Source organism: Molossus molossus, unplaced genomic scaffold, assembly GCF_014108415.1.
Source record: "Molossus molossus isolate mMolMol1 unplaced genomic scaffold, mMolMol1.p scaffold_m16_p_22, whole genome shotgun sequence".
Taxonomy (NCBI): Eukaryota; Metazoa; Chordata; class Mammalia; order Chiroptera; family Molossidae; genus Molossus; species Molossus molossus.
The window spans coordinates 26,931,741-27,070,265 of NW_023425358.1; the positions used below are offsets into that span (position 1 = coordinate 26,931,741).

A 138,525-nucleotide genomic window follows, 5' to 3' on the forward strand; every position below is an offset into this window, starting at 1 on the left:
AACTACCAAACCTCAATGAAGAGGTAACAGATAACCTGAATAGTCCTATATCTATTAAATTGAATTTATAGTTTAAAACCTGCCCACAAAGAAAACACCAGGCCTAGATGTCTTCAACGGTGAATTCTCCCAAATATTTAAGAAGGAAATAGTGCTAATTCTACAAATTTCTTCCCAAAAAGTGAAGAGAAGGAAATACTTCCTCTATGGGGCAGCATTTCTCTGATACCCAAACTAGAAAGACATTACAAGAAAACTACAGACCAGTATCCCTCATGAACTCAGACATTAAAATTCTTAAAATTTTAGCCCTGGCCAGGTGGCTCCGTTGGTTGGAGTGTCGCCCCTGATCAGGGTGTGAATGAGAGGCAACCCATCAATGTTTCTCTCGCACACTGGTGTTTCTCTTGCTCCCTAAAAATCAATGAAAACATATTCTTGGGGAAGGATTAAAATAAAATTCTTAAAATTTTAGCAAGTTGAACCCAACAACGTATAAGAAGGATAATACATTGTGACCAAATGGCATTTATTTAATAAATGGAAGTTTGGCTTAACATTTAAACATCAATCAATGCCATTCTTAGACTAAAATAGAAAAAAAAAACACAGATGCAGAAAAAGCATTTAACAAAATCCAACATTCATTCATAATAAAATACTTTCAGCAAATGAGCAATAGAAAGAAACTTATTCAATGGGATAAAGAGCACCTACACACACAAAGTTAAAACAAGTATCATACTTTATTTATACACAAACACACACACACACACACACACACACACACACACACATATTTTGTTGTTGTTATTGTTAATCCTCACCTGAGGATATTTTTACATTTATCTTCAGACGGATTGAGGGGGGAGGGGGTAGAGACACACATCGGCTGGTTGCCACCCGCACGTCACCGCAACAGAGGTACATGCCCTTGGCTGGAATCGAACCCGGGACTCTTTGGACCATGGGCTGACGCTCTAACAGCTGAGCCAAACCGGCCAGGGCTCATACTTAATATTGAAAGAAATCAGCAGAAAAAAATTAGTCATTCAGAAATCCATGTTTTGGTCATGAGTCCCCTAAATATTGCTTTAATCAACTGTATAAACTGACATTGTCAGATTTTTTTTTTTAATCTTGTGTATGTTTGTGCTTATAATTATCCTTAAAATATTTTAGATATAAAAGATTTAGAATTCAGCCCTGGCCGGTTTGGCTCAGCAGTTAGAGCGTCGGCCTGCGGTCCCGAGAGTCCCGGGTTCGGTTCCCACTAAGGGCATGTACCTCAGTTGCAGTTTGTCCCCGGCCTTGGTTGGGTTGTGCAGGTGGCAGCCACTCGGTGTGTCCCTTTCACATCGATGTTTCTCTCTCTCTCTTTTCCTCTCTCTTCCTCCCACTCTATCTGAACAAAAAAATGTCCTCGGGTGAGGATTTAAAACAAAAAAGATTTAGAATTTACAAATTGTAAAAAAAAACGACAGAAGAATTTAACTGATGGACTGAGTAAAAGCTGAATTGCTGAACCTGCAGAGAACCGAGGGAATTACCCAAAATGCAGAGGCATTTCCACTGATATGGAATTTTTTTTTTTTAAAAAAAGACATTAAATTAGAGAGAAGAAAAGGAAGAGAGGTTAGTGGGTCCTCAATGTACCATTGCTGGCTTTGAAGACAGAGGGAGGGGACAAAGGGCCCTCCCCTCGAGCCCCGAGAAAGGAAAGCAGTTTGTGGACACCCAGATGGCCCTGGGAGACCACCCATGTCGGACTTCCTACCCACGGAACCTTGAGATACTATGTGTGTGCTGCTTAAGCCTCTAAAAGAGAACGCGCAAGCCCAGCCATGGCGGCTCAGTGGCCGAGCATCCCCCCAGGAACCAAGAGGTCATCGGTCCCATCCCCGGGGGGGGGGGGGGGCCATGCAGGAGGCGGCCAATCGAGGTGTCTCTCCCATCAATGTTTTTCTCTCTCCCTCTCCCTTCCTCTGTCTATAAAATATATATATATATTTAAAACAGAGAGAGAAAGAGAGGTTCCTAAACAGAATGAGAAGGTCTGAGTTGCATCCACTAAGGTTTTCAAGCGGAAAGCACATCGCCAGCCACAGAGGCTTGTTCTGAGAATTAGAAAAGAAAGATAATAAAAGCTAACACACAGTTTACTCTGTGCCAAGATGCTCCGTGCAGTACTGACGAAAATGTCCTCCAATCAGCAGATTTAAGTCCTGGCACAGCCATACAATGGAGTACCAGAAGCTGTTCGGAAGCACAAAGCGGATCCGTAGGTACTGGTATAGGTGGTGCGCAGCTAACAGGCCCGGCAGGGCGCAGAGCAGGCCTGCGGCTAGGACCGCGCTTCCCACGGAAGCCACGCTCCAGGGCGGGTGACGGTCACTGCTCTGCGGGGAGCAGGGCAGGAAGCCAGACTGCCTTCACTTCCGTCTCTGTTTGAGTTTTTAAATTTGGGTCTGCATTAAGTAATTAAAAACAAACTTTGCCCGGCCTCTGTGGCTCAGCGGACTGAGCGTGTTCCATGGACTGAGAGGTCCCATGGACTGAGCGTGTCCCATGGACTGAGCGTGTCCCGTGGACTGAGCGTGTCCCGTGGACTGAGAGGCCCATGGACTGAGAGGTCCCGTGGACTCAGCGTGTCCTGTGGACTGAGAGGTCCCATGGACTGAGCGTGTCCCGTGGACTGAGAGGTCCATGGACTGAGAGGTCCCGTGGACTCAGCGTGTCCCGTGGACTGAGCGTGTCCCGTGGACTGAGCGTGTCCCACGGACTGAGAGGTCTGGGTTCGATTCCTAGTCGGGCATGTGCCCGGGTTGCGGGCTTGATCCCAAATGGGAGGATGTGCAGGAGGCAGCCGATGATGTTTCTCTCACATCCATGTTTCTATGTCTCTCTCCCTTCCCCTCTCTCTAAAAAAATATAAATGAAATAAAATAAAAACTTAAAAAAAAAGTTTTCTTAAAAAAAAAACTTTGCCAAGCAGTGAGGAAGAGCCACAGGTCACTGAGTGAACACCCAGGGGGGCTGGTGTCCCCAGGAAAGCCCTGTGGACCAGACTCCAGGCCGACAGCCAGGCGCGTCCGAGCTCCGGGCTGGACCAGGACGCCGGCTCCTGTGGTGGAGAGGGGGGCGCACGTGGGCCCCACCTCCTCCTCTTTCCCGCGGAAGGGAGTTAAGGTCTCATGTCCTCACCTGCCATCATTCCCAAATGGGACAGGATGCCGCGACCATCCGAGCACCCTCGGGGCCAGAGGCCCAGGGCCCCGAGAGGGAGCTGGACGGCGGCGCAGGAAGCGGACGGCGGTTCCCTCCCTCGGAGAGGGCTCGTTTCTGAGGAGGAGAAACTGGAAAGTCAGGCCTAAGTGTATTATTTAAAGCTAAAGATAGCGATGGGAAGAACTAAAAACGTCTTTTAGCTTCCCAAGTCCCCCAGGGGAAGATGTCCCGCCGCAGACAAGCGGTGAACAAGAAGGGAGCATGAAAGGGAAGAGCGGCCGAAGGGGCCGATCCCGCTCCGGGCCCAGCGGATGCGGGTTAAATGCACTTATTAGAAGAAGTTCACACTGGCTGACGGATCAATCCAGCCACTTCACAGGTAACTCAGAACGCCCCACAGTGAGCTGGAGCAGAGAGAAACCAAGAAAACACCTCCTGAGAAAACAGCATTAAGCACAACAAAAGTTCCATAAAGGTAAGGATCCTAATCCCCACTGAATTTTTCATTATCCAACCTAAACTGTGAAGCCAGGTTACTTAAAAACACATTTTTTTTTCTTTATTGATTTTAGAGAGAGGAAAGGAGAGGGAGAGAAAGAAAGAAACATTGATTGGCCGCCTCCTGCATGCCCCCCACTAGGGATCGGGCCCACAACCTGGGCATGTGCCCTGACCGGGAATCGAACCAGCAACCTCCTGGTGCAGGGGTCCACGCTCAACCACTGAGCCACACCAGCGAGGCAAAGCTGGGTTACTTTTAGAGAGGGAATGTGACTTGGGCTCCAACACAAGGACTGTCCATAATTCTGAATGCTCTGTGAAGTGTTTTCAGTTATTACTTCAATAATTAAAAATTAGCAGCTGACGTTGTTATGGACCTTTACTGTCAAAAGTATCAAACTATATGAGCAAAAATGCAAGACAGGCCCAGCCGGTGTGACTCAGTGGTTGAGGGTTGACCTATGCACCAAGAGGTCGCCGGTTCAATTCCGGATCAGGACACATGCCCAGGTTGTGGGCCTGATCCCCAGTGAGGGGCATGCAGGAGGCGGCCAGTCAATGTTCTCTCTCATCCATGTTTCTCTCTCTGTCTCCCTCTCTCTCTCTAAAATTAATAAAGAAAAAAAGTTTTAATGTAAGACAGGAAATTGGTAGAAATAAAAATGTAGTTGAAGAACTACACAATCTCTTTCAGTCCTTGACAAGTAGGGAAAACATGTGAACAGAAAGAAAAAGCTCATCCTGCCCAAGGCAGATCTTGTTTCCCAGCACCACCTCCGACAATGGTGTCCCTCTCTGTGTGAAGGACACCACCACCCAGCCAGCCGGACGAGTTCCTCTACCCCCATGCCCAGTCCATCCATCACTAGCTCCTGTGCTATTAACCTCCTAAATCCCCCTGAGATCCATCCATTTCTCCCCTGATCCAAGATGCTACCAGATTGCCCCTGGATTGTGACAGGAGCCTCCTAAGGCATTCTGACCCACCTCCCTTTCTGCTTCCCATCACTTGTTTTATACACACAGCTAGAGTGATCTTTTCAAGATGAAAATATTTGCATATTTCTGAGTCAAGTGGGCTAAGGGCATCCTGTTGCTCTCAAGATAAAGCAGAAATCACAATGTGACCCTCAGGGCCATGTGCAACCTCTCCAGCCCCTCGCACACCTCCCCCCTCTCTCTGTCCCCTAGATGTCCTCCCATTCTGTAGAGACCATACTCCTCTCCCACCACAGGGCATTTGCACAAACCACTTCCCAGGCCTGGGCTGCTCACCTCCAGTCTGTCTCATTAACATCAACTCAGCCTTCAGATCTCAGCTTAGCTGGCTTCTTGTCAGAAAAACTTTGTGGCCCAGCATTCTAGCTCAAACTTCTCTCTGTTATGCCCTCAGAGAGGACTCTGCCCCCTTCCTGGACAGTACTTACCCCATTCGGGCTATTATCTCATTAATGTCTGCCACTGCCGCCTATCAGGGATGTGAGGAAAGTAATTGTTTTTTCTCACCCTCTATTTCTCCCAATGGCTTGCTCTCAGGATAAGGCATATATAGAGGGGGCTGTAATAAACCCTAATAATATGAATGAGTCTGAATCCAATTATAAATATTTATTAGATCAATCTTTTTTCAATTAATATTTTAGAGAGAAAGGGAAGCAGAGAGAGAGAAACATCGATGTCAGAGATGTCAATCGACTGCTTCCTGCACGCCCCCTACTGGGGACCGAGCCCACAACCCAGGCATGTAGCCAGTGGAACTGGTACCTCTCAGTCCATGGGACGACGCTCAATCCACAGAGCCACACCGGCAGGCTGTTAGATCAATCTTATTCTCCACTTACTGTCGTAGAAAACATAACCTTTTTAGTTCTCATGGAATACTGATGCACTCTGACCATGAATTCGATCCCGGCAGAGCCTCAGATGCTGAAACGTGACTCCCGCACGATAGGACTAGAAATAAGTGTGGAAACTAGAAACCAAGAACAGCCAGAGCTTTGTCTTCTGCACGGTGGGATCACCTGGAATAGGTATGTGTCAAATAAACAAATAAATAACAGAAAGATGACATTGAAGACGCCTGCCCCCTCCCCCCAAGCATAGAAGAGGTGGTCACAGAGCTGGACTTGTTACCTGGCATGTGGTCCAGGGGTGGCTCCTAACAGCAGGGGGCCAGCCAGGTGACAGAGGGGGTCCAGGGTCCTCCCTCTGGCCCCGAATATTCATATGGATCCACATGCAAAACACATCACCCCATCCAAAGGACCCCAAAAGTCTCAACCCCTTACAAGCCTCAACTCAAAGTCCAAAATCTCATCAAACTCTTATCAACTTAAAAGTCCCCGAAAGCCAATTGTGAGGTGCTTAAGAGAATATGATGCCCTGATTATTTTTCTATTTCTGTTGCAACCAGTTACCACGACCTCCGTGGCTTAAGACGACATAAATGTATCAACTCCCAGCTCTGGAGCCCAGGAGTGCGACACGGGCCACCCGGGGCTAGAATCACAGTGTCATGGGCTGCTTTCCATTCCGGACACTTTAGCGGAAGATCCCTTCCCCTGCCTTTTCTGACCCCTGCAGGCTGCCTGCGGTCCTCGGCGCCCGCCCTTCCTCCAGCTCCAGCGCCATGATGTTGCGACGCTGACCATTCTTCCATCACTCCCTCTCTCTGACTGCGCCTGGAAAGGCCTCTGCTTTCAAGGATTCACGTGGCTAGATTGGGCCCCCCTGGATAATCCAGGCCATGCTCCCCTCCTCCAGGTCCGTACCCTTCATCACACCTACAAAGTCCTTTTTCCCACGTCAGGTAACTTATTCACGGGCTCCAGGAATTAGGATGTGGACATCTGGGGGGGGGGGGGTCCATCAGGCTGTGTGCCATAGTCCCCCTCTGGCCCCAAAAGATGCTCATCTATCCATATGCAAAATACATCATCCCATCTGAAGGTCCCCCAAAGTCTCAACCCATTAGAACATCAACTCAGAGTCTGAAAGTTCACCTAAATCTTGTCGTCTGAAAAAACCCCAAATCTCCCCTCTGCAGCACTCGCAGAAGCCCCGAGTCAGGCTGTGTCCGGGCCAGTTTCTCTCCGCAGGTGGACCTCTGAAACTACAAAGCCAGTTGTTTTCTCCCAAAATGCAGCGGTGGCTCAGGTACAGAATGACAGGCGTAGACATTCAGAAGGAAAGAAAATGGAAGGGAAAAGGAGTCAGAGTCCCGAGTAATTCGGAAATCCAGCGGGACCAACTCCACTAGGTTTCACATCCTGGGAATAACCCTGTGGCGCGAAGCTCCGCCCTCTGGGCCCATGGCCCCGCCCCCTGGGTCCTCCTTCCTTGTCCCTGAACTGGAGCACCTGTTCGCAGTGGAGCAGGCTTACCGGTCTGTCTCCTGCCTGCAGACTGTTGAAAGGGCTCTAACCCTCTCTGTCCTTTTCGGGCCCAGCTGGCAGTGGTATAAAACCCTCAAGAACCCTGTGGGTAACCTAGGATGCCGCAGGGATGCCTGCCAGCAGACCGGAGGTATATCCACAGACGTTCCCTCCATAACCACATCTCCATGTTTGGCTTCTGCGGAGACGGTGAAGGGGTCTGAGCCACACATCAGATCTCTGCAAAGAGACTTCATGTGATGAATACCCTGACCTGAGCCAATTTTCAGGTCTGGAAACCCACTGATTGAAAAAGTGGCTGGGTCCCTCGTGAAGGACCCGGTGACCTCGTGGCAAGTATATAACCAGGCCTCCCCCAGAGGAAGCATGGTCATTTACTGGGGTGACTGTACACGTGGGGGGAAGGTAACGGCCAGACGCTTCGAGGACCACTGGACACAGGGTCTGAGTTGACACTGACGTCCAGAGGCCCGATGTGACGCCCCAGCCCCACCCCCTTGTTACAGTGGGGACTCACAGGGCCAGGTACCCGAGTCCTCACTGAAGCCCAGCTGACACCCAGTCCCGGCACGTACAACGGGCATCAATATGCTCGGCAGTGGGAGCGATCCCCACGTTGGGTCCCGGGACGTGGAACAGGAGCTAGTCCAGTGGGAAGGCCAAACGGAAACCCCTGAAATTCACACACACTCCCCATCCACCAAGGAAGAGGCGCCGAACCACCACGCAGCCAGACTTACTTGGCAGGTCGACATTAGCCAGTGTTCACCCTCGGCCACCCCAGAACTGGCACAGGGGGTACATGCATGGGATGGCCTAGTGGCAGAGGCCATGTATGGCCCCCACAGCATGGACTCCCACATATTAAGACTGACCCAGCTGCTGCTGTCCCAGAATGTCCAGCTGGTCGGCAACCAAGACCAACACTGAGCTCCCAGGATGGCACTAGTCCCTGAGAACAGCTGGCCACCTGGCAGCCCATGGACCTTGATCCCTCTCCACCTTGGAAGGGCCTGGTTCATCCTCATGGGGACAGACGCCTAGAACCCCAGCAGCACCACCCCCCGGGGACTTGCAGGGTGTACGCCGCCCAGGCCTGGAGTCTCCCACACAGCACGTGGCCGTGAAGGGGGTGCAGGTGCCTCCACCACCACGGCAGCCGCGGGCCGTGGCAGGTACCACGCCCCCCAGAAGCAGCCCCCCCAGAAGGCTGGCGTGGCCTTCCAAGGGCACAATGGGAATGCCAGCTGCGAGGACACCCTCCGAGGACAGGAGCTGGCGCCAGGGTGCTCCTTGTATTAAACTGGTGGCTTCTAATCCTGAGTCCTCACAGGACGGATACACGGCTCTTGATGGAAACAAACACTGGCGACAGGATCAGCCCAACTTGCCATGTTGGCTCTGCGGGCTGGGCGGCTGCTGGGGTGGCTGCTGGGCCCCTGTGGACTCCTGCCCCAGGACCAGCAGAGGAAAGGGGGTCGCGTGCTGGTAGAGCTGACAGGCCCGCGGGAGGAGGGACGGAAGCGCAGGTATGGACCCCAGGTGGCCCAGCGGACGCCCCGTCCCCTCGCCCACTGCTGCTGTGGACAGACGAGTAGGCCTTTGCCTATAGAAAGAAAGGTGTGGGCCACTCCCCATTTTGCTGTGAGTCTAAAACAACTCTCAAATAAATAATTTAGAACTGAATTTAGCCCTGGCTGGTTTGGCTCAGTGGTTAGTGTGTCAGCCCTCAGACCAAAGGGTCTCGGGTTCGATTCCGGTCAAGGGCACGTACCTCAGTTGCGATTTGATCCCTCGCCCTGGTCTGGGTCCTGCGGGAGGCAACCAGTCCATGTGTCTCTCTCTCCCCCTCCCTCTCTCCCATTCTATCTGAAAATCAACGGAAAAGTGCCCTCCAGCGAGGATTAAAAACAAAACAAAACTGAATTTTAAAAAATAGAACCAGCAACCTTTTGGTGCACAGGCCGATGGCCAACCCACTGAGCCAGGGCCGTAGCGGCTTGATTTGTACTAGACAAAGACTGGAAACAACCCCCAAATCCATCAGCATTAGAATAGGTAAGCAGATCATGGCCTATTATTAAAATGACTCTTCAGCTATAAAGAAAGAATGAAATACTGACCATTATTCAATATCACGAATACATCTCAGAGACATAATGCTGAGTGAAGAAAGTCAGACTCAGAAGAGCTCATGCTGAATCGCTGTACTCCGTGAAGTTTGAACGCAGGCAAAACTAATCAGCGATGAGAGAAATGAGCGGTTGCCCTGGAGACTGCGGGCTGGCCCGGAGGCACAGGGACTCCGCGGAGCGCTGGAAATGTTCTGTTCTTGGATATTCAAGCATATCGTGGGGAAATTCACAAAGCCATACACTTCAAAGTGTGAACCCTCCTGGTTACATCTCTCTCTCTCTCTCTTTTTGTAATGGAAAAATAAGGTATCAAGCCCAGGTGGTTTTATTGAGAGTTGTTTAAAAGAAATTCTATTGCTAAGTAAATTATTCTAGAGCACAAAAATAGTTGGAAATAGCCCTGGTCGGTTTGGTTCAGCGGTTAGAGCGTCGGCCTGCGGTCCAGAGAGACCCGGGTTCGGTTCCTGCTAAGGGCATGTACCTCGGTTGCAGTTTGTCCCTGGTTGGTCGTGCGGGTGGCAGCCACTCGATGTGTCCCTTTCACGTCGATGTTTCTCTCTCTCTCTTCCTCTCACTCTCCCTCCCACTCTAGCTGAATAAAAATGGAAAAATGTCCTCGGGTGAGGATTAAAAAAAGTTGGAAATAGCCTAACTCTTCTTCAAGGATAGCATAACCCTGACACCAGAACAGGATAAAAAGATAAAAAACATTATAGATCAATTTTACTTATGAATACATGTGCAAAAGTCCTAATTAAATATTAACAAACTAATTATCAACAGAGCAAAGTGGTAACCCACAGAATGGAAGAAAATATTTACAAATCACATATTTGATAAGGGATTAATACCCAGATTATGTAAATAACTCCTACAAACAATTGAAAAAACAACCACACAAAACACAAGCAACCAAATTCAAAAATAAGCAAATGACTTGACTAGACATTTCTCCAAGGAAGATATACAAATCACTAACAAACACATGAAAAGATGGTCAACACCCTCAGTCATTAGGGAAATGCAAATCCTAGCCATATTGATAAACCACTTCACACCCATTAGGATCCTTACAACAGAGAACAGCAAACAGCAAGTGTTGGAAGAGTGTAGAGACACCGGAACCCTTGTGCATTGCTGGTAGGAATGTAAAATGGTGCAGTCACTGTGGAAAACATATGGCAATTTCTCAAATTATTAACAATAGAATTACTGTAAGATCCAGAACTTCTACTTCCGGGCACACATCCAAAAGAATCGAAAGCCAGGATTCGAACAGATACTTGTACCTCCGTGTTCGTAGCAGGGTTACTCACCAGAGCAAAAGGCAGAAACCAATCAAAAATCCAACAGATGGATGGATAGACAAAATGTATGCTACACACATAAAGAAATATTATTTGGCTCTGAAAATGAAGGAAGTTCTGACACATGTGACAACGTGGATGAACCTGGAGGACGTTAGGCTAAGTGAAGCGGACCGGTCACAAAAGGAAAACGAGCGTATGATCCACTCACATGAGGTTCCCAGAGAGTCCGGTTCGGTTCGTGGAGCTGGAAGGAAGCCGGCGGCGCTCCAGGGCCTAGGGAGAGGGAGGGATGGAGCGTTCGTGTTAGATGGGCACAGAGCCTCCGTTTGGAAAGAAGAGAAAGTTCTGGAGATGGGGAAGTGGTGTGGTTGCCAACAATGTCAATGTACTTAGTTGTCACTGAACTGTACACTGAAAAATGGCTCACGCGATAAATTTTACGTCATGCATATTTTACCCCCGTTTTCGAAAAAGGAATATGTGTAGACAGGTTGGCTGGTCCACGAGCACGCTCTCTGCCACCCGGTGCTGGGTGGGGGAGGGGCATCTTTCTGCAGAAAAGCCTGATTCTGGCAACACTGCCTCTGGGCTCATTCTACCCCTCGCAGCAAACCTCTCTCCCCCGCTGTGCACTTTCTTTTAATCCTCACCGGAGGGCATTTTTGCATTTATCTTCAGGTAGAGTGGGAGGGAGAAAAGGGTAAGAGAGAGAGAGAGAAACATCCATGTGAGAGAGACACATAGAGTGGTTGCCACCCAACCGGGGCCGGGGACAAAATGCAACCGAGGTACGTGCCCTGAGCGGGAACCAAACCTGGGACTCTGGTCTGCGAGCCGACGCCCCAACCACTGAGCCAAACTGGCCAGGGCTGTTTATGTATTTTTTTTAATCCTCACCCGAAGATATTTTTCTTTTGATTTTTTAGATAGAGTGGAAAGGAGGGAGGGAGGGAGGAAGAAACATCATGTAAGAGACACATCCGTTGGTTACCTCCCGCAGGACCCCGATCAGGGGCCAGGGGTTGTACCTGCAACCAAGGTATGATGTGCCCTTGACCTGGGATCAAACCCGAGACTCTTTGGTCTGGGGGCTGACGCTCTGATCACTGAGCCAAACCGGCCAGGGCCTCCCTCCCTGTTTCAACACAGCAGGAGCAATAGACACTCTGTCACAATCACTGAACCCTCTGGGAAAGATGGGTTCAAAGGCAAAAATAACCAGACCTGTGAGCATGCCCACAGAGAGCGAGATGACCAGAACCACCTATGCAAGATGGCCCAGAGTTGATGAGCCAGATCAGGAACTCAGAGTGCTCATCACAATATCCGTGAAGAGATAAGAAAGGACATGGTCACATGAAGCAGGGACAGGCACGTAATTACAGTCTATCTATTGTGGAGTAACACAGTAGATGGAATGAACAGTGTAACTGGACAGCGGAAGGGGGTAGTAAAGTAGAAGATCCGGCTGAGAACGTCTCCAGAACCACTTGGAGACAGAGATGGGAAATACAGGCGAGAAAAGCAGGACATGTGGAAGCCAGAAGCTGAAGGTCAACATCCATACACTAGTGTGTAGGAAAAAATACACAGACCGCCCTGGCTCAGTGGTTAGAGCATTGGCCCATGGACCAAAGGGTCACAGGTTCAATCACCAGACCTGATCAGGGTCATGTGGGAGGTAACCAATTGATGTGTCTCTCTCAAATCAATGTCTGTCTGTCTGTCTGTCTCTCTCTCTCCTTCCCTCCCTTCCATTCCACCTAAAAAAAAAAAAAAAAATCAATGGAAAAAAACAGTCAATGCAAAAATTATCCTCGGGTAAGGATTAACAGAAAAACAAAATAAAATACACAAACTAAAAGGCAAATGTTTCCATAAATAACATCCAAGAAGGTTGCCAAATTAAAGCAAGATAAAGGCAAAATTTCATTGAGTGATAAGCAGGCTCAGCGATGAGACTCCCACTTGTGGACATGGTATGGTTGAACCTAAGAACATCAAAGGTAAAGAGAAAAACAATTTAATAATTTTTTTTGTTTATTGATTTTTAGAGAGAAGACGGGGGGCGGGCATTGATGCGAGAAACACCGATCAGCCTCCTCCTGCATGTGCCCCAACTGGGGGCCAAACCCACAACCCAAGCAGGCACCCTGCCCCGGAATCAAACCCGAAACCCTTCGGTGCATGGGGGGCAACACTCCCACCAGCTGAGCCACATTGACCAGGGCAAGGGGAACAATTTAAAGCTGTTTAGAATAAAGAGCTATTTACCTAGAGTGGAAAAGGGAAATATAGGGTCAGACTCCTTCCTCCACAGGCGCACGGGGAGCAGGAAGACAAAGATTCTGGGCTCCAGAATATTCACTGTGCAAAGGACCTCAGCGAAACCATCTTGGATAAAGTGAGGATGTAAACAGATCAAGGAATAGGGAGAGCGATCTGGGCAGTAGGATGAGGGAACACCTCGGCAGGTCACTGTGCTGGAGGAAAAGGAAGGGAGGGGGCGGAAATATCCGTAACCTGAAGCGAACACTGGATGTGAACGTGTGTGAGTTTCCTCTGTGGGCGATGAAAATGTTCTGGACACGGACTGTGGTGAGATTGCACAACACTATAAATGTACAAAGCGTCACTGAACTGTTTTTTCCCCAAGAAAAATGGTTACAATGGCAAATTTTATGTTATGTGTATTTTATTACAATGTTTAAAACTCGATAACAAAAAATACCGGGGAAACCCCATGTTCATAAAATAATACTCTTCTAAATAACGGATAAGTCAAAGGAAAAGAACACAATGGGATTCAGAAAACTAAGTGATAATAAAAACGACAATATATCAGAGTTTATGAAATGAAGCTAAAGCCACGCTTGGAGGGAAATGTATCACTGTAAATTCATTTATTAGGAAAAAAGACTGAAAAAAGTCAGCGAACACTCATCTCAGGAAGTTGGAAAAAGAACAGCAAATCAAAGTAAAAAAAAAAAAAAAAAAGTAGACGGAAACAAAACTTTTTAATCAAGTTAATTTTAAAAACACAGTACTGGGGTTGCCCAGTCAGTGTAGTTCAGTGGTTGAGCGTCGACCCTGCACCAAGAGGTCACCAGTTCGATTCCCGGTCAGGGCACATGCCCAGGTTGTGGGCCCGATCCCCAGTGGGGGGCATGCAGGAGGCGGCCAATCGATGTTCTCTCTCATCGATGATTCTCTCTCTCTCTCTCTCTCTCTCCCTCTCCTTTCCTCTCCCTCCAAAATCAATAAAGAAAAATAAATAAATAAAAACACAGCACTTGGACACACTGTGTGGTAACTATGATAATACTGCATTGCACATTTAAAAGTTGCTAAGAGAATAGATCTTAAGAGTTAGCACAAGACCAAAATATCTGTAACTATGTATGGTGATGGATGTTAACTAGACTTATCATGGTGATTATTTCACAATATTGTGCCAATAAAGCAAGTCATAATCTTCCGCTGGTGGAGGGTCTTGCCTTCCATTGTAAAAACGCAGCCGTGTGAGGCCGTCAAGCAGCGTGCGATAAAACGAGGCGTGCCTGTACTGTCAAGCAGCGGATCGCTATGTTGTACACCTGAAACCAGTATGATGCATGTCAATTATACCTCAATTTAAAAAATGCTAAAGCAAAGCAAAACCACAATGCTGAATGTCAATGAGGTCAAAAGTTGATTCTTAGAAAGACAAAAGTAGCCCTGGCCGGTTTGGCTCAGCGGTTGGAGCGTTGGCCTGCGGTCCAGAGAGACTCGGGTTTGGTTCCCGCTAAGGGCATGTACCTCGGTTGCAGTTTGTCCCCGACCCTGGTTGGTCGTGCGGGTGGCAACCACTCGATGTGTCCCTTCACATCGATGTTTCTCTCTCTCTTCCTCTCTCTCCCTCCCACTCTATCTGAACAAAAAATGGAAAAATGTCCTCGGGTGAGGATAAAAAAAAAAAGTATTCAACAATAAAGATAAGTTTAAAAAGAAAAAACTAACCAATAAACCTCAGATTGATTGAGAAAAAGATCAAATACTAATGCTTGAAGTCGGGAATAAAACAGGGACTTCACGACGCTGACAAAAATACACTGCACAGACCTAACCATGAAGAAACCATCAGAATTGCCCTGGCTGCTGTGCTCAGTGGTTAGAGCACCAGCCCACAGGCCAAAGGGTCGTGGGTTCACTTCCGACCAAGGGCACGTACCTGGGTTGCAGGTTTGATCCCTGGTCCTGGTTGGGGCGCATGGGGGAGGCAACCAATAGAAGTGAGCTGTCTGTCTGTCTGACTGTCTCTCTCTCCCCTCCCTCCCTTCCACTCTCTAAAAATCAATAGGGAGAAAAAAAATCATCAGACTAATCTGACTGAGAGAGTCTACAAAAAATAATGGGCCTGACGCTTCAAAATTCCAATGTCATAACAAATAAATTCAGTCCCAGAAACCGTCCTCGCGTGAAGGAGATGAGAGCTCTCTCAACTGAGTCCAGGCTATGGCCCTGCACCTGGAAAAGTCTCTACAAAAGCCCGAGGCAGTTGGCAGGTTGTCAGCGAGGTCTTACCCCAGAAAGTCCCCATCTTGGGTAACTGTCCTGTTGTGTAAGTGACTGTCCTTGTTCTTCTTTTTTACTTTCTTTTTATCAGCATGCTGTTTTAATTTTACACAACGGAAAACAATCACTAGATGAATTTCATTAATTAAATACAAACATGGAGGAGAAAGGGAGAAACACACACACACACACACACAGTTTGAGAACAGTCAACTCTGGGATTGTTTCTTGGGTCCAGCAAAAGAGCCAATCGAGATATTCACGAAGAAGACACTGCACCCGCCTCTGGGTTCTCTGGAAACGCAACCGGCTGGCCCTGTGCCACGTGTGCCTTGTCGGGCCTTCCGTGTCAGGCTCCCCAGACAGCATTTCTCCTGAGAATTTCCCAACCCTTCCAGTTTGATCCAGCTCCGCTCCCAAGCCAAGCTGGCAATCAGGAATCAGTTCCCTCGGACACAGTGTCGCGAATTGAAAATGGATTAGAAACGAGGGTGTTGCGTTAGCATTGAAGTGTGTGAACACACAGCGAGCTGGACAGAAAGCTGAAACACCTCCTCTCTTGTATCATTTTGATGTGACTCCCTTTGTCTTTTTTTTTCTTTTTAATTTGTTTTCCTTTATTAATTTCAGAGAAAGAGGAAGTTAGAGGGAGAGAGAGAGAAACATCCATGAGAGAGAACATCAACTGGCCGCCTCCTGCATGCCCCCCACTGGGGATTTGGCCCACAACCTGGGCATGTGCCCTGACCGGGAATCGAACTAGTGACCTCTTGGTACATAGGTCAATGCTCAACCACTGAGCCACACCAGCCAGACGACCCTCTTTGTCTTTGAACACCTCTTGCAACTTGGCCCAAGATATAATAGGATCTCCTTGTAGGTTTCCTGGCCAGAGCAGGATCCAGCTATTCCTTTAGGGACCCCAGTTCCTTTCTGTTGGGGAATGTATTTAGAAAACACATTCTGCCCTGGCTGGTATGGCTCAGTGGTTAAAGTGTCGGCCTGCGGTCCGGAGAGACCCGGGTTCGGTTCCTGCTAAGGGCACGTACCTCGGTTGCAGTTTGTCCCCAGCCCTGGTTGGTCGTGCGGGTGGCAGCCACTCGATGTGTCCCTTCACATCGATGTTTCTCTCTCTCTCTCTCCCTCCTGCTCTATCTGAACAAAGAATGAAAAAGTGTCCTCGGGTGAGGATAAAAAAATAAAATAGAAAACACATTCTGAGCACTAGGTGGGCTCATTGCTAAGCAAATTATTTCTAGGCCTTTCCAATGTATAGGGCAAGAAAATATACCAATGCTGTCAAGTCAAATTCACCACCACCAGGTAGGGAGAGGTTTACCGTGAGGCTAATGAGCTCCTTCTAAGATTCTACACCGAATTTTGTAGCATTTCTAATTTTCTTTTTTTATCCTCACCCAAGGACATTTTTCAGTATTTTGTTCAGATAGAGTGGGAGGGGGAGAGAGAGAGAAACATCAACATGAAAGGGACACATTGAGTGGTCGCCACCCACACGACCCAACCAGGGCCAGGGACAAACTGCAACTGAGGTATGTGCCCTTAGCAGAAACCGAACCCGGGTCTCTCCGGACCACAGGCCGACGCTCTAACCGCTGAGCCAAACCAGCCAGGGCTCACCCGAGGACATTTTTGCATTTATCTTCAGACAGAGCAGGAGGGAGGGAGGGAGGGAGGGAGAGAAACATCGATGTGAGAGAGACACATTGACTGGTTGCCACCCACACGACCCCAACTGGGGCCGGGGACAAACTGCAACCAAGGTACGTGCCCTTAGCAGGAACCGAACCCGGGACTCTCTGGTCCACGGGCCGATGCTCTAACTGCTGAGCCAAACTGGCCAGGGCAAATTTCTAATTTTCTTTAAAGAGATCCTCCAAAATTGTGTAAGCTTCACATCTCACAAAAACTGTACCTATGGCTGTGCCCCTGTGCCCTCCCCAGGGCCTGCCTTCCTCAGTCTGCAGTACGTTCTTCCCCAGTGAAAACCCGAGTCCTGAGGAGAAACGCCACCCCCACCTCCTCTGTCTCAAGGAGAAGAGGGAATCAAGGCAAAAGTTCACTAATTCCTTTCTATTTTCTTCCTGGGATCCTTTTATACAACTGACCTGGGTCATGGTCCCTAAGAGGATTCCAAGAGTCTAAAATAAATTTGCCCACTTACTTTGAATTTTTTCATGTCAATATAGCACCTTTTAAAAAATTGAACTTATTGAGGTGACACTGGTTAATAACATGACATAGGTCTCAGGTGTACAGCTCTGTAACACATCGTCTGTATATTGTATTGTGTGTTCACCAGCCCAAGTCAAGTCTCCTTCAGGGGCTGCCCTTGTTCTTAGGAAGCACACCCTGGGCACAAGGGGACATCAGTCCTCAACCTACCAAACGGTTCAGGTTTTAATGGGCCCAGGGGCACAGTCCAGCATTTAGTTCTACTGGAGGCCCTTCAGCTGACCGAGGCCTGCCCCCCGTCAGAGTCGAAGGTCTGTGCCCTCTCCCCTCCCACGAAGACCTCTGACCCACGAGAGCTCCTTGGAGCCCAGGACCTTGGCTCAGAGCCTGGAGCCCTTCGGCTATGAAATGGGGGACAATCTGACCCTGAGGCTGTGGGGTTCCTTCCGGTGGTCTGAGAAGGCCCATCTGAGAAGCAGAATCCCAGCTGGGCTGCCACTTGGAAACAGGCCCGGTCCTTGGCCTGGGCCGACAACTCTGCACCCAGCCACCTGCCCTGGAGGAGCGGACTGGCTCAGCTGGCTGCCGGTGGCCCAAGGCCCAGGGGCCTTGCAGCAGGTAGGATGCCAGGTAGGCCCGAAGGCCTCTGGGCCTGGACACCAAGCCAAGAAGGGCCAGGGTGCTGAGCAGGGAGCGCTGGGTTCCCAGCCTGGATGTCCCCTGCCTGGGACTAAGGCTCAGTTTGGGCTCCCTCTGTTTCCCTCTGAGCCCCTAAATCCCCTCCCTGAAAGAATGGCCCAAAGACAACTTCAACCACAAGCCTGTCCCGGCACCCTCCTCTGGGCCAGGAGGTGTCATGGAGCCACCTGAACACCCCTCCCTCCCCGCCATTTGTGGGGGTCAGTGGTTCAGGAAGTGACAGACCTTCCTCTGCTCCCAGATGAGGTGGGTCAAACCTGGCTGTTCCTGGGAGAAGGCCTGACCCCCACCTGGCTCCCCGCACCTGAGCCCAGGGCGAGACAGGGGTGCCCAGGAGCCCCAGAGAGGGTGTCAGGGAGGCGCTTACCTGGAGCAGAAGGAGGCACGGTTCACCCAGCGGGCAGCCTGCGTCCCCCGGAGCCGGAGCCCAAGCGGAGCCCAGCCCGGTGCAAAGCTGATGCTGACCACGGGGCGGCTCATTATCAGGAGGACCTCACCTGTGCACTGGCCCCGCCCCCTCGTGGGCGCCTGCCCGCCCGCCCGCAGGTGGTGGGAATTTGGACCTCAAGCTCCTCTCTGCCCTGTGCGGCCTCCGCCCTCCAGGACGCCCAAGGCCAGGTGCCAGCACAGCAAGTGGGCCAAGGGAGCCTCTTGCCAGGCGGCTTCTGTTTAGGCGCCAGGGTACTGATCCAGCCAAGGTCAAGGCCAGCCTTGCAGTTCGGATCCTGGGAGAGGGTAGTGGGCAGCTGGAGGCTGCTTTCTCAGGGGGGTAAGGGGGGCAGAACTGGGCCTGGCACAGAAATCCACACGCAGCGATGGCTGGTGGTGTTTGGTGGTGGCTCCAAATGGGTCCTCTCTCCATGGGCCCTTCCAGAGCCCTCACGGCAATGACAGGCCGGGGTCTCTGCCCTTCCTGCTCCACAGAGTTCTGTCCCATCTCCTCAGAAACCTGTTTGCTTTCGTTTTCCTCATTCTTGATTTCTCTTCACTCCTCACGGGGGCCCCCAGGACTGAGCACTTGGGCTCCAGCTCCAGGGGCACCAGGGCCCCCACCCCGCAGGCGCGGCCCACTGGGAGCGCTCACCCAGGGCGGAGGGAAGTCTCCACTTCCTCAGCCAGGCCCTCTCGAAGCTCTGCTCCTCCCGTCCCTCTCCCACCCGGCCCCTCCTCCCTCCAGCCCAGAGGCTCAGGGCCACTCTCCTGGACACTGTCCCAGGCCCACTGGACCTGGCTCATTTGCCTGACCTGTGTCAACCCTGCCTCTTACTGGACCTCTCCCTGGGCACAGACAGACCCTCCTGCAACAGCCAGACACGCACACACACACACACACACACAGAGTGGTGTTTGTCAGAAAGCCCACCAAAGACCATCTTTCCTCCCCAGCAGAGCGCAGGCAAGGACACGAGGAGCTCGGGGACACGTATGCTTTATTACTTATCCTACACGTGACTGTCCCAAAGCCGAATCAGACCACCCACCTGCACTCATTGTACCTTACAGAGCACAGGTTCATGGCTCCTAATGACGCAGCCCCACCGCCTTCCCCAGACAGCCCAGGGCCTGAGCGCGAAAATTCTGCTACTTTGGGGCCTGGTCATTCCTGCCCCCACCCACTCCTCCTCCTGACCCCTAACCTCAGGGAAAAGAGCAGACATGGCCAAGATCCAGGCCCACCGGCCTGCTGAGCACCAGGGCCCATGGGAACAAGGGAGTCCCACAGTGGTCACTCAGCCTTCCCACGGCCCTGCCTTCAGGAGGCCACATCCCTCGGACGAAGAAATAAGGCACGGTGGTGAGGCGGGAGGGACGCCGAGGGAAAGCTTGCAGGTGGATGTCCTGAGACACGGGTCGGCGCCCCCTCGCCTCGCCTTTCTCCGAGACCTGCTCCCAGGCACCCTGGTCTGGGCAGGCAGAGGGCCGCACCCGAAGGGCTGGCGGGGTGGCCCTGGCCGGAGGAGGCTTGGCCCCTGCCCGTCCACCCCGTGTCCGGAAGTCAGAGTTAAGGCCACGTGGCTCCCACTCCCTTGCCCACAGTCCTCAGCGGCTCAGCTCCGGTAGCTCTTCAGCAGGTGCCCTGCGATGACCAGCCTCTGGATCTCACTGGTGCCTTCATAAATCTCGGTGATGCGGGCATCACGGTAGTGCCGCTCGGCTGGCATCTCTGTCACGTAGCCCATGCCACCCAGGATCTGAATGGCCTAAGGTGAAAAGCAGGGGCTGAGGAGGGAGAAGACCCCACACACTGTGGGGAAAGGCAGGGGCAGGATCAGTCACACAAAAGGACAGGCTGGGGGAGGGGCAGCACTGGGGATACTCACCTGGTGGCTAATGGCAGTTGCAGCCTCTGACGCAGCCAGCTTGGCCATTGCTGCCTCCTAACCACAGGGGATGGAGGGGTCAGAAACTTTACCTTGTGGGGAGCCCCCAGCACATGGCCCCTCAGCAGGGGCAGGCCTGGGAGCCTCCGCTTGGAGCAAGAGGAATTGGGACACCACCAGACTTCTCCCTCAGCCCCTCAGCCCACCAAGGGGCCAATGCCCGGGGAGACCCTTCCTAAGGGCACCTTGGTGAAAGGCTTCTTGTTATCCTTCAGCATGGCAGCACGCCAGGTCAACAGCCGGGCACTCTCCAGGGCCAGGGCCATATCCGCCAACTTGAACTGCAAGAACCAGGCCCAGCACACCAGTCAGTCGCTGCCCCTCCCTCCCTCCGTGGGCGTGAGGGAGGAGAGAGGGGGCATGGGAGCGGAAAAAGCTCATCTGCTGAGTTCTCCCCCAGAGTCCAGGCTCCTGAAGTCGAAGCCTTATTACCTGGATGCTCTGGAGCTTGGTGAGGGGCGCCCCAAAGGCCTTGCGATTCTCCGCGTAGTTCACAGCACAGTCAAGGGCAGCCTGGGCGATGCCCAGAGCCTGGGAGGCAATGCCAATGCGGCCCATGTCCAGGGTTTGCTGTGGGGACCACCGCAGTCAGTAGCTGGCCAGCTGGGCGCCAGGGCCTCAACCCAGGGCCCCATCCCCACAGCAGGGCTCACCATGGCTATCTTGAAGCCCATCCCCAGCTCCCCCAGAAGGTTGTCCTTGGGGATGCGACAGTCCTCAAAGATGAGGTTGGCTGTGGATGAGGCCCTGATGCCCAGCTTGTCTTCCTTCTTCCCCAAGGAGAGCCCGGGTGTTGGCATGGGAACCAGGAAGGCACTGATGCCCTGAAAGAGCAGAAAACCCACCCAGTCAGTGACTCTCCCAGAGGCGGCCCTAGGCCACGCCCCCCACGCAAACCACACCAGCTACAACCCCGCCCCTTCCCCCTGCCGGTCCCTTCCCTCCACTCCCCTGGGGACCTGGAGCCATGGCGCCCTCTGCTGGCTCCTCTGGGGAAGGTGCAGACACCAGCCCGGACCAATGGCAGGCAGAGGAGGAAAAGGGAAAGAGCTCCAAGGTCCCCGGAGCAGAACAGCTCCATCGGGCCAAGGAGACTGGGATTCAGAAACTATGAAGTGGCTGCAGCCCAGAGGTCTCACCGCCTTCTCTGGGTTCCCCACCTTGTGATGCAAGGACCTGTCGGTGCTGGCAAAGACCACGGTGGCCGAGGCGTCCCAGCAATTGGTGATCCAGGCTTTGGTACCATTCAGGACCCACGAGTCACCCTCTTCCCGGGCGGTGGTGGAGGCGGCTCCCGCGTCGCTGCCATTCCCTGCCCCGCACACAGACTCAGAATCCAGCCCCCGCCCCGCCACCACCTAAGGGCACTGCTGCCGGCTCAGGTGCTGAGCAGACCTGGCTCTGGAGAGTCAGGGTCTGGCCTGGCAGCTCAGAGCAGGAAAGGGGGGTGGGGGCAGCTTCAGGCCGAAGGGACCCCAGGGCCAAGCGTCCCTCCCAGCTCAGATGAGGTGACCACCCAAGTCAGCACAGGCCAGGCCCTAGCTCCCGCCTCCCCCCTGGGGGCAGCCCCGCTCCAGTCTCACTCTGTCACCCTGATGCTGAGGTGAGGGGACAGGGAGACAGCTGTCCCACTGTGGTACCTGGTTCACTGAGGGCAAAGCAGCCAATTTTGTCGCCGCTGGTGAAAGGCGTGATCCACTTCTGCTTCTGCTCCTTGGAGCCAAACTTTAGGATGGGCCCCAAGTAGAGAGACTGTGGGGACAGAGGGGAGCTGTCGGGGGCCTTCCAGCACCTGCCCACCCGCAGACCCTACCCTAAGGCCCATTATCTCCAGAGCCGGAAAGGATCAAGTCCAGAGGAGGTCAGGAGCTAGGAACCCCAGTCCGGATGTTGGGACACATGGCCGAGGGCCTGCCCGCCCGTGGGAGCCTCCCGTCCACCTGGGCCTCTGATGTCCAGGAGGGGGACTCACGTTGTTGACGCTCATGATGACGCCGGTGGAGGCACAGCCCCGGCTGATCTCCTCCATGGCGATAGCATAGGCCAGGTAATCGAGGCCGGCACCACTCAGCTCCTCCGGCACGTCCATGGCCAGAAGCCCAAGCTCGCCCATCTTCTTCACCTGGTCTCGGGCAAGGATGTCGCAATGGCAGCCGGGAGCCAGTGCCCGCCCTCAAAGCCCCGGACCCTCCTGCCTTGGAGCCAGTGCCTGTGGCCCCACCCGCCCAATGATCCCTGAGTCCAGACGCTGAAGACCCAGCCCCGGCTGAGGTGTGTGACAGCACACCTCGTTCAAGCCATCCTGTCCCCACACTCCGCACTGGCTCACCCCTGTCTGCGGCGACAACAGAAAGCCTTCAGGAGCCGCCAAGGTGAGAAGCAGGACAGCATGGTACCACAGTGACCTTTCTGTCCCCTAAGCACATCACACACATCCTTCCAACCCACCACAAGGCCTTTGCACACGCTGTTCCCTGTCAGGAATGACCTCTATCAACCAGGTATTATCTCCTCCTCCCCTTTGGTTCTTAGCTCGAGCATCACTTCCTGGGACTGCCGCCTCTGCCCTCACTAAGCCACTATATCCTGTCATTACACACCCTGTGCCCCTCCTCGGCCGTGCTTATGCAGGGGAATGTCACCTATTTCTGTCTCATTTTGATTAAGGTCTGACCACGTGGCAGACTGTATTTTTGCTCACTGAATGGGCGAACGGTAAGAGCTGGGGATGTCTGATTTGGAGTGACGAGAAGAGTAATGGTGAGTTATCAAGTGCCTGCCTACCATGCGCCAAACTCCCCGTGAGTGCTTTGTGTGTACTCTTCCGATTCAGTCTCTCTATGGAAACGATGCCGAGTCAACCTCCTGTCCCAGGTGAAAGCGGAGCTCAGAGCTTATGGGTGATGCGGCTGGGACTGATACAGCCGGGCAATACTCCAGGATTTTAACCAGCTCAGCACACGGCCCAGCTCTGCCACCTCTGACGTAGAACGAATTCCCTAAAGTCTGGAAGCCTGCTTTTCACCAGAGAAATGTGGCCCACAACGGAACCAACCTAGCTTGAGAAGAAACCGCTCAAACCAACGGCCTCTGGGGAGCAGGACTGCGGGGAGGTGTCATTGAATTTCATCTGCCTTTTTATATCATTTGATTCCAGCAAACATGTTCTTATACTATTTTGACTTAAAAGAAGCAAAGACCCATGCACCAAGAGGTCACTGGTTCGATTCCCAGACAGGGCACATGCCCAGGTTGTGGGCCCGATCCCCAGTGGAGGGCATGCAGGAGGCGGCCAATCGATGTTCTCTCTCATCGATGTTTCTATCTCTCTCTTCTTCTCACTTCCTCTCTCTCTAAAATCAATAAAGGAAAAAAAATTTTTTTTAATTTAAAAGCTTCTGTATAACAAAAGAAACCATCAACAAAACAAAACAGCAACCAACCGAATGGGAGAAGATATGTGCAAATGATACCTCCAATGAGGGTCAATATCCAAAATATATAAAGAACTCATATAACTTATCAACAAAAAACAATCTGATTAAAAAATGGGCAGAGGACTCAAACAGACACTTTTCCAAGGAAGACACACAGCCAACAGGTACATAAAAAGATGTTCAACATCACTAGGAACTCAAAACTACAATCAGATACCATCTCACACCTGTTAGAATGGCAATTACCAATAAGAATAAATAACGAGTGTTGGAGAGGATGTGGAGAAGAGGAAACTGTCATTTATTGATGGTGGCAATGTAAACTGGTATAGCCGCTATAAAAAACCGTATGGAGATGCCTTAAAAAATTAAGAATAGAGCTATCATAGGACTCAGTGAAAAATTTGAAAACACTTATTTGTAAAGATATATGTAACCACCCTGGCCGGTTTGGCTCAGCGGTTAGAGCGTCGGCCTGCGGTCCAGAGAGACCCGGGTTCGGTTCCCGCTAAGGGCATGTACTTTGGTTGCAGTTTGTCCCCGGCCCTGGTTGGGTCATGCAGGTGGCAGCCACTCGATGTGTCCCTTTCACGTCGATGTTTCTCTCTCTCTCCCTCCCACTCTGTCTGAATAAAAAATGAAAAAATGTCCGTGAGTGAGGATTAAAAAAAAAAAAAAGATATATGTAACCCTATGATCACTGCAGCGGCATTATTTTTTTCTAATCCTCACCTGAGGATACTTTTCCATTTATCTTTACATAGAATGGAAGGGAGAGGGAGGGAGGGAGAGAGAAACATTGATGTGAGAGAGACACACTGATTGGTTGCCTCCCACACAACCCCACCCAGGGCGGGGGACAAACCAAGGTACATGCCCTTGACCAGAATTAAACCTACAACTCTTTGGTCTGTGGGCGGACTCTCTAACTGCTGAGCCAAACCAGCCAGGGCCATTGCAGCATTATTCATGGTGGCCAAGACATGGAAACACCCTAAGTGTCCTTCGATGGATGACTGGATAATGAAGATGTGGTACATATGTACAATGGAATACTACTCAGCCATATAAAGATTAAATACTGCCATTTGTGACAATAGGGATGGCTCTTGAGAGTGGCATGCTAAGTGAAATAAATCAGAGGGAAAAATGTAATAACCTGCTCCTATCACTTTGTCCCGATTAAATAAACAGAAGGCCAACTAGGAAGCTATCAGAGGCAACCTGAGGAAGCACCAGCTGGCCCGATACTCCTAAATGAATGTGTCCTCTAAGCGAATTTGTTAGTTTTTAGAACTTGGATAATAGAATGAATAGCAGGAGAGATGTGTGCTGACCCAGTTCACCCAGTTCCCTTTCGCCTCAGCTCCCTCCCCCCTCCGTTCCCTCCTGCTTATGGCTAACTGCCTCTGCTGCTGTACACGTAGCTTGCTTGCTCTGCTAACCTCTTGAGTAACCCCTGTCCTATATAAGCAACCCTCCCCCTGAGCTCGGGGCTGCCGTTCTCCTCTGTGAAGGTTGGCTGCAGTCCCTGCGCAGGTAATAAAGCACCTAATATTCAAAATTACTTTGTGTCTGAGTGAGGTTGATTCTCCTGGGTTACAACAAAAAGGACAAACACCATATGATTTCACTCATGTGGGATATAAAACAAAAATCAATAAACAAACAAAGCAAACAAACTCATAGATAAAAACAACAGAATGGTCCTGGCCGGTTTGGCTCAGCGGTTAGAGCATCGGCCTGCGGTCCAGAGAGACCCGGGTTCGGTTCCCGCTAAGGGCACGTACTTCGGTTGCAGTCTGTCCCCGGCCCTGGTTGGTCGTGCGGTGGCAGCCACTCGATGTGTCCCTTCACGTCGATGTTTCTCACTCTCTGTCTCTTCCTCTCTCTCCCTCCCACTCTATCTGTACAAAAAATGGAAAAATGTCCTCGGGTGAGGATTAAAAAAAAAAAATAAAGTACATTAAAAAAAAAACAAAAAACAACAGAATGGTGGTTACCAGAGAGAAGGGGTTGGGAAAGGAAGAGAAGGGTAAAGATGGCCAAATATATGATGACAGAAGGAGATTAGACTTTGGGGGCGAGCACACATTGAGAATACAGATGTTATATTATAAAATTGTACACCTGAAGTTTACATAATGTCATCAATCAATTTAATTTTTTTTTTTTTAATATATTTTTTTCAGATAGAGTGGGGGAGAGAGAGAGAGAGAAACATCGACGTGAAAGGGACACATCGAGTGGCCGCCACCCTCACGACCCAACCAGGGCCGGGGACAAACTGCAACCGAGGTACATGCCCTTAGCGGGAACCAAACCCGGGTTTCTCTGGACCGCAGGCCGACGCTCTAACCGCTGAGCCAAACCGGCCAGGGCCCAATCAATTTAATTTCAAAAAGAACGTCTGGCCCTGGCCAGGTGGCTCAGTTGGTTGGAGCATCATCCGGTACACCAAAAGGCTGTGGGTTCGACTCCCCATAAAGACACATACCTAGGTTGCAGATTTGATGTCCCGTCAGAACACATACGGGAGGCAACCGATCAATGTTTCTCTCTCCCTCACTCTCAAAATCAATGAAAACATATCCTTGGGTAAGGATTTAAAATGAACGTTCTGCTTCTACTGCCAGCTTTCTTGACCAGAGCAAATCTTTCTGTAATGTCAGTAATAATTTGAAGGAATACAGAAATAATAATATAGGAAAAATAAATCAAGCAGTCTGTTGTTTGGCAGGAAAAGCCCCAACACAGCCAGGTCTGGGACAACTGCTCGGGGAGAAGCACCCTCTGAACGGTTCCTGCCTTTCAGTGGCCTATTTGCTCGTTCCCGTCCTCTACTCACAGACTTTGAGTTTTTTCACATCTACTGATGGCACCGAAAGACAAGGGAAAGCTCCAGACAAGGTCACCAAGAGCAGCCTGCACGGGCATGGAGGGCTTCCCTGCCTGCCAACGGGGCTGCTGGCTAACTACGTGGATGGGGAAGAAGGGTTCTGAAGCCAGCCGGACTTGGGGTCTGAATTCTACCTCCACAGACCAGTAAACCTGGGAAAATCACTTAACTTCTCTGTGCCTCAGTTTTCTCAGCTCCAGTGAAAATAGCCATAATAATAATAATATGAATCATTATTGTTTTTCAAGTACCAGGCACCATGAATTTGACATTCATTATCTCCCTTCATCCTTGCAAGCAGTCCAGACGGCAAAATGGAGATCAGATTTGCAGATGGGGATGGGTGTCTTTAGGATTAAACGAGATGACACATTTCAAAGGCTTAACACCTGAAAGTTCCCAATTAATTTTGGTGCACAGAAGGCGACTCGCTTTTATGGCTTTGAGCTCCTTACGAATTCCCACAGTCCAGGCACACTGTGAACACATAACATTTACTAAGCTGAAAAGGGGTTCCAGGACCTAGAAGACATGTATATGTTGGCCACAACTCTTGAATTCTTCAGACTGAAAAACTGGCAAGAAGAGGTCAGAAAGGTTCACTCTGTCACCAGTTATTTATTCAACTAAGTATTTATTTCATTTTATTTTTTTCCTTTATTGATTTTTTAGAGAGACAGGAAGTGAGAGGGGGAGAGAGACAGAAACACTGATGAGAGAGAACGCTGACTGTCCGCCTCCTGCATGCCCCCCACTGGGGATCGGGCCCACAACCTGGGCATGTGTCCTGACTAGGAATCGAACCGGCAACCTCCTGGTGCATGGGTCGACGCTCAACCACTGAGCCACACCGGCCAGACTCAACTAAGTATTTATATCACATACCAGATCTCTTTCCAGGCCTGGAGGTACTGTGGGAACACCTTAACCCTGTAATCACAGTGAACAAACGGAGAACACAGCGGCATGGGAGGGAGAGTCCTGACTGACTGGGATCTCAGGGTCTGGCAGAAGACAGACTTGGGAAAAAACAGACTTGGGTACCAGCCCTAGCTCTGCAGTTCGCTGGCTCCATGACCTTGGCGCACTATTTAATCCTCTCACCAGACAGAGGTCCAATACCTGTAGAACACGGTACGTAACAATAGTAGCTTTACCTTGTAGGACTGTTGTGAGAAACAGATAAGCTAACATTGCCCAAGCACTGAAAACAGTGACTAACTGATTAAGTTTTTTTTTTTGGTATGTGCCCCTAGCGGGAACCGAACCCAGGACTCTCTGGTCCACAGGCCGATGCTCCAACTGCAGAGCCAAACTGGCCAGGGCTTAAGTTTTGAATATTATTTATTTATTTATTTATTTTTATCCTCACCTGAGGACATTTTTCCACTTTTTTTGTTCAGATAGAATGGGAGGGAGAGAGAGGAAGAGAGAGAGAGAGAAACATCGACGTGAAAGGGACACATCGAGTGGCTGCCACCTGCATGACCAACCAGGGCCGGGGAAAAACTGCAACCGAGGTACGCGCCCTTAGCAGGAACCGAACCCGGGTCTCTCTGGACTGCAGGCTGACGCTCTAACTGCTGAGCCAAACCAGCCAGGGCTTGAATATTATTATTAACACAATACCTGGCACATAGTAAACATATCGACCATCCACCGTTGTTATCCCAAAAGTTAAATCCTGGCTACAGGCCTCATGTTGGACAAGGGAAACTTCCAGAGCACTTTCTGGGTCCTAAGACCTGCCTTAGGGTTCCTTGACTGGAGTCTCAGTGTCTCTGGCTGTCACTGTCACCACTCATCCAAGAGCCGAGGGCAGACCTCCATCATGGGCTGCTGAGGCTGGTACTCACCTGATCCGCTGGGAAGCGGTGTTCCTTGTCTATCTGGGCCGCGATGGGAACCAGCTCCTTCTCGGCAAAGTCCCGGCATGTCTGACGCAGCATCTGGTGTGTCTCGGGCAGTTCAACAGACTGGTAGATAGTATGTAACTGCCGACGGAGAGCTGCCAGCGAGAACAATGGGGGTCAGCGGAAGGGGAATGCAAGAGGTCTTGTGTAATAATCGTAGTAACAGACATAGTGATCCATTAATTCAGCAGTTCACCAGGGATGGTTTTGCCCCCCCACCCCAGCCAAGCGATATTTGGCAATGCCTGGAGACATTTTTGGTTGTCATAACTTAATGGGGAAATGGGGTTGGTATGGAGTGAATAGAGACCAGGAATGTTGCTAAGAATCCTACAATGCACAGGACAGTTCCCACAACAATTATCAGTCCAAAATGTCACCAGAGCTGCTGTTGAGAACCCCCACAATAACTGCTTACAATGCTTGCTAAAACACTCTGCATATACCATCTCACTCAGTCCTCAGTATAATGCCAGTAAGAGCACAGCTCCGTGACCTTAGGCACGGGTCTTAACTTCACTGAGCCTGGCTCATATCCAATGTGGAAGACAATAGTATCTGGGAATAGGAGGACTAAAAAGATATGAATTGTACTAAAGCACATGGCCTAGCTCTCAATGAGGGTTCCCTTTATTATTATTCGGGGTGACTGGTTCTGACCAGGCCAAGGAAGGCCTGGTCGTAAGTGTCCCCCCAGTTCCAGCTGGACTGAAATGATGAAATGGGAATGAGGTAACACTGACCAAGTACGTTACAATCCCTGACATTGTATTAACTGTTTTATATACCCTGTGGCTTAATCCTTACAACTCTGGGAGAATAGTAATACATTGTCGTGGTCATTTTACACACGGGCTAATTGAGGCTGCCGGGGGCTGTGTCTTGCCCAAGGTCACAGATGCAGAGTCCTGACTCCGTTGGCAGGGCACACCCTGAATCTGCGCTGGAGGTGAAAGGTGGGGAGGGGATGCAGATGCAGTCGTGAGAACTGGGCAGGGGTTGAGGGTCAGAGCAGGAGCCGCGAGTCACTTGCAGGACGCAGGCGCGAGGTGCGACGGAACTGGGGCAAAGGGCACGCGCACTCCCAAGGCGGGGTGCACCACGCCCGCCCGTGACGGGGAGACCCCTCTGTCCGGTCTCACTGCGGCTTGGCCGGCCAACCCCGGGCCGCAGCCGGTTGTGTGGACCCCGAGAACACTCACCTCCGCGGATGGGGCCGCAGGCCCGGGCAAGCAGCGCGGCAGCAGCCATGCCTCTCCGGGACTCCAGCCGCCGGCGCTCCTGTTCCGGCTGCACTGCTCAGGGGGTGGGTGGCGCAGCGGGCCATCCAGAACACGCCTGCCCATCAAGCCTTGGGGGCGGGGCCTGTCACCGCTCCGCCCACGCCCCGCCTCCCTGGGTGGGAATTAAACCAAACTCTCCGGTGTTCGTTTTGCTCCAGCCACTCCTGCGTCGTTTCTCTTGCTACCTCTAGCTTGTTCAAGCCTCCAGGCCTTTGTAATCACTGTTCCCTGGGCTGGCAGGCCTCTTCATGCCGATCTCGCTCACTGAGGCCTGCCCTGAGCCCAGGCTAGTGTTTCTCCTACACACTCTCCATCCCATGGCTTATTTATTCGGGACACCTAGCACCTGAAATCTTATCGAGTCCCCCCAATTAATAGCCTGTGGCAAAGGATCTAGTCTTGCTCTGATGTTCAATATTCAGGCCTAGGGAATTCGGTTGCTGGGAGGGAGATTTCTTTTCCGCAGAGACTGTGAAAGTGGGGAGGGGCTGCCACTTCCCTGTGCCACTGTCTCATTCCCAATTGTGGGGCAGAGTCCCATAGCAGCAGGGGCACTGCCCCCTAATGCCCTGCATTTGGTCCTTAGCATCCTCTTTCGGACGCCTTCACTCTGCCCAAGAAGCTATGGTAATTTCACTTGCCTGACAAGGGTCTTCCCTAGGCACAAGTGAAAGTCAGATTTTCACACCCTCCCAGGCACCCGCACATCCCTCCAGCTGTCTTTCTCCCCCCATAATTTAGCCAGGCATCTGTCCCCAGCACTGATCCACAAGCCAAAAATGGTCTTCTGCTACCTCTCCACCATGTGAGGACACAGCCAAAAGGACAAATTTGCTGGTGCGTTAATCTTGGACTTCCCATCCTTTACAACTGGGAAGTAAATTTCTGTTTATTATTCTTTCAATATTTAAAATATATATTTTTTATTATTTTTAGAGAGAGAGGAAGGGAGAGGGAGGGAGAGAAACATCAATTCGAGGGCGAAACATCCATCAGCTGCTTCCTGCATGCCCCCTACCAGGGATAAAGCCCACAACCTGGGTATATGTCCTGACTGGGAATCAAACTGGCAACCTTTTGGTGCATGGGATAACGCCCAACCAAATGAGCCACACCAGTAGGGGCCATTATTATTATGTTGTTGTTACTCCTCACCCAAGGATATTTTTCCACTGATTTTTTTTAAGATAGAGTAGAAGGAAGGGATGGAGAGGGAGAGAGAGAGAGACAGAAACATCCATGTGAGATATTTATTGGCTGCCTCCCACATGACCCTGACCAGGGCCAGGGATTAAGCCTACAACCCAGGTATGTGCCCTTGACCAGGAATTGAACCAGCGACCCTTTGGTCTGGGGGCTGACACTCTAACTGCTGAGCCAAACAGGACAGGGCTATTTTTTTTTTTTAATCCTCACCGGATGATATGTTTTTATTGATTTTAGAGAGGGAGGCAGGGAGAGGGAGAAAGAGAAACATCGATGTGAAAGAAATACCGATTGGTTGCCTCCTGTACATCAATCAGTTGCTTCCTGTGTACCCCAACCAGGAATCAAACCCGGAAGCTTTTGGTGTATAGAACAATATTCCAACCAACTGAGCCACCCAGCCAGGGCCTCTGTTATTTTTTTAAATTTTTTTGTCTTCCACCAAGACCTTGCTCTATTTCCTAGAGATGAATCAAAAGATACAGCTAAGTCCTTAAAATGTTACCTTTCACTTAAAAGAAATGCTGAAATTTGAGGGTTTTTTTGGGTTTTTTTTTGGTACGTGCTCCTAGCAGAAACCGAACCCGGGACTCTCTGGTCCACAGGCTAACGCTCCAAACGCTGAGCCAAACCGGCCAGGGCAGAGATGGTGAAATTTAAAAAGCCTCTAGTTCACAGCCTTTTCCTTCCTCCTCTTTTTCTCCAGGACACATTACCTTTGCCTTTCTCTCTCCTGAGCTCCAAGGGCTAAAACAAATGACTGTCTTTGGTAAATCCTCTGAGATCTTCCTCACCTTTCCATCACCCCACCTGGCCACTAGCCCTATGTAGAGGAAAAGAGGGAAAAGCAGAGAAGAAATAAGTAAGTCATGTTTGTGGACAGAGGCCAATAATTGCTTCAGGTGCCCCAGACTATCTAAACCAGACTTTTTAAAATTGAATTGTGACCTTAAGCAGGTATATACATTTTATATTAAAAGTATGCAAGTTGCCCTGGCCAGTTTGGCTCAGCGGTTAGAGCACTGGCCTGTGGACCAGAGAGTCCTGGGTTCGGTTCCCATTAAGGGCACGTATCTTGGTTGCAGTTTGTCCCCGGCCCTGGTTGGGGTTGTGTGGGTGGCAGCCACTCAATGTGTCTCTCGCACATTGATGTTTCTTTGTCTCTCCTCCTCCCTTTGTCCCTCCTGCTCTATCTGAAGTTAAATGCAAAAATGTCCTTGGGTGAGGATAAAAAAATATATATATATAAAAAATTTTTTAAAGTATGCAAGTTTTCCAACAGACAGTGGGTGCAAGGGGCTGGAGTGAAAGGAGGAAACTGGCCACAAACACCAGGAACTCGAAAGAACTTTTTTGGGGTTATGGAAATGCCCTGTATCATGACTGGGATGGGGGTAAGAAGACTGTATACATTTGTCAACACTCATCAAACTTTACTCTTAAATGAGGTGAATTTTACTGTAGTTAAAACACACCTTAACTTTTAAATATGTATATAAATTTTTTTTTTTTTTTTTAATCCTCATCCGAGGACATTTTTCCATTTTTTGTACAGACAGAGTGGGAGGGAGAGAGAGGAAGAGAGAGAGAGGGAAACATCGATATGAAAGGGACACATCGAGTGGCTGCCACCCGCACAACCAACCAGGGCCGGGGACAAACTGCAACCGAGGTACGTGCCCTTAGTGGGAACCGAACCCGGGTCTCTCCGGACCACAGGCGGACGCTCTAACCGCTGAGCCAAACCGGCCAGGGCAAATATGTATATAAATTTTTAATTCTCAAATCTTTAATTTGCAAAATAAAGTGAAAACATTAAACCTAAAGCTCAATACTGTTCTCCAATCACCCTAGAAACCAGTTATGCTCAAATTATTCAAAGAAAGGCCATCCCCACCCCATATCTGCTCCCCCCAGCAACACAAAAGGCCCAGTCCAGAGACAAAAGAGGGTACATATACTGTGAAAATTTTTCTTTTATTTCTGTCTCTTGTGGCAAAATAACACTTTATACAAATAAGTCACCTAGTTTACTTTGGACACAAAGACAATACAAACTGGAATGAGGAGGTGCGCCAGCCCCTCCCCCAGGAGACCATCGTGGAGGCCAACCCTGCTCCACTATAACCACGTGCTACCGAAAGGCCGATAGGATATGTCGAAGGAGATGCAACAGGACCCATGGAATGTGCAGGCGTTGGAGAAATGTAACACAGAGAAGGATACTGTGGCCCACATTAAGGAGTTTGAGATGCTCTCCCTCTGGGGAGCATGGCTATGCCTTTCCCTTTCCCCTTCCTACCCGCTTTGGCTCTCTCTCCGAAGCTCTAAGGACCCTTCTTCTGCCTCTGTAACTTGTTTTCTGAGCCTCTGCAACCCAGATGGCGCACTTCTCCTTTCTCTCATAACTTGGGTGGGGGAGGGGGAGTTTGACAAGAAGTACAACCCCACCTGGCACTGCATCATGGGGAGGAACTTCGGTAGTTACGTGACACATGAAACCAAACACTTCATCTTCTACCTGGGCCAAGTGGCCATTCTTCTGTTCAAATCTGGTTAAAAGCATGGACTGTACCACACACCCAGTGATCCATCCAAAAATAAGGATTGCAGCCTAAATTCCAAATACCAGAGACTGAAATCTTCAGCCTTGCCTAAAGGAACACCTTGATCTTGAACCTTTAGTGCGTCGTTTTGTACAGGGCATTCTCTGTACTCACTTGTTGTGGTTATAAAACAATTAGCAAAACAGCAAAACAGAAAACTAAAAACTGGAATGAGGATCTCAGGTGAAGAGGAAAGAGAAGGAAGGGCAGATCAGGTCATTGATGATTCTCAACTCTGGGAAAAATAGATTTACAGGGAAAAAATAGACTTTTACAACTTCAGTGACTTTACATGGTCCTTGTCAAACAAGGGGTAAGTCCACCTCACCAGTCCCTTGTGTGGCTAAGACTGTTCTGTAACGTGGAATGTAGCAGGTGGTTCACGAGAAGGCCCACACAGGTACGGCAGCACCCTCTGCATCAGGAATCCTTGCGCACTGGCATGGCGTCTGCACTAGGATTTCTAGGATAGTCGTCATTCTCCAAACCTTCTGGGGACAATGGCCACCAGAAAAAATGATTTTACAGAGGAAAAAGAGTACCCTGGGAGCCTACCAGCAGGGCAGAACACACTAAGGCAAGCTCACCCTATCTGTACATTAGACACAGCCTCTTATATCTACTCCACAAATGAGTTCCACTTCAACTGAAAAAATATGTTGAAGATTTCTGTCATTGCCATTTTAAGAATCACCAGTCTATGGGTTAGACCCAACGTTCCCAAATCACTGCCCTTATTTGGGAATCATTATTTGGGTGGCCCAAAGACGATGGGTGTCTTCAGGGAGTCTTACATGCCCCTGAAGACTACCTTCTCTTCAAGATAACTCTGAGCTAACACATAAGGAGAGGGCAGCCTATTTTATACCAGAACTACTGTTATTTCCTGTTTATTCTTTAGAACACAGAATAAAATAAACCAGGATCTTCTTTGGAGAAGCTAGAAGGGCATCTTAGCCCAAAGGCTTTACAGGAAAAGAGAGGCTCTCTCCCAGGAGATTCCAAGGCAGAGGGTCAAGAGCAAAACAAGAGAGGTAGCAGGCCTCGTGGTACCAGGTGAGCCTGCCAGTCCACTGGAACAAGCTCCCTCCAGGGCCGCCTCTTAGATGCCAGCCCTGAATAGAAAGCATGGCCTCCCACACAGGGACTTTTGTTCCTCCCATTGTATCACCCACAAGATAATGGCTATCAACAGTCCAGATTCCTTCCTAACATGACCTCCTGTCCTACTTCAACTTTTGACTGTTTCAGATACTTTCAGAGAAAGTATGACTTCCAATTCTCTGCCCAAGTCAAGTACAAAAGCTTGAATTTCAAACTCACCCTGGTTAACACCCCAGAGTGGTGATGCTTCTCAAGATTTCCTGAGTAGCTGGACACAAAAACCCAGAGTCTCAGACATAGAACACCAGATCTTCAATCGCAGACGACAATTCCTATCTACTGGGCACTTTGAGCACTTGGCCTCAAAATGGTCTCCAGGGAGACTAAGGCAAGCTAGTGGGGAAGGGGACACAGCACTATTCAAACCAGAGTGCCTGCCTCCTCTGCCCTGCTGGTCCTCCTCCTCACAAAAGCTAGTATACAAGACACAATCTTCCCTGGGACACATTTCCAAAACACACTCTACTGAGCAGAGCTTAGGACAGCAACAGAAACCACAGCCTAGATGCTAATTAAATATCAAATAATAGAAACTCTTCTGATTGGCTGTGTCACAGGAGGGGTGATTCTGAAGCTCAAAAGGAACAACGTGCTGGAGGAGCCACAGTGAGAAACAGGACAGGAGGCAGTGCTGACGTCTGCCCACGGATGGGGAGGAAATGAGGGCAATGCAGCCTTCCCCAGCAGCATAAGGAGCAGAGCCCCACGTAAGGCACCTGGATTTGTAGTCAGCTCCAGTTCTGAGATTTCCTCTGGTCTGCAGGGTGCCTGGTCTCTTCCTTCCCTCACTGGTTGTATCCAGTGCTGGCACACAAGGCTAACTGAGGGCTTTCTCAGTGAGAAAGCTGTCAGCATCCGGCACAGCCCAGACTCTGGCCTGGCACAAAGCACTGGGCCAAGGTTCAAGACCACTCGTGCTCTAGAACCAAACTGGGGGCCACATTGGTCTGTGAATGCAGTTCTGGCCATCTTTCCCTGGCCTCATACAGCCTTCCTCTCACATACTTTGGGAAACAGCTCTCCTGTCAGTACCTGTAATGGTGACAGTGACTATTATCACATACCTGGGACCTCCCTACAACTACCATCCTATCAATGCTAAATCCTGGCCACAGCAACAATCATGGAATGGGCTGAGCACCTAAAGCCACCCACACAGTCAGACAACCGCAGGGAGAGAAGGAGGTGAGAGTATACCCAATAAAAGCCTGAGAGTAAAAGCAGCAGATGTACAAGGAAGCTTTTCCGAGAGCACACCTCTCTGATTGCAACAGGTGAAACAGGCTGAGAGGCCTCACACCCAAAAAGATTCCAACTAGCACACTGCAGGATCAGATATGCATTACTTAGATCTGACTTGCCAGGATGATTCCAGAAAATACTTCAGTAGAAAGGCAGACAGAAAAATCCTCCTAAATAAGAAATCTATAGAGTTTTAGAGGCAAATCCCCATCAAAAACCAATCCTCCGGGTTATGCTGTGCAGAGAAAATCAAATGTCTCCTTTAAGCAGCTGCTGGTTTGTAACTATACCAGCCCCAACTATCACAAGTTTAACTGCGTATCACATACACTGGGAACACCAATGGTATTTTATAAAACCTCCCAAAAAAGAAGTCTGGGGGAAACACACACACACACACACACACACACACACACACACACAATGAGGCCTGCTCTGGCCTCAAGAGAGATGATTATTCCAAGAGCAAAACAGACACATTCTGTTTCAGAAGGTGATCAAAAGGTAGGAGCCCAGAGAAGCAGAGCAAGCTCACCTACCCTCCAGTAAGAACAGGAAGGCACTGCCAGGCTGAAACCTTGCGGGATCCCCAGATGGACTGGTTGGGGACTGTGAAAGTCAGGCAGATGAGCAGGTCTCTCTGTAAAATGGACCTTCAGGGTGGCAGCCTTCCCCAGCCCTAGTGCCTCACCTGGCACCACTCCTCCCCTCCAGCCCCTTTCAAGTTTCTTCCCAATCGGTTTACAACTATGCACAGATGGTGCTGATGGCAACACCGGAAATAAGAGGAGATGCCCGGAAGAGGCTGACTTTGCAGCTTCCCACAGCACCCAGGAACCTACAGAAGGCCCTAACCTGCAGGCTGGCCAGAGCCTCCTCACCCAGGCATAGCTGTGCCAGAGACCCACGATCATCAGGACAACCAGTAGGCAGCTATGACTACATGAAAATAAACTTTCTTTTATATCTGGATTTGAGAAACCTTATCCTAATCTTTTACTCTACTATATAGTACCTCTGTAACCTAAGGGGCAGGGGAAAAAGGGGAAGAAAAAATACTGGGGAAGGAAACACAGCACTGCTTGGCACCTCTCTTGAAGCACAAGAAACTACCACCCCAGCCTTGGCTTCCTGGGGCCAGGTTCCAGGCGGGTGACATACAGCAGCTTTAAGCACTTCCGTGTGCCAGGACCACGGGCCGCAGCAAAGCACCTCCCCTGTCCAGTCCCACAGCAGTTACTGGCCTCCGTTATAGGCATAATCAGCCTTGTTGTGCATTATCAGCTTGTTGTCAACAAAGTAGAAGCTGTCAGAACGGGTCTCGTAGGGATTTTCAATCATCAGACGAACTGTAAGTCAGGGAAAGAAAAAATGCAAAGGCATAGTGTGAGTCTGTCCCATGGTCTAGGTGGAAAAAAAATTAGTATCACCTGTAAAATTCATAAGCTGGTCTTCAGGAAAATGTGAGTACATTCAAAGAATAATGAGGTCAGAACAGGGGGAGCCAGCCCTTAATGCTGGGGAGAACTGGGGACCACAGAGGCCTCAAAACTGAACATGATACCACTTCAACATACCGACCCAATCTCTCACTGACAGGCCCTCCTTGGTCGTCTCAAACCTGGATTCTGAGTCGGCTCCCCAGGGGAATGTGCTTACCCTTTTGCCAACATGGACCACAGCAACTTATTTACTCAGTGCTTCTCTGTTCCCCTAGACATTCCTGCCAAATACAAAAGGCTGGGCCTCCCTATGCCACTGCCCACGAGAACCCCTGGCAACCAAGGGAATCCTAGGTGAATGTGAGTGCAGGGGCCGGAGGGCAAGGAGCCTTCTCCAGGGACGGCTCAGGGTACTGACTTGGAAATGATGCAGCAGCAGGTCTGTCTTAGGATCCAGAATTAAATCTTGTTTGTTCAGGCCATTGCTCAGGGCTCTTTAACCACACTGGAGAGTCAAGCTAATTAAATAGTCACTACCTCTGACCAATTTGGAGTTAATGATTACATGCTATTTTGAGTCCTCTAGAGAAAATGTTATTTTTCACCACAGTTCTAAAAAGGTAAAACTGATTGTTTAAATTTCTTTGAACCCACCCAGGCCAAAGTTACTTGGTTTATAAGCAGTATGTTGACCTCCACACTCTTTTAGTTTATTTGATTTCAAGAAAAAAAGTTATATTGACTCTGGCAAAAACAAAATGTCATACATAATCTTTTTTTCCTAGTATCTACAGATTCCAGCCCATCTTTGGGAGTAGGGTTCAAACTAGGATCAGGTGCTGTCATAAACACCTACCCCACATCCCGGAAATCCTCATTTCACCCGGGAACAGTATGCCACACGAGTTAAGAGTACCTGGTTGTCAGAATATGACAATTTTAAGGACCTTCGGATTCTGAAAAACTACTCAGTAGAAGTAGATCCTTCCCCACAACCCAACTAAATTCCACCACTATTCACAGGCTCCCAATCACATCCTCACTGTTCTGGAGATATTTTCCTTAATCTCTAACAGAGGATGCAAACCTGAGAGAGCTAGACCAAAGTCACTGACACTGAAAAAGCCTGTTCTTGCCTGGCCAGTGTGGCTGAGTGGTTGAGCGTCAACCCATGCGCCAAAAAGTCGCCAGTTTGATTCCTGGTCAAGGCACATGGCCAGGTTGTGGGCCAAACCCCCAGTGGGAGGCATGTAGGAGGCGGTCAATCGATGTTCTCTCTCATGGATGTTTCTATCTCTCTCTCCCTCTTCCTTCCTCTCTCTCTAAAATCAACAACAACAACATTTTTTTTAAAAGCCTGTTCTTTCCTTCCTACAGGGCCATCACTGCCTTTGCCTCTGCTACTCTCTCTGGTGCCTTCCTTGGTTCCTCCCCTGCAGACTCCAGGGTCCTCTCAGGCACTGCTTCCACCATGTCACTCCTGCTCCAAACCCTGGGACAGCTCCCTATTTCCTGCTAGATCCAATCAACCTTCCTATTGCAGAGAATGAGCAAGAGGAGGTCCTCAGACCTATGATTTGATTTAGCCCCCCGTTTCATGTCTAGCTGGGATTAAGGAAAAAGTGAGAATGCCGAGCAGATGATAGAACACGGTGGGAAACCATGACTGACAGTGAATAGGAGAAGTACTTCATCTAATCAGAGCGCCAGAGACTGTCATGGGCCTCCCCTTCTGTCCCTCAGTCATTCCCTTTCCCACAGCAAGCATCTAAAAGGGATGGCCTGTGTTATTAAAAACTTCCATGCTCCAATACAGGCAGTATCACGTCAGAGTTTGAAACATTAGACAGGAGCAACCGGAAATGAGAAGCCTGATGTCAAATGACTGGAGATGCATCACATCATGATTTCCCTCCTCTGCAAAATGAGGGCATTGGACCAGACGGATTTCAAGGTTCGTTCCTTCTAGCCCAAGAATCTAGAATGTTGTACAAGTCGGAGATACGTACTGACATCCTCAGAAAGCTGGGGAAACTCATAGATATGTTCACAAGTGTTCCTGCTGCTGGGGATGCAGAAGCCGAAATCAAAGTCAAAGTTTTTCAGCAAGCGCTCCCGGAAATAGTGCCGTTCGATCATCCGGAAGTTTGACACAGGTTTGTCTCCCACAGTGAACTCCACCCTGCAAAATAAATCTCTGTGAGCCTTACTTTGTCCCCACCTTCCTCTAAAGCCAACCCAACTGAGAACATTATTCTCGGTAAACAAGCAGAGTGTTCTCCCCTCAGGAAATACTGGTACTCACGTAGCCCCAACTGTCCGGAGGCGGAGAAATGCTGGTGTGAACTGATAGCGGACGAAACGTCCTGCACTGATATCCACATCTCCACCTTCCTCCTCCTCCTCCTCCTCTTGGTCTGAAAGCGCACACAGAATCTTGAGTGTACCATCTCGGCACCCCAGTCCAAACAGCACAATCAACAGTACTACCACGACCAGCAGGCTGGCCAATACTTACTGTGCCCTTGTTATATGCCAGTCCTGTGCTAATGGCTACAGAGAATCCTCACAACCACCCTGTGAGGTGTTACTATTATCACCATTTTATACACCAGGAAGCTCAGGCTCAGAGAGGTTAGTGCCATGTCCAAAGTCTCTCAAATAGTAAATGAAGGGAGCAGAAATTTCAATCCAGGTCCATCTGACTAAAGGTCTGTTGACCAAGTTGATATGGCAGCCACTAACCAGAAGAATGAGACTACCCAAGTTAAAACTAGTCAAAAGGCTCCCTCAGAGAACACAAACATTTCTGACAGGCAGCAAAGACAAACCCCTAAAAAGAATTCTGTTGCTTGCCCTGGCCAGTTTGGCTCAGCGGTTAGAGCGTTGGCCTGCGGTCCAGAGAGACCCAGGTTCCCGTTAAGGGCACATACCTTGGTTGCAGTTTGTCCCCGGTCCTGGTTGGTTGTGTGGGTGGCAGCCACTCCATGTGTCCCTTTCACGTAGATGTTTCTCTCTCTCTCTCTTCCTCTCTATCCCTCCCACTCTATCTGAACAAAAAATGGAAAAATGTCCTCAAGTGAGGATAAAATAAAGTAAAATAAAATAAATAATTCTGTTGCTTAAATGGAAGACACTGACCTAAGCCTTGGAGTATGGTATTTCCCGGACTGATGCCTATTCCAGGCCACACTGGGCCCGATACTGACCACCTGGAAAAGGATGAAACACACTGGCGATGAACCAATGTGTGAGACCTGAATGAGGGTCCACAGGGTAATGATGGTCTCTGGTCTAATCCATTCCTGAAACCAGGAAGCAAAAAATGTGTGAAATAAATCAGAAAACCATTCTGATGTGAACAAAAAGATAGTTCCCTCTAGTAGCCATCCAGTGTCCAGCAAGGATACTTTCTCCAGGTCTAGGATGAACATGGGTACAACGTAAGAAAAGTCTTTTTTTTTCCATTGATTTTTAGAGAGTGGAAGGAAGGGAGGGGGGAAGAGAGAGAGGAAACATCAACATCATTATGAGAGAGACACATCAACTGGGTGTCTCCCGCATGCACTCTGACCAGAGTCCAGGACTGAATCTGCAGCCCAGGTGTGTGCCCTTGACTGGAAATCTAACCCGAGACACTTCAGTCCACAGGCTGACACTCTAAACACAGGGCAAAGAGAAGCCTTTTTAGCATCAAACATCTCTGCCTGTGACAAACCCAAGAGCAAGGGGGCAAGCAGCCTGAGTAGGGTTTGTACCCAAAGACTCTAGAGCCCTGGCTCCAACCATGTGATTCAGAGAGTCAGATCAAATCTTCTCAGGGATTCCAACTCATCAGAACAAGTGCTGCTGGAGGGAACTGACTCAGTGTGAGTGCCTTCTAAGTGAACCAAGATGCTTAAAGGTAAAGACTTGGAGAGGTTAAAAAGCAAAGTATGTTTATAGTACCTGCAGCTAACATTCTTGAGCCAGTTCAGTTTTGTACTGAAATGACTACTCTGAGCCCAGTCTAATTCAAATACACATAACATGAAGTAGTCCTAGGGTCCTTGAAAATCCTAAGTACTAAGGCATGTGGCTTTGGGATGTGAACTCCCCCGACCCGGGAAACTAGCTGGCCCCGACCCTCTCAAATAAGCTAGGTACTCACAAGCTTGAGCCTTTAGGTGCCTTGATCAGTACTAGATTACAGCAGCATAAAAATACTGGGTGGGGTGAGACCAGGACTCTAACCTTGATTATGCAGCTAACTTGAAATGAGACTTTCTCAGGAGAGTCTTTCAACTTACCAAATATACAGGCTCTTTCTAAGTAGCAAGTCAGATGAGAAAAGCTTTGCAGAAAGACTTATTATTTTTTACAATGTTTTCATTTTTTTTAAAATGTTTTTATTTTTTATTATTTTTTTGTTAAAGAGAGAAAGCTCTAGTCTTTCTCTTCTTTTTTTTTTTTTAATCCTCACTTCAAATATGAGACATTTAAAGTATTGCTCAGTGAATATTCATATAGTTGTCATCTAGATGCAAAATGAACATCTTTATTTATTTATTTAAGACTCATCTGTCTGCGGGCCAATGCTCCAAATGCTGAGCCAAACTGGGCAGGGCAGTTTTTATTGATTTTTACAGAAAGAGTGGAAGGGAGAGAGTGAAACATCAATGAGAGAGAGACATGGAGTGGCTGCCTCCCGCACACCCACTTCGAACCTGCAACCTAGGCACATGCCCTGATGAGGAATCAAACCTACCACTTCTCAGTACATAGGACGGTGCTCAACCAACTGAGCCACCCCAGCCAGGGCCAGACAGACTAATGGAGACCACAGCTAATAATACTCTGAAGGGTTATCTTTGCTGGTGTTCTAACAACTAACTCCAGGGGGTGCTAAATCTCCAGTGATGTGCTCCAAAGACAGTGTGGTTCCCCAGCCAGAAATGAATCACCCTGAAACTGTATCAAAAGCACAGGAAGCCTCTATTCAAGGCTAATTTAAGGAATCCCAAGGAGATGAGGTCATAGGCCTGGGCTTTCTGTTCATCCAGAAAAAGGTGGAGATTAAAACCCAAACTAGGACTTATTGGGAAATATGAAACACTGTTCCAAGGAAAGAAAGTGAAAAAACAGGTGAAACTGCTTCATGGTCTGGCCTGGACTCCTCAGTATCACCCTTCTAGAGTGTCCCCAAGACCCAAGGCTCAGGTGAGCATTCCTCATTACAGTTTAATTTCAAGGATTCCTTTCCTAAACAGAGGCAACATGGTAAGATGAACAAGCACAGGGCCTTAGGAAAGTCACTTAGAATTCTGGGCCTCAGTTCCCTTATTGGTAAAATGGGGATAATAACTCCTCCCGGAGGTGTGAGGATTACATGAGCTGATATAAACAGTAACCAGCACAAACATCAGCCTCTTAACTCAGCTTCAAACCAGCATGCTGGCAGGCCAGGCTTCCGGAGGTCATGGAAGTGGGACACACTAAAGCCCGTGACACAGGGTGCAATGGCCACAAAAACGCAAGCTCCAAAGGCCTTTTGCTCCAACTATCAAGTGACCGTTACAATATAGAGGCGTACCTGAAACACAAGGCTTGGCAATCTCAAAAAGCACTGTCCCTGTCTCCAAATCTCGAATTTTGAAGCGGGTGAAATCAATACTGTAGATGTTGTCTTCGGGTTTACATAAATAATCTGAAAATGAGAAAGAGAGAGAGAGAGAGAGACCAATGCCATTAAATAATTCTCCAAAACTACCATTCATTTATTTCTCGAGTTTTGAGGCAAACTCAGGTTTTTTTCTTACACAATTCACTTAAATATATACAAAAACTTCTTCTTATGTTATAAACAGTTGTGTGTGGAAAGAACTAGGGGATCCAAGAAAGAAAAAAGACACAGACTTGATGTGGATGGATTATCATAACGCCTTCAGAAACAGGAATAAAAAAAGATTTCTTTGTAAATACCTCAAAAATGGCCTACACACCTTTCATGATCTATCAACTTGGATGTCACAAAAGGGCAGAATTTTTTTTTAAACTTCATTTTAAAACACTGATATTGATCTTATGACTAGCAAAGTATCACAAAGTAGAGACCAGCAAACTTTTTCTGTGAAGGTCCAGATCATAAGTAATTTAGGCTTTCCAGCCACTCAGTCTCTGTTACAACTATTCAACTCTGTCACCATAGTGCAAAAATCAGCCAGACAACATGTAAATGAATAAGCATGGCTGTATTCTAACAAAACTATTTATGGACACTGATATATGAATTTTATATAACCATATGTTTGTTGCAAGATAGTATTCCCCCCTACACAACTATTTAAAAATCGAAGAACCAGCCCTGGCCAGTTTGGCCCTGTGGTTAGAGCGTCGGCCCGAGGTTTGGTTCCAGAGAGGCCCAGGTTTGGTTCCTGCTAAGGGCATATATCTTGGTTGCAGTTTGTCTCCACCCCCTGTTGGGGTTGTGTGGGTGGCGACCACTTGATGTGTCTCTCTCACATAGATGTTTCTCTCTCTCTCTTCCTCCCTCTCTCCCTCCCGCTCTATCTGAAGATAAATGCAAAGAAAAAAGGAAGAATCATTCTTGCTTGTGGGCTGAACAGAATCAGGTGGTGTGCCATACCTGCGCAGGCAGCAGGACAGACTTGGTAGTGAGGGTTTTAGGCCAAAGTGGAGTACAGCCCACAACAACCTGAGTAGCTAATCAAAATAGTATCTATTGATCATGGAAAATTTCAGATTTCTTTCTACAATAACTCCTGACAGTATCTTTTTTCACACTCATTCTGGAGCTTTATTTTATCTTGCTGGCTTGCGTTAGTTGTTTCATGTTTTACCAGCTTTCTCTCCAGTAAGATGGCAAATCTGAGAGCTACTGATTATTCTGTAACTCCTAAAAAGGCTGACATTGGTTCTGCATTTTTTTTTTTTTTTAAAAAGACCTTTTATTTATTTATTTTTTATCCTCACCCGAGGACATTTTTCCATTTTTTGTTCAGGTAGAGTGGGAGGGAGAGAGAGGAACAGAGAGAGAGAGAGAGAAACATCGATGTGAAAGGAACACATCGAGTGGCTGCCACCCGCACAACCGACCAGGGTCGGGGACAAACTGCAACTGAGGTACGCGCCCTTAGCGGGAACCGAACCCGAGTCTCTCAGGACCGCAGGCCAACGCTCTAACCGCTGAACCAAACCGGCCAGGACGGTTCTGCATTTTTAACGGGTACTCAATAAATAACGTGCAGAATGGAACAGACTTTAAGAAGAGTAACAAGCCCTGGCCAGTGTGGCTCAGTTGGTTGGAGCATTGTCCCATGCTCCAAAAGGTTGCAAGTTCAATTTCCAGTCAGGGCACATACCTAGGTTGTCGGTTCGATACCCCATTGGGATGCGTACAGGAGGCAAGCGACTGTGTTCCCTCTCACATCACGTTCCCCTCTCTCTCTCTCCTTTCCCTCTCTCCAAAATCAATGAAAATATATCCTCAGGTGAGGATTTAAAATCTAGAGGTCACCAAGCTCTGACCTGTGGCTTTCTCTAGTGACTTGCAGAGCACTAATCCCAAGCTCCTACACAGGACCTGAGTGCCCACCAAGAATGCTGCTTTGGGCCAGGCACTAGAATGGCCTAATTTATCCCTGATATCAGGATAAAGCATGAGGTTAGAAATGCCAAGTGATGAACACTTCTGCACCTTCAGAGTCCCAAATGAAAACTGGGTCAGACAGAAAAGCTTTTTCACAATGTTTCAATGAAAGTGAATAGAAAGACCTTCTAAAGTGAATAGAAAGACCTCTGGTATGCAAAGGACAGTCCCAGCCCAAACAGTAGTGAAAAATAAGGACATCAAAATATCTAGAATCAAATTAAAACTATTTTGTAGGAGATGGGAATTCCTTTTTATACAGTCTGGACCAAGGCCTACCCCACCCCCAGAAGTACACCTGAGCAGCCCTAGGTTGACAACGAATGCAATTCAGCAGATAACACTATGGCAGCCTCAAATCCATCAAGGGAGAGCTGGCGTTGCAGGGTTAAATGGCTGAAGAGCAGGGGGGATGGGCAGGGCAAGCAGGGCCTAACCAGGTGACTGTAAACTCCGGGAATGGAGGGGAAGGGGGAGACGGCAAGAGAAAAGATATCAAGTCAGGGCTTGGCTTGAAAGAAAACAGAGAAAGGGAGGAGGAGACCCAGGATAAGGAGTGGGCAATATATTTCTTCCCACCCTCCCTTATATCAACGAAAAGGTAGGTGTAGGATGGTTGCATTTTATGCTATAAATGCATTTCCGAAACCGACATAATTCTTAATTCACTCCAACAAGTGTCAAAAGCAGGATTCACATTTCAGATTTTGTACGCAAACTGAAACTTTATTATTTTTTAATGTGGCACTGTTTTAAATTTTCATGAAATGCCACGGCAACATGTTTTAGGAAGGAAGAGCCCACCTGCACACAAAGGGGCAATGCTTGGGACCAAAAGGGGTCGGGGGCCAAGGCGGGCTGGGAAGGGTGGAGTGGAGGGCAAGACAGAGAAAGCAGGTAGGGGTCTGGGCTGCACGAGCTGCGAGTAGACGGGGTGAGGGGGCGAGGGGGCCTGATGGCTGGGGGTGTTCCAGAACGAGGGCGTATTGGGCCCATTTACCAGGATCGGCTAAGCTCTGTGGCCCCCACCCAAGCAAGTCCAGCGGAGAGAGGAACGGCCCAGCCCGGGGCCGCAGCCCGGGGCCGCCAGACTCAGGGTAATGCAGTTAGGCACAAGAGGAGCCCCTTCCCAACCATGTCTAGGTGACGGTGGGAGCGCAGGCCCGATCCGACGGAGCTGGGGGCAGCGCGGCCTGACTGGGTGGACCTCGGGCCGGTCGAGCAGCAAGCGGCGGGCTCCGCTGCAGGCTGACGGGGGCCCGAGGCCCGGCGCGAGGGGAGGGCGCGGCCGGCCCGGCACTCACTCTCGGTGACCCGGCTGAGGCGCAGGACGTGCTCGGGCCGGATGGTGTCCAGAGCTAGCAGCTCCTGCTCCGTGACCGCTGCCCCGATGCTGTCGTCGGCCGCGTGGTGGGGCGCCTGCCGCCGCGCCTTGAGCCGGTTCAGGACGCCGCCGCCTGCTTTCTTCTTCTCCTCCTTGCCAGCCACCAGCCCCCGGGGCCCAGCCGTCGACCCCGCGCCCGCCGCCTTCGGGTTCGACCCGCTCATCGCTCCGCCGCCAAGATGGCCGCCGCCTCCACAGCGCCGTAACTATGGAGAGCGGGGGCGTGGCCGGGGCGGCACCTGGGGAGGGGGCGGGGCCTGAGGGGCCGCCCTTTCGCCAGCTTTGTTCCAGCCAGGTGGTGGGCCTTAGGGGTGTCTGCGAATTTAGTAACAGCCCCATACTCTATCAGGCCCCCAAAGTCACCCCAAATGTTTTTTAAAACAATACCTCGTACGGTCAGATGACTGTCATATACACAAGACATCTTGAGAAAATGTTTTTTAATCTGTAGTATACAAGGTAAAGTTAAAAGTTTGCTATGCAAAGGCAGCTTTCCAATTACTTCCAGTTTGCTGGGAGGCTGTGAAGTACACACTTCATTATGTGACCCTTCCTCTTGACCAGCCCAGTTAAGTGTGAATGAACCAGAGGACAGACCAGAGTGCTGACTGCTGTAAGAGGGTACATACAGCAAAGGGGCTACCTGAGTACCCAGGAGTGGTCTGGGGGATCAGGGGAGGCTTCACAGGTGACTTCTGCATTGAACCTTGTAAGTTAATCACGATTTCACCAGTTGGAGGAGGTAGGTAGAGGTGGGGGCAAGGCTGCCTTTTTACAACCCAAGTGGCTCCTTCTCTAAGGATTCTGTATCCATACTCTTCTGTGTTGGAGGCCTGGGCCAGACTGATGCAGTGTCCGCTGATCTGATTTCACCTCTCAGGCCAAACTCTCCCCTCTCCCATGGTCAGCCTCAAGACTTGCTGGGTCCATTTGATCTGATGGGAGGAGCTTGGAAAGGGTTGACAGGCCTAGCCTGGTTCTTGGACAAAATCCAAACCTGACTCCACCCCAGTTGCCCAGCGTAGGACAGTATGTGGCCAGGTTCCTATCTAATGGTGTCCTGTCTTTGCGAGATTACCACTGGCTGGCACTTACCAGACCATTCAAGGAAATTTTAATAGATGTGTACAAAGAATTAAAGTCTTTCCTCTTTGCAAACAACTCTTTTTAAACCACTCAGCAGTGAGTGGTTACTGAAGAATTTCCAGAACTTTTAATATGCTACTACTTGATTGTGAATCACCAAGAGGGGGGTTTCGAATGTAGCCACTTCCCACTCACTTGCTCACTGGATATGTATTCTCAGGGCACCAGGACTTGAGTTACCTGGTCCCCAGCTTTTCTTTCTAGGGATAACAAATGTATTAACTCCTTTACTTGCAATTCCACATCCAGGAATTTAGCCTACATGTAAGCACAAAGATTTTTACTGCATGACCCTTTGTAACATTTAAAAAATCACCATAAATTACATTTGCATTCATGTTTTACAGCTGGTAAAAAGAATGAGATCCATCTATATGGACTTGTATAAAGAGATCTCAAAGATCTATTAAGAGTGGCAGGAATATAGACTCCCATTTGTTTTAAATAAAAAGTATGCCCTGGCCAGTTTGGCTCAGCGGTTAGAGCGTCTGCCCTCAGACCAAAGGGTCTCGGGTTTGATTCCGGTCAAGGGCAGGTACCTCAATTGTGGTTAGATCCTTCGCCCTGGTGGGGGTCGTGCGGGAGGCAACCAATTGATGTGTCTCTCTCACATTGATGTGTGTCTCTCTCTCCCCCTCCCTCCTACTCTATCTGAAGATACATGGAAAAATATCCTCAGGTAAGGATTTAAAATAAATAAATAAAATTAAAAGTATATGCTCTGGCCAGTTTGACTCAGAGGTTAGAGCAGACTGAAGGGTCTCTGGTTCAGTTACCAGTCAAGGGCATGCATGTACCTGAATTGCAGGTTCGATCTAGGCCCTATTCAAGGTCATGCAGGAGGCAGCCAACAGATGTCTCTCTCTCCCATCAATGTTTCTCTCTCTTTCTCCCTCCCCTCCTCCCTCCCTTCCACTCTCTAAAAATCAATGGAAAAATGTCCTTGAGGACTAACCAAAAGAATAAATAAAATTAAGAAAAAATAAAATTAAAAGTATATAAATACACAGATGTGTATTTGTAACTGCAAAAGAAAGGGTTTAGATATACACTAAAGTATTTTTTTTTTATCCTCACCCGAGGACATTTTTTGATATTTTGTTCAGATAGAGTGGGAGGGGGGGAGAGAGAGAGAGAAACATCGACGTGAAAGGGACACATCGAGTGGTTGCCACCCACATGACCCAACCAGGGCCAGGGACAAACTGCAACCGAGGTACGTGCCCTTAGCGGGAACCAAACCCAGGTCTCTCCAGACCGCAGGCCAACACTCTAACTGCTGAGCCAAACCGGCCAGGGCTATACACTAAAGTATTAACTGTGGTTCCCTCTGGGAAGGAGAGTACTAGAAGTGAGTGAAGGGGAATATATTCACTTGTGACACTATTTTGAGCTACATCTGTACTATTTTATCACAACAAGCATATGGTTGAGGGCTGCTTGTGTATTTATATATATAAAAAAAAATCTTAGGATCTATTTCTGGAAGGCAGAGGCTAAGCCAAAATAGCCTTATTTTCTCTTAAAATTAAAAGTAACCTCAATCTCAATCATTTTTTTCTGCTAAAATTTTTTTAAATAAATATTGCCATATAAGGGACTTGGGGCCTATACTCTTTCTAGTCACTACCTATGAATTGTGGTTAAAATGAAAAGATTAGCCCTGACTGGTTTGGCTCAGAGGTTAGAACGTTGGCCCCAAGACCAGAGAGTCACGGGTTCAATTCCAGCCATTGGCATGTATTTCGATTACAGTTCCCCCACCCAGGGTCGTGCGGGAGGCAACCAAGCAATGTGTCTCTTTCACATCAATGTTTCTCTCTCTCTTTCTCTCTCTCTCCCTCCCCGCCCCCACTCTGTCTGAAGATATTTGAAAAAATATCCTTGGGTGAGGATTAAAAAACAAAAAGATTATGTCTTTAGGAAAACTAAAAATACATAAAAAAGAAAGAATATATTTATTTTTCCCTTTAAAAAAAAGGAGTAGGAAAAATTAGGGCTATAACCTCCCATCTCCCTCAGGTATGTCAAAAAGCTCTTTAAAAGATTTTTTAACCCTGGCTGGTTTGGCTCAGCAGTTAGAGCATTGGCCTGCGGTCCAGAGAGACCGGGGTTCGGTTCCCACTAAGGGCATGTACCTCGGTTGCAGTTTGTCCCTGGCCCTGGTTGGGTCGTGCAGGTGGCAGCCATTCGATGTGTCACTTTCACGTCGATGTTTCTCTCTCTCTCTCTCCCTCCCACTCTATCTGAACAAAAAATGGAAAAATGTCCTCGGGTGAGGATAAAAAAAAAGTTTTTTTAGCCCAGCCAGTGTGGCTCAGTGATTGACCATTAACCCATGCACCAAGAGGTCACCAGTTTGATTCCTGGTCAAGGCACATGCCCAGGTTGTGGGCCATTAAATCCCCAGTGGGTGACATACAGGAGGCAGCCAATCGATGTTCTCTCTCATCGATGTTTCCATCTCTCTCTCCCTCTCCCTTCCTCTCTCTCTATAAATCAATAAAGAAAAGAAATACATACAAAACAAAAAATACACAACCTATTAACTCTTATCCTATGGATGGATTATAGTAGTAGGAATGAGAAAAGTGAGTTTTCACATTTTGCACACCTTATTTTTAAAAATGTACTTATGCATTTTATATCAGTCTTTAAAAAATGTATATTTAAAAAAAATTTTTTCTTGTATTGATTTTAGAGATAGGGGAAGAGAGAGGGAGAGAGATAGAATCATCGATGAGAGAGAACATCGATTGGCCGCCTCCTGCATGCTCCCCACTGGGGATCTGGCCCACAACCTGGGTGTGTGTCCTGATTGGGAATCGAACCAGCGACCTCTTGGTGCATGGATCGATGCTCAACAACTGAGCCACACCGGCCAGACTAAAGAAAAAAAATTTTTTTCTTTATTGATTTTAGAGAGTGAGGAAGGGAGAGGGAGAGAGAGAGAGAGAAACATGGATAAGAGAGAACACAGATTGGCCACCTCCTGCATGCCCCCCACTAGGGACTGGGCCAACAACCTGGGCATGTGCCTTGACCAGGAATCGAACTGGCAACCTCTTGGTGCATGGATCGACACTCAACCACTGAGCCACACTGGCTGGGCTATATCACTAAGTCTTAAAAGGTTTCTTTTTTTTTTTCAGAGTAAAAATAATGTAATAAACTTCAGTGTAACCATTACCAAGCTTCATCGGTTATCTACATTCTCAAGGTTCCTTTTAAAAAATAGTATGTGGTGCCCTGGCCAGTTTTGCCCAGCGGTTAGAGCATCGGCCCTCAGACCAAAGAGTCCCAGGTTCGATTCTGGTCAAGGGCACGTACCTCAGTTGCGGTTCAGTCCCCAGCCCTGCTCAGCGTCGTGCGAGAGGCAACCAATCAATGTGTCTCTCTTACATCGATGATTCTCTCTTTCTCTCTCCCTCCCACTCTATCTGAAGATAAATGGAAAAATATCCTCAGGTGAGGATTTAAAAAATTAAAGTAAAATTTTAAAAAATCATATCTCATGGCATTAAGAGGACAGGCTTTACAGTTAGACAGAACTGAGTTCCAGTCCTCACTCTCCCACTTACCAGCTTTGTGACTCTGGGTACGTCATTTATCCCTGAGCCTTTGTCTCATTTATAAGTTGGGCTACTCACAAGTCTTTCCTAGGGGTGTGAAGGGGAGATGATAAACAGCAACAAAAAGCACTAGCCTGGCCCTGGCCACTTTAGCTCAGCGGTTAGAGTGTCAGCCCTTAGACTGAAGGGTCAGAGGTTCAATTTCCAGTCAAGGGCACATACCTGGGTTGCAGGTTTGATCCCTGGCCCCAGTCTGGGTCATTTGGGAGGCAGCCAATCAATGTGTCTTTCTCACATTTACGTTTCGCTCTCCCTCCCTTCCACTCTATGTAAAAATCAACGGAAAAATATCCTCAGGTGAGAATTAATCAAAAGAAAAGCACTGGAAACAGTGTGGACAGTGTCTCATGAATGGTGGCTAAAGCAACATGTTTAAGTGTCCTCTTTCTCCAGGACCCCTCTCTCTGCTGAGGGCAGAACCACTGGACAGGGAGAAGCCATGGCGATGGAATACAAAGTGCAATGACTGAAAAGAACACTCAAGTCAGAGCTGAGAGGAAACAAGCCAGGGACCAGGCCTTGAGGAAGCAACAGATGGATTCAAGTGGAAGCAGTGAGGAAACCCAGAGGAGCAAGTCTTAGTACGAGGACTAAGCCAAAAAGCAAGTGGGATAATTTTTTTTCTTTATTGATTTTTAGAGAGAGGGGAACGGAGAGGGAGAGAGAGAAACATCGATGAGACAGAACATCGACTGGCTGCCTCCTGCATGCCCCCCATGGGGATCGGCCCACAACCTGGGAATGTGCCCTGACTAGGAATCGAACTGGCAACCTCTTGATGCATGGGTCAATGCTCAGCTGCTGAGCTACACTGGCTAGGCCAAGCGGAGTTATTTTTACTCATACAAGTAGCTGGCAACAAACAAAATTCAGTCAACTCTGGGGCCAGAGTATTGCAATGAGATGCCTTCTATCTCAGGTTGCTAGAGAGCAGAGGCAAGCCTGCTCCAGAACCTCCTTGCTCCGCCTCCTTTCTGCCTTGACCCCTCACCACTGCTATAGCAACAACTTTCCAGTAAATGTTGGAAAAACTCATCTCTCTTCCTCTATGGGGGACAAAGGGGGGTTGGGGTACTAAGTATGAAGAAAGGTCTGACACACCGGCTCCAGCCAAACGGGAGCCTGATTTCCTTAGCAAGATTAAGATCTGGACCCAAGGAGTGGTTTAACCCAACCCCCGGCACTTGGCCCAAGATCTTCTGTCAGACAATTTCCCTCCCTGCAACTCCCTAGAGCAGGGCTTCTTCAGGTCTCTTCCCCATTTGGCAGCTCCTGCAAAGCTACTTGAAATAGTAACAGCTAAATCTGAATTAGTAAAGAACTCCAGTTATGGGTGGGCTCAAGCTAAGAAAGAAGCTCTGTGGGCCTCCTGGCTTCTTTGGGCCCTGAGAACAGACTCCATCAACACTGGCCTCATTCTTAGAGCTGAGCACTGAATTCTGTCCTTCAAGGGATAACTGAGGGAGGTAGGCCAAACTCTCCCTCCCTCTCCCAAAACCAGCAGCCTCCTTTCCTGCTTGGAGGAATACAGCAGGTAGGCTCTGGAGCCATGTCAGAACATCATGGGAAGTGGGAGGCAGTAGAGAGTAATGACAAAAAACAAGAGTACTCTCGTAAAATCTCAGCTCTGCCTTCTGCCAGTTGTGTGGCTTTGGGCAAGTAACTGTACCTCTTAAAGGCTAATACCAACTGGTTTGCTGAAGATTAAACAGAGGTAATATGTGTAAAAGTGCTTGGCACTGTGCCTACCCATTTCGAGGGCTCAACAAAGGATATCTATAATCATTATTCTTACAGCCTTAGAAAGAACACGGGCTTTGCCGGCAGATGGACAGGGTGAGTCCTGGCTTGACCATTTACTGACTAGCCTGGGATAAATTATTGAAGCTTTTTGAGTTTCTTCTGTTCCTCAGCTGTAAAACATGTCAGATAAATTACAGGGGGGAAATCCCTCCTGCTCTTTCTGCTCCTTCCCAATATATACTCAACACCAGAAAAGGAGAAAGCAGAGAAAACTGTCCCATGGCTTAGTGTGTCCACAGGCTATGGTGGAAGCTGAGGGAAAGACGAGGGGAGAGGCAGAGACAGGCTCAGTGTACCTTAGGAGTGAGATATTCATGGCCTGGTGTTTCAATGAAAGTGGAAATAAAACAAAATGTTTATTTTTCCTAGAACGTGCTGTTGGTTGAACATACTAGGCATGGTTTTACAAAACTTCATTTCCTTAACCAAATATCCCAGCAAAAAGAAAGGCAGGAGACATGTGGCTAAATGGACAAAAGCTTCTAGACTTGTCACAGAAGAATCCGGTGCAGCCATGTGAAGCCCTGTATCTCCCTTTTCCCACCCCATCACCTCACCTCTTTGCAATCAAGTTCAAACTCAATCCCAACACAGAGTGTCACTGCAAATTGTTTATTAAAACACAAAGCAATGGACAGTGAAAAACATCCTGATATTTTTTTCTTTTTGGTGGGAGTAGGGTGGGGCATGGAAGGGGTAGGGACAGGTGGAGATAGCCCAGAAGGAAAGAGAGCTCTATCCACCTCTACTGCTTTCCCGGGCCAGCCAGGTTCAAAGCCCCTCAGTCACATCTCACTGTGCTGCTGTAAATGGGTGTTGTGGCTACAGACAGTTGGTTTCGCCTCGGCAGGGAGAGGTGGGAATCTAGACTAGGGACTACAAAGGGCTATTAAGAACTTCACACTATTCTCCAGTACTTGATACAAAACAGAGCAGCCAGGACCAATCTGGAGGAGTGGAGTTGGCTTCCTGACAAGCCAGGTTAATGGTTGAAGAGGCTGCCCTGAACTCAAAAAAGGGCAGCAGGTCCTAGCGTGGGAGACCTTGGTGGAAGAAAAAAATCCAAGGAGGAAACTGACCCAAGGTCAAATTTCATTTCATTCCCTGGATCATAACACATCAGGGAAGAGAGGAGTCAAGAATGTCTCATTCCTGGATTTACCGTACCGTCTCTCCCTGCCAATTCTCCCCTCCCACCTGGAACTCGGCTCTCCTTTCCTAACAGTTGTCCTTTGAAAGAACGGAAAGCACACTTCAGTTTGTTGTTGTTTTTTCTCATACAGAAAGAAGTAAAGCACTGAAGCTCAAAATAGAGGTGGGAATGGAGTTCTTTGCCTAGTGCTACGTACCCCCATCTCACAAGACTGCCTGGATGCAAGAGGTGCCAAGGCCTTCTCTGCCAACTCTGAACAGGCACTACTGTCTCCCTGGCTGCCAGCACAATCCTGGCTCCTAGTTTTTATACTCCTGGGGGGAACCCATCTCAAGAGATCTGTCCTGCTCTTTTCCTGCCAACCCAGCCAGTCCCCAAATCATCTGCTCTTATCAAAATGATTTGGCAACCTAAAGCAAGCTAGCCAAAAAGCAGCTGGGGAAGGACAAACCAGGTCGGCAGCAAGCCACCCATGTACAAACAAGAAACCTGCCCTCACTGGGCAGCTGACCTATTGGTGCCAATCGAGTCTTATAACAAAATGAGGAAATCTAGCCCTCTTGCTCCAGGAGACATCTCAATACAGAGTCCTAGCTTGGACTGAAAGGGAAAAATTACTCTGAGCTCTCTGAAGCTTGAACATTAAGGCTTCTTTGAAATTTTCTTGGAGCTCTCTGATCCCTAATTATATCTTTCCATAGAAGAGTAGATTTTTTCTAAGATTTCTGAACAGATCCTAGGTGTTACTGGTTCTGCTTCTGCACTATCACTAGCCTTAGCCCAGGCTTCTTCCCCCGGAGCCACAGCAGGAGGAGGCCCAAAAGCATACCCGCCTCCTCTTTTTAAAACAGAAGCATCTATTAATCTCTCACTTTGGAAAGCTCACCTGCTCTCCTGGGTCCTTTTGGAGAGGCGTGGAGGACAATATTACATGTTGCCACTTGATGCCATTAAGGCTCCTCAAGGCAAGAAGACACTTGAAATTAGGTCAGAGCCAGCCAGCAAAGGGGAGGGGGAAGAAGGGATGGGGAAGCAGCCCCATGGCAGGAACCAAAAGACCCCTGCCCAGACCTGAATCTAGAGGGATGCCCACCCTGGCTCAGAGCAGGAGAGGAAAAGGCACTGTGCTGACTGGGGTAGGTCCGTCCCCAATCCCCAGGGAGGGCAGTGAACCTGCTGATTCTTTCCCTGGGCTTCCCAAAGTGAGTCAATTTCTAAGGAAAGGTATACAAGTGCTAGGAAAGGAAATATACTGCTGCTGTTTTCTGACTTCCAACTGAGATTCCAGAAGCCATGGCCAGGCCTTCCCAGGAGGGTAGAGGCAGGATAAGAAGAGAAATTCCTTAAAACGGAAGCTTCTCCAAAAAGATAAAGAAGTCAAATCACAATTCTGAAACTGGATTAAACAATTCCCAGGCACAGAAAGAGGAAGGTAAACTTAACTCAAACTTCGCCCATCTCTTTAAAGCCTAAGTGACCTCTCATATGATCCCCAATTTCAGGTCAGTATCTCTTAGGCAAACAATGGGAACAAGAGAATAAGATCACACTCTCAAACCAACAGGTGGCCTTGCAGGCCCTGTAGTCCTCCTGGGAGTCTAACACCACTCACACTTGAAGATGACCATCTTTCAAGTCATCAAAACTCAAGGCATCCACTGAGCAGCTTCTCCTTTGTAGTGGAGATTTTTCTGAATAATGGATCTAGTTTAGGGGACATGGGTCCCACAGATTGTTTCCTGGCACAATGTTTCAGCATGAGTGAAGTCCAAAAACGTACTCTCAGAGGCCAGCTGGCCCCTGACCTAAATCAGAGCTACACTGCAGACGCTCAGTCCATCTTCAGCAGACATCTTTGTGTGGTCCACCCATAACACCTGAAGCCACACTTCTGGCAAAAGGAGTTCCACCATGGCCGTCTGCTCTTAGCTTTGGCGAACTGGGCTCAGAGGGATCTAAAAAGCCTAGGACAAAGCGTGGATCCAGTAGAAGATCCCAGGCCTCTCCTTCCCCACCCCTAAATGGCTCACCCCTCAACCCCTAACCCCAGTTAGACCTCCTACAGTGCAGGTTCTCAGTCCTAGCACTAGCTCAAAATACAGGCATGGGAACAAACAGTGCAAAAAGCAAAAGATGAACTACAGAGTAATTCTTGACCCACACAATAAAAAAATAAAAATAAAAAGTGCCCCATCCCACCCCTTTAACCTAAACTTCACGTACCTATATCTTGGAGGAGTGTAAAAAAAAAAAAGCTTTCAAGTTCAGCATCATGAGCCAGCTGTGACCAGCTCTTGGCTCCAGGGGACTCTACCCCAGCCCCCACCATTTCTTCCTGTTTCCTCATTTCCCCTTTAGTTTTTGTCAGCCACAGAAAGATGTTCCTTCCTTTCAGACACAACCAAAGAGGAAAGTGCCCATCCCTATCCCTAAGCTCAGGGGAAAAGGGTGGGCTTGGAAACAGAGGCAGAAGCAAAGCTGCTTGGCTTACAGTACCATTAGGAAATGGCCCCAGGAGCCAGGGTTTCCTTCTGAGACTCTGAGTCACTGAAGGGATGGGTTTAGGTGAGGAGGCGGGGACCCCTCCTTCCTCAGAGAGACCTAGGCAAACTAGCAAGGCAGAATGGAGGCAGCAAGTCTTCCTCATCTTGTCAACTGTGTATTGGCAGTGGCCTGCGGCTTTGAAGAGTTGTGATGGAATGGGAACGGAAGCCACTGTCAGAAGCCCAATTAATAGTCAGGATGTCCACTGCCCCAGGCAGGTGGTCCTAGGATCAAGGCTATAGGACATCCTTTAAAGCAGGGAGCTTTGTGAAGCACTGCAAAAACTGTTCCTCTGATTGCAGCCTCAGGCCACAGCCATACAGCTGCCTGACTCAATAGCCTAGCACTGAGGCCTAAATTACAGCTAAAATAAAGGGCTACAACTCTCAAAGGACAAAATGCTGGCCTAGGGGAACTCAGTAAAAGCCAAAACCCAGGACATGAGCCTAAGGGCTATTTACTTTATCACATAATAAGTAGTTCAAATAGATTGAGCTCTTTAAAAACATATTCAAAAAGACAATCTCAAAATTAAACATATTCTTTAAAAAATTGGCCTGGCCTGAGATTCTTTGATGCTCCAGCCCAAGCAAAAGCTAAACTTGCTGCCTTCCATCCACAAAACTCCTTGTAGCTGGGAGAAGGGTGACAGTGACCAGAAAGGAGGGAAACAGGGAAGCTTCATTTTCTGCAGAAAAATATCCAGGGAATTCAAGAGACACTTAGATGCTAAGGTTGGCTTCAGAGCTGCCAGGACTATGGCTGACTGGCAATCTTTCAGCCTTGTCACACCAAGAACCTGACTGCTACTTAGATAGGAAAATGAAAGGACAGAGGGACACACTACTAAGATCAGTGAGCAGTGTCACTGGGTCAGATATAGACAATCAGCCTAGTTCCTTGGGGCAACTCTAGGCATAACCCAAAACTGGTTGAACTGTGACATAAAAGGACATAGAAATAAATGAACATTAGATACTAGACACTCTGAACAGTGGTCAGTCACTTAGTAGGGCTCAAGTCTCTGAGGTTGCTCTTAAATTATGCTAACATAAGCCTTTTCTAATCCAAAGACCAGAAGAGACTCTTAAGGTCAAGTGTTCTGTTGCTGCAGGCTGGAAAGCATCTCTGTCCCCTGGCAGCAAGACCCTACAAAGGGGCCAGTAAAAGAACTGCTGGGTCAGGTCTTCCTGGCTGCTGGCTCAGAGATCCAGGGAGGGAGGTACCATCAAGGTGAACTGGTAAATGATAAGACATTCAAGCAGAGGAAATCCGAAGTCCTCACATCTCCTTCCCTTCTTGGCAATAATTTAGTGAGATGGTTGAGAAAGAGATTTCAAATGAGCCAGAATAAGAAACAAAAAAAAAACAACAACAACCAAAAAACAAACAAAACAGAGAGAGAGAGAGAAGAAATCAAGTCCCCAACAGGCACTGAAATCAAAATGATTTGTCGCGGTAACAAGTCAGAGGCAATATGAGGACCTGACACAAACTAATTGTCTTGGATACCAGACAGTCCTCTAACTGGCACATGTCAGGGAGACAAGCAATGATAAAGCTCAAACACTTAAGATGGAACTATCACTGGGCTAAATAAAACCAGAAAGGCTTCCAAGTAAGAAAGTATCTACTTTTCTTTCTTTTTTAAAAACCCCCTTCTGTTTTCATCTTTATCATACAAATTATATATCATCACACCACATAAACTACACATACTCTCAATCCCAGGACATCTGGAAATGTATCTGGACATAACTTTAGAACATACCCAACTCCCAGCACTGGTCTTCTCGGGTAATAAGATGACCTTTTCCCTGCTGTTAATTTCTAACCTAAAAAAATGATGTCTGCTCCAAGTTCAGAGTCCTTTCCACTAGGTATACAAACGAGGATCCTTGAACAGGTAGGACCCAATTTACCCTAAGTACCCTAGACAGAAAGAGATGGCTGGGGCCAGCCACAAAGAGAGGACTAGGACTGAAGCAAGTCTGGGACCAGGTGGTGAACAAGGGCTGCTCTCTACTCACTCTGCCTCTTTTTATCTCCTTTAATTTTGTTGTGGTTTCTTTAGTTTGTTTTTGTTAATCACCATAAAAAATACAGAAACCAAACCAACATGTTTGGTTTCTTTCCCACACCCCTCCACCCTGTTCAGGATGGTAATTTGTTCTCACAACCGGCAGAGGCAGAAGAGGGTTGGAATGAAGACTCCGAAGGCCACCAGGATGGGAAACATGAGGCTGCTGTTGTCCGAGGCATAGGGGTTGGGCGTGCGGGGACCCGACTGCACCCGGTTCTTATTGGTCTGTCTTTTGAGATTAGATCCTTCATCGTATTCTTCTTCTTCTTCTTCCTCTTCTTTCTTCTCCAATCCTGGATGAGGCTGCAGCTTTGGTACATCTGACACAAGAAAGAAGATATCTTTTAAGTAAGACCCATAGCATTTAAGTGAGACACTTAAGAGCTGTAAATGAGCCACAATAAAGAGATGCTATGACCTAACCAGGGTCCGCAAGAAGGAGCAGAAGTAGCAGAAATAGCTTCTGACCTAGAGAATAACAGATTCCTAAAAACATTAGCCTTCTTTAGATTTAACTAAAAAGTAGTAAAAGCCTTGCACACAGGGAGGGTCACTATGTCAGCTTCCAGTCCTAGTTCTCCAGATACCCAAGAGGAAAAACTGGACAGGGACAATGACACAACACCCAAGCTTAATCTTTTCAACCCCCCCCCCTTAGATTCACAAAGCAGCAGAAGAAGTGCTGATCCATAGAGTTCTGGGTTCTTATACATACTACCCCTCTGCTCTGTCTCCTCCTTAAGGATCAAGCTATAAATCTGTTGGTGGCAAGACATCCTCCTGGATGTCATCACATCACCATGTGGGGGACATCAAGACAACAGGATGAGCCCTAGCTGGGTGGCTCAGTTAGAGTGTCATCCCATACATCAAAAGGTTGCGGGTTCAATTCCTGGTCAGGGCATATATCTAGGTTGCAGGTTCAATCCCCAATCAGGGCACATACTGGAGGCAACTGATTGATATTTCTCTTTCACATCAATGTTTCTCTGCCCGCCCCTTCCCTCTCTCTCTAAAACCAATAAACATATCCTCAGGTAGGAATAAAAAAAGACAACAGGATGAGATCCTCACTGCATTCAGGATGAGTTGGGAAAAGGTGCAGAGGTGGAATGGGAAGAAAAATCACTAAAACACAAGTTTTCTCTGCAAAAATCAGCCTGGGAAGCTGGCAGCCAGCACAATATCAACCTTGAGAAAAAAACATACCCTGAAGCTGTATCACAAAGACAAAGAGACATTAATAAATGAACTTTGGCCTTGGTCAGTTTGGCTCAGCGGTTAGAGCATCAGCCCACAGACCAATGAGTCATGGGTTTGATTCCAGTCAAGGGCATCCCCAGCCCTGGTCAGGGTCATGCAGGAGACAGCCAGTCGATATGTCTCTCTCACATCGATGTTTGTCTCTCTCCCTCCCTCTTCCTCCCTTCCACTCTGTCTGAGGATAAATGTAAAAATACCCTCGGGTGAGGATTAAAAAAAAAGAAATAAAAATAAAATAAAATAAACTTTGTCTAGTGCAGTCTGGCAATGCTGGCATCTCTCAGAGCATACTGAAACAATAAACTCCTCTTTTTGCACCCCGCCCCCCACAAGTATCCAGATATCAAAAAAACAGAATAAGGACAAGTTTTAGACAATTCCAAAGGACTACAAGGATCAGGGCACACTAACAGGTACCATTATTAATTACAATTTACAATGAAGTTAAAGAAATTTGTCCAAAATCAAACAGCTGATTAAATGTCAGCAACAAGATTTAAACACAGATCTTGCTCCAAAGCTTATGGGTAGCACCTTGCTATACCCCATCCCCAGCCATCTGACTCTGGAGTCCCCATAATTTGGCTTTACGTAATAGTTTTCAAAATAGTGAGCAGTTAAATTATCTCCCAAGGGTTATCTCAAGTTAAATCAAAACATCCTTCAGTTTAAGTCAAAACAACTTACCATCCACCGTCCCAGCCAAGATGTAGAGTGCACAGACTTTGGGATTGTCATAGTACCCCTAAGGAAATGGGAAACAGTGGTCAGCCCCACACAGCAGCAAACATTCCCCCTATACCCTTCCTCAGCTGTGAGGGCAGGGCAGAAACATTACCTTGACAAACTCAATGTAGAGCTTCCCTGTGAAGGTGGATACCTCCCCCTGGACGCTCAGTTTCCCTTTTCTGATGCTCATAGGGATGATTTCATCATGGGCTGTGCTGTGCCCAACACGATCAAAGATATCCAAGTCCTTTACCACGACATGGCCATTCAATCGCACATCAAATACCTTCCAAGGTGAAAAAAGGAGGCAATGTCAAAACCGTCAACTTCACACCCTTGCAGCAGCTGGACAACACACACCTGCCTGGGCTTCAAAGTTCAAAAATAATCTAAGAAATAACAGGGCTGGATATACCCTAAGGTGACTAGGGTCCGTTACCTGAGCCAAATCAAGTCCATGTTCCTTCACTCTCAAGGAGGCCTCATACTGGCCTTAGGGAACAAAGACTACGAACAAAAAGTTCAACATGGAAAGAAAGACAATCACAGGAAGGGACAGGAAAAGAACAAGGCTAAGAACAAGAAGGTCCTGACAACCAAGAAGGGAGAGAGAACCAGGAGGGCCTCAACAGGATCAGTTTATTGCTTTCTGTCACCAACTCCATGGCAAGTGCAGCCTCACGAGCAATGAGACACAGATTTTTACGGGCAAAAGGAATCTAGTTTTTCCCTCAAAGCTCATCTGTTCCTCCCTTCTGGGGAGGCTTGTAAACTCTCTGGCCCACAGCACAGGGACTTTTCAAGAGTGGCATTGTCTCACTGGTCAACGGTGGGGGCCTGACCAGACCTCACCTTCTGCTGGGATTGTGCAAAGTAGACCTCAGCAAATTTCAACACCAGCACATAGTCCCCCTCCTCCTTGATGGGCACTTCGTAGCCAAAGGTCTCCTCATTGTACCGCTCTGTTTGATATAGGATCTGGTCCTCAGGGTTGGAACGGAGGATTGGCAGCTTCATGCCATAGTCAGAGGCTGGGGAAAAAAGACAAAGAGAAACCACATCAGAGGCAAAACATAAAAGAAAAGCAGAGACCTCAGAATCGCCAGAGGCATTTCCAGGGTAATGCTAATAACCCCCCAGTGGAAGAGGCCAACCCCTCTACACCTGGCTACAAACAGACCAGACACAAAGGCAAGATAGCCAGTACTAAGCCACAGTAAAATGAAAGAAACCAAACACTGATCACCCCAATACCTCTCGTAACCCTCATAGCAGAACCTTCTGAAAGTATGTCTTTCAGAAATGACGTTTTCTCAACTGAATAGAGAGTGCTAGGAAGAGAATAAGTCTAACTCATTATTAGAACAAAGCACTATGCTACAGCTGCCTGGTTCCCTGTGAGGGAGCACTTCAGAGAAACCTCATAAAACAAGGGGGGATGGCCAGGAACTCTACAAGATGATTAAGTTCAAAGAAGAGTTTTTTCCTCATTCAGAAAAGCTCAGAATGTAAAAAACAGGGTATCTGTTAGGATAGTGGTTCTTCATTGTCTTTACCACAAATAAGATACCAGCTTTAATTTCTTTGTATAATTTGTCACTCAAAAAGTTCGGAGGCTATAAAGGAGAAACATGCTCATAAAAATAAGGTGTGATGCTCTCTAATTTCTTTTAGGTCTAAGTACCTTACTTCCCACAGACTCACAAAATTCAACTTCACCCACTCTCTTGAACATTCCTCAAGTTAAACGAAAAGAAGAAACTTCCTACTGTATCACAAGCACCTAACAAGGTCCCTGGCACATAAGTAGGCACTTGATGTGATTTTGCTGAAAGAACCAATGGCAACAAAGGAGGTGCCTGCAAAGCAGTGAAGCCATGCTCTTCTCTCCATAGGGCTAGAGCCATCCCAGCAGGGAAAGAAAATCTGCCAAGGTCCTATTGGCACCTCTGGCTTAAGATGACCAAGTTCTAAGGGAGTTACCTTTCCCATCTCACAGACCGACAAGGAATAAGGCAGGATAAAAGTAAAAAGACACTTACTTTGTATCTTTATCAGAACAGCCGAAAACCTCCACTGCCCCCAGACCTCTCCAAAACTTGGTAGGAGACAATACAGTATATGTGTGTCTTCCCCTCACCTAGCAAACTGGGGTCTTTCCTCAAATATAAGATACGACACTCCAGCCCTAGAGATGAATAGTCATGCATCCTCCTTCGGAGGGTAGCTTCTCTCCGACTCCTTTATCCTGTAAACACGATGAAGCTTTCCAGTGCTCCATAAATCTACTTTCTAAACTACTGACTTAACAGTGACCTCAGTACACAGACCTGGTCTCTCCTCCAGCTTGGCATTGAGATTTCAAGGCCATCTTCCCATCTCACACAGTGACTCTGAAGACATTTGGCCCCTAGATCCTTTGGGAGATGTCTAAGAGGGACTATCCCTGGGCATTATCTTCTGAATCACCAAAACTCCAAGGGAGAGAATCTTTTATACAAAGGAGATAAAAAATAAATAAATAAATAACTGAGACACCCAATGGCTAAAGTCAAGCCCTCAAGAAAAATAAACATAACTGTTAACAGTTCCTGTAAGTGAACAGTAGCCTGAGATCAGATGGACTGATGAGACAATGCAACAGGAAACTCATTGCACTTTTGTCTTCAGACTTTGTTTCTTCCTATTTCTCCTCAAGAAATCAAAGAAGGGTAGCTGAGCAGCCCTACAAAGAATGTACTGCTAACATGCCCAGCTCTTTCCCAGGCTCACGCAACATTATACTGGGGCATAAACGTATCAAGATTAAAAGACTGCTATTTTTCTTTCAACCAAGTTCTAATAATTTCCTTCTTCCATGAGGACCATGATCCTCATAAACTTGGAACATTAGCTACATTTTCTTTTAGATACACAGAAAATTTTGTGTATGTGTGGGAATTCTTTTTTTTCCCCCCTTGCCAAGTGGAAAAAGTGAGAAACTGACAGTAATGTAATCTCTGGCAGTCTCAGTTCCACAACTAAGAAAACTCAACCATGTGAACAAGAACTACTTAACAACCTTGGAATTACCTTTAAACATTTGCTCTTTAGAGTCCAAGTGGCTTTCCCAAGAGATCTACCATATGCAAAGTAGAATTTGCCCAAGTCCCAAGAGATACAGCAGCAAAAAGGACTTTTTCTTTCCTCCTTTGCCTTTATGTATTCACAGCCAAACAGATTTCTCCAAAATACATTAAAGTGTACACAGTACACTGCTGAAGTTGGCACAATACAGCCAGAAAGGAAGGGGCCAAAGGGCCTACACTCTGTCTGCTGCTTCTTAGTCCTAGACAATGAAGCTGCCAGCCCAGGTTTTTGAGTAAGATAGACATGGATTTGAATCTTGGCTCTGCCACCTACTATGTGATTCAGAACAAGTTATTTTCTCTGAGTGTTTTCTCACCTGTAGAATGGGGTTATCACCTACCTGAATTCTCGGTGAACTTCTGCTACTTAGAGGACCTGCAAATGAAGCTTGCATCTTAGGTGCCGGTATCAGACAGAATTCTAAACAAATCCTGTGGCCTTTAGCAAACCAGAGGCATCCTTTCAGGCTCTTATCTCACAAGGCCAAATCCTTCCCCAGCCGAAAGGAAGGCTGCCCAGAAAAGGGTCTTCCTTATGTCCGACGAATTAGTAATCTGACAGGCTCAGGCCCCTGGCCAGCATTTTCCCCCTCTGCAGCCATGTTCTGCCTTACTTTTAATTCCATGTAAAAGGTCATCAAGCAAGAAAAAGATAGAGATACTTTAACCTACTCTGGACAAGAGTTTTCAGATTTTTATCACTGATTTCTAAAGCATGAGAAGTTTTATTAAGGAAAATAAGGCTAAGAGAGGTAAAGCAAGTTCTTCAAGGTAATACAAATGATTAGCAGGTATCTTTCTATGAAGAGGAAATAGCTATGCTCTCAGGCCAAATAACCAGGTGTTTTCTTCCTTAAAATCAAGAGGAACCCAGAATGATCAGGTTAAAAAGAACCCAGAATATGTAGCATGCCAAAATCCCAAATTGAGCACTTCTGAATCAGTCTCCGTAATAGTATTTTCATCTATTGAAACACACACAGGTTGAAAAAGCCTTTTCCTAACTGTCAATATCTCCTATTAACACTAACTATCCTCAAGGCAGAAATGAAGTTCAATAAACATCAAGAAGTGCCTTTGAAAGCAAAAGCCACTAGGTGCCTTAGGCCACTCACAGCTCCATGAATGCTGAACTACAAAGACACTATAGAGAAACAGCAAGTTCAAAAGCAAGCCAAACCCTTATCTGGATTAACTTGGCAACAAATACCTGAACTCATTCAACATAGAATGAACTTTCTTTAGCGTGCTGGAAACCAGTATCACAGGCATGTGGGGAAAGATATAAGACATACAGCTCCTACTACAATCAGTGTGAATAGCTACATGAGGCATGGGTCTCCAAAGAGCTGGCACACCCTTATCCAAACAGTGCCAGAGAAGGAAAGCAGCGTGAACAGCTGCACTTCCCTGGGTGGTGCCACTTCTTAGCACAGAAGAAACTAGAGTTGCCTCCTGAGAGTGGAAGCTTAACCACATCTCAGCCCCAGACCTAATGCCAGCAAAATGCTACTCTCAGGCACCCAGAAGTGCAATATTGCAACAGGCTGGTCCAAGCTGTTATGGAAAAGCATCTTCCACTCTTCATCCATGCCTTAATACTGCTACAATTCTAACCCAAATTGGCAGACTGAAGCAGGGAACCTCCACTGATAAAGTGCCTCAAAGGCTAGGGTCCAAGATAGGACTCCAGTACACATGAGCTTTGGTAGGTCTGATGTAATTCTACTTACTACAATAAACTTGGAACGAACTGCATCCATGAGCCAACAATCCAAGGACAGGGAGCCTGGTGACAGGTGATCAGGCCAAAAACCAAAAACCACCACCTGTACCAGCAAATTAAAACCAGGACTTCTAAATAAGAGTAGTAGCTGGGGACTAAACCTGTGTGGTTCTCACTTCCTCCTCTGTACAATGGACCTAAAAGGATAATGTAACTTATGTAAAGCCTGGTATCTGTTTAAGTGAAAGGAACCATCTGCACTGTCCTCACCACAGCTATCTCAAGAGGCAAAGTCCACAAACGGTCTCAAGTTCCCTCAAGGGCCCATACCCAGGAATAAAGAGGAAGGGGCCAGGATGGAGATAGTGATGTCATGCTATGAAGTCTGACTCTGGTGGCTGGTACAGCTGCGAAAGACTGGGGCCCTGACTCAGCTGAACCCAGGGCTAAATAAATTCCAAAACAAACATAGAACTTCAGAAAAAAGCCCTGTGTCCCAACACCCTCACATATATGTAAGCCATAAACTCCCCAATATTACAAACTCCAGGACTCTACAATTAACTTGGAATAAGTAAGTTAAACGCTTTAGTCAAGGCAAGAGCCAAATCTGGGCATCATGGAAAAAGAGTGCAAGAAAGTCTGTCTCCTAGTTTTCTGGAGATGGCATGTTGCCAATTTGGCAGCCTCTGAACCCAGCATACAGCATAAATCTTCCAACACATAAAGCAAGGAACTCCTTCTTAAACCTGTTTCCAATCCCACTTACAGAAGAAACAGAGTCTAGAGCAGGTTTCCCCAAAGAGTGGTCAGGGGATAACCTACATCACAAGTCCCTGGTGCAGAAACCTGGGTTTAATTTCTTAGGTTTGGGGTTTGCGTTTTTAACCAACTCCCCTGGCGATTCTTCCACGAACTTGGAGAGCTGTGCAGCTCTGTAAAAATTACTAGTGCTCCGTCGGTTAAGTCAAAATCATTTTCCCCATACGCTGGACACTCAGGGGAGGTTTCACACACTCGGAATATTCAGGTCTCACACTGGCCGACACGCCACCAGCCTCCGGGGCAGGGTAGAACCACCCTCTGGGGGCGGCCTGCAGCTTGCACCTTTGAGCACACACAGTCCTCTCTCCAAAGGGGGCGGGGGAGGAGGGTGCAATTAAACTTTCCTGGCCCATTCTCTTCGAAGACTCCTGCCCCGCTCCTGCAGGAGTACGGAGAGCGGCCGACGTCTGGGGTCAGCAGGAATGTGCCGGGAACTGACTTGATCGGAGAGAACCAGCCGGGCTAGGGACACCGATAACGTACAACCGTGAGGCCTAGAGGTGGCCAAAGGCCGCCCTCGTCTTTACTTTTCCCCCAACTCGGGTGGAGGCGAGGGGTTAAGACAATGCAGGACGCGAGGTCCAACTCGAACTTTTCGCCAACTCTGCCTCAATGGCTCTTGGTGGCTCCTCCGCGCTGTGACCGGGTCCCTGAGGAGACTGGAGAGAGGAACTTCGCTCCAGAAACGTGGCCCCAGGGTCGAGCAAGGGGCTCAGGGCCCGCAGCCCTCATCCGGCTGCCCACAGTGCGGCAGGCCCGGGACCCCGCGGCTTCGCGAGGGGCTCTCACCTCGGCCCACCCGGCCTTCCAAAGGGTCCTTGCGAAAGTGGATCCCGTGCACGTCCACATGCGCCTCGCCGCCCGCGTTGACGGCCCAGATAACGCTCTCGGGCAGCCCGGCTCCCGCGGAGCCAACCACGCCGAGCCCCGGCCCGCTGAGCGCCGGCAGCAGCAGCAGCAGCAGTCGCAGGAGCGCCACAGCGGCCCCCTCCACCGCCCGGGCCCCCAGCATGGCGGCCACCACAGCAGGGGCAGCCTCCGCCAACCCTCGTCCTCAGCCGGCCTCCAGGCCGCCCTGGACTCAGAGAAACAGCGCCGCGGGCCGCTCTGCCTCAACCGCCGAGGACATGTCGTTCTCAGGCCTCCTTCTCAGCCACGGCGGCCGCCTCCTACCTCAGGGCCAACCTATCCCCTCGCCCAACCCCCGGCCACGGTGTGCAGCCAATCAGCGCCTGGTCCTCATTAATTACCCAACTCCCCTCCAGGAGACATCCGCCCATTGGCTGCCAGGAGCGGGGAAGGGTGTGGCTACTCCCAGGCGCCGGCCCAACCATCAAGCACAGGAGGGAGCGCGCGCAAAGGTTCGGAGTTCAGTTGAAACGGTGGTTCAATACGGAAGTGGTGGGGTGCAGCGCCCAGCCGGCCCCGGAATCCCGCAGCTGCATAGGAAAGGTGGCCTAGGGAGGAACGTTTAGGGTAGAGCTCACTGACACGTCGCCAGAACTTCCGGTGCCCCAGATCCTAGGACCAAATAGGCTCCGGAGGGGGCGTGGCCGACTTTCCTTCATCCTCTTTCTCAGGGAGAGGCGTGAACATAAGCTCTAGTAGAAGCAATGGACACTCTTCCAACGTGAGAGTCTTTTTCCCCCCGTCAGTCAGAGAATCCATCCTCCCATAGAGAGGCCACATGCACAGATCTTCAGGGCAGATTTCACGAGGACAAGACCCCGCCCCCACCCCTTAGCGGGTTCGGGGCTGGTGGTAGCGTCCAGACAGCCGTCCAATCACAAGGCTCCAACGCAGCGGAAACGCGTGGCTTTGTGGGGGAAGGGCCCCAGGCTACCCTTGTTTCATGGCAACGGCTGCGGCCTAGCGTCGGAGGGGCGGGGCCGGGGCTTCCCCAGCCCGCGAGCGAAGAGTTGCGGACAGAGCCCAGTCTAAAGGCTCCACACTGGCAGAACCCGAGCTCCCTGTCAGCTCTCTTGACAGTTCACCCAGTGCTCTCTTACACTGGCGATCCCTGCGCTGTGGCTGCTGCCGGAACGACCACTTTTTAGATAGAGAAACAGGTCCAGAGAGGGGCAGAGTTTTGCCCAGAGGGTCATACATCAAGTTTAGGGCTCAGCCAAGGGAAAACCCCATTTATCTTGTTTGTTCCACAAATATTATAGAGATCCTACTCGGGTTGTCAGATTTAGCAGGTAAAATACATGAAGCCCAGTTAAATTTGAATTTCAAATAAACAAATGGGACATGCTTAAGCAAAAAAATAATTGTCTAAGATTCAAATTGGGCTTTTGCATTTACCTTACTGGAGGCCAGGCAATGAGCTTTGTGCAGCAGTGAACCCAAACTCACCGGGCATCCTGTATGAGAATCACAGTCCCACGATTCAATTAATTAATTAGTTAGAACAATGATGAGTACTATAAAGGAAAAAAATGGGGTACCAAAATGGAGAGCATCCATAGGTTTGTGGGATTTTTTTAGCCTTTCTCCCCCAACCCCCTGTAGGGGGTTTTAAATGCATCAGAATTCCTTCCCCAGTCCCCAAAGTCACACAGGAGTAACTTTTGGACTGTCCTCTCCCAGTCCCACTTCCCCCCTCTGTTTTGCAAGGATCTGGACTTGCTTCCTCCCATAGACATGTTTCCCCTCCCAAGGCCTCTCTGAGGCCCTGCACTTGGGTTTCTAATCAGACAGTCTTCTCTCTGAAAACTGGCATCTTTGGAGGAACCTGACAAGTTAGAGCTTGAATAGCCCTAAGAGCAGAGTGATGGGGGCTTCCTAACCCCACCCCCACCCAGTTAACCTGCAGAGCTCATGTTCCAGCCAGACTACACTGCATCCAGGAACTGACATTTATTTTATCCTCAAGGCAGTCTAGTTCAGGAGAAAACTATCACAAAAGTGGATTAGACCTTCTTCAAAAGGCCTTAACTTTGAGCCTTCTTTCAGCCCCCCAGGTCCTCTGTCACTGGAGGAAGTGAACAAGATACCTGCTTGGATTACCCTTGTACTGAAGAGCTTGTTCCCATTTTTGAGATTCAGCTGCTTGTGGATAAGGCTATCTTTCAGGTAAAATGAAATTTCTGAGACCCTGGAGGGCAGGATGAGGATGGGATCTGAGTTAGACTGCCTGGATTCCAAGCCCTGCTCCACCACTTACTCATTGTGTGGCCTTGAGCAAGTAATGTCCTCTCTGAGTTTCTGTTTTCTCAACTGTGAAAGACATAATAATAGTTCTTCAAAGGATGGATGTAGGGCCCTGGCTGCTTAGAGCCTCGACCCACGGACCACAGTCGCAGGTTCAATTCTGGTCAAGGGCACATATCTTGGTTGCAGTTTGTCTCCGCCCCGGTCAGGGTTGTTCCAGAGGCAACCAGTCCACGTGTCCCTCTCACGTCGATGTTTCTCTCTCTCTCTCTCTCTCCCTCCCTCCCACTAGATTATTATTCAACCAGAAATAGTAGTGAAGTACTGACACATGCTACAAAACAGAGGAAACTTGAAAACATTATGCTGAGTAAAAGAAGCCAGATACAAAAGATCACAAACTCTACTACTTCATTTATATGAAATGTCCAGAACAGGCAAATCTATAGAGACAGAAAGTACATTAGTAGTTGTCTGAGGCTGGGAGAGCAGGTAAATTGGGGGATGATAGCTAAAGGGAATGGGGTTTCCCTTTGGGGTGAAGAAAATATCTAAAATTGATTGTAGTGATGGTTGTACACCTCTGTGAATATACTAAAAACCATCAAATTATACATGTCAAATGGGTGAATTGTATAGTGTGTGTATTAAATCTAAATAAAATTGTTACCAAAAATAAAAGGGAGGCGGTGGGGGTAGAGGTGGAGGAGGAGGAAGAGGAAGAGGAAGAGGAAGAAGAGGAGGAGACTTCAATGTATACTAGAATAGAATAGTCATTAGAACAGTGCCTGGCACAGGCCAGGCAGGCACTCACCTGATTATTATCCTCAAATGAAAGGGTCCCCTGAGTTCTTGCTTTCTGCAACTTGTACCCAGAGCCATGCTTTTAGGAATGCCCGGAGCCCATGATAAGTAAAATCACTGAAGTCGCAGCCTCCTCAAACTCCTTTCCGCTGAAGAACCCTGGACCCCTTGAGAGTGAGAATGTCTTCTGTACCCTGTACTCTATCACCCTGGGGCTAGGAAAATAGGTGGTACCATTTAATGAGGGATTTTCTTTTTTTTTTTTTTTTTTTTTAATCCTCACCCGAGGACATTTTTCCATTTTTTGTACAGATAGAGTGGGAGGGAGAGAGAGGAAGAGAGAGAGAGGGAAACATCGATGTGAAAGGGACACATCGAGTGGCTGCCACCCGCACGACCAACCAGGGCCGGGGACAAACTGCAACCGAGGTACGTGCCCCTAGCGGGAACCGAACCCGGGTCTCTCCAGACCGCAGGCGGACGCTCCAACCGCTGAGCCAAACCGGCCAGGGCAAATGAGGGATTTTCTTTTTCCTTTTTTTTTAATTTTACGGTACATGCCCCTAGCAGGAACCAAACCCGGGACTCTCTGGTTCGCAGGCTGACACTCCAACCGCTCCAACCGCTGAGCCAAACAGGGCTAACGAGGGATTTTCTAACAGAAGCATTGGGCCCCTCAATTCACCAAGCTCTTTCTCTTGTCTTATCTCATGAGATTCTTACACCATAGAAAATCCCATAACTTATTCTCTCCATTCATAATTGAGAAAACGGAAGCTCAGAGGGATAGAGGCCAGTAGTTTTCAAATGGCAGGCATTGTTCCCACAAGCAGAAGTTGGTGCCTATAGAATGAGGTCTCATCTGAGAGGTCTGGCTCAGGAACAGTCTCCTTTGGGCAAGGGGTCACTGGGGGGGGGGGGATTAAGTTTATCTCAAAGCTGAGGGGACAGTAGGAGCAGGACTCAGGGCTGGGATGGAGGTGGGGGCAGGAGACCAAGGGGTTAGGGTTGCAGCTGCCAAGCCAGACTAGAGGGCCTGACCCCAGGACAGGATTATATCCAAAGACACTGACCTACAGGAGTCCCCAAATAGCCCCAGGACTGGCTATCTACAAGGCAGGGAGTCTGAGCTCTGGGAAAGCTGACAAGAAGGGTGAGAGTCCCCAAGTGGCCCCAGGCCCAGGCCATTTGTCTACAAACAATGGGCTCCAGCCTCCAATTTCTTCTGCCTGCTGGGGAAGGTCATCCCCATCTGAGAGCCCAAGGACACTTTCAGTGGCTCCTTTTCTGCCTCCTTCAGCTGGGGCTGGTTTTATGTAAAAATTACTTCAAATCTGTACAGCAACAGGAACTCTCGTGCATCGCTGGTGGTACAGCCACTGTGGAAGAGTTTGGCAGCTACCTACAAAACCAAACATATTCTTCCCATGAGATCCAACAACTGCATTCCTTGGTACCTACCCAAAGGAGTTGAACACAGGTCCACATAAAAACCTGCGCATGGGTGTTTACAGCAGCTTCATTCATATTTGTCAAAACTGGAAGCAAACAAGATGTCCTTGAGTAGGTAATGGATAATCTATAATAACATTCCAGGCATTGGAATACTATTTAGTGCTAAAAAAGAAATGAGTTGTCAAGCCAGGAAAAGGCATGGAAGAACCTTAAATGCAAATAACTAAGTGAAAGAAGCCCATCTGAAAAGGCTACATACTTAGGATTCCGACCATGACATTCTAGAAAAGGTAAAACTATGGGGCCAGTAAGGCCAGTGGTTGCTGAGGGTTATGAGGGAGGGAGGGATGAATAGGTGGAGCACGGAGGACCTTTAGGGCAATGAAACTACTGTGTATGATACTGTACTATCGATACATGTCATTGTACATTTGTCCAAGTCCACAGAACGGGTAACACCAAGAGTGAACCTTCATGTCAACTAGCCTTTGAGTGATAACAGTGGGGTGATAACAGTGTCAGTATAGGTTCATCAATTGTAATAAATGTCTCACTTTGGTGGGCAATATAGATAGTAGGGGCAGTTGATGGTGGGGACAATGTGGGAACACTTCTGTGAACCTAAGACTGCTCTAAAAATAAAGTCTACTTAAACGTGGACTCCAAACCCTTTAGCATCCTCTCAGGATGGATTTGCCTTCCATGGAGTGACAAGAATAGGCAGGTGGAACTGGGTTCAGTTCCTTTCTCAGTGGCTTCTCCGCTCTGTCGCTCCTTTTCTCTAATCATTTCTCTCCTAAAATACAAAAAGATAATCCACTTCATCTTAGATGCAAAATACAAACTGAAGTTTGCCAGAGGGGGGAGGGGTGGGGGTTGGACAGGTAAGGGGAAGGGGATTAAGAAGTACAAACTTCCAGTTATAAAACAGGTCACAGGGATGTAATAATATATGATAAGATTGTAATAACTATGAATGGTGACAGATGGTCACTATACTTATTATGGTGATCAAGTGGTAAGGTATGTAAATGTTAAATCAAAATGTTGTACACTTGAAACTAGTATAATATTGTATGTTAACTATAATTAAAAATACAATAAAATAATTTTTAAAAATGATCATCCACCTCACAGTTGTTGTAAAGATTAAATGAGATAGTTTCAAAATGGATATAAATTATTATTTTTTGTTTGTGGAAGAAAGATAAGCATTTTGAGGACAACTCAGAAAGAATTTTAAAAAGATAAAATTCACCATAATTCCATACAAAACTGGGCCAAGGCATGTAAATTCAGGCCCTGATGGAGCATATTCTCAATAACCATTGGTTCCCAGCCATTTGACTTTTACAGTCACCTCAAGAAATTGAGGGAATAGAGTGTCCCCATTTTGCAGATGCGAAGCTAAAATTCAGAAGGGCTAGGTGATTAGCCCACACAATGAGGAGCCAAAATCTGTTTGGGTTTTCTTGTTTTGTTTTGTGTAGCTTCTAATCTATTGCTTTTCTCTGAGCCAGGCTCCCTATCAAACACAGCTTGGTGCAAATCACAGTTCCACCATTAATCACTGTGACATTCGGTGAATGAATTCACCTCTCTGAGCCTCAGTTTCCTCATCTGTGAAATGGAGAGAAAAACTGTACGTACCTCATAGGATGGTGAGAAATAAAAAGACTTATTTTAGCCCTGGCTGGTTTGGCTCAGCGGTTAGAGCGTCGGCCTGCGGTCCAGAGAGACCCAGGTTCAGTTCCCGCTAAGGGCATGTACCTCGGTTGCAGTTTGTCCCCGGCCCTGGTTGGTCGTGCAGGTGGCAGCCACTCGATGTGTCCCTTTCACGTAGATGTTTCTCTCTCTCTCTCTCTCTCTCTCCCTCTGTCTCCTGCCCACTCTATCTGAACAAAAAATGGAAAAATGTCCTCAGGTGAGGATAAAAAAAAAAAGACTTATTTTAAACATGGAAAATAAAAAGGACACGTGTTAAGAGCTAGCACTGTGGGACTCTTGAGACCACAGCTAAGTGCTCAATAAATACTAGTCATGGGTGTTTGGCGACATGGAGTCCCAGATTCAAGGCCTAGCTCCGCTTTTCAGAGATGTGTGGCCGTCGAAAATCATTTCTCCTCTCCGGGCCTCAGTTACCTCATCTATAAAATAGGTATAAGAAGACCCACCATATAAGGGTGTCGGGAATGCTGCCTGGCTTATAGTAGGTCCTCAGTGCACAGTGGCTATTAATCATATAAGAAGAAACAATTGTAGCATGTAATGCTGGTACTCGGTACATAGCAAAGACCTTGGTGAAGTGCCCAGGCTAAAAAGTTGAGAAAAAACCCTTCCACCCAAGGGAGGGAAAAGCCGAAGGGAACCAGAGTTCAAATGTGGAAAATGAACAGCTGCTTGTGAGCCCTCAGGGGCAGTTTCACCTTGACCCACAAAACTGAACAGGGGTGGGTCTTCCTGTACAGATAAGGATCAGAAGAACAAAGCATGCTATTAATTAAGTCTTGCCTATTTTAAGTTTATGGAATATTTTCCCCCTTAAAGATAAGCTCACAATAAAAGTTCAAAAGGTAAACACAAAAAGAGGGTGGAGGCCAGCCTTGCCTTCTGCTAAGCCTGTCCTGCCAGCCCTTGAACTCCAAAGTGGGTGGTCTGGTCCCAAAGCCAAGTTTCCTAGCCCAGGGCTAGACGGGGGACCAGAGCCATGCGGAGAGGCGGGGAACCACAGTGTTGCGTGTTGCTTGGTCCTGGCCCCACGTGGGCAACTTGAACCAAGAGAAACCTGGCTGGGTCTCGAACTTCACAGGAGGGAGAATGGACTTGGCTTTCTTTACTTTCCTCAGAAGGCTGAGTCACAGGGAAGGAGCCAGTCAGGCCTAGGACTGCCTAGAACAAGGCAGAAATACCAAGCACCTTCCCAACTGGACTTCCCTTCTGGACTACAGTCTCTTCACCTGTACATGAGGTGATGAAAATTTTCAGTCTCCTGGAGTTAGGGTAAAGATTATATAAAGCAAAGTTCAGGGGGGTGCCTTACATGACCATCGTAAGCACTCCATATATGCTAGCTGTTCTTATTATCTCCTAGACTCTTTTGCCATCCTCTGCAGCCCCAGGCTCACTGCCATCTGGCAAGTATTTACTGACAGTGCAGTAGGCACCTGGTCAAGTGCAAGGGTCAGGAGATACAGCAGGGAATAAGTCCGACAAGACTCCTACACTTATGTCCCCAAAAGCCAATCAGGGAAAACACATGATAGAAAAGTGAACAAATGTATTCATTTATATATTGGTGGCTTTTGTTCATTTATTCAATAAACAATTGCTGAGTACGTACTAGACACAGGAGACAGACTGCAGTGAACCACGTAGAAATGGTCTCTGCCTACATGGAACTTACATTCTAGGGAGGGATGGGGACATCAAAAGATAAGCAGATAAACAGAAATATATTGTAACATAGTAAATATGTCAGGTCACAACTTACATACGTGCTCTAAAGAATATAAATGAGATGTGGGAGTCCTTCTTTCAATAGGGGAGTCAAGGAGACATTAATCCCAGCCCCTAAAATAGAGAAGGGAAAAGCATTCCAGGAAGAGAGAACAGTATGTATGTGTGAAGGCCATGAGTCAGGCCTTCTACTAGGCATTACACATGGATTATTTCATCACAACCACCCCGCCAGGGAGGTACAATTATTATCATTAATGGATAATTAGGCTCGAAGAGGAAGTGGGACTCTCAGCACATACATCCCTTAGCTCCCTAATGTGGCAGAACTGGGATTAGAACCAGGGTTCGCGTTACCACCGAAGCTCATGCCTCAGTCACGGTACTCTGTCCCTTTGTCCTCACTCTAGGAAAGACAAGCGTCAGCAAGAGAACGGGAGCAGGTGGCAGGCACGTCCAGAGGAGTGAGGGATATTCTGTTCCTGCAACCTGAGCCGCAGGCACAGCCAGCAGGATCAGGGCCACCTTGCAGGACCATTCTGTGGGGACAGTCCCTCCCTGGTCATAGAGCCAGATACCAGATTTCAGCTGTGATTATCTTGTCACTCACCACAGCCATGAAAGAATGCCATGGCTGGCTCTCCCTTCCCCCTTCCTGAGAGGGGAATCATAGAAGCTTGAGGACATGTGGGGGAGAGAGGGGTAGGGAAATAGGGAATAACAATGCAATAAAATTGCAAAATTTTTAATAATGTGCACTGTGTGTCAGGCACTGTTCTAAAGGCTTACAAGTATACTGACTTGTTTGATCTTCAAAATAATCTATAACATCATCCCCATTTTACAGATGAGGAAACTGAGGCCTAAAGGGTCTTAAAACTTACCCAAGATGATACAGCTAACAAGTGGCAGAGCTGGGATTTGAATCCAGGTGGCTGGCTCCTGAGCTCACTTTTTCAAAAACAAAACAAAACCTTTTTATTGTAAAATAAGACAAGCAGAAAAACATACAGCATGCACAACTCAGAGAATAAGGCAAATACCCTTATATGTCTAAACACATGGGGTAAGAAATAGAACTTTGCCTGATACACCCCTCTCTGTGCCCTCTCCTAATCACAACCCCTCCCTCCCCCTCTCTGAAAGCAACTGCTATTTGGACGTAGATAGGAATCATTTCCGTGTGTTTCTTTATGTTTCTTTTCACCCTAGATTCTGTGTAGTCAGGCCCATTTTTTTCTAACTTGATACCTCTTAAGCCTCTTTTAATCTACAAGTCCTCCCTCCATCTCTTAGTTTTTCCTGTAATTTATCAGTTGAAGGACTCAAGCCTGTGGAGCTTCCCAGTCTGATTTTGCTAATGGAATACTCGCAGTACACTCAACATGCTCCGCTGTCCTCTGGATTTCCTCCAATCGCCCACTGGCTCTAGACGCGTGATCAGACTCGAGTTTGATCCTTTTGGCAAGCCCCCAAGGGTTGTGTTCTTCTATCAGGGGCACGGGATGTCTGTTTTTCTCTGTCTTTTGATCATAATCATGCTCTTACCCACATTGCTACAGGGACATTTCCCGGCTGCCCTCGGCTGCCCTGTGATTTGCTCCACCCTCAAAACCTACCTGCCCCAAAGGTGAGCCTGTCATAGGCACCAAGGTTTCTGCTGCCTTGGGCCTGGTTCACACAAGAAGGCAGCCCCTCAGAGGTCGCCCCTGAGCCTCTCCGCACTCCAAGGCCTACAGGGATTGGGCCCTGCCTCCCTGACGAGCGTCATCTCTCTCTGCATCTCCCTTCTGGCCGTACACCAGGCAGATGGAATTCGGCCTCATTCCAGTCAGGGCACATACCTAGGTTGTGGATTCACTCCCCTGTCAGTCCGTGTCTAGGAGGCAACCGATTGAGTTTTCTTTCACTCAATCTCTCTCTCCCTCTCCCTTCCTCTCTCTAAAAACATATTCTCAGCCCTGGCCACTTTGGCTGAGCAGTTAGAGCCTCGGTCCTGGAACCAAAGGGTCGTGGGTTTGATTCTGGTCAAGGGCACATATCTAGGTTGTGGGTTTGATCCCTGGCCCGTCAGGGTCACGCGGGGGGCAACCAATCAATGTGTCTTTCTCACATTGATGTTTCTCTCTCCTTCCCTCCTTTCCACTGTCTCTAAAAATCAATGGAAAAATGTCCTCGGATAAGGATTAACAACAACAACAACAAAAATCCTCAGATGGGGATTAAAAAAGAAAAGAATTCCTGTCTGGGATATGTCCTTCTAGGAAAATGAGTCTTAGTCTTAGAAAATAACAGAACCCTTTCTTCAAACAATCTTACTAAGCACCCCTAAATATAAGACAAGTTCAAGAAAGGAGTTCTAGTTTCAGTATTGGTGGAGGCGGAAGCCCACCCAGCCCTTGTGCCGCCCCTTGTCCTGAGCTTGAGGGTTCCTCTGAACAGTGGCCTGGCTATGTGGTCAGGTTGCTTTATCAAAGCCACCATGTCTATTTAAAATAAATAAATTTTTTTCTTTATTGATTTGAGAGAGAGAGGAAAGGAGAGGGAGGGAGAGATAGATACATCGATGAGAGAGAACATCGACTGGCCGCCTTCTGCATGCCCCCCACCAGGGATCGGGCCCATACCCTGGGCATATGCCTTGACCAGGAATCAAACTGGCGACCTCTTGGTGCATGGGTCAACACTCAACCACTGAGCCACACCTGCCGGGTCCGTGTCTATTTTTTTTAAGAGGCCATACTAGAGACAGAAGGGTCCTGCCTGACACCCTAGCTCTACTCTTTCCCTATGGTGCCCCAGGGGCTCATCCTGTCGGCTAACAGAGATGCCCACAGAAGCCCTCTTTCCACAGATTGCTTCTCTGGCCCTCCAAAAACATTGCATTTCTAAAACAGTGCAGATCTGGGGTCTCTGGGCAAAGCTAAGTGGGCACCGGAGCTGGCAGGGCTGCAGGAGGCTGCAGGGCTCAGAGCCAACGGCTTAGTCTCACAAATGGATTATTAGAGTGAATTTGGAGCTCCCAACCTGCTGTCCACGGGGACATAGGGATTACCTAGGCCTCTGGCAGGGGCCCAAACCTTTCCCACATTCCATGCCAAGGCTAAGAACAAGGATCGTCCCTGGGCCACAACATATGGACACGGGATTGTCCACTTCCAGCCTTTAGCCCTCAGCACCCTCCCCCCAGCCACTGGAAGCACACTTGCCTTCCAGTGTCTGGGATTTATAGTAGTGCTATTCAAACCGTGGTCCATAGACTGGGCAGCATCAGTATCCCCTGGGAGCTTGTTAGAGGGGCAGATTCATGGACCCCACCCCAAACACTAAATCAGAATCACCAGATCTGTGGCTTAATAAATTCTCCAGGTGATTCGTATGCACACTAAAGTTGAAGAACCATTGGCTTGGAGTAAGTACCTGGGTCATCCCACACCCCTGTCTGATTATATACCTCAGGCCTGTCCAAGATTCCAGGAACTTCTACCCACAGACTTCTTTGGACTCCTTCAAGCCTTCACATATCTAAATTAATTACAGTGATTCCAATGGATTGTTTAATATTACTACATAGCACAATTCCACTGCAGTTATGTCAATAGCGACCCCTGGAGGAGCGCAGTGCAATGCCCTGCGAGCTCTTCCTGTGGACTTTATAACCCTTTATTATCCCCATATTACATCTGAAGAAACGGAGGTTCAGAGAGGGGACATGACTGGCCCGAAGTCACACAGCAAATAAACCCAGAGCCTAACTACTCTACCATTCTACTTCCTGCTCAGTGGAGGGGATGGCAGATGTCTGTCCCCTCACACACACAGGGATTTCCTGCAGGGCCAAAACCTTGTCATCACTTCCTCAGGAAAGCATCCCTGACCTCTCAGAGAAGGCCAGGCCTCCTCATTATACCCCACTGAAGGTCCCTGCCTTTTCTTAATAGAGGCATCACAGTTTGTATTCATAGAACAATGTGATTATTTCATGTCTGTTTCCCTGACTGGTATCCAGTAAGACAGGAAGTGGAGCAGACCTGCTAGATGCTTGCCCAATCGCCATTCTTTTTCTTATACAGCAAGCCCTGGAGTAATGTTTTGCTTGGTGAGAGGTTTAGGAACTTAAATCTTGTTTATATCAATTAGTCTATGGTAAAATTGCTTTCATCACGTCATTTCGCTTCCAGTCGCAGAACCTATTGACAACATTAAGTGAGGACTTAGTGTAGAACCTGACTTTATTTGTGGTAGCTGCGTACCTGGCTAAATCACTATAACCCCCCATGTCCCTTGCAGTTAAAGGTACCAGGTTCTGGCTTCTGAGGTCTGTGAAGAATGGCTGGGTATCTAGTAGGTGTTCAATAAATGCATGTTGAATGCAGGGAAGTTCAGGCAGTACTGTATGTGCAGTTGGTACTCAGGAAACATGTCATCTAACCAGACCCCCACGGCAGCCATGATCTTGGAAATCTTTTTATTGGTTCTGAGATAACAAGGCAGAGGCGAGCTGGGATGGGCACAGAGCTAAGGAGGGCAGCAAGAGGCTTTGCCCCAGGGCAGACATGCTATGTGGGATCTGCTGGCGGGCTCCCTGGCCCACCCAGCCAGCAGTGGCTGGGCACATGGCACTTGGCGCCTTGCATGACCTCTGCGGGCTTGGCACTGTGGCCTCCTTGTCGGCGGGCGCCCCCCTTTCCAGTTGCAGGAGTTGTGAGTCTTTCACAGTGCGGAGGGGTGGGGGTCCGGGGTGGGCACCTCCCCGGGGTGCAGGCAGGCCCCATTCGCCAGTATATCCTGGGCTCTCGGCAGCGACAGCGGCGGCAGGGTGAGGTCCGCTCCTCTTCTCCCCACCTGGGGGAGCTTGGCAGTCCTGGAGGGGCCCTGGCAGCCTCAGCGGGACATCATCCGGACAAACTCTGGAGAGTACAGCAGAGGGTGGGGAGAAAGCAGCTGTCAGTGCCCAGCTAGGACGCTGCCTCCAAACCTCCCTCAGATCTGTGTCCCCCTCTCCATTGCCACTGCTCCTGACTCCATGATGGTCCCCCACATCCGTGCGGCTTCTTCCAGTCCATCTTGCACAGCAGCAAGCTCCAACTTTCTAAGCTGCATGTCTGACCCCCTTCTTAAACCTCTCACGGATCCCCACGGACAATGTCCCATATCTTGACATGACCTCGGGGCCCTCCCTGTTCTGGTCCCAGCTGGCATCTCCAGCCTCATCCCTCCCCACTCACCCCTGGTCTCATGCTCCAACTACACAGCTCTCTCTCTCTTTCAGCACCTTTGGAGCCACGGGCTCCCTCTCACCCCTTCTCACCTCGCAGCTTTCCTGCAACTTGTCCCCTCTCCCTTCCTTTTTTCAAACTAGACTTGATTTTTTTAGAGCAGTTTTAGGTTCACAGCAACATTAAGCAGAAAGTGCGGAGATTCCCATAGACTCCCTGCCTCCACACAGGCACAACCTCCACTGTATCAGCACCCGCCGGAGGGGGACAACTGTTACAGCTGATGACCCGACACTGACTCGTCACTGTCACCCCAAGTCCAGTTTACATGAGGGCTCCCTCGGGGTGGCGTCCATCCTGTGGGGTTTGACAAGTGTATAATGTTTCCGCCATTACTGTCCCGTACAGGGCACTGCCCTAAAAGTCCTCTGTGCTCTCTGTCCCTCCCTCCCTCCCTGCACGGCCCCCAGCGACCACTGGTCTTTATTCTGTCTCCAGCATTTTGCCTGTTTCAGCATGTCATGTGGTGGGAGTCACGCAGTAGGTGGCCTTTCCAGACGGGCTTCTTTCACTCAGTGCTATGAGTTTAGGTTTCCTCCGGATCTTCTCACAGCCTGATAGCTCGTTTCTTCTTAGCTCTGAATAACATTCCACTGTCTGGATAGACCACAGTTTATTTATCCATTCATGTACTAAAGTAACCATTTTGGTTACTTCCAGGTCTGGGCAATTATGAATAAAACTGTTATAAACATCCATGTGCAGGTTTCATTTAGATACATATTTCCTTCTTCTTTTTCACCTGGTAGCTCCTTCTCATTTCTTAGGGCTCTATTTATTTACAGCCTCCTCCAGAAAGCCTTCCCTAATCCCCCTCCAGCCTGGCACAGGTGCCCCCTCTGTACTCCACATCCCGCTATACTTCCCTCAAAACAGCATGAACTGTACTGTTGGCTTCTGTTTTCCTTGCTGATCTCAGGTTCCTTGAGGTGGCGGTCAGGTCTCAGCACACAGAGGGGTACAGTACATGCTGATAGAATAAATGGGGGGTGCTGGGCTTTCAGGGAAGGGCGGTCATCTGTGGGGGCACATACCTGGCCACAGGACATCCTGAGATGTTCAGATCTGGTGGTAGCAAAGCCTTCTTTCCATCTAGCCACACTACTCAACCTTGAAGAACAACTACTCCCCATAAAAGGCCTCCCAACCTTTGTGTTCTGGACACACAGTTTGACACACAGTTATCCTGCCTTTCTGCTTAGAACTCAAGTATCTGGAGTACAAAGTCATTGTGTTACTGTATTTTCCCCCTGTATCTCATAGTGTTGCAAATGGTGTCGCGCACAGTGCTACGTGGGGTTGAGATTCCGGGCCTGGATTTATGACACAGCCCTGACTCTTACTAGTTAGGCAATCTCCAGCAAGTTATATTACTTCTCTGAGCCTCAGTTTCCTCATCTCATGAGGTAATAACAGTGCAATCCATAGAGTCATTGTGACATTTGAGTGAGATAAAATATGTAAAGCTACTCAGTATAGTGACTGGTACATAATACGTTTACAATAAATGATAACTATTATGATTATTACTGATTCCTTAAAAAAAAAAAAAACTTTCATGGAGCATTAGCTATGTGCCAGGTACTGAGTTATGTGGAAAATGCAGAGATAAAGAAAATGAGGTTCCTCTTTCGAAAAAATTCAGAGTCAAGCAGAGAGACAATGATAAGTAGCAGTTAGTGGACAGTGTGAAGAACAAAGGTGACCCTGAGGTGCTGCGAGGCCCAGAAAAGAGGAAGTTCCATCTGGAGAATCAGGGATGAAGGGCTGAACGAAGTGTCCCACGACTGGATCTTGAAGGATGAATAGAATTGAGCCCAAGTGAACAATAAACGAAAAGACATCCTGATCAAAAGAACAGTGTGTTCAAACGGGAGCCTAGCAGGTTCATGGACCACAAGTACTTCAGGGAGGCTGTAGGTGCGATGGAAGTGAAGGAACGGTCGGAGCTGCAGCTGGGGAGGCGAGCAATGGTCCGATTAGGGGCCTGAGTATCAGTTTGAGAAATGTGGCATTCCGAAAATATCTTCCATGGCTGGAGAAACATGGACAGACAGGTGGATAGAGACGGATGGGGGAAGACAGACACAGGGATGGATGAGTAGATGGATACTGATGGGGAAATGACTAGATAGATAGATAGATAGATAGATAGATAGATAGATAGATAGATAGATAGATAGATGATAGATAAATTAGAAATAGAGGCAGATGGTTAGAGACATAAATATGTGAATGAAATGTAGAGACAGACAGAAGCAGAGAGAGATGTACATAGGTAGATGGGTGCATGGATGAATGCATGGGTGAATTATAAAAGAATGAGTAGATGCATGGGTGGATAGATAAGTGCATGGTTCTATGGATAACTGTTTGGAAATGGACGCGTGGATAAATAGGCACCTGGACAGACGAAGAGATGGATGTATGAATAGATGGAATGGATGGATGGATATAGACATGGGAGACAAGATTAGAGTGTTGCATGGATGGAAGACTGGCAGGATGGAAGAGTAGGGGATGGAAAACTGGGAGTGGATTGATGGTTGCATGATAGATATAGGTTGGAGGGCTCCATGCACGGCCACTTTCTCTCCCACTTTCAAGCCCCACCTACCTTCAAAGTCCACTCGGCCATCCCCATTGAGGTCCACGTCTCGGATAATTTCCTCTATGTCTCGGTGTCCCACCTGATGACCCAGGAGTTTCCTCATGGCTTCTCGTAACTCACTGGTGCTTATCTCCCCATCACCATTGGTGTCAAACTAGAGAGGGCAGGAAGGAGGGAGGGGTAGCTACAACATGGAGACTGTGGAAAACAGATCTGAAGGTTGAGCTCCTTCTCCAGAGTCACTGTCCCCCTCCCCCCAGAGACCCTTCTCCGTCCAAGTACCTTCCCTGGTCCGGGACCCTGGGTTCAGGTTTCTTTCAAGTTGCCATCCTGGGGTTGGGATTCTCACAACCTACCCACCCCTGCCTGTCCACTGCCCATCACTCACCTCTCGGAAAGCATCTCGCAGTTCCTTTACCCCAATCATATCTGCCGTCTCTGCCAGGAGTTTAGGTCCCATTAGCTCCACAAAGTCATCAAAATCCACATGGCCACCCACTGGGGACAAAGGAAAGAGCTGGGTCATCTATCTAACCATTCCCCTCCTCCAACTAGGCAAAGGAGGGCACTACCAACCCCTCCCTCACCTGCCCAGAGCCAAATCCAAAGTTTAACCAAAAGCCAAATGATGGCAGAGAGCTGACCATGGACAGGTGGTTTGTCAAAGAATGGCTCAGGGAAGTGGCCAGGGGTTGACAAAGGGAACAAGTCAGGAAGTGGACAGAGGTGGATATGGATGAGAAAAAGAAACATTCGGTCACAGAAACAGGCAAAGCAAAGAATTTCAAGACAGAGACAGAGAGGGAGGCAGAGAGGGAGGCACTATAGTAGGTACAAGTGTCAGAGACCTGACACCCAACGTGGCCTGCTCACGACAGCTTCCCACCAGTGACTGACAGGTCAGGGATACATGCCCAGGTGAGGGCTGGGGATAGCTCTGAGGTGGGCTGCTACACTAACTCCGGAGCTCGCCAGCAGAACTAGACTGGTCGGTGGTAGCTGGCTTGAGAATGCACCCTCGGCTGGCTCCTTCTCTTCCCTCTCACTTCCCTATTCCCCACCTACGTGCACTTTCAAATTCTCCTCTCGGGCTTGCTTCTGGGAGAACCCAGACTGAGAGGAGGACATGGTAATAATAGCATTTCTCCATTCCACTCTCGCTGTGTGTCAGCACTGGGCTGTTTTAAACGTATTCCCTAATTGATTTCCTGTGCTTCACTCCCCCTGCTCCTCCCCTCATTTTCCAGGTGAGGAAATGGAGGCTCAGGGAGGGTAAGTGGTTTTCCCCAGGTCACAAAGCTGGAAAGAGGAGGGCCCAGAATTTGAACCCAGGACAGTCTCACTGCAAAGGATTGCAAAGGCGAGGACAGGAAGGGAAGGAGGTGCCCGGTAGCGGGACTCACGGTTCATGTTGATCTGCTGGGACAGCTCGATGAGCTCCATCTCGGTGGGCATGTAGCCCATGGTGCGCATGCAGTTGCCCAAGTCCCGGCAGTTGATGTAGCCATCCTTGTCTTTGTCAAATTCTCGGAAGGCCTCTCGGAGCTCTGGGGAAGGTAACAAAGGTGGACATGGTTACGGGTGGGACCTGCTGAGCTTCTGGGGCCAAAGGCAGCCGTCGGGCCCACCAGCCCAGAGAGCCAGGCCCGGGAGCTGCCCAATACTGTGCACTCCTCCAAACCCTTGCCCCACAGAGAATGCCCGGCTCCATACCAGGCCCTGCCCTCAGAGACCAGGGGCTCTCTGCCTCTCTCCCACCAACCTCCCTTCCCTCAGCTTCCTGGATGGCTGAGTCCCCCTTGCCCCTAAGAGGCCAGGTCTTACCTTCGATTTCCTCTGGCCGCAGTGATCTGTCCTGAAACAAAAGAATGTGTCCTATTAGCAGCTGTGAGGGGCCCGAAGTCACAAAACGCCCAACCTGAGGGCCATGCACGTAAATGGCAGCAGGCACTGGGTGGGAGGTGACGGGGCTGCAGCAGAGCATGCCTGGACCACGTCCTTGAGGGGAAAATGTGCACCCCCACATCTCCCATCATCATGGCAGATGCCCAGAGACCCAAGAGCCCCAGCTAGACTGTGCCCAGCCCCTTGCTCCAGACACAAGAATGCATCAGAGAACAGAGCTGGTCCAGAGGCAAAAACCTGTAAATGAAACAGGGTCAGCGGGAGGTCACAACAGAGAGGAGGCCTGCAAGGTAATGGGATGAGGGGCTGGAAGGGAGCGAAAGCAGGGACTGGACAGGCAGCCCAAGAGGGAGGAGGAGAAGGGGGACCTGAGGGTGTGGAGGGAAGGATTAGGGCTGTGCCCTGCTTCCTGGGCACTGCTCTACCTTCTCCAATTTGACCCCCATCCTACGCCCGGCCCTGTCACAGGACACAGCATAGGAGCCTGGGGGCTGCCAGTGTCTCTGGCTGCCGCCGGGCTCAAAAGTACACATGTCAAGCCTCGAGCAGTGCCCAGGTCTCCTTGGGAATTAGGAAACCCTGGGGATAGGCATCACAACAGATGGCAGCAGAAGTCGCTAAAGAACAGGCCCAGAGGATGCATGCGGCAGCTCCAGCTGGTGAGGGGCCAGTTGCCCCAGACTTGCCCAGGAGGGACATAGACTGGCATGAAATGGATGTGGCTGCCCATCTGGACCTGCTTAGTAAGCTCCCAAACTGGTCCACGAGGCTCCTCCCCAAGTGGCACAGTTCTCTGCCTTTGGGAAGGGAGAACATGGGGCAGGTGCGCCTGCTCTGAGGAAGCACACGCCAGGTATAGGCACACCTGTCACGAACAGACACGCAGGTGTGCCACTGTGAACGTGAGGCATCTCAGCTGTGCACACAGGCTGTTTTAGCCAACAGAGCCAGGGTGGGCAGACAGCTGCTACCCACCCACTCCAAACTGGCCCCAGGGCAAAGGACCCTGGGCTCTGGAAAATCTGAGACTCTTCTAGAAAGGGGCTACTAAGCAATATTTGTGGGACAGCTGGTGCACAGGACCTGGTGCTCAGAAGTGTGATATGTGGCAGGACAGCGTTGAGTGTGTGTGTGTGCCTGGAACAAGCAGGCTGCAAGCTACCAGGCCTTGTTGGTGGCATTTCTAGCTGTCGGTGGGATTCATTGAAGGTATGCATGTCCGCTAGATGACTGTATGTGCTTCCACTTAAAAAGTCTGGCCCTGGCCGGTCTGGCTCAGCGGTTAGAGCGTCGGCCTGAGGTCCAGAGAGACCCAAGTTCGGTTCCCGCTAAGGGCACGTACCTCGGTTGCAGTTTGTCCCCGGCCCTGGTTGGTCATGCGGGTGGCAGCCACTCAATGTGTCTCTTTCACGTCGATGTTTCTCTCTCTCTCTCTCTCTCTCTCTCTCTCTCTCTCTCCCTCTCTCTCTCTCTCTCTCTCTCTCTCCCTCCCTCCCTCCCTCCCACTCTATCTGAACAAAAAATGGAAAAATGTCCTCTGGTGAGCATAAAAAAAAAGTCTGGTGTGGCCCTGGCCAGTGTGGCTCAGTTGGTTGAGTACCATCCTGTGCACCAAAAGATTGCCAGTTCAATTCCCCATCAGGGCACATGCCCAGGTTATGGGCTCAATACCCGGCAGGGAGGCATGCAGGAGGCAGTGGGTCAATGTTTATTTCTCACATCGATGTTTCTCTCTCTCTCTCCTTCTCTCTTCCTCTCTAAAAAAAAAATCAATAAAAATATATATTTTTAAAAATACTACATTTAAAATAAAAGCCCATCATGGTACATAGTACGTGGGCTGTCACTCCATCACCTACCTATTCCTATCACCCACTAGTGGTTTCAAGTTAGAATTGGTGTTTATTTAGGTAACCGAAAAAGATGTTTTTGGTAGTGCCTCCCCCCGCCCCTGTAAGTGGAAGCGAGCAAGGCTGTGCACGTACACATGCAGGGTACACTCGCTGGGACAAGTCACTTAGATAAACCAGCCCTCCTCCTGTTCAGGTTCAAGCAGCCCCCTTTTCTCCAGGACCCGGCTCTGACAGACTGGAGAGAAATGACGTGCTGCTGACTCCTACTGCAGCCTCGGCGCACATCTTGTATAGATGGCGCCAGGGAGCAGGAAAACCAGGTGCCCCTTTGCATGGGCCTGTGTTCTGGCTGAGACCTGGTGGCTGGTGCTTGGGTCACACACTCTCCCGTGCAGAAAGGTGGGGCATGTGTGCTGTGCTCTGAAGTAGAGCCAGAGATGCCCACCCATGTGGCAGGAAGACCGTGAGCAGTGTGGGGGAAGTCAGGTGCGAATGGAGCACATACTCCTTTCTCCCCAATGCAGGTGGCGGGGAGAAGGGCTTGGCCTCTAGGGTCAGCCAGACTCAGGCGCAAAGCTCGTATCTGCTGCTTCCTAGCTTTGGGACCTTGAGCAGTTCACGTCTGTGAGCCACAGTCTCATCTGTAAAACAGGTTAATACCAGGACCCACCTTACAGGGTCTTTGTGAGCATACCGTGAGTCAAGATACGTAAAGAGTTTAGCACATGGCATTCAATAAATGGAACCTACAGACATTTGTATCTGTGACACCTTGATTGTTCCCCTCCTCCCCATGGCTGTTCAGACACCTGTAGGATGCTATCCAATACAGTAACCACAAGTGGCTATTTAAATCGGAATGGGACTTAAACAGAATTAATCACTCAGTTCCTCAGTTGCACTAGTCACATGTCAAGTGCTCAATAGCCCCATGTGGCTAGTGGCCACTATATTGGCCAGTGCAGATTATAGAAAGTTTCCATCCTGGCAGGAAATTCTACTGGACAGTGCTGTCTACTCAGTACTGTTGTTCAGAGCACCCGAGGCCCCTGCGTCCGACTCCCAGAGTCTGAATCCTACCTCCATCACTCACAAGCTGTTACCTTGAGTAGCTTACTTCTCCAACTGTTTCCTCATCTGCAAAATGGCAATAATTGTACCTACCTCTTAGAGTTGCTCTGAGTCTTAAATGAGGCAATGTATCAAAGTTCTTAGCACAGTGCCCAGCACACAGTAAGTGCTCAAAAAAAATCCCCAAACAATATTAGCTGCTGTTATCATTTCTTGCTGCTGGAGGTGGACTCACCAGTGTTTGCAGCCACGAGTGAGAAACTTTAGGGGTCAGATTCACAAGTTGAGGGTTTGAGGTGTGTCTGCTGGGGGACACATGCTTCTGTGGAGAGCCCCTCTTCTTCCCAGCACCACCTCATGCCCCATGAAGCCAAGTCGAGCGCGGCTCCACTGGGGCCAACTTACGTACAGGCTGCCTGTTCTCGGCGAAGCCCTTGCGCAGGAAAATGCAGGCAGGGCCCAGCAGGTTATGCATGACGGCGCAGTTCTGGGCCAGCATCAGGAGCGGTCCAGGGAGCTCGCCGCTGGCTGCCAGCCCCTCCTCGCTCGTCTGCACCACCTTGTAGCTGGTTGTCTCCTCCTGGCGCATCTTCAGCCAGCACCAAGCAAATACAAGAGAGAGGCAGGCGTCACCTCCCTGCCCAACCAGGCCCTCCTGGCCCTATCCTGGCTCTTGGTCCTAGAAGTGGCTCTCCTCAAGAGCAGACCTTTGAGAGCCCGACAGCAGGGTTTGGAGAGCCCCCAGAACGCACAAGGCAGGCATCAAATTGGTCCAACAGACGAAGTCTCCGATCCTTGACTGAAACAGATGCTCCAGGGAGAGCTGGGTGTGGTACCATGATGTGGTTCATGTGCGTGGATACACACACACACACACACACACACGACACACACATGCAGAGAATCACACTCGTGTGCATGCAGGGAAGTTTTCATTAAGATATCAATGGAATAACATCCTTTTCCAACATTGTCCCAAAGTCCCAGCGTACTCCCTAGAGCCAAGTTCCCAAACTGACTTCTGACCTTCTGACCTACGCCTACTGGATCCCCACTAGAAGGCAGTGAGGACAGTCAGAACGGGCCATGTGGAGAGCAGGCTCGGCTGGACTGGAAGTGGCGAACACAGGGGCCATAGCCGAAGTGACTGACTTGGGCAGGTGTGCGAGGTGGGGGCGGGGGCTAACTGGATGCTACGTGTCCCCACTGAAGGAGCAGCACTACAGAACTCCAGCCCAGTGCTGCCAGACCTTCCGGTGGGCGACACGAAGCATGTCTGTGGGTCGGATCCCACCCAGTCTGTGGCTTCAAGACTAGACGCTCTTTAACCAGCAAGCCTCCCTTCCCCCTCCCGCCTTCTCTGGCTCCGTGCCTGGCCCAGCCTGCCGACCTCTGGAGGCTGAGGCAGGGGCCCTCTCCGCTTACCGAATATAGCTGTGCTCCCAGGCCCTGGCCAACCCATCCTCCTCCCTGATGGTTCCCATGCAGCTATAAAAAGTCAGCACTGCCCACAGACCGTCCCCTTAGGACAACAGCAGCATCCAGACACAACATTCTATTCTACCCGGCCTCCCCAGGATGCCCAGGGCCCCCCCACAGTCCAGAGCTGCATACCCCACCCTTTCATCTTGCTGCACCCTTCTTCCCATAGCTCAAAGGTCACACCCGGGAGAGGATCCTAACCTAGGGGCAGCCTGTCCTCCTGGGCTGCAAAGCAGAACAATCTGCCCCGTCTCACCCTGTCCTCTCATGTATCTTCTCCCCAAAGTCCCACACTGAGGGGCTACAGACTGGTCTCCCCTTCAGCTTCCTAAGCCTCTTCCAGGCCTAGAGGGGGAGAAACAGTATGCTGGTTCCTCAAAGGGGCAGCAGCAGCTCAGATCTGAGGTGAAGGACCTTGGTCCAAGGCCCAAGGTCAGTGAGTGCAGCAAGGGTCAGTCTGAGGTCATCTCAGAACGTAAGCGGTGTCAGACGGACCAATGGCCATTCTGATTTGAGGCCAAATGAGGTTTGGAGCCCTAGCCACACTCACACAGGCTTCCAGGACGTAGCCAGAGGGACCTGCCCGATCGGAGGCTGGCTCTAAGGAAGCCTGGGATTACGCAGTGGATTGACCCCAGGCACAAGCTCAGGAGATGTTTGGAGAGAGGCAGCCTTCCCTTCCAGCTGACTCGCACACGCTTGGCTCAGTGAGCACAGCCCAGGAAGGAGGAGGCGGCAGGCGGTGCAGAACTCCGAGAGGCTGTTTTGTACATTGGCTTCGGATTCAAACAGTCTTGGGGACCATTCTGGCTCTGCCACCTGCTTGCTTTGTGACCTTGGGCAGGTCACATCACCTGTCTATGCTCTAGTTTCCTTCTGTACGCGATGGGGATAATCATGGCGACTCACGGGATTCCTGGGAGATAAGCGAGCTATTGCATAGTGCCTAGAGCATGGTAAGAGCGGAATAAATGGAGTTGCCATGGTGACGACAATGACCATGACAAGGATGATGATGATGATGGCGACAGTGATGCAACTTAAGAAATGCTTGGGTGCCAGGAGGCATGGACTTCTGGCTCCAGAGGAAGGGGGAGAATATTTGCCAACCAGGAAAGAAGTGAGAAGGATGGAGAATTGCTCCCGTGAAGAATGAACCGGTGGTGGCTGAGGCATCCCCAATGCATCTTGAACATAATCCTGCCTGGCACCACGTTGCCTCGGGAAGCGGCTGCCCTTCCCCGGTCAGTGATGGCACCTGACAGCCCAGTCTTGCCCTGCTCAGAGCCTGGAGCGGGCCACCTCTCACCATTACCAGTTCCCCGACTACCACTTGGGAAGCCAAGTGGGCAGCGGCCCACAGGCTGACCATGTCTCCTGGCACCGAGGGGACATCTGCTGAGTGTGGCATAGCAACAGGAGGGCCCAGCATGCCTCGTGACCTAACAGCTTTCTAACAACAGACGCTGGCCAAGAGTCTGCAGGTCGAAGCTCCCTCCCATGGAAGGTATTCAAGGAGACGCTGAGTGAGTAAGCATTTGGTGAGGCAGAGAGGGGACCGCTGTAGTCGGTGGGAATTTGGACCAGATGACGTGTAGGGTCAGACTCAGAGATCTATGAATAACATTTTTGACAGCAGGAAGAAAGAAGAAGCAAAAATAAAAATAAAATGCCAGTTCTGGATTCACACAGACCAGGTTTTAAGTCCCAGCTCAGTTAGCTGTGTGACCTTAGCCTAAAGAACTATTTAGTAGAAAAGAGAAAATGGGATAACAAAGTTGGACACATTGTAAATCTTCATGAAAAAGCAAGTATTAGTATTTTTTTATTTAAAAAAAAAAAACATGAAATTGCCCTGGTCTGGTGGCTCAGTTCATTAGAGCACTGTCCAAATATGCCAAGGTTGCGAGTTTGATCCCTGGTCAGGGCACATACAAAAAGCAACCAATGAATGCATCAGTAAGTGGAACAACAATCAATGTTGTTTTCTCTCTAAGTCAAAACGTTTTTTTAAACTAAAAACATGAAGTTGAATGCAGTGTTTTATGATCTTTAACCTTACTCCTGTTTTCTTTTTCCTCCACCCCTCTTCTCAGAAAACCCAGAGTGGAAAAATCACGATTATGACGACAATATTACTAGCGAACATTTGTTGAGTACTATATTCCGGGCAGTGTGCACAACACTCCACTGAGTTCTCACAATCACCTCACAAGGCGGATATTAGTATTCCACTCGATGAACAAAAAAGGCCCAGAGAGGTCAAGTAACTCGCCCAAAGTCACATAGCTGGGAAGAGGAGACCTGAGAAGTCTGATTCTTAAGCCCTCTGCTGTACAAGGAAGATGGGGTGGGGGGGGACCAAAGGATAATTCTTGTTCTTAAGTTCACCTCTTCACGCTCTGGACAGAACCAGAGGAAGGGCTTTCAGCCTGTGGTCCTCCAAACTAGTTCAGATCAGTTTCTCTTTCTCTGCAACAGTGCAGAGGCCACTTCTAGTGCAAAAGACTCCCCTAAGAAGATGACAGGTGACAGGGGGGAGGGTGCACAGAAGAAACAGTCAACCCTCAGAAGGATCCAAGGAGCAGCAAAGATGAAAAGGAATTTGATGTGAGCAGCTTAGCCAAACGAGGAAGACGATGAGCTGTAGAAAAGGCTGAAATGTCCTAAATCGAGGGGCTGTCAAACTGACTGAGGAGGTAGGATGGGGTTGGGGGCAGAGGTGCCATTAGCTAAACTGAGTCCTTGGGTAAGTCACTGAACCTGGGTGGCAATTAAGTTCCTTGTCTGGAGGGAAAAAAGCACTGCAGGAAAACATCCCCATCATTCCTTCTTCCTTTAAATAATATCTATGAGTTTCTTCTATGACCTGACTACAGAAGGTTAGATATACAGAAAGAGTCCACTTGAAGCAAAATGCTACAAATGCAAGCCCAGACTTTCATAAAAATTGCTTTGTAGGTGATTATTTGCTTTCCAAAAGGAATTCTTTTTTATTTTATTGTTGAAAGTATTACAGGTGGCCCTCTCCAAAAGGAATTCTTGCTAAAAGATATTAACCTGGTATATAAGCAATAAATCCGCTACAGAAAGTGACGTACGGACACTTTTGCTCAACATCTTTTTTTCAATGGAAACAATTCTGGTCCCTGAACCAGTCTGGTCCTAGCTGAGATTCTCTGGCCTGACTCAAGAATTATCAGAGGTAAAAGGGGATATCCTTTTGATTCCTTTCAGTGGCAACAGGATCTCCTTCAAAACCCCCAACTCTTAAGGCTTAGAGACCACCAGGGAGAGTCACAGACCCTCAAAGGAGGCGAATAAACCCCAGGTCCTACTGCTGAGAAACAGCCTCCACAGCAGCAAGGTCAAAGCTCAGCTCAACCCTCTTCCAATCCTGCCAGTTCCAAGGGGGTCTGTCCACTCTGACATCCTAAGGATCCATGCTTTCCATTTTACATCCTAGGGACTACATGGTTCTTTCCTAAATCTTGTACAAAGTCCCAATACAACACCCCATGCAGCTCCAAGTCCCAGCTTCAGCTCAGAGGCTGGGACATAGAAAACTGGGAAGCAGCTCTAGACAGAACCCATGGGAAGACTGGCAAGCCCCCCCCCCCCAATGCCCAGCCTCTGAGATGGATGGGAAGATGCCCCAATCTCCCACCCCAGGTTTTGGGAACTCCAGAAACATACCTTCCTTGAGAGATTTCTCAGTGGAGACTTGACACAGTTGCCCATCCTAAGCTGAGGCAGCCCCTCTCAGGATCCCTGGGTCCATGAAGGAGGCTCCCGGGGGCTCAGAGGCCCTGGTCCGGGTCACTGCCAGCCCAGCCTCCTTCTGCCTGCGCCGCTCTTCCTCCAGGACTGATCTGCGCCCTCTCTCTTGCGCGCGTGCTCTCTCACTCGTCTGCTTGCTCCTGCTGAGTTTTTTTTTTTTTTTTTTTTTTGGTGGATTGTGTGTGTGTTTCTGTGTGTGGGTTTAACTTTCTGGGCACTTTCTTAAGGAGATGAAGGCAGGAGGGGAGCATGCAGGGCACAGAGAAATCGCCCAGAGAGCTGATGGCAGAGGGCAGCGGAGATGGAGAAGGGCTGCCAGACCATCTCCATCAGATTAGCGCTCAGCCCTCTCCGATTCATTCCTCAGCCCCTCCTCTCCCAGCTGCCAAATCTGCAGAGAGATTGCCTTGGGGAGGGGGGCCCAGAATGGCAGCTGCAGCTGGGAATTAGGCCAGCAGACCCAGAAGGGGAATCAGGCTACTTTGGGTCCCCAAAGCCAGGATGCCTCCCAGCTCCCAACTTTGTGTGTGCATTCACACACTCACGTTCACACAGAGATGCAAACACACAGGACAAACACACATCCAAATGCCCCCTGGCCATTGCAGCTGGATTGAAAGCAGGCAAGGGCCTGGGAGAGCTTGTGACGTCTCCATCACGCTCCATTTTTCACACTTGCCTGGTCATTGAAATGGGATGAGGCTCCAGGGACTGGAAGCACAGCTGAGCCAACAGCAGTCAGCAGCAACTTCTGCTCCCTTCGCGCTGTGCAGTCTCAGAGGGCATGAGTGAGGGCTACTAACCTTCTCCTAATCCTCTGCCTAACCCTGAGCGCGGGTCTTTCACCAGCTTCCTTGGGGTGTAGAGCAGAGAGGCCTCCTTTTTCAAAGTGATCTTCAAGGTCCCACAACGAACTTTTTAGGTGATTGGTGGGCTCTTCCTTGTCCCTCCAGGTTCCAGCTTTGATGTTAGTCAGTTCGTCTCAAGCCTCATATGTCACATTGGATATCTACAGCCCCAGCCAGATTACCCAAGAGAAGCGCCGGTTTCCCTGCACCCAGCTTTTCCCAGCAGGGGGCACCAGAGATAGGTTGGCAAGCCAAATTCTTCCCAGCCCCAGACGAAACAACCCTTAGGCGTGGTTGAGGTTTCGATTCAGAGAGGCTCCTCTCCCAGGGACTTTTTGTCCAGTTTTGGGTGGCTGGTTAGAACTCCCCTTAGGGAAGAAGAGAGGGGGTGCTATCCAAAAGGTGCCACAGGCTTGATTCCAGGAAGCTGAGGAAGGAGGTCCCTGGATAGCTCTTGACGACAGTGCTGCTGCTAACAGACATCCTCATCCGAAGGGTTTAATCAGGCTAGTTATTCAGTGGCCATGTTTGGGCCAAATCTCCAGAGGGTGATATGGAGAAGGAGGGGCACCCCCTGAGGACAGAGGGAGGAGCCTGGGGGGTTGCATTCCCCTAAAGGGCAGAAAAAGGGTGAAGACACTGGGGAAAAAGAGGGAATTGAAAGAGCAAGCAGCCAACTTAAGTGCCTTCTTCAAAGCCGAGTTCCTTGGAAACAGAGCATGAGGCAGCATCTCCAGAGGGTCAGGGGTCGGGAGTCAGGGTCACGAAGAAGAGTAATGGACTCAGATGAATGGGAAGGATCAGCAGGCCTGGAATTGAGCCCTGGCTCTGCTGGCTTCTGACTTCTCACATTCCAGAGCTTGCTTCCCTGCCTGGAAACAGGGTGTCCTCTCTCTTAAGAAATGTACATGGCAAAGTGCACGGCACATACAGGTACTCTGTATTCATCAGAAAGGAGAAAGAAGTACATGTGCCAGGCACTGTGCTTGGCTCTGGGAATGTGCGGAGCAAGAGAAACATGGTCCCTGCTTTCAAAGAGCTTACATTCTAGCAGGTGGGCAAGAGATATTAAAGAGCTGGGAACATACTTATTTAATTACATTTCAGGTAAATGCTCTGAAGGGGAAACAAAAAAGCTCAGGAAAGATTTGTAGACCAAAGCTAGAAAACTGACCATCTGCAGAATCTGTTGAAAAGCTAGGGCTCTCAGATGATGTAGTATTGAACTGTACCCCTGAAACCTATATAATTTAATTAACCAATGTCACCCCAATAAATTCAATTAAAATTGAGCCCTGGACCCGGCTGGTATGGCTCAGGGGTTGAGTGTTGACCCATGCACCAAGAGGTCGCCGGTTCAATTCCCAGTCAGGGCACGTGCCCAGGTTGTGAGCCCCATCCCCAGTGGGGGGCATACAGAAGGCGTCCAATCGATGTTCTCTCTAATTGATGTCTCCATCTCTCTCTATCTCTCCCTTCCTCTCTCTCTAAAATCAATAAAGAAAAAATATTAAAAAAAAAAAATTGAGCCCTGCTGGTTTGGGTCAGTGGTTAGAGCATCAGCCCACGAACTAATGAGTTGTGGGTTCAACTTCGATCAAGAGCATGTACCTTGGTTGCAGTTTGTCCCTAGCCCTAGTTGGGTCGTGCGGGAGGCAACCAGTCGATGTGTCCCTCTCTCATCCATGTTTCTCTCTCTCTTCCTCCCTCCCAATCTATCTGAAGATAAATGGAAAAATGTCCTCAGTTGAGGATTGAAAAAAAAAATTAAAATAGAAAATTTTTAAGTAAAAAAATAAAAAGAAAGAAAAGAAAAGCTAGGGCCTGGCCGGTTTGGCTCAGTAGTTAGAGCATCGGCCCATGGACCAATGAGTTGTGGGTTTGATTTCAGCCAAGGGCATGTACCTCGGTTGCAGTTCGTCCCCAGCCCTGGTCAGTTCGTGCAGGAGGCAACCAGTCGATGTGGCTCTATCACATCGATGTTTCTCTCTGTCTCTCTCTCTCCTTCCCATTCTATCTGATGATAAATGGAAAAGTATCCTGGGGTGAAGAATTAAAAAAAAAAAAAAAAAAGCTAGGGCTTACCAGGGACCCCCCAGGGGAAATGCTTGGGCTCCATGCAGGAACCCAATTCATATGAACTACAGGAGCAGATACGTGAAAAGGCAGCACAGGGCAAAGCAGACCTCAACACTGGCTGCAAATTAGATTCATTGGGAGCTTCCCCAGAGGTTCTGATTCCTCAGGTGGGTTCTAGGTATTGGTGGTGTTGAGTACTCCAGGTGATTCTGATCTGCAGCCAATCTTGAGAACTACTGACACACAGCCTAAGAGCTTGGAATGCAGAGTCAAACTTGGGTTCAAATCTTGCCCTGCTGCCTAGCAACTACTGCATGACCTTGAGGACATGTTCATCTTTCTGAGCCTCGGTTTCTTTATTGATGAAATGGGTACTCTAATAACCCTTCCCTCACGGATCTTCTGAGGAGTTATTGAGACAATACATGCAAAGGGCTTGGCAGAGTGCCAGGAACCCAGCCGGTGCCCCTTTCCCTGCTCAGCATTGGTCTTAAAGGGCCAGGCTATGGCCTCCATTCACTCAGCAGGTCATCCACTCAGACCTAGTGACTTCTGACCCCTGCAGGCCATCCCAGAGCACAGTGCCTGCGTGTCGACCTTTTGATATGCCTGTCCTTGGAAACAGGAGACAGGACAGCTGTCTCCTATGGAAAAGCTACACACTGTGCCCTGGCACACTCTTTAAAATGTTGCTCACTTTGGATGTAGCTATTCGAAGATGGGTCAGAGGTTTTGCTTGTAATGAAAAGCATGGACAATTAAATAAGATAATAAATCACACCCTCAACATGAAGCCTGGCTCACAGTAAACACTCAAGTCCCAAGGGCTGGATTTGAGGCCCAGTTTACCACTTTCTAAACACGTGGCCTGTATAAATGAGTCAATTTCTCTGAATCCCAGTTTCCTTAATTATAACACGGAGATGATAATACCTGACCTTTCTATTTGGAGGATTATGGTGAAGACCATAAACTACAGATATGAAAATACTGTTAAGTAAAGGCTTTGCAAAGAAAGGTATTATTTCTGCTCTCCTTTGTCACCTGAAAAAAATAATTAAAATAATAAATTCTTGATCTTAACTTGTTAATAAAAAAAGTTCTTTAGGGAGGAGGGTGCTGATACTAGCTTGAGTCTTAAGGGCAGCAAAGGATTCAGGGATCCAAACCTGGAGCTTGCTTAAGCTGTTTTTGGCTCAGCAGGTGGGGTAGTGATGACCCTGCGTGACAGGGGTACTGGTGATCTGGAAAGGGCAGATGGCTTGACCTTTAGCAGAACAATTTTTAAAGACCTGAATGGTGGGAGCTTCTGGAAGGAGCAAAGCACATCACACAGCCCCACCTCCACATCCCTATTCACTGTGGCAGCAGTCCCCAGCCTACAGAAGCCACACTTTGAGTTCTGGAATGGAATAATAGGATCAGAGGGATGAGAAGGATAAACCCATTGCTGATTATTCCTGATTAGGAGGGAGACTGGCCTTCACTGGCCTTGATCAGTTCTATCACCCGCATTTGAACCTGGATGGCAGCCCAGTGCTAAGACACCCAGGGAAAGCTGGGTCGTAACTTGAGCTGTACTTTGTGGTTACTTCTGACAAACAGAAAACACACTTAAGTGACTTCCCACCAAACCAGCATGGTGTGGCACAGGCAGGTTGTTCAGAGACAGGCAGACCACATCACAGTCCTGTGTGCCCTTTGGGCAAGACACTTCCCTCTTGAGTCTCTGTGCTCATCTCTAAAATGGAAGAAGAGCCTGGCCGGTGTGGCTCAGTGGTTGAGAGTCGACCCATGCACCAAGAGGTCGCCGGTTCGATTCCCGGTCGGGGCACATGCTCAGGTTGTGGGCCTGATACTTAGTGGGGGGTGTCGGAGGCAGCCAATTGATGTTCTTCTCTCTCATCGATGTTTCTATCTCTCACTGATGTTTCTATCTCTCTCTCCCTCTCCTTTCCTCTCTCTCTGGGATCAATAAAGAACATTTTAAAATGAGAAAGATAATGCTAACCTTCACAGGTTGCTGTGAAGATAAGATAATGAGAAGATACTTTGTCAGTTGTTTAGTGGGCTCTAGACTAAGGTCTCAAGTACCCTTGTTGCTTTCCCAAAACTAGAGGCAAATGCAGACATCCTGGGGGACTCTCTATGATTGATGCTAACCACAAACTGACCTCCTCATGTCCCAGAGAAAAGGCAATGGGGCTACCAGCCCTCTCAGAGAGCAGCAGAGAGAGACTTGGCTGGGCAGGAATGATCACTATACACAGCCCTCATCCTAGAAACATAGGCCTAGTGTGACTAAATCTGTTATGACCCAAACCATCATGGCCTCTCTCCCCATCTAAATTATAAAATCTAAGAAACCTCCACAGTCTAGAGGCTGGAGATATTAATTAATTAATTCATTCATTCATTCATTCTCTCATTAGGATACAGGATCACAGTGATTCTACTATGTGCAAAGCAGCTTGGGAATAGGAATAGCATACCAAATCAAAAGAGATGTCTCTATAGGCTAGAAAAAGAAGGATGGGGGCAGAGCTGTGGGTTTTACTTGCATTTGCCTCCTCTACAGGGATGTTTCTTCCCAAATTTAGGGTAAGGAGTAGAAAGACTGTTCTTAAAATAGTTTTCCAAGACCCATTGTCAAGAGTTGCCCCAAGGCATGTCTATTCTGAGTTAATTTCTGATACCACATCTTCTCTCTAGGCTGCAGGGTGACATGTATGCAGCCAGCCACAAAAAGGGTACTAGGAAAGGTCCTTTGTCATTCAACTCCTTCCTTTAATGGCCTCCCTCACCTGGCTCAGAGACAGCTGTCAAAGTACAGGCCCTCATTCAAACAGTTACTCTATAAGTAACAGTAATAACGTTAATGAAGGCTGCCCTTTTCCCAGCACCCACTCTGAGCCAGACCATTTGACATACTTCACCTTGTATAACCCTTATAATAACTCCGAAAGGTAGTTTTTGTCAATCTCATTTCTGGATGAACCCAGACCAAAAGAGAAAACAAGAGGCCCAAGGTCATGGCAATAGGCAATGACTGAGCTGGGACTGGGACCTGCAGCTCTACGATCTCCCACGCCATCACCCCATGCCATCACCCCACGCCATCACCCCACGCCATCACCCCACGCCACCACCCCACGCCATCACCCCACGCTTCAGCCTTAAAACCACACTGTCTCCCTGCAGGCAATAAGGATGCTCTGTGAGGTCACTGGAAGAACTCTATTTCTATTCCCTCTAATGGAGGAGTCTATCATGGTACCTTCAGAGTCACTTTGTTTTTATCCTCACCCGAGGATATTTTTCCATTTTTTGTACAGATAGAGTGGGAGGGAGAGAGAGAGGAAGGGAGAGAGAGAGAGAAACATCGACGTGAAGGGACACATCGAGTGGCTGCCACCCGCACGACCAACCAGGGCCGGGGACAAACTGCAACCGAAGTACGTGCCCTTAGCGGGAACCGAACCTGGGTCTCTCTGGACCGCAGGCCGACGCTCTAACCGCTGAGCCAAACTGGCCAGGGCCAGAGTCACTTTGAACCCTGGCTCTCCCTGACTCTATTACAAATGCAAGGAAAACAACCTGACACAGCCCTTGGTAGTTAACAACAACAGCCATAATAATGACTAACATTGATAGAGTCTTTGGTCTAGGGCATACACTGGGCCAAGCTCTGTACATATCACCTTATCCCATTTAATCTCCCCCAAAACCTGGTGAGGTACTATGATTGTCCCTATTTTGCAGATAAAGAAACAGGCTTGCCCTGGCCGGTTTGGGTCAGCGGTTAGAGCATCAGCCTGCGGTCCAGTCCGGAGAGACCCGGGTTCGGTTCCTGCTAAGGGCACATACCTCGGTTGCAGTTTGTCCCCGGCCCTGGTTGGGTCGTGTGGAAGGCAGCCACTCGATGTGTCCCTTTCACCTCTCTCTCTCTCTCTCTCTCTCTCTCTCTCTTTCTCTCTCTCTCTTCCCCTCTCTCCCTCCCACTCTATCTGAACAAAAAATGGAAAAATGTCCTTAGGTGAGGATAAAAAAAAAAAGAAAAAAGAAAGAAAAACAGGCTTAATGAGGTTGAGTCACTTAAGGTTAAAAAAGGTGAATCTGGGAGACCTGACAAATATACTTCCCCAGGGTTATATTTTGCCTAAGCAGATCTTATCTGAACGTTTCTGTATTCAGAAGCCCATTTCCCTTCTCTTAGCCCTGACCCTGTCTCTAAGGACAGGAAATCTCAATGCAAAAAGAAGGGAAAGAAAGACTTATATTTCTCCTCCATGGCAGGAGACTGGAGACTGACTCAAAAGTCCCAGGCCAGGTTTTGTTGTTGCTGCTGCTGTTCGAGCAGATGCCTTAGAGCTGTCAGCAGGAAGACCAAACTGAACGTGCCGGAGCTTTAAAGAAAAAGTCCGCAGCTCCAGAGGCAAGAGCTTCCAGAGGGAGGTAGTAAATATTTGATGGGACCTTCCAGCTCTTCCTGACTCAGATGACTCTGGTGACATTTCAGAACACTGGGCTGGAGAATACTCTTCATTTAATGACTGAGAAAGTAGACGCATGAAGAAAAGCAGGTAGCTGAGATGCTCTGAGCTCACAAAGGGCCCATGCAGGCAAATTCAGCAAGACTGGAAAGAAAGGGCTCTTTTCCCAGGAATGAAGTCAGATCACTAGCAAACTAAATAACCAGAAAGTGAGTGTTCTGGGCCAATAACCTACCCTTCCAAACTGCTAAACTGTAAGCTCCAGAAGAGCCAGAACCCAAGCTATCTTATTCACTGTTGTCTCACCGTCTCTCAGTGCCTGAGCAATACCCTAACACTCTACACTCCTCACTAATACGTAAGCCACTGCAGTGAACTTCTCCCTCAACACGTTGCTCACTAACTCTCACAGCTCTGCATCCAAATCACTACACTGGAGAACTGTTTCCAGCTAACTCAGCTAATGAGGGCTCCCCGCAGAAACAAAGCCACACACCAGTGCCCTATCGCTCCACCACAGCAGCCCCATGCAACCCAAATCCATGTGCAGCTGCCTTCATGTCAGACTTCCGCCAGCATCAGCCGCTGTGAAGTAGTATTTTGAAAAGGAATGTGCAGATAGATCTGAAGCAAAACACACACGGCCTCCTTGGAATTCTGATCCAGCATGTCAAGCCAGGAGCTTAAAACAGCTTCTTTACGCTACATCCTAGCACAGAAAGGCTCAGCCTCCCCTCCTCCCCCCACACACCATGCAAACAGTCTGATCAGACCTCTGCATTACACCCCTGCTTGGCTGCCGCAGAACTGTCTCAGGGCTGTGTCAGTGCGTTTGATTTAATTAGGAACTCAGAACTACCCTGGCTTTGCTCAGTTCACAGGTTCCTTTCAGCTGAGCCTCCCTCCCCAGCAGTACACCCTCAAACTGGATTATTACTATAGGGCTGTTTTTAAAGGGCAGATGTCCATCTGCCTGGGACCCTTGAGAAAAAGGCCCAGAGGAAACCAAAGGAGCCACTGCTGACTCCTTCGTGACCTTTCTGACCCTAGAATGCACACCAACTCAAGCTAGGAGTCTTTGGGTATTGTTCCACATCTTCTGACTCACCATTGTCCAACTGCCATCCTAACAGCATCCCGAAAGTGGCAACATGCTTTAAATACCCCAAAGTTCCAGTTTGAGCAATAGCTCTGTACCTACGTTCATGCCTACCCAGACACTTCTCTCTTCTCATATTTTAGCTCTCCTAACTTTTCCCAGGTCTTTGTGGCCACCACAGGCAATGGTTAGGGTCCCTCATCCCCAAGCAAGGCTGGGGATGCCCCAGGTCCCCCACTCTTGACCCCCAAGACTCCAAACCCATTGCTGTCTTGAGTTGCTCACTGGTGGTCTTGGCCAGAGTCCAGAGGAGTGGGTTTGGCGCCACCTGCTCAGAGTGCCCCTAGGTGACCCCTGCACTCCAGGTGGCTTGTGGAGATTGATCCCTTTCAGGACTGGCCCGTTCTGGCAGGTGGAAGGAGGCTATGCGGTGGTGTCTCGCACCGAAGAGGCCCCGAGCGTGGACAGCGCACAGGGTGCTGAATCAGGCACCGGGGAGGAGGAGCGCGGGCAAGGGCACAGAGCTGCAGGAGGACTAGGGGAGCGTGACCCGAGGGCCCAGGGCAGCAGGAGGAGGGCTGTGGGTGCGCAGCCGCGGCAGGGTCCCGAGCGCCTCTCCAGCAAGCGTGGACGGGAGGCGCGGCCCTTACCTGGCCAAAGGCGGAGCTGAGCATGGGGCGCAGCCGGTGGAGGAACGGGTCTGCCTCGGACGCGGCAGCTGGAGCGGAGACCCCACGACCCGGGGCTCGCTGCGAGCACCGGGGACCGAGCGCCGGGGACAGCCCCCGTTCCTCCCCATCCCGCCTGCGGGCCGGCGGCAGCGGCGACAGAGGAGAAGGTCGGGACGCCGCGGCCGGCAGCGCCTCCCGGGGCCTGCAGTGCGCCTGGGGGAGCCCGCGGCGGCTTCCCCGCGAGCCCTCCTCTCTCGGTGCCGGCCGGCACAGGGGTCTCCGCAAACTGGGGTCCCCGGACAGCGGCGGCGTGCCAGGGCAGGTGCCCGGCAGCCGGCGGCTGGGCAGCCCTGGCTCCCGGGCAGGGCCGTGGCGGGGAACCCGGCTACTCCCGCTCGTCGCCGCCTTCAGCAGGGACGTCTTGGACTCGCTTTTGGCGATGTGAGAGCTCATCGCAGCGGGGCCGGCGCTCGCATGGCCGGGCGGGGGAGGCACCGTGCGGTGCGGAACAGGGCCCCCGGTGGGCAGAGAGCAGGGCGTCCGGCGGGAGCCGAGCCCGAGGACGCGCTGGAGGCGGGCACCGTACCCGGGCCGCTTGAATGCGGCCCCGTCGCCGCCACCCATGTGACAACGCAGCCCCGAGTCCTGAGCTCCCAGGCAGCTGGCGGTGCAGATCTGGGGGGGTTGCCCGCAGGCTGTCCCGAGAGCCCACCCCCAGCTCCGGGTGGCCCAGGTACTGCCGCGCTGCGCCCCGCCCCTTTCCCCGCCCCGCTCGAGGAGCCCCGCTTCCGGGCTGCCCTGGCGGCTTAGGGGGCGCTGCTGCTCAGAGCTGGGAGCACAAGGGAAGGGGTTTGGCGAAGGGCCCCAAAGATGTCCAGTCATCGGTATCGCCTGAACTGCCCCTTAACATGCCTGGAGGCTCCCACGGGAACCCAGAACCACCGGAACCTCCAGAAATGCACGCGGGGTGCACTCCCCAGGGGATACAACTTTGGAACTGAGGATGACAGAGGTGCAGTACACTAAAGACCCAAGGAGGATGAAGGTACTGTATGACATCACCGCTTACAAACGCAGGAGCCAGAATGACGTGGAAGGACAGGCTCCACTCTGTGGCCACTTCATCCCGTCCCAAGGCCATGGAGTGGGACCAGGATAACCCTGGCAAATCAGCCACAGAATTTTGTTCTCAGAGCAGGAGCGAAGCCAGGTGGCAACTGTTTAACCTGGACGTGCAGGGCCTGGTGATGATCAAGTCTCAGGTAGGACCCATTTGATGCCCCTACAGCTCTTGTGCCCCTCACATTCATGCCCTTCTAGATGTCAGAGAAATTTCTGCTCATGGTATCCCAGCCCTGCCACTTACCATCTGGGTCACTTGACAAGTATCATCAACCTCTCTGAACCTTTCTGTAAAATGCAGACAATAATCATAACTTCGTGGTAACATCTGATGACACCATGCACATAAAAGGCCTAGCCCAGTACTTAGAACAAGGCACCCACGCAGTTAAACTAGTCCTGTCCCTCTGCACCTTGAGGCCCCACTTACCACTCTTGTTTATTAATAGGATACTTGAGATTTGAAGGGGATTGGGGCGTGAACTTCTCAGGCTCTCCCTGTTCTGGTCTCTGGCCCTGATGCCACCCATGCATGAGAATAGGGCATCTGGTCACCCTCAGCCTCAATAGAAGGATAGGTGGGCTGACTGCCAATGTGCTACACTTCACTCATGCCAAGTGATTACCCTTCTCTGCACTGTCGGCTTCTTTTACACACCCAGACGCAGGGAATTAAGAAAAATGGGGAGGGGGGGAGAGCAACTGCCCACAGGCCAAAGTGAACAAGGGTGGTATGGGAAATTGTTCCCCAGCTCACCTGTTAGAGACTGAATTGCCATATCAAAGCCACTCAGGTATCTATAGCACAATCCTGAGGCAGGCTGCGGTGCCACTGTCCTGAAGCCTCATGCACTGTCCACTCGGATATGAAGGCGCAAGGATCCACCCTCTCAGAGTCTGGGGTCAATCAGTGTTTACCTGTTCCAGCCTCAGAATAATCGGTGTTGGGCAGGATTAACAACAATGTACACTCCGTGTAAATCACAGGAGATAAAGTCCCTTATCAGAATCCCTCAGGAGCTGATGACAGGCAATGGGCTGAGGGTACTGTCAATCCCTGCAGGGCCACGAGAGGTTTCTTTTGAAATTCCCGAAATATTCTTGGGTGAGACCTCTGTCGGTAACTAGTTCCTGAAAAAGTGAAGAACCTGGTTACATCACCTATGACATTAGAGGAAAGAAATCAAGACTATGTTCATGGGGCAGATGGGTGACACACGTGCACACAGATCCTGGATAATCCTGGACACGTGCCAGGATTCCATTTCATTTGTAAAATGTGTTAATTTGGTCATTCACTTAATAAATATTTCTAGAACTAGGCACTGTGTTAGATACCAAGGATACAAAGATGTAACCATTCATTCAACAAATACTTGAGTGACTGTTCATTGGCAGGCACTGTCCTAGGTACCAGGGACCTGTAGGGTACTGAACAAAACAGTCTCTAACCTCAACAACAGATAAACATCTATATAAACACATGGAAAATTAATGAGGGCAAACAGGCAGCACGTAATGCTGCTAAGAGAAATAAAGCAGGTAAGAGAGGAGGGCTTAGTGGAGAGTGCTATTTTAGACAGTGACTATGGAGGGCCTCTCTGAGGACGGGACCGTGTGAGCAGAGAGCACCATGAAAGAAGGGAGCAAGCCACACACATCCGGCCGGGGGAAGAGCTTTCCTGGCAGAGAGGAGATTGTTCAAATGTCCTGAGGAGGGAACATCTTGACATAATCAAGGACAAGCAAAGACACAAGTGAAGCTGGACTGAGCAAGGGGGAGAGGGAGAGAGATGAAACCAGAGGAAGGCAAGGGCGAGAGAGCCAAGGGCGTTGTTTTTTCCCCAAGTCTGAACAAAAACGACTAGCAGGTCTGTGGTAAAGGAGTGGCATATGGTTGTTTACATTGTTAACGGATCATTGGCTGCTTTGCAGCCAGTCCACTGTTGGATGGCAGTGTGGCAATATGGAGCCACTCAGGTGCTGTCACATGGAAGAGGTGAGAGAGAGTGATGGCTTGGACTACAGTGATAGTGGGAGAGGTAGTAAGAAGTGATCAGATTTGGGAGATATTTAAAGAATTACAGTAAGACCCAGTCCCTGCTCTCAAAGAATTTGCAACAACAACAGCAGCAAAAAGAATAAAACCCACCATAATATAAAGGGACTGACATGCTCGGTTATATGGAATCACCAGTGCAGAACCTTTAGGGGAGTTGGAGAAGGTGTAGAGAAGGTGACAGTTGAGCTGCATTTTGAAGGAGAAGAGAAACTCCACCAGATGAATAAGGAAGGTAAAAGAAAGGTCATTTCAGGCAGAGGGGACAGCATAAGTAAAGGCTTGGGAGTGTGAAACTGCATAATGTGCTTGGGAATCATTTAGTGGCTTGGGGAGGAGGAGCAATAAGGGCTGGAACACAGGCCTCGAAAGGTGGTTGGAACCGGACTGTGAAGGATCTTTTTTTTTTTTATCCTCACCCGAGGATATTTTTTGATACTTTGTTCAGATAGAGTAGGAGGGGGAGGGAGGGAGAGAGAGAAACATTGACGTGAAAGAGACACATCGAGTGGTTGCCACCCACATGACCCAACCAGGGCCGGGGACAAACTGCAACCGAGGTACGTGCTCTTAGCGGAAACCGAACCCGGGTCTCTCTGGACCGCAGGCCAACACTCTAACCGCTGAGCCAAACTGGCCAGGGCATGTGAAGGATCTTGAAGGTGAAATTCAGGAGTTGATCCTTTATTCTATAGATGATAGTCCTTGAAGATTTTGAGTGTGCACAGGACATAAGCAGAAGTGTATTTCTGAAGATAATGCTGATTCATTGTGGAGTAGACTAGAAGGACACTGAAGACAAAACCAATTAGGAAATTAGGTTCATTCATTTAACAAAACTGAGTACCCACTGTGTGGTAGGCACTGGGAACAGAGCAGGAAATAAGTAAACACAGTCCCTTTCTTAATGAATTTTAGGTCTGGTAGGAAGGTAAGAAAGACTAACTGCAGAGGCCGGGTCAGACTCAGGAAATACTTCGGAAATACCACTATAAATCCTGGGTGTGGAAATGAGAACGGCTTGCCTGTCTGTGAGACATAATGTGAATACAGTTACTGCCAAGTGTCCTGCCACATAGAAACAAGTTTTAAATAATGCTTTTGGGCTGTATATACCTTTATAGCTTTAAAAGCATTTTCTCATACAGCCTCTCACTTGCCTCTAAGTGTTATACAACTTGTAATTATTAAACAATTAATGTTATTATTTGACGGTATAACCTTGGGTGAAAGTTACGCTCAAGAGCTGTTTTGGAGTGCTGGAGAGACATCCACCTTGCTGATGAGGGCAACAAAATAGAGGAGATGGGTCTGGGACCAAACATCAGTCTAGGATAGAGAGAACAGTGTGTTTAGCTGTCTTTATGTCTCATTTCTAAGAGAATCCACTCAGAAGGAGTAAGACAGGGTTAAGGACAAAATTCTTAAAATGTACAGGGATCTCTCACTGAACATATCTCAATTTAATAATGGCATGTCCCTGTAGCAAATTCCTTTAAAAACTGATCTTTCCTGCCCTGGCCGGTTTGGCTCAATGGTTAGAGCGACGGCCTGCGGTCCAGAGAGACCTGGGTTCGGTTCCCACTAAGGGCGTGTACCTCAGTTGCAGTTTGTCCCCAGCCCTGGTTGGTCGTGCAGGTGGCAGCCACTCGATGTGTCCCTTTCACGTTGATGTTTCTCTCTCTCTTCCTCTCTCTCCTTCCCACTCTGTCTGAACAAAAAATGGAAAAATGTCCTTGGGTGAGGATAAAAAACAAAAACAAGAACAAAAACCTGATCTTTCCTGACCAGGACTGTATGTCACGTTTAGAGTCTTGGAAAAGGTTGTGGAGCATTTGCATGTTGGTGCTTGAATTAATTCTCTGTGACGTTTCTGGCCTAGCTGGTTCCTTGCTGCTGTTGTCAGAATCAAATTTTTCACTAATCTCTCCCTTGTTTTCAGATGACAAAATTTCTGTTAGGTTTCAGAAAGCTGGGATTACAAAATGTTCTTAGGGCTTTAAGTCCTCTGTGGTGATTGGGGAACTCAGGAAAGGATTGGATAAAAAAAAAATGGGGGAGACAGGGGGCAGTCAGTGAACTGAATAGGGGATTCCTGTCCAGAAATCTGTCTTTGGATCCAAATGTTCACCACTTAAGAGGCGTCCAAGATTTTAAAAATAAAATGAAAAGGGATGTAGATTACAAGAATACATGCATGTGTCGAAACTGAACTCTACACTGAAGACTGTACATCTGACTGTGCATAATTATAACTCAATAAAAGGGAAAATCAAGCAAGCAAGACAGGTAGAGCAAAAATAATTAATACTGACAAGCAGAACCAGCTACTCTGGACTGTCTTAGGGATCTGAATTATAATTTTCAAAACAAGATGGCCAAACTCAGCTGATAAGAGGCTCTGACAGTGAGGCCAAGGGTGTCAGAAGCTGATTCCTAAGTGGCCATTAGCTATCCATGGTTTTGTGGGTACAGTTTGTACCCCTCATCTGAGCTAGCAAGTTCTATATTTGCTTCCTGGTTTTAAGGGCAAGGGAGAGAAAAAGCAGAGATGAAGGAAATTCTATCCCCTACAGATAACTGATTGGTCAGAGTTTACCATCTTCTTTTAAGAACAGCGTATCTGGTCTCCAAATATTACAATATATCATCACCATCATTCTCATTTAGAATATTCCTCCCTTTCTTTCCCTAATCCAGAGCAGTTCTCAGCCTCTCTGAGATCTCGACTGGATGTAGGAAGTGATCACCAGCCCCCCACTTCCATTACTCCTTTAATACAGATGCCATACTCCTGAACTCTAGCAGTGTAGATACATTAAGATCAATATACTACATATCGGAAGTCACCATTACATCCATGCAGTTTCCATTAGCTGAAATGCAACCCATATTCAGATGACCTGATGACACTCTAACCACAGTGGCCTCCTTGATTATCTGTCTCCCCCACTAGACTGTATGTTCCATGAAAGCAGAGACAGGGTCTATTGCACTCACTACTGGATTCCAGCGCCTAACATGCTGACACATAACAGTATAGTAGGTGCTCAACTAATATTTAGTAAATGAGTAACCAATTAAAAGCAGCATGTTGTTTTTATTGAAATTAGTCCCCTATGCTTGGACTCAGGGGAGGGAAATGGACTTGAAAGAAGATTCAACATGGTTTGGTTTGTTTTTCTCCTTCAGACAGATCATTTCTGTTATACAACCCGGATGCTGAGTGACCAGCCAGGATAAAGGTGCATGTGACATTTAAGGACCAGGCATGTTTTTGTCACAGGCAGGAAGGTTCTATGTATTAATTGCCTGGGGGCTCCATCAAAAATCAGAGTAGTCAGCCAACAGTGCAGTCTGTGAACAGGGTGGTTACATCTGTGGCACTTGGCATTGTGCCTGGCCCTACACCAAGCAGACCTCCTGGTACTGCACAGTTGGAAACAAAATGGGTTCGGCAAAGGAAGCTCACGTTGCTGCATGGAAAGGTACAACTTCAAGAAATTACCTAAAATAAGACCTTCTCAGCAGACTTAAGTATTAGCAGAGGGATGAGAGGTACTTGGGAGCTCAAAGATATAAGGATTCACCCACTGATGTGGAAGTATTTCAATATTTTAACAACTGAAAGGCAATACCAGAGCATGTCAGCTGATTTCCAGTCCAAAGGATTCCAAAGTATCAATAGAAGCATACCCACCACAGCATGTCCAGGTAGCCTCTGCTTCCTTGGAAGTTGCTATTTCTGGGTTTTTAGATAAGACATGTAAGCAATGCCTTTGCCTGGTCATGTAAACATTATGGTTCTAGCTGACGGGGCCTTGCTGGGAGGCTCCTCACCTTACAGAGTTCTAAAATAATTTTCCTTTAGCAAGGGCGACATCACCGACCTGAAGGTGGATTCCAGGCAACTGCCCTATCTGGGGAACAATCAGGTATGTGCAGGTATGTGACTCACAGTGGGAGAGAGAAATTCAGAGAACTTATCAAGCAGATCTCTACTCTTCCAGCTTCGTTCCTGGACTATGTGTAACCCAGCAACAAGGATGTACAGCGGGGACCGGGATGGATGAGGAAGTTGAAGGTTTGGAGCTAAAATCTCTGAGACACTCAGCCTTTAACGGAGGAAAGCTTTTGGAAAAGATCTGGCAAATTCTCTGGCCTTTCAACTTCACTTTCTGTTCTCTTTTTATCTGCTTTCAGCATTTCCAATTAATCTTGGATTGAGAGCCCAAGGCAAGAAGCCAATGGTGCCTGAGGAATGCTAAAGAGCAAACTGATCCAGGGAAACAAATGCCAGCGAGGGACCCCACAGCAAAGAGACAGACACTGTGAGCAACTCTCCTGTTACCATGAGGCTTGCGAGGCGTGTGCACAGGTCTCCGCATTGGCACCATCTGCCGATTCCTCAGGAGGACAGAACAAACCAGCGAGGCATGAAGATTAGATTATGTAACGCTGGAGGATTGCTGTTTTCAAGAAGGAAACAAATGGAACGAATTGATTTGCTTGTCAGAGTCATGTCACTAAAGGCAACTCGTTCCCTCCTCTTCCAAGAGGACCTCATTAAAAAGAATGGTTTCCACGGATTCAGAATATGGGAGATCACAATAGACTCCATTCATAAGAGTGAGTCCAATTTCCAGAATTGCACTGATAAATCCTATTCTGGTCCCTTGGCCTGAAAAATAACTATTTAACTACTACCTAAAAGGTACCAACATGGCAAGGAACATAACTGTCAGGTGTCAGCCATAAACAAGATTCAGAACCTGGGTGCTTTGCCTAAACTGAACTCTGTTGCTTCTGGGGGGAAACCACCTGATTCTGAGACCTCAGTGGGGTCATATTTACTATTCAGAGCTCTAAATAGGTGCTTTGATAGAGTGGGGATGTATTCTTTAAAATACATGCATGAGGCCCTGGCCAGTTTGGCTCATCAGTTAGAGCGTTGGCCTGCAGTCCAGAGAGACTCGGGTTTGGTTCCCGCTAAGGGCACGTATCTCGGTTGCAGTTTGTCCCCGGCCCTGGTTGGTCGTGTGGGTGGCAGCCACTTGATGTGTCCCTTTCATGTCGATGTTTCTCTCTCTCTTTCTCTCTCTCCTTCCCTCTCTCTAAAAAAAAAAAAAAAAAAAAAAAAAAGGAAAAATGTCCTTGGGTGAGGATAAAAAAAAAACATGTGTGAGGAAGAAGATTCATTGCATTTCTGGGATTCTTTTGCCAATTCTGGGCTTTTCTGAAAATGCCCAGCACAATACTTTTTATAGTATGCTCAGATAGATCTGAAAAGTGAACCAATGATGACCCTGAACCTGCTGCCATAAGACCATTCCTGAAGGTTTCATTGTCTCACTAAGAAACCAAGACTTTTTTTCTTTTTCTTTTTAAATCTTCACCCAAAGGTATTTTTCAATTTCTCTTCAGATAGAGTGAGAGGGAAGATGAGAGAGAGGGAGAGGGAGAAACATTGATGTGAGAGAGACACATCTACTGGTTGCCTCCCGCACTACCCCGACCAGGGCCAGGGACCGAACCGCAACCAAGGTACGTGCCCTTGACCGGAATCGCACCCTCGACTCTTCAGTCCGCAGGCAGATGTTCTAACCGCTGAACCAAACCAGTCAGTGCTAAGATACCAAGATTTAAGTGTCAAGTCTTCATTCAACACAGAAATGAAGCCTACTGTACCAGATATTTTCCATTTGCCCCTCTAGATCCAGTTTCCATCCATCCTGCTCTTTACCCTGGGGAGCTAACCCGTCCGGACTACTTCGACCTGCTCATTTGCCCTCTAGCTTCCATTGGGGTATAGCCAAGAACTGAAGGGCAGAAGGAGAATGAGGCTGAAGTATTTATTCATTCCCCCAGTTCTCTCCCTGCCAGACTGCCTCAGGTTGGTTGTGTGCTTTGATATAAGGTCACTGCCCCTTCTCAAGGCAGCCCTCTCCACACACAACTCTCTTTCTAGGTTCTGTAATCTCTTTCCACCTTCAACTTTCAAATCTAGTAGTGAAGACCCTGGCTATTATCAGCCCCCTGGGTCCTGCACTATCCCTATGGTTTCCCTACATCCTACCCAAATCTTTATAAACAGATCCTTTATCAAACCTTCCTCTACTGATCCAACTTGAGTGTACCATCTGTTTCCTTATACAAATCCTGACTGATACACCTACCATGTGTCAGTCTGTTCCCAGCCCTGCACCACAGTTTTTTTTTTTTTAAAGTAGCGAAATTAATAATACAATATGCTACTACTTTATAGTTATTCTTAATGTTCACCTTTTCCCAAGGCTATAATAACAACTTAAAGATAAAACCTAATTCCTCTGTACAACATAATTGTGCGGTAGAGTTTGTATGAGCTAAATATAATTCAGAGAACAAGCTTTTCCATGCCATCAAAATTCATGTTAACTATAAAGAGAGAACTGCAGAACTGATGCCCCTGGCTTGAGATTTTGCAGAAAATATATTCCAGTATTTAAATCTATTCAACAAATATTCAAAAGCCTACTCTGTGGCCAGAAAGAGGGTGATCTTACAGTGAGGGACAACACAGAAGTGGGCTCAGACTTTGTAAACCTTGGTTTTCTTTTTAGGCAATAAATATGCTCTTTAGAACTTGAGTACAGCCCTAGCCAGTTTAGTTCAGCGATTAGAGCATCAACCTGTGAACCAAAAGGTCGAGGGCTCGATTCCAGTCAAGGGTGCATGCCTGGGTTGCAGGTTTGATCCACGCCACAGCCAGGGTTGTGTGGGAGGTAACCAGTCAATGTGTCTCTCTTACACTGATGTTTCTTCTCTCTCTCTCCCTCCCTCCCTTCCACTCTGTCTAAAAATTGATGAAAAAATATCCTCAGGTGAGGATTAACCAAAACAAAAAACAAAAACAAAACTTGAGTACAAACTGTATGTCTATAAATCAAATACATTGTATGATTGTGGGGAGTTTATTATTTGACTAATAATTCTGTAAAATAATCACTGTTTGATCTTTTAACCAATCCAGAGTTTTCATCCATTCAGCGCACTTCAAGTGAAAATGATCTTCAGTCTGTAGGGAAGGTTGGTCTCCTTCGGTGTTCCTGGAATAGCAGAAATTATGGAATGGAATTTAGAGGAAAGATAAGGGAATTACTATTTATAGACCCCATATAGAAGCCCAGGCAATTTTGCATCTGTTAGCACATTTAATCCTGGAGGTAACTACATATTCCACCATTCCCTTATTTTCTACTTCTGAAAAAATAAAAAAATAAAAAACAAAGAAATTAGTACAGCAGGTGTGGAATTCAAATGCTTTTTTTTTTTTTTTTTAAGGAGAAAGCAAGGCAAGATATTATTCAGTACAGGACTATAAAGATCACATTATTCCCCGGCTTCAATCGCTTCCCACTGCTCTTAGGCTCAAGTCCAAACTTCTTCACACGGCCACCGTTCCCTCCCGAGCTCTCTCCACCAGCCAGATTTCTTCCCACTTTGCACCCACTGCTCCCAGATCTGTCTGCAGTCGCTTCCTCTCCCCTCTTCTCCAGATCAACTCCGACTCAGCCCATCAGTTTGCTCTGTTTCCACCTCCCAGGGAATGTCTGTTTCTCCAGCTGGACCTGTGTCCCTCTATCCCGAGTGCCCAACACCTCTCTGAACAAATGAGGAAGGGCTGGTTGCCAGGAGGGCTGCCCTGCCTGACGGCGGCCCTTTTTACCGTTTCCTTGGTGGGGTTTCCTTGGGCTCCAGGGGCCCAGCAAAGCCTCCCTCAGAAACGGAAAGGCCGAAGGAACCTGTTAGAGATTCTAGGGTTCCGCATTCTCTCCCCACCTCTGGCGTATACCCAGGTGCTCCAGAATGCGGGCTGCATCCCCCAAACAGTCCCAAGGGTCACGAAGTGAGAACGTTTCTCCAGCCTCGCACCTGCTGGCTGTGTGGCACCGGGCACGTGATTTGCAGCAGTTGCGCATGCGCAGAGGCTTATTTATCACGTGATCCCCCACCCCCCACCCCCGCGCTCTGTAGCCTGGCTCTTGCAGCTGCGCATTTCAACCTGCGCTGCTTGCCGGCAGGAGGTGCTGCAGGGTCCGGAGAAGGATTCGGGAGGTCACAGGCCAGCTTGGGATATACTGAGCATCGTCTAGTGGAGGCACTGGAGTGAATTATCTCACAGAATACTCTCAATGGCTTAGTGTAGTAGGGACTGGTGTGTCCATTTTACAGATGGGGAAACTGAGGCTCCTGTGGATTTTAGGACTTGTCCAAAGGTGCAGGTAATGATAGTCCTGGGATTTGAACCGACGTTTCTCTGGCTCCCAAATGCCCAGGCTCTATTAGGACCACGCTCATCTTTCAAAAGTTTGTTTCCCCAAAGTGTGGTTGCCCCAGTGAGGAAGTTCCCTCTCTCCTAGTAACTCCAAGCCAGCTGCCTGCCTGGGTTCATGTCCTGGCTGTTAGTCATGTCACCACTGAGCCTCAGTTTCATCATCTATTAAATGACCGTACTACCTGCTGCCCATTTCTTATGAAAATTAACTCTTCTAACAAAAATGTACTGCTGCCTACCAGATGCCTGGTACTATGCTAGGTAGGCTAGTGTATGCCAAACAGAACAGATCATGCAATTCAATGAGATCGTGTGTGAACATGCTAATAAACTCCAAAGCCCATTAATAATCTATGTAATACGTTAGATGATGGCAGGTGTCATGGAGAAAAATTAAGTGGGGAAAGGGAATCAGGAGTATATTGTATGGGTGTCATTTTAAGTGCAATGGTCAGGGAAGGCCTCATTGAGAAGTTGGCATTTGAGCAAAGACCTAAAGGAGGTGAGAGAGGAAGACACACCAGGGATTGCTATAAAACCTGGACAAGTTTGGACCTATTTCCCATTAAGAACAGATGCGATCTAAAAATGGACCTGGCATCCCCATTAAAGCCTGCAGTTCTCCTGTGGGATTCCCTCATTGAAAGGTGGGCAGCTCTGCTGTGGGTTTCTCACAGCTGGCTCCTGTGGAGTGAAAACAGACTGTTACAGGTATGAATGAGGATTCACAGCCGGCAAGCTCTCCCTTTGCATCTCCAGAGCAGTGGGTGTTTCCATCAATTAGAGGAGGGTCCATTGCAAACAAAAGGAAGCAGGATACAGAATTAGGACCAGGGCTAACATTTGGCTGAATGTCCCATGTCAGCCAGGTTCCCAAATACATGTAGAGGCTCATTCACACAAATGCATCTGCTCAAAGCCCCTCTCACACAGATACAAGAGTGGTGGCACATAGCGGCTCATGGGCTTGAACACTGCACAGAGAAGTCTAGTCTGGGAGAAAAATATTAAGCCAGGCCTTGCCAGCTCTCCTTTCAGCAAATGTCATGGGGAAAATCTTAGCAGCTAGGATGAAGGGAGACAGCCCTAAGACTGTCCAAACTAGGAGGGCACTGAGTCCAATAGACTAAGGTCCAGAGAGGTGAGGTTATCTGTCCAAGATCACACAGTAAGTCCATGAAAACCCCAGTAAACTCTTACAGCCAACAAATATTTATGTGCCAGGCACTGTTTTAGGTACTAGGAATACAGCACAAATCAAAACAGACAAAAAGTTCTGTTCTCCCAGAGTTGACATTCTAATAGACATATGCCCTGACCAGTTTAGCACAGCAGTTAGAGCATTGGCCTGAGGACCAAAGAACCTTGAGTTCGATTCCCAGTCAAGGGCACATACTTAGGTTGCAGGTTTGATACCTGGCCCTGGTCCGGGTCGTGCAGAAAGCAACTGATCAATGTGTCTCTGTCACATTGATGTTTCTCTCTCCCTCCCTCCCACTCTATCTAAAATCAATGGGAAAATATCCTTGAGTGAGGATTAACAAACAAACAAAAAAAGTGTATATATAGTTGCCCTGGCCAGTGTGGCCCAGTTGATTGGAGTGTAATTCTGCACACAAAAAGGTTGCAGGTTTGATCCCTGGTCAGGGCACGTGTGGGAGGCAACTTATCGATGTTTCTCTTTCTCTCTCTCCCCTCCCCCTCCCTTTCTCTAAAAATCAATAAAAAATTTTTTTAAAAATGGACAGACATTACAGCAGCCTCCCTTTATTCACTGTTTGCTTTCCACGGTTTCAACTGAGGTCTGCAAATACTGAATGGATAATTCCAGAAACTATAAATTTTAAATTGCACACTGTTCTGAGTAGTGCAATGAAATCTCACATTGTCCCACTCGAAACCAATCAGGATGTGAATTGTCCCTCTGGCCGGTGTGTCCATGCTGTAGATGTTTCCCACCCATTAGTCACTTAGTAGCCATCTCAGTTATCAGAATGTTGTGGTACCACAAATCTTGTGTTCAAGTCACCCTTATTTTACTTAATAATGGCCCCAAAGCGCAAGAGTAGTGATGCCAAAGAGAAGTGTAAACTTTATCATAGTTAAGTATGTATAGGAAAAACATGGTGTATATAGGATTTGGTACTCTTGGTGGCTTTAGGCATCCAGTGGGGGGTGGGGGTCTTGGACTGTATCCCCTGTGGATAAAGGGGACTACTGTAAAACAATAAATTAGTAATATATGTAGCATGTTAGATCATGGCAAGTGCCATGGAGAACAATTAAGGAGGGAAAAGGTATAAGGAAAATAATGTATGAATATAACAAAGCAGAATGGTCAGGAAAAGCCTCCTGAGAAGTTGGCATTTAAGCAAAGAACCGAAGGAGGGGAGGGAGGAAGACATGCCAGTATCTGGGGGAAGCGTCCCCAGAGGAGGAAACAGGAGAGGCCCTAAGGCAGGAAGGTACTCAGTATGTTCCCAGAAGCAACAAGGAGGCCACTGAAGTGAACAAGGAGGGTGGGAGGGCAGGAGTCTAGGAGCCAGATCGTGTATAAGCTTTGTAGGCCACTGTAAGGACCTTGGCTTTTACTTGCAATGAGATGGGGAACCACTGGAGAGTTTGGGGCAGAGAAATGACATGATCTGACCTAATTAAAAAGCCTGAAGCTGCCCTGGTCGGTTTTGCTCAGTGGTTAGAGCGCTGGCCCACGGACCAGTGAGTCGCGGGTTCGATTCCGGTCAAGGGCATGTATCTCGGTTGCGGTTTGTCCCCAGCCCTGGGCAGGGTTGTGCAGAAGGCAACCAGTTGACATGTCCCTCTCATGTGTATGTTTCTCTCTCTCTCTCCCTTTCTCTCCCTCTCTCTCCCTCCCATTCTATCTAAAGATAAAAGAAAAATATCCTCAGGTAAGGATTTTTTTTAAAAAGCCTGAAGATACTGCCATTCATTCACTCATTCATTCATTCACTCACTCACTCATTCACTCATTCAAGTCTTGCAGGTGTGATGCACTGTGGCTGATAACAAGCTAGACACCCCCAGAGTGAGCTACAGGGCAGTGAATTTTGGGCTGATTGGAGAATCCAGACGAGGTGAAAAGGAGGTTCAGCCATGGCCTTCCCCCATCACTTACCTTCCCCTCCTTGCCCAGGGAGAAGGGCCCCAGGTATCTGCAGGGCTCCTTGCTTAGAAAGCTGCAAGAACCTGCAGGTTATAAATAGCATCTCCTATGGCTGGGAATCGAGCCGCTCCATCTGAATGAGTCAGAGGCTCAGCGCTGCAGCACCCCAAACTTCAGCTTCACTGCCCCCACCCCAACACACATACCAACCTACCCTGGACTTCCTTGCTGACTGAGCTCGTAATCAAGGCTGGGCCCCTGCTTCGCAACATGACCCTCTCTGGCCCTGTCACTACCCCCTTATCCCGGGCTCTAACTCCTAGAACACCAGAAAGTCCTTTGGTTCATTAGTTCTGAGAGGCAGGATTTATTGTATTGTATTTAAAAGCACAAGATCATCCTGACCGGTGTGGCTCAGTGGCTGAACATTGACCCATGCACCAAGAGGTGGCCGATTCGATTCCTGATCAGGGCACATGCCCAGGTTTCATCGATGTTTCTATCTCTCTCTCCCTCTTCCTTCTTCTCTCTCTCTCTAAAATCAATAAAGATTAAACAATTAAATAAATAAAAATAAAAGCACAAGATCTGCACTTCGGCCTACCTGGATTTCAGTCCCAGCTCTGTTACTCCCTGGCCGTGTGACCTTGGACAAGTCACTTCACTCCTGAGAGTCCCATTTTTTCCCTCACTCATAATGTTGGGAATGATGGTAATAATAGCACCTTCTTCATGTTGAATTAGTATGGGGATTCACTGAGATTCCCCACATGGAATGCTTAGCCCAGAGTCTGGCATATAGTAACTTCAATTAATGGAGTGACAGTCCCTGTGCTTAATTAGATTATAATCCAGAGAAGTGTAATAATAAATCAGAAAATGACAGCTTTCATCTGTTCTACTGAGCACGTACTATGTGCTTGAAGTATGGGCTCCTGACATATAATGCAGTCTCTCTCATCTTGAGAGACCAGCAAATTTCACTATCTCCATCTCCTGCAAGAAGAAACTGAGACTCGAAGGGAGCCAAGTGACTTGTCCAAGGCCATACAGTACCTAGGGAGGCAGAATCTCATGGCAGCAGAAAAACATAACTGTGTCCCCTGAGACCCTGGGGACATGTGTAGCCTCTGCTCCTAGCCCACCCCACACCTGACGTGCCACTGTGAATGGACATGAAAAGATGGGGTGGGGGCAGGAGGGAAAAATGGGGGCAGGCAGGAAGGGGCACAAGGCAGCTCGGCCCCCTCCAGCCATCCCTTCCAGCTCCCGAGGTGAGAAACACCCTGCCACCTCCCCCAAGTCTAGACTACTCCCCTTACGGTGACACTGAGTAAAACTCACTACCTAATGGCTCCCCACAGAGGCTCTGCTTACTAATTTTTATATGTTACACACATTGTTTAAGGATGAGGGTGATGGTGACAATTTGGCTTCATTGACCCCTTTTGTTTTGTTTTATTTTTTATTTTTATCCTCACCTGACTCTCAGGTCCGCGGGCCGACGCTCTTAACTACGAAGCCAAACCGGCCAAGGCTATTTTGTTTTTTTTTTTATTTTTTTTCTTTATGCCCTGGTCGGTTTTGCTCAGTGGTTAGAGCGTCAGCCTGCAGTCCAGAGAGACCCGGGTTCGGTTCCTGCTGGGGGCACGTGCCTTGGTTGCAGTTTGTCCCCGGCCCTGGTTGGTTGTGCAGGTGGCAGCCACTCAATGTGTCCCTTCCACGTCAATGTTTCTCTCTCTCTCTCTCTTCCTCTTTTTCCCTCCCACTCTATCTGAGCAAAAAATGGAAAAAAATGTCCTCAGTTGAGGATAAAAAATATTTTCTTTATTAATTTTGAGAGAGAGAGGAAGGAAGAGGAGGAGAGTGATAGGAACATCAACTGGCTGCCTCCTGCATGCCCCCCACTGGGGATCAGGCCCACAACCTGGGCATGTGCCCTGACTGGGAATCAAATCGGCAACTTCTTGGTACAGGGGTTGACGCTCAACCACTGAGCCACACTGGCCAGGCTCACTGATCCCCTTTGATCCTCCAGGGATGTGTCTGGTCATCCCCCAAAGCCCCCAGGTTCCAGAGAGCTCCCCTTAAGTCCCCTCCTCCACCATGCTGGAAGCCTCCTCATATAGTAGAAAGGGCATGCATTCGGGGATCAGACAAATCTGGACTCCCTCCTGGCTTGTCAGTTCCTAGCTGTGTGACCTTGGGCAAGTCACTTCAGTTCTCTGAGTTCACTCACTTCTCCATTCATTTAGCAAATACACATTTCGAAATGTTTACCATGTGCCAGGTTCTGCCGTAGCCCCTGGTGCTACTGCAGTGGATCAGAGACAAAACCTCTGCCTTTGTGGGGCTTTCATTTTGGTGGAGGGAGAGGACAGACATAATAGACAAGCAAATAATTTCAGAAGTGATATGGTAATGAAGAAAATGAAACAAAGTAACGTGATCATAACAGGTGGGGGTGCATTCGTTTTTAGATACAGTGGTCAGGGAGAAAGTGACGTTTACTCGGAGACCTGAATGATGAGCAGGCGCGTGGGTCTTTGAGAAGAGAATGAGTCTGGTGTGTGGGGTTGGTGTGGAGGGAGTGGAGTGAGTGGAGAGAGAGAGGGAGGAGATGAGGTCAGAGAGGTAGGTAGGGGCTAGAACACAGAGCGCCCAATGACTGGAATCCCAACCTCATATGATATGCAGTGGGCATTTGGTGAGATGAGGCATCAATCTAGCCCTGGACCTGGCATACAGTGGATGCTTATTACTCAGAAACTGTCCTCATCGTCCTCCTCCTCCTCCCCGGGACCCTCGTGCCCTTGCCCTGCCTCCTCACCCCGCCCTGCCCACCCTCTCTCCCTGGTCTCAGGAAAAGGACAAGGACATTGGCAAGTTTCACAGCAGGCGGGAGGAAGCACACCCCATCCTCTCTCTCCCCTTCCTCCTCCAAACCCTCCCACCAAGTCCCAGTGATTTTCCTGCCTTTAACAAGGCGATTTTATTAAACATCTCGAAAAAATATTCTCTCACTCCCTCTCTCTTTATTTATAAAAATCAACTTAACACCCTGCTCCTTTGTTCTATTTGGAAACTGGAACAGCCTGGTTTATATTTAGCCGAAATCCTGCTCCTTCCCCGCAAATCCCAGCACAGCCCGTTAAGACGGAGGGGCTACGGGGCTACGCAAGGAAGAGGGCAAGGAAGAGGGGAGGGGAGTTGAGGGGAAGGAATGTGTTATGAAGGTGCTATCACCAGAAGCCCAGGTCTCAGCTAAGTTGAAAGGACCCAGAAGGATCAGAGCTGAACAGTTCTTCCCAATACTTGAAGAAGAAAGACAGGGAAGATAGAATATGGAGAAGAAAGACCCTGGCACTAGACTTGGAAAGGTAATATAAGGCCATCATTAACAGTGTGGGTCTGCATTCAAATCCAAAGTCTCCTCTGCCTCTCCCTAGCTGGCTGCCCTGGGGGAACTCACTGTGCTCATTACAGTGTGTGGCACATAGTATGTGCTTGATAAATGGTGGCTGTTGTTATTAATCACTGTGGGCTGAAGGAAACCATTCAACTCCTCAATAAGGGTTCCAATTCCAAGTCTCTACTCAAAAGCTGCTTCCTCTGTGAAGACTTCCCAGGTTAAAACTCATCTAGCCCTGGCCGGTTTGGCTCAGCGGTTAGAGCGTCGGCCTGCGGTCCTGAGAGACCCGGGTTCGGTTCCTGCTAAGGGCGCAAACCTCGGTTGCAGTTTGTCCCCGGCCCTGGTCGGTTGTGCGGGTGGCAGCCACTTGATGTGTCTCTTTCACATCGATGTTTCTCTCTCTCTCTGTTCCTCTCTCTCCCTCCCACTCTACCTGAACAAAAAATGGAAAAATGTCCTCGGGTGAGGATAAAAAAAAAAAAAACTCATCTAGTCAGCTAAGAGTACTGGGGCTGTGGAGACAGACAGAGATGGACATACATAATTGCCACACAGAGTACTGAGTTCAGAAGAGACTAGCTCCACTTGGGCAAGGTCAGTTCTCCTTTGTTCCCTGCTGTGTCATAGGGGCAAAGACAGGACCCAGTACATGGGGAGACAGCATAGAAGAGTGGTTATGAATATATCTACTTGAAAATTGTGGTATGTCCATACAATGGACTATTATACAGCCATAAAAAAGAAAGAAGTACTGACACATGCTACAATGTCAACCTCAAAAATGTTATGTTAAATGTAAGAAACCAGATATAAAATGTCACATATTGTATGATTCCTATAAAGTGGCCAGAGTAGGCAAATCTTTATAGACAACACAAATTGAGGTTTTCCTGGGACTGTGAGGAGGGAGAATGGAAGTAACTGCTTACTGGATGCAGGGTTTTCTTTGAGGGGTAAAGAAGATGTTTTGGAACAGGATAGAGGTGGTGGTTGTGCAATGCCACTGAATTGTTCACTTTAAAATGAGTTAGTTGTATGTTATGTGACTTTCACCTCAAATTTTTTAAAAAAAGAATATATCTGGGTTCACTTCATGGTCATGTCAATTGATGTGGGAAAACATTTGAAAAACATTGACACTTATTCATGATTTTAAAAGAAAAACAAGCAAACTTGAGCAGTGTGACAACAGAAGGGAACATCCTCAACATAAAATGTCATTTGTCCTCCTAGTGGATCTATGAATCTGATCTATAAATTCAACGTGATCCTGATCAAAATTCCAGGAGGTATTTTTTTTTTAAGAAATGATCAAGTAGATTCTAAAATGTATCTGGAAATACAAATAAAATTTAAAAACTAGAATAACCAAAGCAATTTTTAAAAATGGTAACAAAATTGCAGCACTTATCCTATTTAATTTCAATAATTCCTATAAATCTATAGTCATCAAGAGAGTGTGGCCCTGGCCAGTTTGGCTCAGCGGTTAGAGTGTCGGCCTGCGGTCCAGAGAGACCCGGGTTCAGTTACCGCTAAGGGCACGTACCTCTGTTGCAGTTTGTCCCCGGCCTTGGTTGGGTCGTGTGGGTGGCAACCACTCAATGTATCCCTTTCACGTCGATGTTTCTCTCTCTCTCTCTCTCTCTCCCTCCCACTCTATCTGAACAAAAAATGGAAAAATGTTCGGGTGAGGATAAAAAAAAAAAGAGTGTGGTATTAGCATCAAGATAGACATATAGATCAATAAAACAGCTGTGGCCAGTTTGGCTCAGCGGTTGGAGCATCGGCCTGTGGACCAAAGAGTCCAGGGTTCGGTTCCCACTAGGGGGTATATACCAAAAAAAAAAAAAAAATAGACCAGTAAAACAGAATAAAGTCCAAAAATATATCCACATGGCAGAAAGATGGGGTAGAGCCCTGGAGAGCAAGATTAATGGGGGCGGGGCAGCAGGAGGCCCTGGCACTCAGAGGGTTGTGATTCACAGTCCCCAACACACTTCCAAACCACCAACTATGGTTTAACGTATGTTTAACAAACCATAGAAATATTAAAAAGAGAAATTACTTTGGGGTACATGAATACTTTTAGTAAATTTAGCAAACTGGTCATTGGCAAATTGTTCCCTGGTAAACTGTTTTTTTGGTGGATTGGGGTCCTCCAATTCACCTGGATCCTTTTTCCGTCACGTAAAGGAATCCACAGCCCTTGGAAAAGTCCCCTCCACACAGCTTCCACGGCGGCTTCTGAACGTCACTTGTTTTCTTGTCATATTGTGAAGAAAAATCAGGCGAGTTTCAACACTGCTGTCGTCAAATCTGGCAGAGGCCAGTACACTTGAATCCCACCCTCTAATCATACCAAACCACATATGGTGAGTGCCTCCCCACCTCCAAGTCTTGCCAAACCTCTGTCTGCACTCGTGTTTCTGCCTGCAGCAGCCCTTTGTTGCTGAACCATCACCTCCTCCGAGAAGCGCACCAGGAGAGCCTGCCTCAGTACCGTCACGACCTCTACACCATCGACTCCCTGTCTGCATCTTGAAAAAGTTGTTATTCATAAAAAAAAAAAAAAAAAATACATATATATATCCGCATACGTACACTCAGTTGATTTTTGCAAAGGTGCCAAGATGATTCAACAGAGAAAGGAAGCTGGCGCTGGAACATGTCTGTACAGAACAAAAAATGAACTGTGACCCCTACCTCACACTATACACAAAAACTAACTCAAAATGGATTAGAGAACTAAATGTAAAAACTGAAACTCTAAAACTTCTAAAAGAAGACATAAGAGAAAACTTGTGTGGCCTAGGGGTATGCAAAGATTTTTTAGGATACCACAAAAGCATGATCAAAACAATTGCTGCCCTGCTGGTGTGGCTCAGTGGATTGAGCGCCCTCCCATGGACTGAGAGGTCCTGGTTCTACTCCCCGGCAGGGCACATGCCCGGGTTTCAGGCTCAGTCCTCAGTAGGGGGGCGTGCAGGAGGCAGCTGATGGATGTTTCTCTCTCACATCGATGTTTCTATCTTTCTCCCTTTCTCTCTGTCTAAAAAAATCAATAAAAACATATTTTAAAAAATGAAACTATAAGCCACAGACTGACGGAAAACATTCATTTTGGGTGTATACATATGACAAAGGATTTGTATCCAAAATATGTAAAGAACTCTTAAAAGTAAATGGGAAGACCACTCATTAAAAAATGGACAAAAGAATTGAATAAATACTTCCCAAAGGAAGACCGGCAAATGGCCACTATGTATGTGGAAAGATGCACAATGCTTTCAGTTGACGGGGAAGTACAAATTAAAGCCACAGATACAGATGAGCCTATGGAGCAACTGGAACTCGTACACACTCCCGGTGGGACTGTAGAATGGTACAACTACGTTGAAAAAGTTGCCCTGGCTGGTTTGGCTCAGCGGTTAGAGCATTGGCCTGCGGTCCAGAGAGACCCGGGTTCGGTTTCTGCTAAGGGCACGTACCTCGGTTGCAGTTTGTCCCTGGCCCTGGTTGGGTCGTGTGGGTGGTAGCCACTCGACGTGTCCCTTTCACATCAATGTCTCTCTCTCTCTCCCTCCCACTCTATCTGAACAAAATGTCCTCGGGTGGGGATTAAAAAAGAAAAGTTTGGCAGTTTCTTATTAAGTTAAATATACACTTACCATATGAGTCAGAAAGTCCACTCCTAGCTATTTACCTGAAGTACATGAAAACATATGTCTATACAAGGACCTTTATGTGAGATTCATAGCTGCTTTATTCACAATACCCTAAACTGGAAACAACCCAAATGTCGTTCAACAGGAGAATGACGTCAAGGACTTGTGCTGTATCTACACAGAATACTACTAAGCAATAAAAAAGAAAGAATTTCCAATACATTTAACAATGTAGACGAACCTCATAAACATTCTTGTTCAACAAAAGCAGCCAGTCACAGAATAGAACATTCTGTCTGGTTTCCTTTCTATGGAGTTCTAGAACAGACAAAGTAATAGTGACGGAAAGCAGATCGGTGACTTCCTGGAGCAGGGCCCAGGAGGATCGATGGCAAAGGGGGCGGGGCAGTGGGGAAGGATGAAAATGTTCTGTCTCCATTGGAGTGTTTTTCTATTGTATGTATATTATACCCCAATAAAACTGATGTTTAAAATAGTAACCACCTAGGTTCAATTCCTGGATTTGCCCCTTACTAACTGTAATATTAGGTAAGTTACTTCACTTTTCTGTGCCTTATTTCCTCACAGAAAAGTGAGAATAAGAATAATAATATTTCCTAAAAATTTTTTTTTAAATAAATACCTACACAACTGTGGGGAAAATAATAATAATAATAATAATAATAATAATAATAATAACACTTCCCTCATTGTTTTGGTATTTTTGTTTGTTGTTGTTGCCATTTATTTATTTAATTAATTAATTACTTTGTTGCTGTTAATCCTCACCTGAGGATTTTGTCCATTGATTTTTAGAGAGAGAGAGGAAGGAAGGGAGGGAGAGAGGAACATCGATGTGAGAGAGACACATCGGTTGGTTCCCTTCCACACATGCCCTGACCAGGACTGGCGATGGAGCCTGCAACCCGGGTATGTGCCCTTGACAGTAATGGAACCTGCGACCCTTCAGTGCATGGGCTGACACTCTAACCACTGTGCCACACCAGTAAGGGCTACTGTTGTTGCTTTTATTTATTTATTTATTTTTTATCCTCACCCGAGGACATTTTTCCATTTTTTGTTCAGGTAGAGTGGGAGGGAGAGAGAGGAACACAGAGAGAGAGAGAAACATCGATGTAAAAGGGACACATCGAGTGGCTGCCACCCGCACAACCGACCAGGACCGGGGACAAACTGCAACCGAGGTACACGCCCTTAGCGGGAACCGAACCCGGGTCTCTCAGGACCGCAGGCCGACGCTCCAACCGCTGAGCCAAACCGGCCAGGGCACTGTTGTTGCTTTTAGATAACCTCATCGAATTTTTGAAAGGATTAAATGAGCAAATGTATTATTACAAACGGTGGTAGCCCATCTCCAGCGTTCCCTGCAACCTGGAATTCCTGTCCCCCTCTAGCCCCCTCCATGCTGAATAGACTGACCTGTGTGACCTATAGGATATTGTCGAACCGGTGGTCTGCGGTTTTGAGACTAGGTCAGAAAACACATTGAGCCAGCCACCACGTCACGAGGACTTTCAGCAGCTGCAGGGAGAGGTCTGGATGGCAAGGAACCAAGGCCTCCTGCCAACAACCAGCGCCAGCTGGCCAACCCTGGAAGTGAGCCAGGTGGGTCCCTCATTCCAGTCAAGCCTGTAGAAGACTGATTGACAGCTTGACTGGAACCTCAGGAGAGACTCAGCTAGAATCACCCAGCTGAGCTGCTCCCAATTCTTAACCCACAGAAACTGAGAGGTAATAAATGTTTATCGTTCCAAGCCACTACGTTTTGGGGGGTAATTTGCTACATAGCCATACATAACTAATAGAAGCCCTGACGATAGTAGCTAACACTTACTGAGCTTTTATCGTGTGACCTATTAGGATTAGTTGTAATTGACAAGCCGAATTTCCGTTAAAAACCACTCACCTCCCTTTCCACCTTGCTCTGTGCCCAAGGAGACTGACCTGTCAGACTCAACAGTCTCCCATGTTTTCTGGCTTCTGATCAGGTTTGGCCCCCAGGAGGAGATGAAAGGGACAAGGAAGAGGAAGGTCATGATATTGATTCCTCCTCTCTCTCCCTGCAGAACATCTCAGATGGGCTGTGTCCCTCAACAGAAGGTCACAGCATCTCTTGCGGTGGCTCTGTCCACACAACTCCTGCGTAGTGAAACTGCTCCCTCAGCCCTCCCACTACAACTAGCCCAGCTCTGCACCCGCGTGATTTCCCGACACCCTGCTCACACCTAAATAAGTCCCTTTATTCGCCCTTTCTCTAGCTACCCAATTTGAGCACGCCATCTGTTTCCTTCTGGGACTGACTGGCCACCCTAATTAAGATCCCCTGCTTTAGAGAAGGATGCAGAAATTCAAAGAGAAGCAGAGAGATGACTCAGAAACAAATGGAAAAGCGAGAGAGACCACCTAGAGGTGTGCTCTGCAGGTACAGGGCACTCAGATGCTTGTTGAATGTCCGAATCAATGAATGAATGAATAATGAACACACGAATGACTCTGTGGACACCGGGGAGAAGCCATTTGCCCTACTTCCTTGGCGGTGGTAGGTGCTAGAACAGGATGTCAGCATCTCAACTACTTCAACCAGACAAGTAATGACCAGCCCCCCACTGCGCGGAGTTGGCTCCGGGAAGTCGTGCGCTGGGAGGATTAACACACAGTCTGGGACACCAAGGAAGCAGCCCCCCACCTCAGTGAGAGATTCCAGAGTTATTTTGGAAAAGCAAGGCCTGCGGGCGGCCCTGGCAGAGTGCAGAGCTGGAAGGGAGAACCAGGAGCAGAGAGAACAGACAGCTAGAGCAGAACCCACGCCCCGTCCCTGTGACGTCAGCCCCCCACACTGCGATATGACACGGTGGCATAAGGGGAGGCATCCTGCATCCCCTCGGGAATTTTTACTGAGGTAAATATATGTACCATAAAATTATCCTTGGGAATTTTGGGCTGCTCCCCACTGTAGGCTGAATGACACTGGGGACTGGAGTCCAACAGGAACAGGGGACAGCCAAAAATATCTATGTCGAAATGGTGTATGAGATTTCGCTCAAGTCTGGAAAAATCCTGAAATTGAAGGGAGGGTCACTGCTGTGAGGAAAAGTTCGGGTCAAGAATTAGGAAGAAGTTGACACCCCCCGTCGTGGGAAGGCAGAAGAGGCTGTGGGAGGAGGGGAGCGGAGGGCAGGGGCTGGGCTGGGGGCTGGGCTGAGGGCTGCAGGCACAGAAGTGAGCAGTCAGTCAGGAGGCATCTAATGAACCGTGCAGTTGACTGGAGAGGTGCTCACATCTGGGTGGGAGGGTCAGAGGCAGTCAGAGGGAGCCATCAAATCCCCAAAATAGCTCCTGCTTTTGCAGGAAGACTCTGAAACTAATCAAGGTGGGGATCATCTGAAAATCCATCAGGGAGAGGTTGCTGAGAGCCCTCCTGTCTCGAAGCAGGAATTGGAGGGAAGGAAAATGAACAGATGATGTGGTTTGCAGGGAGGGGCTGCTGTCCTGCAAGATGGTGCCGTCATGAAGGTGAAGTCTTCCCAGCGCTTTAACCAGAGGGGTACCCGCAGCTACCATCTGTTGAGTGCCTACTGGGTGCCCAGCCCTGGAGCATAATACGGCTAAGAATGTGAGCTCTGAAATCAGCCTGTCTGGATTTAAATCCCTGCTCTATTCCTTGCTGGCTGTGTGATCTTGGACAAGTCTCTTTTCCCCACTCTATGCCTCAGTTTCCTTATCTGGAAAATGGGGATAAAATGCATGTCTGCCCCCTAGGGTAGTTGAGAATAAGTGCTCAATGCACGAGAACTTTTCATAGGAATGTTCCCAGCACCCTGGAGAAGGGGAGGTAGGTAGGTTTCCATCTCTTCATCTTCTAGGGGAGTAAACTGAGGTTCAGAGAGCCCAAGGCCACATGATTAATAATAAGTGGAAGTGTCAGGAGCCCAACTCAGGTCAGTCTAAGTCAGAAGCATGTCCATTCACTAGGTCTGGTGCCTTGGCCCCTCCTCAGTTGAACAGGAAGGGCAGTAACTCACAGGCCGGGCCCTGCCCCTCACCCAGCCCCTCTCTCCAGGGCCCACGCAGGGAGGTAGATCCAGCGTGGACATTGGAAACAGCCTCCAGGTGAGCCATATGGGGTCCAGTGGGAAGAACGTGGCCCCAACCCTAACCCTAACCCTCTCTGGGCTTCAGTTTCTCCAACTGCAGAACAACGGGGTGGTAACAGGTGATAATAGCCCTGGAAAGTCTAAATTCTCACTCACTGTTCTCTGTGGGTGCCTGGTGCAGGAGGTGGAGGGGACCAGGCGGCTGCGAGACAACCTTCCCTTCATTGTCCCCTCCCTTCCCCTGGGAGACGGGTCCAGGCAAAGGGAACAGCAAATGCAAAGGCCAGGAAGGGAGAGCAAGCACAGCATGTTTGAGGAGCTGCAAACAGAAGAATCTAGTAGCCTGGTTTATTCATCCATTTGATTATTGAACCAACGTGTATACTGGGGGCCAGGCACTGTTCTGGGTACGGGGGACACAGCAGTGAACAACACAGACAAAACCACCATCTTCAGGGGGCTCACATTCTAACCGGGGGAAATGGAACGACCAAGCAAACATGCCTAGCACCAGGATAAGTTCAGAATGATGTGAGTGCTATGTGGCGAACAGCAAATATTTATAAAGCATCTACCCGGGGCCGAGCATTGTTAACAGGTGTTCAATAATTTCATCTTGACTACAACCCTATGACATAGGTGCTAATATCATCACCCTCCTTGACAGCTGAGGAAACTGGCACAGGGGGGTTAAGTAACTTGCCCAATGTTACCCAGCTAGGAAGCAGCAGAACTGAGATTCAAACCCAGGCCATCTGGTCCACTGTGCTGGCTTGTGGGGAGAGCACTAAACAGGGCAATCTGGCCCTGGCCAGTTTGGCTCAGCGGTTAGAGCGTCGGCCTGCGGACCAGAGAGATCTGGGTTCGGTTTCCGCTAAGGGCACGTACCTCGGTTGCAGTTTGTCCCCGGCCCCAGCTGGGGTCGTGTGGGTGGCAACCAGTCAATGTGTCCCTTTCACGTCGGTGTCTCTCTCTCTCTCTTCCCCCTTCTCTCTCTCCCTCTCCATCTGAAGATAAATGCAAAAATGTCCTCGGGTGAGGATAAAAGAAAAAAATATATATACACACACACACACACACACACATATACACACACACATATATAAAATAAATAAGGCAATTTGTTCAGGGAAGAACACTCTAAAGAGGTGACATTTGAACTGAGACACATAAGATGCCATCCAGCCATGGGAAGCCCAGGAGGCAGAAGGTTCCAGATGGAGGGAACATTGAGTGCAATGGCCCTGAGGCAGGTAGGAGCTTGACAGATTGGGAGAAAAGCAAGTGGTCAGTTTTAACCAGAGCAGAGCAACAGAAGAGGTCAGAGGAGTGGAGGCCAGACATGTGGGAACAGAGAGGAGACTCAAGAAATGCTCCCAGGATCCTCCTAGGGACGCCCCAGGCTTCAGTGCAGTCCCAGGCCAGTGAGGGGTGGGGGTGTTCGTCAACCTGGTTTAATCCTACAGGCCTGCATTAGAATCCAGATTCTACCCCTGTGGACTCATGGGCAAGTGGCTTCACCCCGCTAGGCCTCAATTTCCTTATCTGGAAAATGGGGGAAATAATAATCCTACCTCGTAAGGTTGCTGTAAGTGTTAAATATAACTTGCCTGAAAGGGAGATTTCTGGGAGCTGGAAATGGTCTACATCTTTACCTGGAAGGTGGTATATATAAAATTTACAGTTGTGAGTAAACAAAGTGCAGTTTATTCTTGTAATTATTATTTATTAATAATTGTAATGTTTTTCATATAGACAACTATAAACCTACTTTGTTGTTGTTGTTATTAATCCTCACCCGAGGACATGTTTCCATTGATTTTTTAGATAGAGTAGGAGGGAGGGAAAGAGAGAGAGAGAGAAACATCTATGTGAGAGAGATACATCGATTGGCTGCCTCCCTCCCGCACAAACCCTGACTGGGGCAGGGGATAGAACCTGCAACCCAGGTACTGCCCTTGACCGGGAATCAAACCTGTGACCCTTTGATCTACAAGCCGACTCTCTAACCTCTGAGCCAAACTGGCCAGGGCTTTCAACCTACTTTTGCCAAACACTGTATATCTGATCTAGCATTCAGAATACATAAAGAACTCTTACAACTCAACAACAGAAAGACAAACACCCCGACTGAATGACAGGCAAAGAAGATATACAAATCGTCAAAAAACACATGAAAAGATTTTTCAACATTATTGGTAGTTAAGCAAATGCAAATCAAAACCACAGTGAGATAGCACCTCACATCTACTAGACTGGCTTTAATTTAAAAACAAAAAACAAAACGGAAAATAATAAGTGTTGACAAGGATGTAGAAAAATAGGAACACTGTACATTGCTGGTTGGGAGTGTAAAATGGCATAGCCATTATGGGAAGCAGTTCGGTGGTTACTAAAAAAATTAAACACAGAATTCTCATGTGACCTAGCAATTCCGCTCCTAGGTATATGTACCCAAAAGTATTAAAAACAGGGGCTCAAACACATACTTACTTACCAATGTTCACAGCAGCACTATTCACAATAGCCAAAAGGTGGAAACAACCCAAATGTCTATTAACAGATGAATGAATAAATGAACTGTGGTCTATCCATATAATGGAATATTATTCAGCCATAAAAAGAAATAAATAACTGAAACATGCTACAACTTGGATGAACCTTGAAAATGTGATGCTGGGTGAAAGAAGCCAGACCCAAAAGGTCACATAGTATATGATTCCTTTTATATGAAATGTCCAGAACAGGCAAATCTATAGAGACAGAAAGCAGGTTGCCAGGGGCTGAGGAGAGATGGAATGGGAGGGAATACATAATGGGTATGGAGTGTTCTGATGAGGTGATAAAAAAGTCGAAAATAGGGAGAAGTGTTGGTCACACAACACTGTGAATGCACTCAATGCCACTCAATTGTATATATAATATGCACAGCATCAGCATCATCACCAAAGAGATAGCACTTATTGCCCCTCCCCTTGAAACAGGCTGGTCCTGGGACTGGCTGGCTTTGACCATTAGGATGCAACAGAAGTGATGTTCTGGGACTTCTGAGCCCAGGCCTTATTATTAAGCAGGTCAGTTTCTGGAAGAGAGCTGCTAGGTTCTGAGAAGTCCCAGTCCCATGGAGATGCCATGTGGAGGTGAACTGAAGTCTCCCAACCAATGGCCCCAGCTAAGCTTCCAGCTGCCAGCCAGCACCCACTGCCAGCCATGTGGGTGTGGCCATTTCAGAAACTTCCAGCCATCCCAGTGGCCCTAGCTGACTGACAGCACATGAAATAGAACTGCCTTGTCACCTGACTGAATCATGAAAAATAAGTTGTTTTAAGCCACAAAGTTTGGAGAGATTTATCACACAGCAATACATAACCAATTCTACCTCTAAAAACTTCACAAAACTGCCCATTTCTCCCCAGTACCCTCATCCAAGTCTCCCTTCTCCCTCCAGGCAACAGCCTACTCACCTTCAGTCCAGCCTCCCGAGGTCTATGCTCCCCCAAACCTTCTAGCCCCTGATCTCATTATCTCAGCCCTCCAGATAGTGTCCAAGCCCCTCAGTGTGGTCATCAAGACCCTGAATGACCTGTCCCTATCTATCTCTGCAGCCCAGGGCCCCTCACCCACACCTTAGCCCCTATTACTCACAGTTCCTGGAACTCAGCACCTGCTCTTAACACAAGGTATCCCTCTGTGTAAAACACTGTTTCCTACCACCTCTCTCTCTCCTGGCTAACTCTCCTTTGAGCCTAAACTCAGACATCACTTCCTCCAGGAAGCCTTCCCTGACCCTCCAAGCTAAGTTAGGTACTTCCTCTGTGCACCCTCTTGCCCCCATTCTTCCCCTCATCACAGTAGCTGCCCCTGAATTCCTCTTGTCTCTCACCACATCGTGAGCGATTTTAGGGCAAGGATGAAGTCCTCTCTGTTCTCAGAGCTTAGCACAGGCCTGGCACATAGTAGGCACTCAAGGAAATCCAGAGGAGCGGAGGTGGGAATTCAGTAGTGAAGGCTGACATGGGACTGGTGTGTGGGGTTTGGGGTGATAAATGTCAAGGCTGGGAATGTGGAGCCTCCATGTGCCCAACACTTCCTACCCAACCCCTGGACTGCACCAACTGAATGACTTGTCCATCTCCCCAGAAGAATGACAGTGTCATGCAGTGGTCACTTGCATGAGCTATGCAGTCAAGCTGCCAGGGTTTAAAATCCTGGCTCTGCCCAGCTGGTGTGGCTCAGTGGATTGAGCATCTTCCCATGGACTGAGAGGTCGGGGCACATGCCCAGGTTGTGGGCTCGATCCCCAGTGGGGGGGGGCATGCAGGAGGCATCCAATCCATGTTTCTCTCTCACATCCATGTTTCTCTCTCTCTTCCTCTCTAAAAAAATCAATAAAGCCCTGGCCGGTTTGGCTCAGCGGTTAGAGCGTCGGCCTGCGGTCCTGAGAGACCCGGGTTCGGTTCCCGCTAAGGGCTCGTACCTCGGTTGCAGTTTGTCCCCGGCCCTGGTCGGTTGTGCGAGTGGCGGCCACTCGACGTGTTCCTTTCACATCGATGTTTCTCTCTCTCTGTTCCTCTCTCTCCCTTCCACTCTACCTGAACAAAAAATGGAAAAATGTCCTCCGGTGAGGATAAAAAATAAAAAATAAAAAAATAAAATAAAAATAAAAAAATCAATAAATACATATTTAAATAAATAAAATAAAATCCTGGTTCTGCTACCTCCTGGCTGTGTGACCCTCTGAGCCTCACTCCCCTCATCTATAAACAGAGCATGAGGATGGCTCCTCATAGGCCATCATAAAGTATAAATGAGATATGCAGATAAAAATGCTTAGTACAGCCCTGGCCAGTTTGGCTCAGCGGGGTTAGTCCACAGACCAATGAGTCGCGGGTTTGATTCTGGTCAAGGGTATGTACCTCGGTTGCGATTTGTCCCCGGCCCTGGTTGGGGTTGTGCGGGAGGTGGCCACTCGATGTGTCCCTCTCATGTCGACATTTCTCTCTCTCTCCTTCCCTTCCACTCTATCTGAAGATAAATAGAAAAGTGTCCTCGGGTGAGGATTTAAAAAAAAAAAATTGCTTAGTACAATAGCTGGCACAGGGCAGACTCCCTGAAATGTCAACTGGTCTCTTCTTGCCTCGCTGTGAGCTACACTGACCCAGGCCTAGCACTGCGCCTGGCACATGGCAAGTGTTCAGCCAATGCTTTGCCTGAGGCGTGAATGAGTGAGGAATCTGGTAAGAAAATGGTAATAATCATAATAGCACTCAAGTACCAACTCATTCAATCTTCACAACCAACTAAAGGAGGTGGGTACTATTATTGTGCCCATTTTACAGATAATGAAATTGAGGCCTGAGAGCATGCAGATCATAAGTAGTGGAGGCTGGATTTCAGCCCAGTCTGAGTCCTTTAACCCTTTATCCACCACCCTATACTGCCTCTCAAAGCCCCAAGGCCTGCCTCTCCTGTTAGCTTGGCTTCTAATGAACTTTGTGAACCAGCACATGGACCTCTCTCTGGGCCTCAGTTTCCCTACCTGCCAAGAGAGGACTGTAGGAGTGTTGAAAGGCACTTCCAATTGACCTAAGAATCCAGATCCTGGCTGGTATCTGGCCAGTGCCAGTGACCTGCTAACCAACCAGCCCCAACTGGGGCAACACTTTCCATGGGCTGGACCGTCACAGGTTAAATCACAGCATATTGACAGATGTACTACCCCCCCCCCACATTGGGGGAATCTGGCCTATAGCTTTTCCCAGCCTCCTCCCCCCAGGCCCCCTAAAGGAAGCTGAGGCGGCCACCCCCAGATGTCTATTCCTGTCCCTGGCCCAGCGTGGTGCTGGGGAAGCAACAGCTATTTTGAGCCCCTTCTCTCTCCAAGCATGAGCGGTGGGAAGGCGCTGGGAACATCCCGAACTGGGAAGCCGCCCATCGCAGCCTCCCTCTGGATCTGGGCCACACCAGCCCTGCGGCTCTGCCCATTTTTCCAGCTCTGGTGATGTGATCAGTTCTGATCACAACCACCACACTGAGATAACCCAGGAGAACCGATTCCAAAGGACTTCTGCTTGAGGCTGGAGCACAGGATAACTGGGCTTTGCCCTTCTGGGAGAAAACTGGAGTAGCCACAGCTGGACTCACCAGCTAGGAGGAGGACCTGGTCTGAGCTTGAAATTGGAGAAGATAATGTTCAGGACAATGCTATAAAAATGCCTAACATTTCTTGAGCACTCAGGATGAGGCAAGCCCTGTTCGAAGCACTTGACATGGAGATGTCATTTAATCCTCACAGAGAGGAGACTGAGGTTCAGAGAGGAGAACTGATTTACTCATAGCTGATGAGTGGCTGAATCAGAACTTGAGCCAGGCAAGCTGGCTCCAGAGTCAGCCTTAACCACTTTCCTCTGAACCTTCCAAGCCCAGGAGGCTAATATAAATTAGGGGCATGAACATTGGCTTAAGAGTCAGTCACCCTTTGCCATTCCAAAGTATGTGGCCTGGCCAGACCACCTGGGTGAGCTCAGCTTCCTCACCTGTAAAATGAAGATAATGATAGTACCCACTTCCAGGATAAAGGCAAGGATTACTAATAACATACATTGGGGTCTGGGGCTCAGTAACTCTAAATGATAAAACTAACATATGCACATGGTGAAATAAAATAATTCAAAAGGGAACACAGTAAAAAGTGAGTGCCCCCTCCTATTTCACACCTTTAACTCCTCTCACCAGAGGTAACCACCATCAACAACTTTTGTATCACTTTTTGGAAATTTTCCATGCACATAAAGACAGAGAAGCTGTATAGGATTCTGGTTAAAGACATAGACTGCCTGGTCCAAATCCTGGCTCTGCAGCTTACTAGCTATGTGAAGCTGCCTTTTGCCATCACAAACATTGCTGTGAGACACATCCTGTTCACCTGTCATTTGGCACAAGTGCAAGAATCTCTGTGGGGTAAATTCCTGGCGGAGAAATTGCTGGGTCAAACTGTAGTGCCCTTGTAATTTCAATTAATATTTGGATGAGCAAATCCTCGCAGCAGGTGAGGGAAGGGGAAAAGGGTCCACATAGCAGGGAGGACGAGGCAGGAGTGAAATGCGATGTTTTGACTCTGAGGTCCAGGAAGGGCCATGTCTGCCCCAGCAACCTGGAGGATGTGGCAGCTCCCCAGGCCCCTGGCCAGGCAGAGAGAGGGTTTAATTTTATCCAGATTGTCCCCATAAAAGCTTTACAGGGAATTGGTTGATTGGATTAGAGGAGCAGGAGCCCCTAATGAGCAGCAGCTGCTTAACAAAATGCTAGAGCAGTCACACTTTTCCTTTGCCACCATCCACCATGGCAGCATCCAGGCTCCGAGAGGGACCCCATAGATGCCAAAGGCATCTTTGAATCGCACCCCAATTGAATTTGCCTTCTTTGAACGTCCTTCTAAGTCCCAGACATCCCAGAAGAGGTAGAGAGCAAGGGATTAAGAGCACAAATTTGGGGGGGGGGGTGTCAGGTTTTTTGAAGATTGAAATTACTGTGTGACCTTGGGCAAGTCTTTTCCCTCCCTGAGCCTCAGAGAATGATGGAACTTGCCCTCAGGGGGTTGCTGTGCAGAGTAAATGAAGTCAAACATATAAAGTGTTTAGTTCAGTGCCTGGCACATAGTAAGAGGCTAATAAATAGTAGCCCATTAGATAAAGATGAAAAATAAAGGCAGCTACTCTGGAATCCCCCATCCCCCATCCCCCAGGCCCTGGAACAAGGTGAACAGTGGCAGCTTCCCACCCTCATCTTACCGGAGCATTTTAGCAGTTGCCCCAATCACCTCCTAGAGAATGTTCCAGATTTCCCAGTCTGTGAAATGGAAAGTGTGATATATGTTAAAGGCCTTGCCAGAACTAATATTGGGTTTTGTGTCTGATCCCAAAGCACAAATTGAGCGTGGGAACCCTCAGATGGGAAGAAGGGGAAGAGCTCAAAGGAAGTTTCCTAAGCACCCCCCCCCCCCTATTTATTTGATCTGGGATCTTCCTCTGAGAGTCCCTGGGATCTGGGATCTTCCTCTGAGAGTCCCTGGAATACCACCAGCGAGCAGTACCTCACTGACCCAGGCAGTACCGGACGGTCAAAGCAAACGCTAGGGGTCAGAGAGATCACCATTAGTCCGTTCCTGCGTGAGTGTCGTACCGGCATCAGTTCTCCTCTGCGAGCCTCAGTCTCCTCACTCACCTGTAAGGTGCGAACACTAATGGCTCGGCGCCCCGGCGGGGAGACCCGAGGTAACTGGCGGCGAGCGCCGGCCCGCGCCCCCCGGGCGCACCGGGCACCACCGAGCGGATCCCGCCGCGCCGGAGGAGGCCGCCCCCGCCACGCCTCCGCGGGCAGATTCCCCGCGGCCTCCCGCCGGCGCGGCGGGGACCCGGCTGATTGCAAACAGCCGCCGGCCTCATTAGGAGACGTGTAATTAGCGGTGGCGGAGCCGGAGCCGGCACGGGCTAATTACCGCAGGGAGCGGGCTCCGCGCCGCCGCCTCCCGCCCCGCCGCCGGACCCGCGGGGCTGGCGCGGGTCTTCCAGTCCTCGTGGGGCCGGCAGGAGGTCGGGCCGGGTGCGAGGAAGCGTGCTTCCGCCCAGGGGCTGTGACTTGGGGAGATGTTGATCATTCATTCAGAACAGCGTTCGCTGCGCCCTCCCTGCGCCAGGGTTTTGCCCACATTAACTCGTTTAAATCTTACATCCACCCATTAGGGAGGAACCATTATTACCCAATTGCACAGAAGAGGAAACTGAGGTCTAGAGACATGAATCAACCTCCCCAACAGCATGTGGTTCAAAAACAGCCAAGAGGGGTTTCGAACCTGCGTCCACGGTCTCTCCATTTTACACAAAGTGGACCAGCGAAACCATGCACAGGACACCAGCCTGTAGGTGAGAGCAAGGACCGTGCAGTCGGGTGCTTCTTACTGGTGTGGGAGTTTGATCTGAGCCCCAATTGCATCCCATGAAAATGTTGGGATTAAGTGCGTTAGGGGAATCGTTTTAGGGACTGGAGAGAAAGGAACTCCGAGGCCGGTTTTCTCCACGCACTACGGCCTCTGACGCCCCCTGCTGGCGAAAAGGGGAAGCTGGCGAGACCGTTTTTTTTTGGATAATGAGATTGTTCTTGGGTGAGGAGAAAGAGCAGACACTGGTCCCTCAGCAGGGCCACTGCTCTTCCGCCCCCCACCACCCCCACCCCTTCCTTCTTCAGTATCCCTCCTTTAAGGTGGTGAAAAGTGAGAGATGGGAAAATTGAGGACTTATTCCACATCCTGCAAATAATCAGTTGTGAAACCTGCCGCCCTTTATGGACCTCACAGGGCCAGCCAAGTCCTTGACATTTCTACTAATAATCAGGAATAGGTATGAAGACCTAGTCGCAAGGCTGTGCATCAAAGTGTTAGGTATAACAAGATTAAGAGAGCATTTCTAGCACCCAAGAAGGTTCCCATGCCCTCTTCCCAGTCAAAATCCTTTCCAGAAGAAATCTAGAACTAATCTAAATGTCCATCATGGGAATATTGACAAATTTAACAGTGGTACATCCAAAGAATACAATACGATGTAACTGAAAAATAATGTTGCTGAACATTTAACATGAAAATATAGTCAAACAAGGAGAAATGAGTCTTACACACATTATATTGAGTGGAAGGAGCCAGACACACATACACAAAAACATGCTGTCAGGTTCAAGAACAGGCAAAACTAATCTTTCATAATATAAGTCAGAATAGAGGCTACTTCTGGGAAGAATTTTGACTGGGAAAAAGGCTAAAAATGCTCTCTTAATCTGGGTGATGGTTACATAAGTCTATATTTATGCACTTTATGTATGTTATACTTCAATAAAACAGTTGTGTTTTTAAAAGAGTACTAAACAGTATGATCCTATTCTTAAAAAGAAAATAACAACATAGGGTAGCAGTTCTCATCTCAAACTTTTCATTGGCTCAGGACCCCTTTACACTCAAATTATTGAGGT

General features: G+C 48.5%; 4 protein-coding genes across 9 annotated transcripts; all 4 read right to left on the reverse strand.

Annotated features, from left to right (window-relative positions):
• Positions 1–19,302: 19,302 nt before the first annotated feature.
• Positions 19,303–29,935, reverse strand: ACADS (acyl-CoA dehydrogenase short chain). The gene is made up of 10 exons (XM_036276457.1): positions 29,848–29,935; positions 28,589–28,740; positions 22,369–22,518; positions 22,037–22,148; positions 21,557–21,708; positions 21,050–21,220; positions 20,829–20,966; positions 20,582–20,677; positions 20,337–20,393; positions 19,303–20,216 (listed from the first exon to the last, which is right to left on the reverse strand). The coding sequence occupies exons 1-10, from the start codon at positions 29,894–29,896 to the stop codon at positions 20,064–20,066; spliced, it is 1,230 nt and encodes a 409-aa protein (XP_036132350.1). The 5' UTR covers positions 29,897–29,935; the 3' UTR covers positions 19,303–20,063.
• Positions 29,936–37,361: 7,426 nt separating this feature from the next.
• UNC119B (unc-119 lipid binding chaperone B) lies at positions 37,362–46,784 on the reverse strand. The gene is made up of 5 exons (XM_036276458.1): positions 46,541–46,784; positions 43,161–43,274; positions 39,894–40,005; positions 39,598–39,770; positions 37,362–37,495 (listed from the first exon to the last, which is right to left on the reverse strand). Exons 1-5 carry the CDS (start codon positions 46,782–46,784, stop codon positions 37,383–37,385), a joined length of 756 nt encoding a protein of 251 aa, XP_036132351.1. The 3' UTR covers positions 37,362–37,382.
• Positions 46,785–53,839: 7,055 nt separating this feature from the next.
• MLEC (malectin) lies at positions 53,840–67,799 on the reverse strand. 2 transcript variants are annotated; one of them, XM_036276577.1, is made up of 5 exons: positions 63,304–63,490; positions 61,826–62,004; positions 61,083–61,259; positions 60,932–60,989; positions 53,840–59,301 (listed from the first exon to the last, which is right to left on the reverse strand). In XM_036276577.1, the coding sequence occupies exons 2-5, from the start codon at positions 61,988–61,990 to the stop codon at positions 59,072–59,074; spliced, it is 630 nt and encodes a 209-aa protein (XP_036132470.1). In that variant the 5' UTR covers positions 61,991–62,004; positions 63,304–63,490; the 3' UTR covers positions 53,840–59,071. The 2 variants fall into 2 exon arrangements, with proteins under 2 accessions (XP_036132470.1, XP_036132469.1); XM_036276576.1 differs by lacking the exon at positions 63,304–63,490 and adding an exon at positions 67,442–67,799 and having other exon boundaries at positions 58,983–59,301.
• A 12,175-nt stretch (positions 67,800–79,974) lies between these two features.
• CABP1 (calcium binding protein 1) lies at positions 79,975–103,370 on the reverse strand. Of its 5 annotated transcripts, none has more exons than XM_036276650.1 (7): positions 93,421–93,830; positions 88,652–88,831; positions 85,238–85,268; positions 84,817–84,960; positions 83,802–83,911; positions 83,420–83,567; positions 79,975–80,433 (listed from the first exon to the last, which is right to left on the reverse strand). In XM_036276650.1, the coding sequence occupies exons 1-7, from the start codon at positions 93,463–93,465 to the stop codon at positions 80,408–80,410; spliced, it is 684 nt and encodes a 227-aa protein (XP_036132543.1). In that variant the 5' UTR covers positions 93,466–93,830; the 3' UTR covers positions 79,975–80,407. The 5 variants fall into 5 exon arrangements, with proteins under 5 accessions (XP_036132543.1, XP_036132541.1, XP_036132545.1 ...); XM_036276649.1 differs by lacking the exon at positions 79,975–80,433 and adding an exon at positions 82,401–82,837 and having other exon boundaries at positions 93,421–93,586; XM_036276651.1 differs by lacking the exons at positions 79,975–80,433; positions 93,421–93,830 and adding exons at positions 82,402–82,837; positions 102,674–102,726.
• Between the last annotated feature and the right edge of the window lie 35,155 nt (positions 103,371–138,525).

Coding starts and splice junctions, on each gene's coding strand:
- ACADS (XM_036276457.1), bottom strand. CDS start 29,896: ATGGCTGCTGCCGCGCTGCTTGCCCGGGCCTGCGGCCCCATCCGCGGA. Junction 28,741..29,847: donor CTGCGGCCCCATCCGCGGAG/GTGAGTGTTCTC, acceptor TCTCGCTGGCAG/CTCTCCGTCGGCAGTTACAT. Junction 20,217..20,336: donor CAACTGCCATTAGCCACCAG/GTGAGTATCCCC, acceptor TTTTCACCTTAG/GCCATTCAGATCCTGGGTGG.
- UNC119B (XM_036276458.1), bottom strand. CDS start 46,784: ATGAGCGGGTCGAACCCGAAGGCGGCGGGCGCGGGGTCGACGGCTGGG. Junction 40,006..43,160: donor TGCCAAGCCTTGTGTTTCAG/GTACGCCTCTAT, acceptor GTGCGCTTTCAG/ACCAAGAGGAGGAGGAGGAG. Junction 37,496..39,597: donor CCAGCTTTCTGAGGATGTCA/GTACGTATCTCC, acceptor CCTGACTTACAG/TTCGTCTGATGATTGAAAAT.
- MLEC (XM_036276576.1), bottom strand. CDS start 67,664: ATGCTGGGGGCCCGGGCGGTGGAGGGGGCCGCTGTGGCGCTCCTGCGA. Junction 62,005..67,441: donor GGAAGGCCGGGTGGGCCGAG/GTGAGAGCCCCT, acceptor TTTTTTCCCCAG/CCTCTGACTATGGCATGAAG. Junction 61,260..61,825: donor TTGCACAATCCCAGCAGAAG/GTGAGGTCTGGT, acceptor TCACCTTGGAAG/GTATTTGATGTGCGATTGAA.
- CABP1 (XM_036276648.1), bottom strand. CDS start 103,318: ATGGGTGGCGGCGACGGGGCCGCATTCAAGCGGCCCGGGTACGGTGCC. Junction 85,269..102,673: donor TCAGCTCCGCCTTTGGCCAG/GTAAGGGCCGCG, acceptor CTTTTGTTTCAG/GACAGATCACTGCGGCCAGA. Junction 80,434..83,419: donor TGGCCGAGTGGACTTTGAAG/GTAGGTGGGGCT, acceptor TGTACTCTCCAG/AGTTTGTCCGGATGATGTCC.